We start from the raw sequence: 144,179 nt of genomic DNA on the forward strand, positions 1-144,179 counted from the left end.
TTAGCCTCTCCGATCTCGTGGTAGATCAACTCTTGTACTACTCGTATTATCAAGAATAAATCAAGCAGGACGTAGGGTTTTACCTCCATCAAGAGGGCCCAAACCTGGGTAAACATCGTGTCCCCTGCCTCCTGTTACCATCCGCCTTAGACGCACAGTTCGGGACCCCCTACCCGAGATCCGCCGGTTTTGACACCGACAGTCCCTTTTATTTTATTTTATTTTTTTATTTGGCCTTTCTTTTTTCCTTTTTTCTCCTTTTTTCGGGACGATGCTCCATTAATGATGATCATCACACATCTATTTATTTACAACTCAAAGATTACAACTCGATACTAGAACAAAGTATGACTCTATATGAATGCCTCCGTCGGTGTACCGGGATGGGAAATGAATCAAGAGTGACATGTATGATAAATTATGCATGGTGGCTTTGCTACAAATGCGATGTCAACTACATGATCATGCAAGGCAATATGACAATGATGATGTGTGTCATGATGAACGGAACGGTGGAAAGTTGCATGGCAATATATCTCGGAATGGCTATGGAAATGCCATAATAGGTAGGTATGGTGGCTGTTTTAAGGAATATATAAGGAGGTTTATGTGTGACAGAGCGTATCATATCACGGGGTTTGGATGCACCGGCGAAGTTTACACCAACTCTTGAGGTGAGAAAGGGCAATGCACGGTACCGAAGAGGCTAGCAATGATGGAAGGGTGAGAGTGCGTATAATCCATGTACTCAACGTTAGTCACAAAGAACTCACATACTTATTGCAAAAATCTACAAGTCATCAAAAACCAAGCACTACGTGCATGATACTAGTGGGATAGATTGGTAGGAAAAGACCATCGGTCATCCCCGACCGCCACTCATAAGGAAGGCAATCAAAGAAACACCTCATGCTTCAAATTTGTCACACAACGGTTACCATATGTGCATGCTACGAGACTTGCAAACCACAACACAAGTATTTCTCAAATTCACAATTACTCAACTAGCACGACTCTAATATTACCATCTTCATATCTCAAAACAATTATCAAGTATCAAACTTCTCATAGGATTCAATGCACTTTATATGAAAGTTTTTATTATATCCCTCTTGGATGCCTATCATATTAGGACTAGTTTCATAACCAAAGAAAATTACCATGCTATTTAGAGACTCTCAAAATTATATAAGTGAAGCATGAGAGTTCATCTATTTCTTCAAAATAAAACCACCACCGTGCTCTAAAAGGATATAAGTGAAGCACTAGAGCAAACGACAAACTACTTCAAAAGATATAAGTGAAGATCAATGAGTAGTCAAATAATTATGTAACTATGTGAAGACTCTCTAACATTTAATAATTTAAGATCTTGGTATTTTATTCAAACATAAATCAAAACAAAATAAAATAAAATGATGCTCCAAGCAAAACACATATCATGTGGTGAATAAAAATATAGCTCCAAGTAAAGTTACCGATGAACGAAGACGAAAGAGGGGATGCCATCCGAGGCATCCCCAAGCTTAGGCTCTTGGTTGTCCTTGAATATTACCTTGGGGTGCCTTGGGCATCCCCAATCTTAGGCTCTTGCCACTCCTTATTCCATAGACCATCGAATCTTTACCCTAAACTTTAAAACTTCACAACACAAAACTCAACAGAAAACTCGTAAGCTCCATTAGTTTAAGAAAATAAATCACCACTTAGGTACTGTTGTGAAATCATTCTAAATTCATATTGGTGTAATATCTACTTTATTCCAACTTCTCTATGGTTCATACCCTCCGATACTACTCATAGATACATCAAAATAAGCAAACAACACAATGAAAACAGAATCTGTCAAAAACAGAACAGTCTGTAGCAATCTGTACCGAACGTATACTTCTGTAATCCCAAAAATTCTGAAATAAATTGGTGGACCTGAGGAATTTTTCTATTAATCATCTGCAAAAATAATCAACCTAATCTCACTCTCCAGTAAAAAATGGCAACAAAACTCGTGAGCGCTAAAGTTTCTGTTTTTTTATAGCAAGATCGCAAAGACTTCACCCAAGTCTTCCCAAAGGTTCTACTTGGCACAAACACTAATTAAAACATAAAAGCACAAAACAGAGGCTAGATGAATTATTTATTACTAAACATGAGCAAAAATCAAAGAACAAAAATAAAATTGGGTTGCCTCCCAACAAGCGCTATTGTTTAACGCCCTAGCTAGGCATGGCGATTTCAATGACGCTCACATAAAAGATAAGAATTGAAACATAAAGAGAGCATCCTGAAGAATATGACTAGCACATTTAAGTCTAACCCACTTCCTATGCATAGGGATTTTGTGAGCAAACAACTTGTGGGAACAAGAATCAATTAGCATAGGAAAGCAAAACAAGCATAACTTCAAGATTTTAAGCACACAGAGAGGAAAATTGATATCATTGCAATTCCTACAAGCATATATCCCCCCCCCCTCATAATAATTTTCAGTAGCATCATGAATGAATTCAACAATATAACCATGACATAAAGCATTCTTTTCATGATCTAAAAGCATAGAATTTTTATTACTCTCCACGTAAGCAAATTTCTTCTCATGAATAATAGTGGGAGCAAACTCAACAAAATAATTACCATGTGAAGCATAATCCAATTGAAAACTAAAATCATGATGACAAGTTTCATGGTTATCATTATTCTTAATAGCATACAAGTCATCACAATAATCATCATTGATAGCAACTTTGTTCCCATAATCAATTGGAACCTCTTCTGAAATAGTGGAATCATTACTAAATAAAGTCATGACCTCTCCAAATCCACTTTTATAATTATCACAATAAGATTCAACATCCTACAAAATAGTGGGATCATCACTTCCTAAAGTTGACACTCTTCCAAACCCACTTTAATCAATATAATCATCATAAATAGGAGGCATGCTATCATCATAATAAATTTTCTCATCAAAACTTGGGAGACAAAAAGTATCAGAGACAACAACATTGACTAGGTAATCCCTTAATGTGCATCCTTTCCAAGCTATGCAATTTGTGCCTCGTCTAGTTTCGCTAGCTCACCTCACACTGCCCCACCATTGACAAACAGGGGGATGGTGCTCGGACATTCAAATTCACTGTGGAATTCCTTCCTTCTAAGGCGAAGCTAGGTGATGGTAGCATGTGGGGCCTAGGGAGGGATACAATTGTGAAGTGGGAGATTGATTTTGCAGAGATTGATCCACAGGAACTACAGAGCATGGAAGAGAAGGCCGTGAAGAATGTGGTGGAAAAAATTGGGGAGAGCATTTTTGGGGGTCCAGAGCAAGAGGTAGCATTGTTACGGTTTGATAATTGGAAAGGAGAGTATGTGAGAATTGAGGATGGTGAATAGATGGTTGATGAAATTGATCGACAAGATGGCTGGACAACCAAACAGACTATGTTTCATCAGAGCTTGTTGATCTGAAATCAGATTCTAAGGTTGGATATGTGCCCTCAAAGTTAGCTTCACAGATGGTAGATTATGATTGGGCTTGAGAGAGGCAGATAATGCCCATGTGTACAGGTGAAGTGATAGTATTACCTGAGGGGGTGATGCAGAAGAGGGCTCTGATGGTGTTGCAAGGGTTGTTTCTGTTGATTGGAATTCAGTAGAATTAAATGACCCAACTGATTTAGTCATTGCACCAATGGATGACACTGAGATGGCCAAATTGTTTGGCATTCCAGTAGCTAATGCAGATAAGGAGGAGAAGGATGGTGAATCTAGTATGCCTACTGATACTGACGCTAACAGAGATAGAACTGAAGATGTGGATGGACAGCTGATGGAAGATGCTGCAGATGATGTAGATGATGCACATGATGATGAGTTGGTAAATGTGTATGACAAGGAAAACCCTGTTATTGCAGTGGGGAAGTTGTTCTCAAACATGGATGAGTTTAGGATGTGTTTCAAGACTTATGCAGACAAACATGAGTTTGATGCCCAGACTAAGTGGACTGATAGAAAGAAGTTTTACTTTATCACTAAACGGTAGTGATAGTCGTAGAAGCAATAGTTGGCGAGACAACAACGATGCTACGATGGAGATCAAGGTGTCACGCCGGTAACGATGGTGATCATGACGGTGCTTTGGAGATGGAGATCACAGGCACAAGATGATGATGGCCATATCATATCACTTATATTGATTGCATGTGATTTTTATCTTTTAGGCATCTTATTTTGCTTAGATCGACAGTAGCATTATAAGATGATCTCTCACTAAATTTCAAGGTATAACTGTTCTCCCTGAGTATGCACCGTTGTGAAAGTTCGTCGTGCCGAGACACCACGTGATGATCAGGTGTGATAAGCTCTACGTTCACATACAACGGGTGCAAGCCAGTTTTGCACACACAGAATACTCGGGTTAAACTTGACGAGCCTAGCATATGCAGATATGGCCTCGGAACACTGAGACCGAAAGGTCGAGTGTGAATCATATAGTAGATATGATCAACATAGTGATGTTCACCATTGAAAACTACTCCATCTCACGTGATGATCGGACATGGTTTAGTTGATATGGATCACGTGATCACTTAGATGATTAGAGGGATGTCTGTCTAAGTGGGAGTTCTTAAATAATTTGATTAATTGAACTTTAATTTATCATGAACTTAGTACCTGATGGTATAAATCTATACCACTATATAGTGTGGGAATAACTAGGAATGTAGGCCGTCCGATCTCCATATCCAATGGCCAGGATGTGGCAAATACCTACAATGTGAGCCGTCGATTTTGTCATCCAGCGGTTGGAAGATGCACCTGTACCTGCTGTCCTTCTCAGCGGCCTTGTTGGTCGCGTCCCTGCTGTTGGGGAACGTAGTAATTTCAAAAAAAATTCCTACGCACACGCAAGATCATGGTGATGCATAGCAACGAGAGAGGAGAGTGTTGTCTACGTACCCTCGTAGACCGGCAACGGAAGCGTTGACACAACGTAGAGGAAGTAGTCGTACGTCTTCCCGATCCAAGTACCGAACGTACGGCACCTCCGAGTTTTGCACACGTTCAACTCGGTGACGTCCCTCGAGCTCTGATCCAGCAAATTGTTGAGGGAGAGTTTCATCAGCACGACGGCGTGATGACGATGATGATGTTCTACCGACGCAGGGCTTCGCCTAAGCACCGCTACAATATGACCGAGGTGGAATATGGTGGAAGGGGGCACCGCACACGGCTAAGGAATGATCACGAAGATCAACTTGTGTGTCTATGGGGTGCCCCCACCCCCGTATATAAAGGAGTGGAGGAGGGGGAGAGGGCCGGCCCCTATGGCGCGCCCTGGAGGAGTCCTACTCCCACCGGGAGTAGGATTCCTCCCTTCCCTAGTTGGAGTAGGAGAGGAAGGGAAGGAGGAGTAGGAGAGAAGGAAAGGGGGGGCCGCACCCCCCAAACCTTCTCCAATTCGGCCTCCTGCCCAAAGGGGGTGCACCAGCCCCTTGTGGGCTGGTGTGCTTCCTTCTTATGGCCCATAAGGCCCATAACTTCTCCCGGGGGGTTCCGGTAACCTCCCGGTACTCCGGAAAAATGCCTGAACCACTCGGAACACTTCCGATGTCCAAACATAGTCATCCAATATATCAATCTTTACGTCTCGACCATTTCGAGACTCCTCATCATGTCCCCGATCTCATCCGGGACTCCGAACAACCTTCGGTATATCAAAACTCAAAAACTCTTATTACGATCGTCACCGAACTTTAAGCGTGCGGACCCTACGGGTTCGAGAACTATGTAGACATGACCGAGACACGTCTCCAGTCAATAACCAATAGTGGAACCTGGATGCTCATATTGGCTCCCACATATTCTATGAAGATCTTTATCGGTCAAACCGCATAACAACATACGCTGTTCCCTTTGTCATCGGTATGTTACTTGCCTGAGATTCGATCGTCGGTATCTCAATACCTAGTTCAATCTGGTTACCGGCAAGTCTCTTTACTCGTTCCGTAACACATCATCCCGCAACTAACTCATTAGTTGCAATGCTTGCAAGGCTTATAGTGATGTGCATTACCGAGTGGGCCCAGAGATACCTCTCCGACAATCGGAGTGACAAATCCTAATCTCGAAATACGCCAACTCAACAAGTACCTTCGGAGACACCTGTAGAGAACCTTTATAATCACCCAGTTACGTTGTGACGTTTGGTAGCACACAAAGTGTTCCTCCGGTAAACGGGAGTTGCATAATCTCATAGTCATAGGAACATGTATAAGTCATGAAGAAAGCAATAGCAACAAACTAAACGATCAAGTGTTATGCTAATGGAATGGGTCAAGTCAATCACATCATTCTCCTAATGATGTGATCCTATTAATCAAATGACAACTCATGTCTATGGTTAGGAAACATAACCATCTTTGATCAACGAGCTAGTCAAGTAGAGGCATACTAGTGACACTCTGTTTGTCTAGGTATTCACACATGTATTATGTTTCCGGTTAATACAATTCTAGCATGAATAATAAACATTCATCATGATATAAGGAAATAAATAATAACTTTATTATTGCCTCTAGGGCATATTTCCTTCACCTGCCCACTGTCCCACCTTGTTAAAGCGTCTAACCCAATGTTGACGTAATTTCTTTGCAGAAGAACTCACAGGTCCACAACATCAGCCAAAACCGTGGTGGCCCAAATGTGGATTGAGAAGTTGTGCACTACAGCAGCAACGACCGCCTGGGAGCTCGGTAATTAAGGGGTTGTTTGGTTCTAGGACTAGCATTGCCACACTTTGTCATATATTTTTGCCAAACTTGCCTAAGTTTGTTGATCAAAATGAGAGCCACAAGTTGGCAAGCCTAAGGGAATCTTGCCACATTTTTTGTGTCTATACCATGTAGGGCCCAAGTGTGGCTTGCCTAATGTGTGGCTTGAACCAAACACTCATCTAAATTGGTCAAACTTGCCTAACCTTAGATGTGGCAATAACCTGGCAAAGATAGTTACAAACCAAACAGCCCATAAGCCACAGCACATTGAGCGACGGCCAGATGATACCATGAACGATGGCACTAATAGTAGCAAAGGATGTTGTAGAGAAGATCGTCTAAAAATCGGGCCAGTCACGCCCCCAGTAGCCCAAATTTCGCTGGTTACGGTCGAAATTGGCGCCGTTGGACCCAGGCCGAACCCGGCGCGCTGGGGGCGACTGGGGAAGCGTTTTTAGCGCGAAAGCCCCGCGGGCCCGCTGAGTCAGCAACCAGCCGCGTCTCGTCTTTCTCATCGCCTCGTTTTCTATGGCGAATTCATTCAACTCCACGTCATAGCAATCATGCTCATACTAATGCATTGCAATCATGGATATTCAAAGAATCATACTAACAACATTGCAATCATGCTCATCATCAAATATTTTGTGCCAAACATTCTAATGCATTCTTCTTCTAGCACTTGAGCACAATTATTGAAATCCTTATTCTCATGAAAGATATTAAAAAGATGAAGCATATGAGGTACCATCAATTCCATTTTTTTGTAGTTTTCTTTTATAGACTAAACTAGTGATAAAACAAGAAACTAAAAGATTCGATTGCAGGATCTAAAGATATACCATCCAGTGCTAACCTCCCCGGCAACGGCGCCAGAAAAGAGCTTGATGTCTACTACACAACCTTCTTCTTGTAGATATTGTTGGGCCTCCAAGTGCACAGGTTTGTAGGACAGTAGCACATTTCCCTCAAGTGGATGACCTAAGGTTTATCAATCCGTGGGAGGCGTAGGATAAAGATGGTCTCTCTCAAACAACCCTGCAACCAAATAGTAAAGAGTCTCTTGTGTCCCCAACACACCCAATACAATGGTAAATTGTATAGGTGCACTAGTTTGGAGAAGAGATGGTGATACAAGTGCAATATGGATGGTACATATTGGTTTTTGTAATCTGAAAATATAAAAACAGCAAGTTAGCAAGTGGTAAAAGTGAGCGTAAACGATATTGCAGTGCTAGGAAACAAGGCATTAGGCCCAGATTTTCAACGCCCCTTCATCAATTGTATAGGAGTAGCGACAGTTGTTGCCTAGACGATGGCTTTAGTCTTACCATTGTATGACTTTGTAAGGTCTTGTGTAAATAATAAATAAAGTGGCCGCATGCATCGTCCAGATGCAGTGGCCGGGGTCATCCTCCTTTTCTAAAAAAACGTGACTGAGCCAACGAGCAGTAGGTAGTAGACAGTCCGGCCGAGCCTAAACTCCCGGGCTTCTCCTGGGATAGCCTGCACATTGTTGTTGTCTGGTTAAATTACGTATGTTTGGACCAAATTATCAACCAAATATTGAACTTCTAGCTCCTTGATGAAGATAACATATTGCAATAATAAACTGCACCGCACGTCTGTGTTAAATTAGGTCCATGAACTTAAATTAAGGTCTACATTTGTTAGTGGCCCAAGTTTACAATATCTGTGTAGTTTTTCGTTTGCGTTTTGGTATAAGTCATATATTGCTCCTACATCACTCCTTCTATTCATGCTATGTTGCGCCTACCAGAAACGATAACGCCACTTTTGATTGGAGTGGCTTACATGTCCAATCAGCTACATAAAGGAACTTGAGATGACGATTGCGCTGTTGCTTCTCAAGTTGTTTCTTTGGGTGTTTGTTGCCCACGGGCATGTTTTTTTTGCGAAAAAGACCTTCAGATCATATTGAAGATTCAGATATGACTCAAAGCACCCCAAAAGTAAAACTAAAAATACAACGAGGTCTTGAGACCACACTCGCCAGAGCGAGTTGAGGGCGTGCCACCGCCGTTGCAGCTCCTCTCGAAGCCAGCACCATTGTGTAGACAACCATGATGGTCAGGAAGTCTTCAATTCTGTCCACGAGTAACCAGCACGCCAGAGAGACATCCATGTTATACTTCAGTTTTTATTTGTGTGTCTGTGTGTGTGCGCGCGTGCGCACTCATTTGTGTGAGTCTATACGCGCACGTGCATGTCGAAAGAGATGCCACCATTGATATAAGATGCAATTTATTTTTGACATGTTTAGAAACGACTAATCTTCAACATTGGTGTTTTGTTATTTGAACATGGAGTATAACATGAGTATACATATAAATTATTTGTAATTAGTGTGCAATTTTTTTAAGATGTTAGGTGAGTACCAATGCTGAAGGAAATATGCCCTAGAGGCAATAATAAAGTTGTTATTTATATTTCCTTATATCATGATAAATGTTTTATTCATGCTAGAATTGTATTAACCAGAAACTTAGTACATGTGTGAATACATAGACAAACAGAGTGTCCCTAGTATGCCTCTACTTGACTAGCTCGTTAATTAAAGATGGTTAAGTTTCCTAGCCATAGACATGTGTTGTCATTTGATGAACGGGGTCACATCATTAGAGAATGATGTGATGGACAAGATCCATCCGTTAGCTTAGCACTATGATCGTTTAGTTTATTGCTATTGCTTTCTTCCTGACTTATACATGTTCCTATGACTATGAGATTATGCAACTCCCGAATACCGGAGGAACACTTAGTGTGCTATCAAACGTCACAACGTAACTGGGTGATTATAAAGATTCTCTACAGGTGTCTCCGATGGTGTTTGTTGAGTAGGCATAGATCGAGATTAGGATTTGCCACTCCGTATTTCGAAGAGGTATCTCTGGGCCTCTCGGTAATGCACATCACTATGAGCCTTGCAAGCAATGTGATTAATGAGTTAGTAATTGGGTGACGCATTACAGAACGAGTAAAGAGACTTGTCGGTGACGAGATTGAACTAGGTATAATGATACCGACGATCGAATCTTGGGCAAGTAACATACCGATGACAAAGGGAACAACATATGTTGTTATGCGGTTTGACCGATAAAGATCTTCATAGAATATGTAGGGACCAGTATGAGCATCCAGGTTCCGCTATTGGTTATTGACCGGAGATGTGTCTCGGTCATGTCTACATAGTTCTCGAACCCGTAGGGTCCGCACGCTTAACGTTCGATGACGATTTATATTATGAGTTATGTGATTTGATGTACCGGAGTTTGTTAGGAGTCCCATATGAGATCACGGACATGACGAGGAGTCTCAAAATGGTCGAGACATAAAGATTCACATATTGGAAGGTTACATTCGGACACCGGAATGGTTCGGGTCGTTTCGGATAAGTTTCGGAGTATCGGGGGTTACCGGAACCCCTGCCGGGAAGTTATTGGGCCTCATGGGCCTAATGGTGGAAGAGAGGAGGCAAGCCAAGAGGTTCCACCCCTAGCCCAAACCAAATTGGACTAGGGCTAGGTCCCCCCCTTCCTTCTCTTCTCCTATTCCTTCCCCCTTCTCCTTGTGGAAGTAGGAAGGGGGGGCGAATCCTACTTGGAGTAGGAATTCCCCCACTTGGGCGCGCCAGCCCTGGCAGGCCTCCTCCTCCCTTCCCCCTTTATATACGTGGGAGGGGGGCACCTCATAGGCACACAAGTTGATCTTTTAGCCGTGTGCGATGCCCCCCTCCATAGATATACACCTCAATCATATCATTGTAGTGCTTAGGCGAAGCCCTGCATCGATAACTTCATCATCACCGTCAACACGCTGTCGTGCTAACAAAACTCACCCTCGGCCTCAGCTGGATTAAGAGTATGAGGGACGCCATCGATCTGAACGTGTGCTGATCGCGGAGGTGTCGTGCGTTCGGTACTTGATCAGTTGGATCGCGAAGACATTTGACTACATCAACCGCGTTACTAAACGCTTCTGCTTTCGGTCTATGAGGGTACGTAGAAACACTCTCCCCCTCTCATTGCTATACATATCCTAGATAGATCTTGCATGATCGTAGGAATTTTTTTTGAAATACTGTGTTCCCCAACAGTGGCATTCGAGCCAGGTCTATGCGTAGATGTTATATGCATGAGTAGAACACAAAGAGTTGTGGGCGATAATAGTCATACTTTTTACCAGCATGTCATACTTTGATTCAGCGGTATTGTTGGATGAAGCGGCCCAGACCGACATTACATGACCGCGTTCATGAGACTGGTTCTACCGACGTGCTTCGCACACAGGTGGCTAGTGGGTGTCTGTTTCTCCGGCTTTAGTTGAATCGAGTTTGACTACGCCTGGTCCTTGTTGAAGGTTAAAAGAGCACACTTGATGAAAAATCGTTGTTGGTTTTCATGCGTAGGTAAGAACGGTTCTTGATAAGACCGTAGCAGCCACGTAAAACTTGCAACAACAAAGTAGAGGACCTCTAACTTGTTTTTGCAGGGCATGTTGTGATGTGATATGGTCAATACGTGATTATTAAAATTGTTGTATGGGATGATCGTGTTTTGTAACAAAGTTATCGGCAACTGGTAGGAGCCATATGGTTTTCGCTTTATTGTATGAAATGCAATCGCCATGTAATTGCTTTACTTTATCACTAAGCGGTAGCGATAGTCGTAGAAGCAATAGTTGGTGAGACGACAACGATGCTACGATGGAGATCAAGGTGTCAAGCCGATGACGATGGTGATCATGACGGTGCTTTGGAGATGGAGATCAAAGGCATAAGATGATGATGGCCATATCATATCACTTATATTGATTGCATGTGATATTTATCTTTTATGCAACTTATTTTTCTTAGTACGACGGTAGCATTATAAGATGATCTCTCACTAAATTTCAGGGTATAAGTGTTCTCCCTGAGTATGCACCGTTGCTATAGTTCGTCGTGCCGAGACACCACATGATGATCGGGTGTGATAAGCTCTATGTTCACATACAATGGGTGCAAGCCAGTTTTGCACAAGCGGAATACTCAGGTTAAACTTGACGAGCCTAGCATATGCAGATATGGCCTCGGAACACTGAGACCGAAAGGTCGAGCGTGAATCATATAGTAGATATGATCAACATAGTGATGTTCACCATTGAAAACTACTCCATCTCACGTGATGATCGGACATGGTTTAGTTGATATGGATCACATGATCACTTAGATGATTAGAGGGATGTCTATCTAAGTGGGAGCCCATGCTATGGTTCCTTTGAATTTTAATGCGTTCCTAGAGAAAGCTAAGTTGAAATATGATGGTAGAAACTACACGGACTGGGTCCATAACTTGAGGATTATCCTCATTGCTGCATAGAAGAATTACGTCCTGGAAGCACCGCTAGGTGCAAAACCCGCTGCAGGAGCTACTCCAGATGTTTTGAACATTTGGCGGAGCAAAGATGATGACTACTCAATAGTTCAGTGTGCCATGCTTTACGGCTTAGAATCAGGACTTCAACGATGTTTTGAACGTCATGGAGCATATGAGATGTTCCAAGAGTTGAAGTTGATATTTCAAGGAAATGCCCGGATTAAGAGATATGAAGTCTCCAATAAGTTCTACAGCTGCAAGATGGAGGAGAATAGTTCTGTCAGTGAACATATACTCAGAATGTCTGGGTACCACAACCACTTGACTCAACTGGGAGTTAATCTTCCTGATGATAGTGTCATTGACAGAGTTCTTCGATCACTGCCACCAAGCTACAAAAGCTTCATGATGAACTATAATATGCAAGGGATGGATAAGACAATTCCCGAGCTCTTCGCAATGCTAAAAGCTACGGAGGTAGAAATCAAGAAGGAGCATCAAGTGTTGATGGTCAACAAGACCACTAGTTTCAGGAAGAAGGACTAAAGGGAAGAAGGTGAACTTCAAGAGGAATGGAAAACAAGTTGCTGCTCAAGTGAAGAAGCCCAAGTCTGGGCCTGAGCCTGAGACTGAGTGCTTCTACTGCAAAGGGACTGGTCACTAGAAGCGGAACTACCCCAAGTATTTGGAAGATAAGAAGGATGGCAAAGTGAAAGGTATATTTGATATACATGTTATTGATGTGTACCTTACTAATGCTCGCAGTAGCGCCTGGATATTTGATACTGGTTCTGTTGCTCATATTTGCAACTCGAAATAGGGGCTACGGATTAAGCGAAGATTGGCTAAGGACGAGTGATGATGCACGCGGGAAATGGTTCCAAAGTCGATGTGATCGCGGTCGGCACGCTACCTCTACATCTACCTTTGGGATTAGTTTTAGACCTGAATAATTGTTATTTGGTGCCAACGTTAAGCATGAACATTATATCTGGATCTTGTTTGATGCGAGACGGTTATTCATTTAAATCAGAGAATAATGGTTGTTCTATTTATATGAGTAATATCTTTTATGGTCATGCACCCTTGACAAGTGGTCTATTTTTATTGAATCTCGATAGTAGTGACACACATATTCACAGTATTGAAGCCAAAACATATAAGTTTAATAATTATAGTAACTTATTTGTGACACTGTCGTTTAGGTCATATTGGTGTAAAGCGCATGAAGAAACTCCATGCTGATGGGCTTTTGGAATCACTTGATTATGAATCACTTGATGCTTGCGAACCATGCCTCATGGGCAAGATGACTAAGACTCCGTTCTCCGGAACAATGGAGCGAGCAACAGACTTATTGGAAATAATACATAGTGATGTATGCGGTCCGATGAGTGTTGATGCTCGCAGCGGGTATCGTTATTTTCTGACCTTCACAGATGATTTGAGCAGATATGGGTATATCTATTTGATGAAACATAAGTCTGAAACATTTGAAAAGTTCAAAGGATTCCAGAGTGAAGTGGAAAATCAACGTAACAAGAAAATTAAGTTTCTACAATCTGATCATGGAGGTGAATATTTGAGTTATGAGTTTGGTCTTCATTAGAAACAATGAGGAATAATTTCGCAACTCACGCCACTTGGAACACCACATCGTAATGGTGAGTCTGAACGTCGTAACTGCACTTTATTAGATATGGTGTGATCTGTGATGTCTCTTACTGATTTACCGCTATCGTTTTGGGGTTATGCTTTAGAGATGGCTGCATTCACGTTAAATAGGGAACCATCGAAATCCACTGAGACGACACCATATTAACTATGGTTTGGCAAGAAACCCAAGATGGCATTTCTTAAAGTTTGGGGCTGCGATGTTTATGTGAAAAAGCTTCAACGTGATAAGGTCGAACCCAAATCGGAGAAATGTGTCTTCATAGGATACCCAAAGGAAAATGTTGGAGATATTACTACTAGGTATAAACCGGCCATGAGGGGCCGGGTTATGCCCACAATGAGTTAGGCATATTTGAAGCCCATGATGACAAGAAGTATGGCACTTTACGGCAAGAGATTTAACATGAAGGCCCAGGGCCCAAAGGTGGATTAGGGCTCATAGACATAAACCGTCATATGTTATGTAACTTAGGTTGTAAGGCATGGAAAGGTAGAAACCGAGCCGGGCACATTTATGAACCGGCCTCAGGATTCTGTAAACTGTCGGGCGTCAACCTGTGTATATAAAGGGACGACCCGGCGGCGGTTTAGGGACAACAAAATAATAACTCGAGAGCCAGGCAAAGCGTATTTGCTCCCTGGTCATCGAAACCCTAGCAATTCCATCACAACCGGACATAGGCTTTTACCTTCATCGTAAAGAGCCAAACCAGTATAATTCCTTGCGTCCCTTGTCCGCTTTAACCCCTTCAAGTTAACCCGTCGCGATGGCTCCACGACTAAGTCCTTTCACGAGGACATCTGTCGTGACAAAACCACGACAGTTGGCGCCCATCGTGGGGCTAGAGCACGATGGTTTCGAGTTCCTGCAAGGCAGCTTCAAAGGACTCAAGGGATACGCTGTGGGCCGGATGACCAAGAGTCGTCGTGGCAAACTCTACATCGACGACGCATGCTGGGGCCCTGAGGCTGGCTCCATCAAGTATGTGTACCGGGTCCCCTTTGGCGGAATACACATTTTCATTAGCAAGATCGGCGAACAGGGCCCTGAGCCGGACATCTGCACCGACATCGTCGAGACGGCTCAATGTGCAAGACCTGCCCGAGTTCAGACTGCCGTAAAGCGTGCCTTCATGGGAGTCATCCACGGAGCGGAATCTGAGGATAGATCGGTATCTGGTGGCGAAACCGTCATTTGCTATGATGACGAGTCTTCAACTGGAGAGACCGAGTCACTGTATCAACTGCATGATGGCCGGGTTAGTGGCGGTTTCGATGGCGACAGTATTCCGGACCTCTCTAATCTGTCGAGCTGAGTTGCGATCTTCATGGCCGGTACTCAATTGGTGCAGCATTATTCTACCACCGCAGCGGTGATTTCTGGGTCAGTAGCTGCAACACTAGCTGGAGCGGGGGGCTCTGCTCCACCACCGGCTCAGGCTTTGTTCGATTTATTCGACACTTTGGCAATGTTGCTAGCAGCTGAGGTTGACGCGGCGAATCAGGATCAGCATAACGCGGAAATTGCAAAGGTGAAGGATCATATAGCTCAAGCTAAGGTAGATCTGGCAGCAGAGAACACCAGGATGGCCACAGAGCGGGCTGAGTTAGAGGCACGAGCTTATCGGCTTATGCTGGATCAGACCGCGTCAGATGATGTCATGACGAGAAGATACCGGTCTCACCTGCCACCGGTTTATGAGGGAAGGAACCTCTTTAACACACCGGGAGCAGGCACAAGCAACCAGCCAGTGGTAAACCGGGTGGAGGCACCTGTAACAGGGGCGCCAGTTCAGCCAGCGCGATAGATCCGCCTCGTCAGAACAATGTCCCATCACCACACATATCAACGCCTCCGGGTCATTACTCTAACCCATTGGACAACATCGTTGCCGCCACTTCACAATTGGCAGCTCTCTCGATCGATGGCGAGTCTCCAGTAGCAGTTGAAACACGACGGGCTAGGGAGCTACTTCAGACAGCTTTGACTCAACACTAGGCTTATTCACACAGCCGCGAGAGGATTCATTCCACCCCCACCCACCCCCCCACCCCCGCCCAAGTTGGAGCTACAGCAGGCATATCGATGAACTGGTCGTATCAAGCAGTGCGAGAAACCGTAACCCGCCGTGAGGTCATAAACTGGCAGGCGGCGATGCTAATGCCCAAGATGTGGTGGATCACGGTAGAGCACGTCGAGAAGCCGAGTTAGCGGCGCAGTACATGGCCCGTTAGCTTACTCCGGTTCATCCAACTACTTCAATGGAACCCGGCGTGGTTTTCAGTTCTTTGGGGGTGCCGTGTCTTACCCCGGCCATACGTAATGTGCGGCTGCCCAAGGACTTCAAGGGTCCTTGTAAGGTGCCCAATTACACTGCCGATTTACCCCCTGAGTCATGGGTTGCGAGCTATGAGATGGCAATGGAGATGCTAGACGTGGATGATGCGGCATGTGCTAAGTACTTCACCATGATGCTGGAGGGGACAACTCGTACTTGGTTAAAAAGCTTACCAGCTAACTCCATTGGATCGTGGACCGAGTTAAAAAGCCGCTTTATCCAGAATTTCAAAGCTACGTGCAAACATCCCATGTCAATTGTGGACTTAGCCGCCTGTGTTCAAGAAGAGGGGGAGTCTACAACCCATTGGGTGAAGCGGGTATCAGCCATTCTGCATTCATCAGACCGCATCAATGCTGACAGGGCAGTCTTGACATTGGAAGGCAACTGCCGGTTTATGCCTTTGAAGCTGAAGTTGGGAAGGCTCAAGCATAACTATAATGACATGGCCACGCTTATGGCAGCTCTGGTTAAGTATGCCGATTTAGATAGTACCAAGGACCCTGAGTCTGAGGATGAAAAGACGGGGAAGGGAAAGAAGAATGACATTGGCAAGGGGCAGCAGCATAACCCAGCGGGTCATGGGAACAACGGTAAGCGCAAGGCGGATAATAGCTTGGACTTTGTGGTGAACACCAACACCCAGGATAATGGTCCGCGCCGTAAGGGTAAACCGCCCCAGCGGGGTGGAGGATCAGGCCCCAATCTTGAGCGCCTGCTAAATCAGCCCTTCCCAAAGCACAGGTCGAAGGAAAGGCCAGCTACGCATCTTTGGAAGGATTGCTTCATTATGCGAGAGTTCAAGAATTCAAATCTCTTTCAATACGACTATGGACTGCCCGGCAGTTCAGGAAGCAGTTTTCATGGGCCGGGTTACAGTGGAGGCAGCTCCGGTTTAGGATTCCAAGGCAACCAAACCGGACATGGCAATCAAGGCAATCAGGGCAACCAGAGAGGTTATAATCATCAAGGGAGTCAGCAGCAACAACAATCGGGTTATCAGAGTAATCTGAAGCAGTTGAATAGTGGGCGGTACCATGTCTTCACCACTAGTTTGTGTAAGCGCAGCCAGAAGCTTCATAAAAGGGCAGTAAACTCTGTTGAACCGATAGTGCCCCGTTATCTGTGCTGGTCTGAACAACCCATTGTGTGGAGTCGAGAGGATCATCCACCCCGGGTTGATAATCCGGGTCACCTGGCATTAGTGGTGGCACCTCAGGTTGGGGGGTATAAGTTCACCAAGGTACTCATGGATGGAGGGACCAGTATCAATATCCTTTATTATGAAACCTTCCGTCGGATGGGGTTGATGGATAAGAATCTTAAACCGTCCAACACCGTCTTTCATGGTGTGGTGCCTAGTAAATCGGCGTACCCAGTTGGTAAGATAGCTCTAGAGGTTGCTTTTGGAGATGATCATGATTCAAGATCATAAACATTGACTTTTGAAGTGGTGAAAATCAAGAGCCCATATCATGCCCTGTTTGGACGGCCGGCTTATGCTAAGTTCATGGCAAGACCCTGTTATGTTTATCTGCATCTTAAGATGCCAGGTCATAAGGGGACCACCACAGTGCATGGGAACCGGAAGATTGCTTTGGAATGTGAAGAAGGTGATGCGGCCTATGCTGAGTTGGTTTGTGCAATAGAGGAGTTGAAGTTTTACAAAGATAATGTTGATCCGGCGGATATGAATTCTCTGAAAAAACCAACTATAGAGCATGATCCGGCTTTGAAGTTCAAACCGGCCGAGGAGACTAAGCTGGTTGACTTTGTTCCTGGTGATTCATCCAGGCAGTTCAGCATCAGCGCTAACCTGGATCCGAAATAGGAAAGCGTGCTCATCGAGTTCATCCGTGAGAACCGGGACATCTTTGCATGGAAGCATTCTGACATGCCAGGTGTACCGAGGGAACTCGCTGAGCACACTCTTAAAATAGATCCTAAGTTTAAACCGGCCAGGCAGTTTCTCCGCCGCTTCAATGAAAAAAGGCGCAAGGCTATTGGTGAGGAGGTAGCCTGGCTCTTGGCAGCAGAGTTTATTGTGGAGGTTTTTCACCCTGAGTGGCTAGTTAATCCGGTGCTGGTACTTAAGAAGAACAACACTTGGCGTATGTGTGTGGACTACACAGATCTGAACAAGGCATGTCCAGCTGATCCCTTTGCTCTCCATCGTATTGATCAAATCGTTGATGCTAGGGCGGGTTGTGACCGTTTGTGTTTTCTGGATGCTTATTCTGGTTATCATCAGATCAAAATGGAAGTTAAGGACCAGGAGAAGACAGCTTTTATAACTCCCTTTGGAGCGTTCTGCTATGTATCAATGCCTTTTGGGCTCAAGAGTGCCCAGGCGACTTATTAGCGATGTGTACAGAATTGTCTTCACAATCAGATTAGGAGCAATGTTCATGCTTAGGTGGATGATATTGTGGTGAAATCCAGAAAGGAGGAAACATTGATAGTTGACTTAAAGGAGACTTTTGATAACCTCTGGGTTTATAAGATGATGCTTAATCCGGCCAAATGTGTCTTTGGTGTACCGATAGGTAAGCTTTTGGGCTTTCTGGTGTCTAACAGGGGCATTGAAGCTAATCCGGAGAAGATCACTGCTATTACGTCTCTGGCTAAACCGGCGTGTATTAACGATGTTTAGCGGCTGGCGGGTCGTATTGCAGCATTGAGTCAGTTTATTAGCCGTTTGGGAGAAAAGGCAATCCCTCTATATCAGATGATGAAGAAGACAGACCATTTCGTCTAGAGTGATGCTGCCGATGAAGCCTTTGAGAGTCTAAAGTGACAACTAGCTGAGCCGCATGTACTTGCTGCTCCTATTGATAATGAGCCCTTGTTGTTATATGTGGCTGCTAATGCCCGGGCTGTTAGTGTGGCTATTGTTGTGGAGCGCAAGGAGGCCGGAAAGGAGTATCCGATTCAACGGCCGGTTTATTATATCAGTGAGGTGCTTATTGAATCTAAGAAGAGGTACCCACATTGGCAGAAGCTAGTGTATGGAGTTTTCATGGCAAGCCGAAAGCTCAAGCACTATTTTCAGGGTCATCCTATCACTGTGGTCAGTTCTGCCCCCTTGGGGGATATCATCCAAAACAGAGAAGCAACTGGACGGATTGCTAAATGGGCCATTGAGCTTGGACCTCACGGGTTAAAATATACGCCTCGCATAGCAATCAAGTCCCAAGCACTTGTGGACTTCATTAATGATTGGACAGAGTTGTAGGCACCAGAGGAAAAGCCAGATAATACTTATTGGACTATTCATTTTGATGGGTCCAGACAATTGGAGGGCTCGGGGGCTGGAGTCATATTGTAACACCCATGATGCGGCTATATCTCCCACGTGTCGAAGCACGACTTAGAGGCATAACCGCATTGTAAGCAATGTCACAAGTGGGGTAATCTTCACACAACCCATGTAATGAATAAGGAAAAGAGATACATAGTTGGCTTACACTCGCCACGTCACACAATAGCATAAATATCATTACATTCATCCAGACACAATCAAGGTACGACTACGGAACCAAAATAAAGACAACCCCAAATGCAACAAAGTCCCCGATCGCCCCAACTGGGCACCACTACTGATCGTCTAGAAAAGAAACGTAGTATCGTCCTGAGTACTCATAGAACTCTCACTTGAGATCAGTCGAATCTCCTAGAATAGCATCATCGGTCCCTGCATCTGGTTTTGGAAGTAATCTATGAGTCACGGGGACTCAGCAATCTCACACCCTCGCGATCAAGACTATTTAAGCTTAAAGGTAGGGTAAAAGGTATGAGGTGGAGCTGCAGCAAGCACTAGCATATATGGTGGCTAACATACGCAAATGAGAGCGAGAAGAGAAGGCAAAGGCACGGTCGATAAACTATGATCAAGAAGTGATCCTAGAACAACCTACGTTCAAGCATAACTCGAGACCGTGTTCACTTGCCGAACTCCGCCGGAAAGAGACCATCACGGCTACACACGCGGTTGATCCATTTTAATTAAGTTAAGTTTAAGTTATCTACAACTGGACATTAACAAATTCCCATCTGCCCATAACCGCGGGCACGGCTTTCGAAAGATCAAATCCCTGTAGGGGTGTCCCAACTTAGCCCATCACAAGCTCTCACGGTCAACAAAGGATATTCCTTCTCCCAGGAAGACCCGATCAGGCTCGGAATCCCGGTTACAAGACATTTCGACAATGGTAAAACAAGACCAGCAAAGCCACCCGAATGTGCCGACAAATCCCGATAGGAGCTGCACATATCTCGTTCTCAGGCCACACTGGATAAGCAATCCGTACAACTAAAACCAGCCCTCAATTTTCCCCGAGGTGGCGCTGCAAGGGGCTCTAGTTTGGACCAACACTCAGAGGAGCACTGGCCCGGGGGTTTAAATAAAGATGACCCTTGAGTCTGCAGAACCCAAGGGAAAGAAAAGGCTAGGTGGCAAATGGTAAAACCAATGTTGGGCCTTGCTGGAGGAGTTTTATTCAAGGCGAACTGTCAAGGGGTTCCCATTATAACCCAATCATGTAAGGAACGCAAAATCAAGGAACATAACACCGGTATGACGGAAACTGGGGCGGCAAGAGTGGAACAAAACACCAGGCATAAGGCCGAGCCTTCCACCCTTTACCAAGTATATATATGCATTAATTAAATAAGAGATATTGTGATATCCCAAAAAAATATCCATGTTCCAACAAGGAACAAACTCCGATCTTCACCTGCAACTAACAACGCTATAAGAGGGGCTGAGCGAAGCGGTAACATAGCCAAACAACGGTTTGCTAGGACAAGGTTGGTTAGAGGTTTGACATGGCAATATGGGAGGCATGATAAAGCATGTGGTAGGTATCGCGGCATAGGCATAGCAAGAGAGCGAGCAACTAGCAAGCAAAGATAGAAGTGATTTCGAGGGTATGGTCATCTTGCCTGTAAAGTTCTCCGAGTTGACGAAAGCTTGAACCTCGGAAGTGTACTCAACGGGTTCCTCGATCACGAACTCGTCTCCTGGCTCTACCCAAGCAAGAACACAAGCAAAAAGGAACCACAATCAACCACGGTGCAATGCATAACCAACATGATGCAAAACATGGCATGGTAAGCGGTATGCAATATGCGGTGCATATGCATGTTTCGGAAAGGAAAGATTGAATCAGGCCTCAACTTGGAAAACCAAGAGTGCCACTGGAAAGAGGAGTTGATTTTGGTCGAAATCGATATAAAGATCACCGGAATCGGATGCACGGTTTGCAAATGGCAAGCAAAACAATAATGGCACAAAGCTGCGATTAACAGCACGAGACCATCTAAATGCATCAAGAACAACAAGCTACTGCACTCTAACATAGCAACAAAAATACATGGCAGCGATCCACTCAAGATTCTTGACAAAAGATGAACACTAAGCTACGGCTAATTCACCCAATAGCAGGTTCAAACAAGCATGGCAAAAGTGTAAAAGATATCAGGTTACAGACTTAGTGAAAATAACAACATGCCAGGAATCTAACATTAGGAAGCAATGTTTAGAGCAAGATAACAACATGCTACAGGAACATATCATGGCAAAGCAAGGCATGGCATGAAGCTACTCAAAGCATACAACAAAAGTCCCTTACTGACCATAAGCCAAAAGGGATCAGAAAATACAATGGCAACCAAGTGAACATAACAATTATCGTTAACAGATTCAGACTCAGTAGAAAACTGGAACATAGCAAAACAGATATTAAGTAGGCATGTTTACGAGCTCGATGCACTCACCACAAGGCATTGAATGACAAACTAAGCATACACCCATCAAGTAGACATGGCATAGAAGCTAAACATGGCAAGAAGACACTCATAGCATGCATGGATCAACTACAACAACCTCGGCAAAAATGCTTAAAATGTAAACATTCTGCCAGGAACATTTTATAGCAAAAGTAGAGCTCGATTGAGTCAAGCTAGGGTGCTCCAAAATTGCGAACCAAGATTTGTATGGATAGAGCATAACAAAATCTTCAAAACATCCTTACTGATCATGCTCAAAAGAAGCATGGATCACTCTGTAGCAACATGAATACATGGCATAAAAATAACAGCAGACAAGGGCTTAGTGAAATTCTATGTCCCTGAAATCAGCAACATCATAGGAGCTACTTTGCATGCTTGTGCTAGACACCACAGAGATCACAAAAATACATGGCATACACCCCTGTAAAGATGGCATGGCATACTTCAAAACTCATGTAGGGCTCAAGTTCATAGGAGGCACACATTAATCATGTCAAAAATGACAAAATTCCAATTACTGATAAGAATCCGAAACTAACATTGCATAGCACTCTTGCAACAGCATTTAGGGCATCAAGATGAGCTCAAATGAACATGGTGCAATGGAATGAAATGAAGTACTAGCCGAGACGAACAATTTGGTATGGTACACGCCCAAAACGGAGCCACGGATGCAAAGTTATGATGCGATGAACAGTGCTAGAAATTATGCAGATCTCAGGACTTAGAGAAATTAGAACTCCGAAAATTCAACGCGGGATGAGATGGAGCGGGATGAGGAGATCCAGGACGCGGGACACCGTTTGGATGGCCACGTGGGTGGATCTGGTCCACCCCGCGGTGGATCCGGACGAGGCGGACGGCGACGGGCTTCCCGGGCGGCGGAGCTCGCCGGCGCGGAGGCGGTGGCGCTCACCGGCGGCGGCGGCCGGCGAGGCGAACGGCGGGAGGGAGACGAGGCGGCGCCGGGCGGCTGATGCAGGGCGGCGGCGGCGAGCAACTGCGACGGCGCGGGGCGGCGGCAAGGTGCTCCGCCGGTGGACTCCGGCGAAGGTGACCGGCGTCGTCCGGCGAGGCGGCGAATGCGGCAAGGAGAAGGTGCAGGCGGTGGGCGCGAGGTGGCGGCGGCGCAGGGCGAGCCCGGCGTGGCCCGGTTTGGCCCGGGGCGGGCCGGATCTGGGCTCCGGGAGGATGGCGGCGAAGTGGGCGCAGGGGAGGTCAGGTGGCGGCTCGGGATTGGTCGGGGAGGCGGCGGTGATGATGTGGCGCGACGGGATTGGTCCGGGCGACGTGGTGACGGCACGGACATGTCCGGGCGCGGCGTGGACGCGTCCGACGGCGCGAGGGGAAGGATTTTAAGGTTTCGTCCGCGAATTTTTGGAGGGGATCACATATATATAGGTAGAGGGAGCTAGGAGACTCCAAATTGAGCACAGTTTTCGGCCACACAATAGTGATCGAACGACCTAGATGATGGAGGGGGTTTAGGTGGGTTTTGGGCCACTTTGGAGGGGTGTTGGGCTGCAACACACATGAGGCCTTTTCGGTTCCTCGGTTAACCGTTGGAGTATCAAACGAAGTCCAAATGGCACGAAACTTGACAGGCAGTCTACCGGTAGCAAACCAAGGCCGCTTGGCAAGTCTCGGTCCAATCCGATAACGTTTAACACCCGCACACGAAAAGAGGCAAAAGGATACACTGGATGACATAGGAGTGCCGGAATGCAAAACAGACAACGGGGAAAAAGCTCAGATGCAAGAGACGAACATGTATGCAAATGTGATGCACATGATGACATGATATAGAATTCATGACACGCAAGCAAATGACAAGGTAACAACAACGAATAACTGGAAGACACCTGGCACAACGGTCTCAGGGCATTACAACACTCCACCACTACGAGAGGATCTCGTCCCGAGATCTAGAATGGCACCGGAGGGAAAAACAGAAGAGAAAGAGAAGAGGTAAAACTAAGTTGCTTCTTTGACAAACTAGTGAAACCAAAGAACCTCAAAAAGTTGAACAACTTGAAAGGAATAATACCACGGAGGTGATCGAAGTTGAAAAACTCTCCATTAGGAACGAGTAACAAGGAAGAACAGATTCGGGCCGCACTCCGGTTGAAAAGTGATATAAGACTTGATAAGATGAGAACTTGAGCAGAGGGCACAACACTCCGGTTAAATGGATAAGCATGAAAAGAACACGATCCTGACCATACGAGATTATGAGTGAGGAGAGCAACATCACAATGCCTCCGGAACAAATGAAAGAATGTAATGAAATGAACGGAGGGAAACAACAAGGTCTTGAGAGAGCACGCTTACAACAAATGCTAGAATGGAGTTGTTGGGTTAACAACAATGAAAAGGATAAGCTTGATATGGACTTATAGAAGACATCTCGAAATTATGAGGTGACAACTTGCCACTAACGGAAACAATGGATTTGGATTGAGAGCTAGAAAAGATAGAAGGATTCTTCCACCGAGGTGATATGGATAAAACTTGGATTATAGATAACCACCACAAAGAACAACATTCCCAATGAAAGGCTTTAGGTGAAATTTATACCAAGATAACTCCATGGAAGAAAATGATGGGTTTACATACCTCATTCTTGACAACTTTTGAATCATTAAGCATGAAGGGAAAATTATCAAGAAAGACATAACACCATCTCAAATGATACGATTGAAAGAATTTGCAGTTCGGAATGCAAGAAGAGGAATACTTGAAGCTCCTCTGAAAACAATCTTGATTAACATTTCAAGAAGGAATTAAATCCTTGATGAACCACCATGTAAAGCCTCCATGAAGAACTCCGGTAACAAAAGGATAACGAAAAGAATGAGAAGTTGAGAATATAAGGTGAAGCCTTGGAATGATTAAATGGAGCTTTGCGACGAGATAAATGAGAGATCTTGAAACTCCGGGAAAAGAAAAGGATGAAAAAATGAAATCAAGAATTTGATTAACCTCCGGAATAAGGAATTAATCACTTAGATGTAACAAGAATAAGAATTACGTTATGCGTATCCTTCACCAATATAAATTGATGACAAGCAACGGATTTAGCATACTACTTATTCTCGTTGAAAGGATTAAGAGGGATATGGAACAAACTTAAGACGGCCTTCAACGACCCACCGGTAGGATTGAAAACAACGAATACATTGATATGATAAACGAAGGAAGAAGAATCTTGGAAGAACCACCGTAAGTATTGAAAATGAACGCAGAAAAGATAAAGAAACAACGGAAAGAATTAGAGAACGAATGAAGATACTTGACAGAATTTAGATACATGAGAACGAAGAGAACACGAGCTGATTAGAGATCACTTGAACGATGCACCGGTAAGATTTGGAGAATGATAGCTGAAAGCTGAGAATGAATAAATCTTCTGAAATGATGGGCTACGGGAAATCAAACTGAAAAGACTCCTGAATTGCCCCGGATAGGTGGAAAGAATTCTCACAATTGAAAACAATTATGAGAGAATGGCAATAAGCTAGAACCATGAATCTTGAAGAGAATGGAGCAAGATTAAAGAGAAACTCTTCTTCGGTCTTCAAAATCCAAGAATGACAACGAGAAACACCACCAAGAATTGTTGAGGCACTCCGGAATGAAAAATTAGAAATGTTGAACCAACGATGAAAAGAATTTGACAGATCTTGGAGAAAGACATTTCACTGATGATAATTCATTCTTACGTCAAACTTCAAAAAGAATTTAAGGATAGCTCCGGTATAATTAGAAGAGTCGGGTAAGATCCTGGGAAAAGACCTGTGGGTTATGGGCCCACTCAAGAGAAACATCATAGAACGATTTAAAAGAGAGAATGCACCGGTTGAATTAAATGGCTAGAATGAGACAACAACCTCGAAATAGGCTGAATGGATTTTGAATGAAAAGACGAGCCTTCTGAGATATCTTCAGCACTCCGGAACAAATGAACAACAAGTGGGGAATGATTATGAGGTGCACTGGCATGAGAAGACATTTGAAACGAGGAAAGGATATGATCGACAAAGCTTGACTTGAATCCACCAGAGAAGAAAAGAAAGAAGAATGACGAACTTGTAGAGCATCTTCATGAGAACCACCGGGAAGAACATTGACGGGAAAGAATGGAGAGACTTCCCATGAATAAAAGGATACTTGATTAAGAAATCTTAGTCCTCGAAGAAAACAAGGGAGGGAGGGCGGGAAAAACAAAGGCAACTTGAGGACAGATGAAACGAACAACGTTGGAAAAACCAATAGGTGATCTTGCGGATGTTGACAATGATCGGATCCACTCGAAGAGGAGCACACCGGTTGAAAAGGATTGACATGACAATCTCGATTATCATGAAGGATTAGTATTTCCATAGGAGTATGAGAACACCGCTTCGGAAAGGTATGGAATCAACACTTGACTTCGAAGCAACTCGAATACCACAACTCAAAACAAAACAAAGGATTGGCTTGCAAAATAAGCCAGAACAAACATATGATAGAGATTTCGTCCGAAGTTTTCGTGGTGGGGCCTACACGGGCTTGATCGTACAGCACCATCATGTACAAGGCAGTGCACATGACATACGAAGCGTCCCCGAGTCAGCATAGCCAAGGACTCTTTAAGACACAACGAGACCACTGTAAACCAACCGTGGATAGGCGGACCACTAGACGTCGAACCCCAATCTCATATCATGTATCTGTCAGAAAGATATCCTAAGAGCTACTTGAATTCCCACTTATAAACTCCCGAAACTTTCTGGTTATGCAATCAGGTGTTGGGGATACATGGGAAGCATAATATCTCACCCAAAACTAGCAAATCCTACATCCAGCTGTATCCATCCTTCAACACATAACCAAGAAACCTTCGGAAATCATTTACCTTAACCTTCGAAAAGCATCCGTTATACGAGTTATGGCAATACTCCTGAACTCCCGCCCCAGTACTGGGTGGCGTCGAGGTTATCTCACCAACAACTGCATAAAAGAGATTTTTGATGTCGGCGAAACTTAGGTATTCCAGAACTGCAACGATAAAATTGTGACAACAACACCTCGGAGCTCAACTCCCCGGGACACTACCACAACCCCTAAATGTCAGGAGGCACCAAGGACAATGTTCTCGTCACAAATTCATTGGAACGATTCCAAGATACCCGCGTGATCCTAAATTTTTTTAGTGAAATTTGAGAAGAGAAGAGTCAAAACTCTACGTCAGGATGCCTCACCAGAGCGACGAAGGGACTGAGGAGTAAAAAGAATCCTACTCTCAGATATATATAATCCTAACTGACTCAAAACATTTTTCTAGACTCAACAACGCCAGCGATTCGATCAAGCAGGGGGCTCCTAAGTTGGGGAAGGCTCTGATTACCAACTTGTAACGCCCACGATGCGGCTATATCTCCCACGTGTCTAAGCACGACTTAGAGGCATAACCGCATTGTAAGCAATGTCGCAAGTGGGGTAATCTTCACACAACCCATGTAATGAATAAGGAAAAGAGATACATAGTTGGCTTACACTCGCCACGTCACACAATAGCATAAATATCATTACATTCATCCAGATACAATCAAGGCCCGACTACGGAACCAAAATAAAGACAACCCCAAATGCAACAAAGTCCCCGATCGCCCCAACTGGGCACCACTACTGATCGTCTGGAAAAGAAACATAGTATCGTCCTGAGTACTCATAGAACTCTCACTTGAGCTCAGTCGAATCTCCTGGAATAGCATCATCGGTCCATGCATCTAGTTTTGGAAGTAATCTGTGAGTCACGGGGACTCAGCAATCTCACACCCTCGCGATCAAGACTATTTAAGCTTAAAGGTAGGGTAAAAGGTATGAGGTGGAGCTGCAGCAAGCACTAGCATATATGGTGGCTAACATACGCAAATGAGAGCGAGAAGAGAAGGCAAAGGCACGGTCGATAAACTATGATCAAGAAGTGATCCTAGAACAACCTACGTTCAAGCATAACTCGAGACCGTGTTCACTTGCCGAACTCCGCCGGAAAGAGACCATCACGGCTACACACGCGGTTGATCCATTTTAATTAAGTTAAGTTTAAGTTATCTACAACTGGACATTAACAAATTCCCATCTGCCCATAACCGCGGGCACGGCTTTTGAATGATCAAATCCCTGCAGGGGTGTCCCAACTTAGCCCATCACAAGCTCTCACGGTCAACGAAGGATATTCCTTCTCCCAGGAAGACCCGACCAGGCTCGGAATCCCGGTTACAAGACATTTCGACAATGGTAAAACAAGACCAGCAAAGCCACCCGAATGTGCCGACAAATCCCGATAGGAGCTGCACATATATCGTTCTCAGGGCACACCGGATAAGCAATCCGTACAACTAAAACCAGCCCTCGAGTTTCCCTGAGGTGGCGCTGCGAGGGGCTCTAGTTTGGATCAACACTCAGAGGAGCACTGGCTCGGGGGTTTAAATAAAGATGACCCTTGAGTCTGCAGAACCCAAGGGAAAGAAAAGGCTAGGTGGCAAATGGTAAAACCAATGTTGGGCCTTGCTGGAGGAGTTTTATTCAAGGCGAACTGTCAAGGGGTTCCCATTATAACCCAATCGTGTAAGGAACGTAGAATCAAGGAACATAACACCGGTATGACGAAAACTGGGGCGGCAAGAGTGGAACAAAACACCATGCATAAGGCTGAGCCTTCCACCCTTTACCAAGTATATAGATGCATTAATTAAGTAAGAGATATTGTGATATCCCAACAAAATATCCATGTTCCAACAAGGAACAAACTCCGATCTTCACCTGCAACTAACAACGCTATAAGAGGGGCTAAGCAAAGCGGTAACATAGCCAAACAATGGTTTGCTAGGACAAGGTTGGTTAGAGGTTTGACATGGCAATATGGGAGGCATGGTAAATCATGTGGTAGGTATCGCGGCATAGGCATAGCAAGAGAGCGAGCAACTAGCAAGCAAAGATAGAAGTGATTTCGAGGGTATGGTCATCTTGCCTGCAAAGTTCTCCGAGTTGACGAAAGCTTGAACCTCGGAAGGGTACTCAACGGGTTCCTCGATCACGAACTCGTCTCCTGGCTCTACCCAAGCAAGAACACAAGCAAAAAGGAACCACAATCAACCACGGTGCAATGCACAACCAACATGATGCAAAACATGGCATGGTAAGCGGTATGCGATATGCGGTGCATATGCATGTTTCGGGAAGGAAAGATTGAATCAGGCCTCAACTTGGAAAACCAAGAGTGCCACTGGAAAGAGGAGTTGATTTCGGTCGAATCGATATAAAGATCACCGGAATCGGGTGCACGGTTTGCAAATGGCAAGCAAAACAATAATGGCACAAAGCTGCGATTAACAGCACGAGACCATCTAAATGCATCAAGAACAACAAGCTACTGCACTCTAACATAGAAACAAAAATACATGGCAGCGATCCACTCAAGATGCTTGACAAAAGATGAACACTAAGCTACGGCTAATTCACACAATAGCAGGTTCAAACAAGCATGGCAAAAGTGTAAAAGATATCAGGTTACAGACTTAGTGAAAATAACAACATGCCAGGAATCTAACATCAGGAAGAAATGTTTAGAGCAAGATAACAACATGCTACAGGAACATATCATGGAAAAGCAAGGCATGGCATTAAGCTACTCAAAGCATACAACAAAAGTCCCTTACTAACCATAAGCCAAAAGGGATCAAAAAATACAATGGCAACCAAGTGAACATAGCAATTATCATTAACAGATTCAGACTAAGTAGAAAACTGGAACATGGCAAAACAGATATTAAGTAGGCATGTTTACGAGCTCGATGCACTCACCACAAGGCATTGCATGACAAACTAAGCATACACCCATCAAGTAGACATGGCATAGAAGCTAAACATGGCAAGAACACACTCATAGCATGCATGGATCAACTACAAAAACCTTGGCAAAAATGCTTAACATGTAAACATTCTGCCAGGAACATTTTATAGCAAAAGTAGAGCTCGATTGAGTCAAGCTAGGGTGCTCCATAATTGCAAACCAAGACATGGATGGATAGAGCATAACAAAATCTAGAAAACATCCTTACTGATCATGTTCAAAAGAGGCATGGATCACTCTGTAGCAACATGAATACATGGCATAAAAATAACAGCAAACAAGGGCTTAGTGAAATTCTAAGTCCCTGAAATCAGCAACATCACGAGACCTACTTTGCATGCTTGTGCTAGACACCATAGAGATCACAAAAATACATGGCATACACCCCTGTAAAGATGGCATGGCATACTTCAAAACTCATGTCGGGGTCACGTTCATAGGAGGCACACATTAATCATGGCAAAAATGACAAAAGTCCAATTACTGATAAGAATCTAAAACTAACATTGCATAGAACTCTTGCAACAGCATTTAGTGCATCAAGATGAGCCCAAATGAACATGGTGCAATGGAATGAAATGAAGTACTCGTCTAGACGAACAATTTGATATGGTACACGCCCAAAACGGAGCCACAGATGCAAAGTTATGATGCGATGAACAGTGCTAGAAATTATGCAGATCTCAGGACTTAGAGAAATTAGACCTCCGAAAAGTCAACGTGGGATGAGATGGAGCGGGACGATCAGATCCAGGACGCGGGACACCGTTTGGATGGCCGCGCGGGTGGATCTGATCCACCCCGCGGTGTATCCGGACGACGCGGATGGCGACGGGCTTCCCGGGCGGCGGAGCTCACCGGCGCGGAGGCGGTAGCGCTCGCCGGCGGCGGCCGGCAAGGCGAATGGCGGGAGGGAGACGAGGCGGCGCCGGACGGCTGATGCAGAGCGGCGGCGGCGAGCAAGTACGACGGCGTGGGGCGGCGGCAAGGTGCTCTGCCGGCGGACTCAGGCGAAGGTGACCGGCGTCGTCCGGCGAGGCGGCGAACATGGCGAGGAGAAGGCGTGGGCGCGCGGGCGTGAAGTGGCGGTGGCGCAGGGCGAGCCCAGCGCGGCCCGGTTCAGCCCGAGGCGGGCCGGATCTGGGCCCCGGGAGGATGGCGGTGAAGTGGGCCCAGGGGAGGTGAGGTGGCGGCTCGGGATTGATCAGGGATTGGTCCGGGCGACGTGGCGACGGCGCGGACATGTCCGGGCGTGGCGTGGACGCGTCCGGTGGCGCGAGGGGAAGGATTTGAGGGTTTCGTCCGCGAATTTTTGGAGGGGATCACATATATATAGGTAGAGGGAGCTAGGAGACTCCAAATTGAGCACGGTTTTCGGCAACGCAATCGTGATCGAACGACCCAGATGATGGAGGGGGTTTAGGTGGGATTTGGTCCACTTTGGAGGGGTGTTGGGCTGCAACACACACAAGGCCTTTTCGGTTCCTCGGTTAACCGTTGGAGTATCAAACGAAGTCCAAATGGCACGAAACTTGACAGGCGGTCTACCGGTAGAAAACCAAGGCCGCTTGGCAAGTCTCGGTCCAATCCGATAACGTTTAACACACGCACACGAAAAGAGGCAAAAGGAGACGCCGGATGACATAGGAGTGCTGGAATGCAAAACGGACAATGGGGAAAAAGCTCAGATGCAAGAGACGAACATGTATGCAAATGCGATGCACATGATGACATGATATGAAATGCATGACACGCAAGCGAATGACAAGGCAACAACAGCGAATAACTGGATGACACCTGGCACAACGGTCTTGGGGCGTTACACATATTAAGTTCCCCACGAGGTGATAAGTTTTGTTATGTTCTTCGTTTAATGTTCCCTTGTACTAACAATGCAGCTGAATATGAGGCCTTGCTCCATGGTCTTCGGATGGCTAAAGAGATGAATTTAACCCGGGTTAAGTGTTTTGGTGACTCGGACCTGGTAGCTCAACAGGTGTCTAGCACTTGGGATTCCAAGGATCCACTCATGGCGGCGTATCGACGAGAGGTGGACATAGTGGCTGGCCATTTCAAGGGTTATCAGGTTGACCATATAGACCGGCGAAAGAATGACGCGGCGGACACTTTAAGTCGCTTAGGCTCTCAACATAAACCGGTGCCGCCCAATGTCTTTCTGGATGTGCAACATAATCCATCGGTCAAGATACCTACAGAGGAGTATTTGGTTGTTCCTGACCTGGAGGCTCAATTGGTGGCAGCTCTTCACGTTATCCCGGATTGGACAGTCCCATACCTGGCGTACATGAACCGGGGCAAGTTACCAGAGGATGAATACTTGGCCAGGCAGATAATCCGGCGATCCAAGTCAATGAACATTATCAATGGGGAGTTACATCATTGAAGTGTAACAGGGGCGTTTCAGCGTTGTGTGTCTCCTCAAGAAGGCTGTGAGATTTTGGGTGAGATCCACGAAGGAGATTGTGGTCACCACGCCGGTTCAAAATCCTTGGTGGCTAAGGCCTTTCATCACGGCTTCTATTGGTTGACGGCTCAGGTTGATGCTAAGGATTTGGTAAAGAGGTGTGACGACTGTCAGAATTTTGCCCGCCGCACTCATGTTCCGGCTCAAGAATTAAGGATGATTCCAATCACTTTGCCGTTTGCAACTTGGGGGCTGGATATGGTTGGGCCCTTTAAGAGATCCAAGGACAAGAAGACCCACCTACTGGTGGCGGTTGATAAGTTCACCAAGTGGGTAGAGGTAGAGGTAGTCAGTAAGTGTGATGTGGCCATGGCAGTTCAATTCATCAAAAAGGTGATCTTCTGGTTTGGTTTTCCACACATCATCATAACTGATAATGGTACTAATCTATCCAAGGGTGCTATGGAAGAATTTTGTCAACGTGAGCACATCCAGCTTGACGTATGATCAGTGGCTCACCCCCAATCTAATGGTCAAGCAGAGAGAGCCAATCAAGAGATTTTGAGAGGCATCAAGCCCCGGCTTATGGTTCCTTTAAAGCGGACGCCGGGTTGTTGGGTGGAGCAGTTACCTTCCGTGTTATGGAGTATCAATACCACACCGAACAAATCTACGGATTACACGCCTTTCTTCATGGTTTACGGAGCAGAGGCGGTTCTCCCTAGTGACATCCGTCATGACTCGCCCCGTGTGGCGGCTTATGTTGAAGCTGGTAATGAGAAAGCACGTCAGGACTCACTGGACCTGTTAGATGAGGAGCGTGATCTCGCAGCGGCTCGTTCGGTGATTTACCAACAAGACCTGCGTCGTTATCACAGCCGCCGGGTTAAAACCAGAACTTTTCAAGAAGGCGATTTGGTTCTCCGGCTCATCCAGGATCAGACTAATATGCACAAGTTGTCCCCACCTTGGGAAGGACCTTTTGTGGTCAGCAAAAATCTGCACAATGGATCATACTACCTTATCGATGTTCGAGAGCACAAAGACCCACGTAAATTGGAGGAGGAGACCCAACGGCCGTGGAGTATATCTCATCTTCGGCCTTAATATACTTGAGGCATAGGCTCTTCTTATGTACATAATTATGACAATGTATATATTATGACCAATATAATAAACCGGAGCCTCAGCTAAAGCGGGGTCTCTGTTGTTTTTATTACATCATGTGTGCTTACATGGGGGCTTGTGTTTATAAAGCGGAGTTCTATTGAGCCGGCTTATAAAGCCACACATATCAAAGGAAATCACTAGGGGGCTTGGTCGTATTTGAACCATAGCTACACCTCTTGATCGGCTTAAGGCCAACAGGAAATCACTAGGGAACTTGGTCGTATTCGAACCATAGCTACACCTCTTGATTGGCTTAATGCCAAAAGGAAATCATGTGGGGCCAAGGAGAGTGTTGCAACAGCACAACTCAAACATAGGCACCCACCGAGCACAGCTCAAATGTTGCTTGGGGGCTCTTTGCTTCTCAAAGAACAAAGAGCCTGCACCCTTGCAATAGGCTATCAAGCCAGGCTTGGAAGCCAGGTGTATTCACCTAAAACCCCGGGTTATCCTGCCTTTTTAAGTAAGTCAATCCATCCAGGTAAACCTGGTATGACCCGCCGAACGTTTGATAAGTCAATCTCATAGACCCTGAACTTGTCAAAGTTAAAATGACGATTGGTGAATGATTGAGGTCCATCTTAAAAGGCTTTGAAAAATGGATTAATTCAGTGGCCTGGCAGCCCATGAAAAGCCTTGATTTAGGGCATGGCAGCCCATGAAAAGCCTTGCATGTTCTTGTTGTGTTTTTATTTGACAAGTTTTTTCTCCTTTGGTGAGATTTTTAATATCTTATGATAAACCGGCGTTTATTGACCCGAGTCGACTTTCGACGATAAGTTGTTAGTACATAATCAGTTATAATCCGGCATTTATTGACCCGGTCTGGTTTTGACTACCAGTCACCAGTATTATATGTGGATACACCGGTGTTTATTATAACCCGATACGGTTTTATCATAAACCGGCAAAACATGGAAGGATTTATCAATACTCAAGATTGGGGTTATCACCCTAAATATACAAAAGTTGGTCAACCAACAGTGTGACTCGATATCACAGGTATCATCTTTTCATCTTTGATTATTTTTTAAAGTACGGCCTTGGTTATCAACCTCAACTATATATTTGGGCATCATGACCCGTCCAGCAGTAAACCGCCAGGACACTTTCAAATTTCTTGTATGCAGGAATAATTTGAATAACACCGCTATGGATTATGAACATAATATATCCTAAAGCATGGTGGATTCACAATATCAAGCAAAATAAGTATGCATGATGGCATAGCAGACCAAGTGTTTTGAACTAGCCTATTACAAGGCGCTTTAATGCCCAAAAGAATAATTATTTTCAGCAAGTGTGGCAGTACACAGAAGGCTAAGCCGTCCTCTGGATCATGACTCGTCACCAGGCTGAGTTGAAGGATGTGGATCGTCCTGCGCTGGTGCATCCCCCTCCTCTCTACCCAGTGGCTGGAAGTCAATGGTTGCCCAATCGATCCCAGTTAAGGCTTGGAACACAGCTTCATCACTTATAAGGTTTGAGGAGTTAACATCAGGGGCATAGGTGTGCTTACGGATTGGCGGAATAAGATCATCCACATCATGTGTTGGCGCAGGATATCTTTTCTGATCAGAATCATAAACCGGCTGATAGTGAGAGAGATCGGTTTCCTCAGCCAATTTGCTTTCTAAGGGCCGCATTTCCCTTGTCAACCAGTGAAGATCGTCATTGTTAAACTCTGAGCCGTCCTCCTTTACGCCAGGGTAGCCACTTCCTATATCCGATGATTCAAGATCTGGTATCCATGCCTTAGCCCGGATTAGGGAGGTTAGCGCACCTGACCTTGCAGCTGATCTTTTTAGCTCATCCAACCGGGCAGGCAACATTGACAGTTTCTCAATGGTTTCCTTTATCAAGGTTGGAGGCGGTTTGTTATGAGCAGCAATGCATATGGCCCGTTGAGCTCCGAAATATAACTGCTCTATCAGAGTATAGGCAGCCTTCAGCTTCATCCGCATGTCAGAGCCCAGATGGGTAATGCGGGTTCCTGTGTCATTGCGAGCATCAGTAAACCGGTAACTAATGAGATAATATATGTTGGAAACTTCAGGTGAAAGTACTTACCAAAAACAGCAGAGGTCATGGCATTGATCTGTCGCTTTAAACCGGTCAGCTCTTCGACCACCGGTTTAAGGGCTGCTTCTGCGTTTTCAGCTCTCTTTTGTAAAGCGGCTTTCTCTATACCCCAGTCTGCCTGTTCCTTCTTCAAAGTTTCCTTCAGCTTCTCCATGGCTGCTAAGGCACTGGTCAATTCCTCTTTGGCTTTGGAGTTCTTTGCTTGCTGGGATTTGATATTTTCTTGAAGGTCAGCGGTTTGGGCTTCTTTTTGCTTAGCCCAGCCTATAAGAGAAAGACATATTATGAGGTGGCAGTGAAATTTGGAAGTCCCAAGCACATAAAAAGTTATACACTTGGCACTTGGGGACTAGTGCCTATTTGCTTGATTATCAGAATTTTTTAACAAAGTCCCAAGCACAATACAAGTATTATTCTTGACACTTGGGGGCTAATGTACGTTTGCTCAAAGTAACATTGGTTAAAGTCTCGGTTCAGCTTGAAAAGATAAACCGGCCCTTGCAGACTACACAGACGAAAGCTAAAAGATTACAATGCTAAAGTACCAGTTCATCTTAAAAAAGATAAACCGGCCCTTAGGGGATAAGAATGTAGAGTTGAGATATTGCAAAGTCCCGGTTTAGATTGGCATCATAAATCAGCCCTTGGGGGCTACTGGAGTTTGTACTTGAAATTGGACATAAGAGAGAAACAGTTATGAAGTTACCTCATATCGCTCCTTCATCAGATTCACTAAACCTGCTTCGTAATCACGATTTGTGTACAAACGGTTCAAAAAACCAGAATGAAGTTCTTGGGCGTTGAGGTGGGCATAGCTTGACAAGTCTGTGCTCCCCTTGCCCTTGCCCATAGCAAAAAGTTCCTCCTTGGCACTAGCTTTGACAACGCAACAGGATTGCCAGGGGTGGTGTGGCCAACGCCAGTAATTATAATATCATCTTCCTTGTCACCAACAGATTTTACTGGAGTTGACGGTTTATCAGCGGCCTTAGCTAGACTTGATGGTTTATCATCAGTTTGGACCGGGCTTGCCGGTTTATCATCATGGCCTGTTGCATCAACTTCTACTTGTTCAACAAAATCATGGTCTTGAGGGGGTGGATCGTCAAACATAGCGTCAGCATTCATTCCTTCCGGTTCTGGAGTTCTCTCCGGTTCAACAGCCACATGGTCATTAGACGGTTTATTCACCCGAGCTTTCTTGATGGGTCTGGCCTTGGCCCTGAAAGGAAAAGATATAAAGGTCAGTATAACATGCAAGTATGAAGCGTCAAAAGATTAAGTTTAAAGTATTTACCCAGGAACAGTCTTAAGAGGAGGGAGCTGTATGGCCGTTGACTCACCAGATGATGAATGAGGCATTCCCTGATAATTGGAATCAGACGGATTAAGGGGTTGACGGAAATAACCTGCCTTGGGATAAGAAGGATCGGAAGTGGGTAAGACCTCAGATTGACGCTTCTGAACCGGAGTGTTCGGTAAACCGCCTGAAGTGACTACTTGGACACTGTGCCGGGTTGTGCGGCGAGCTTCGTGTTGCTGTTTCTTCAAAAGAAAGTTTGGGTCCAAGTGAGCTAGGGGGTGAGAAAATCTTACTTTCCGGATTTTTTCTGTTGGCAGAGGGTCTGAACCGGAGGAAAGGATAATTACCTCTGCATCATCGGCTTGGCTGCCTTCAGCGTCATCCTAATAATAATCATTGTCAATGAGGTGTATGAAAAATGAACCAAGAGAGTCAAGTTCTACCTCTACGTCCGGATCATCAAGGTCGTCATCAAGGTTTAACCCGATGGGTTCAGCTGCCTTCTTCTTGGCGGGTTTCTTGACAACCTTCGTCTTAGGTCGAGGGGTCTTGGCCGGTTTATCTTGAGGTTTCTTCTTCCAAAATGGGTTGTCACCCTATTAAAAGATTGACAGAGGATATAAAGGATTGCGCAGTTAAGAATATCAAGTACAAAGCAGGAGTGAGGCAATTCTTATAGCTGGCAGTTTATTCAATGTATAAAAGGGACTTAATCCGGTCCTACTATGGACAACTGACGGTTTATTCAGCATCTTCTTAACAGACTCAGTAACTTCAGCCTCTGTTAGCTGAATATCAATATGACATTGAGGATCTTTTGAGTCCCCTGTGTACTCACACATTAAACCGGGGCGACGGCTTAACGGTAAAATACTCTAAGATATCCAGCAACGAACAAAGTCCACTCCTGTCAAACCGTTAGCCATGAAAGCTTTGAGCTTGGCCAGTTGTGGTGCATATGTGGACCGTTCCTTGGCAGTCAGTCGTTGCGGAAATGGGTGTGTGTTGGTAAGCCGGTGAGCACGACAACCCGACAGAGGGTTCTCATCTTCAGGGGAACTGTCCTTATAGTAGAACCAAGTCTGGTTCCAGTCCTTAGGATGGTTGTGAAGTTTGGCGTGAGGGAAGCTGACATCCTTCCTTTTCTGAATGGAGATGCCGCCAAGTTCAGTGTTGGGCCCATCTACGAATTCAGTACGACGGTTCAAATAGAAAACATCCCGGAACAATTCAACAGTTGGTTCTTCTTGTAGATAGGCTTCACAAAACACTTGAAAGTCGCAAATATTGGACACAGAGTTGGGTCCAATATCTTGAGGGTGGATCTGGAAGCTGGCAAGCACATCACGGAAAAACTTGGATTCAGGCGGTTTAAACCCACGCTTCATGTGATCAACAAATACCACTACCTCGCCGTCTTTTGGGGTAGGAGGATTTTCTGGACCGGGAATACGCCAGTGTATTTCACTTTGTTTTGGTAAAACGCCAGTTCTGACGCAACCATCTAGCTGCTCTTCAGAAACCCAGGAAGGGACCCAGTTACAGGCATAAAATTGTTTGGCCATTTCAAATGAAAAGCTGGAAAAAGATCAAATGCTGGTAAGGTTCATGACAGACAAAGCATAAAGCATAGTAGATTAAGGGAAATGCATTCAAAGCATGTAAGATTGTTAAACCAGAGGTTGATGTTATTATAAATGGTAAAGCGATTGGCGGTTTACAAGGGGACTAATGGCATATGGCAGATTATTTTCTAAAAGATAAACCGCCCACGCAGACAGTGAAAGTACGGATCTGAAGCAAAAATGACTAAGCGAGGAAAAACAAGTTTCACAGTTTTACATTGGAATTTTGGATCTACCACATGTCAGGAAAAGGAAAATAAGTCTAGACCTAAAAACCAGTACAGAGGAGTTCATCAGTTCTAAGGAGGCCTTTGTACAAGAAAAGGGGATCTACTAGTATCTAAAATGGATACGAAATAGCTATTGCGTGAGGTTCATACTTCTTTTAGATCAAAAGAGGATGCAGTAGAGAGACTACAAGAAATCCGTAAGGAACATCGAAGAACACGGAAGAAATTGCAAACCCTAGCGGATCTTCAGAGGAAGGGAAGAGGAACTTACCGAAGCTGTTGAAGCAGCGGAGGCGCGTCGCGTTTTTCTGGAACGATCAGGTTGATGCAGCGGTCGGAGGTGAAGACGAGGGTGGAGCTTGACAATGGCGACTGCGCGTACGGGTCAGGTTGGCATGAGGAAGAAGAAGCGAGGAGGCAAGAGGGAAAAAATGAAAAGGACCCCCGGTCTTATCTATAAGGTGAAAGGATAAGTTCCAGGCGCGAAAATCGAGGAGCTCAAAAGTTGGATATTTGACAGAGCGGTCGCCTCGATTTTCGGAGGCTCGTTAATGAAGGTGAGGTACATTCAATTTTTAAACAGGTGACGTCATGGCGGTTTATTACAAACCTGGAGGATGACGTCATGGCAGTTTACAAGATTTATGCGAAGGTGTGGAAGGAGGAATTTTTCTAAGTGTTGAAGATTGACATGAACAAGTTCAAATCAATCTGGGGCCTAATGTTGGAGATATTACTACTAGGTATAAACCGGCTATGAGGGGCCAGGTTATGCCCAGAATGAGTTAGTCATATTTGAAGCCCATGATGACAAGAAGTATGGCGCTTTACGGCAGGAGATTTAACATGAAGGCCCAGGGCCCAAAGGTGGATTAGGGCCCATAGACATAAACCATCATATGTTATGTAACTTATGTTGTAAGGCAAGGAAAGGTAGAAACCGAGCTGGGCACGTTTATGAACCGGCCTCGGGATTCTGTAAACCGTCGTGCATCAACCTGTGTATATAAAGGGACGACCCAACGACGGTTTAGGGACAACAAAACAATAACTCGAGAGCCAGGCAAAGCGGATTTGCTCCCTGGTCATCGAAACCCTAGCAATTCCATCACAACCGGACATAGGCTTTTACCTTCATCGTAAAGAGTCGAACCAGTATAATTCCTCGCGTCCCTTGTCCGCTTTAACCCCTTCAAGCTAACCCGTCGCGATGGCTCCACGACTAAGTCCTTTCACGAGGACATCTGCCGTGACAAAACCATGACAGAAACTATTGGGTACACCTTCTATCACAGATCCGAAGGCAAGATATTCGTTGCTAAGAATGGATCCTTTCTAGAGAAGGAGTTTCTCTCGAAAGAAGTGAGTGAGAGGAAAGTAGAACTTGATGTGGTAACTGTACCTTCTCCCTTATTGGAAAGTAGTTCATCACAGAAATCAGTTCCATTGATTCCTACACCAATTAGTGAGGAAGTTAATGATGTTGATCATAAAACTTCTGATCAAGTTACTACCGAACCTCGTAGGTCAACCAGAGTGGTACGGTAATCTTGTTCTGGAGGTCATGTTACTTGACCATGATGAACCTGCAAACTATGAGGAAGCGATGATGATCCCAGATTCCGCAAAATGGCTCGAGGCCATGAAATCTGAGATGGGATCCATGTATGAGAACAAAGTGTGGACTTTGGTTGACTTGCCCGATGATCAGCAAGTCATAGAGAATAAATGAGTCTTCAAGAAGAATACTGACGCTAAAGGTAATGTTACTGTCTACAAAGCTCGACTTGTTGCGAAAGGTTTTCGAGAAGTTGAAGGAGTTGACTATGATGACACCTTCTCACCCATAGCAATGCTTAAGTCTGTCTGAATCATGTTAGCAATTGCCGCATTTTATGATTATGAAATTTGGCAAATGGATGTCAAAACTGCATTCCTTAACGGATATCTTAAAGAAGAGTTGTATATGATGCAACCGGAAGGATTTGTCGATCCCAAAGGTGCTAACTAAGTGTGCAAGCTCCAGCGATCCATTTATGGACTGGTGCAACCATCTCGGAGTTGGAATATACGCTTTGATAGTGTGATGAAAGCATATGGTTTTATACAGACTTTTGGAGAAGCCTGTATTTATAAGAAAGTGAGTGGGAGATGTGTAGCATTTCTGATATTATATGTGGATGAAGTATTGTTGATCGGAAATGATACTGAATTTCTTAATAGCATAAAAGGATACTTGAATAAGAATTTTTCAATGAAAGACCTCGGTGAAGCTGCTTATATATTGGGTATCAAGATCTATAGAGATAGATCAAGATGCTTAATTGGACTTTCACAAAGCACATACCTTGATAAAGTTTTGAAGAAGTTCAAAATGGATCAAGCAAATAAAGGGTTCGTGCGTGTGTTACAAGGTGTGAAGTTGAGTCAGACTCAATGCCGGATCAATTCAGAAGATAGAGAGAAAATGAAAGTCATTCCCTATGCTTCAGTCATAGGTTCTATCATGTATGCAATGTCGTGTACCAGACTTGATGTGTGCCTTGCTATTAGTTTAGCAGGGAGGTACCAAAGTAATCCAGGGGGTAACAAACCCGTAGGGTCCGCACGCTTAACGTTCGATGACGATTTGTATTATGAGTTATGTGATTTGATGTACCAAAGTTTGTTCGGAGTCCCGGATGAGATCACGGACATGACGAGGAGTCTCTAAATGGTTGAGACATAAAGATTCATATATTGGAAGGTTATATTCGGACACCGGAATGGTTCGGGTCGTTTCGGATAAGTTTCGGAGTACCGGGGGTTACCGGAACCCCATTCGGGAAGTTATTGGGCCTCATGGTCCTAATGGTGGAAGAGAGGAGGCAGGCCAAGAGGTGGCGAGCGCCCTCCCCCCTAGCCCAAACCGAATTGGAGTAGGGCTAGGGGGCCGGGCCCCCTTTCCTTCTCTTCTCCTATTCCTTCCCCCTTCTCCTTGTGGAAGTAGGAAAGGGCGGGATCCTACTTGGAGTAGGATCCCCTCCCCTTAGGTGCGCCAACCCTGGCCGACCTCCTCCTCCCTCCCCCCTTTATATACGTGGGGGGGGGCACCCCATAGACACACAAGTTGATCTTTTAGCCGTGTGCGGTGCCCCCCTCCACAGATATACACCTCGGTCATATCGTTGTAGTGCTAAGGCGAAGCCCCGCGTCAGTAACTTCATCATCACTGTCAACACGCCGTCGTGCTAATGGAACTCACCCTCGGCCTCAGCTGGATCAAGAGTATGAGGGACGTCACCGAGCTAAACGTGCGCTGATCGCGGAGGTGCCGTGCGTTCGGTACTTGATCGGTTGGATCGCGAAGACGTTCGATTACATCAACTGCGTTACTAAACGCTTTCGCTTTTGGTCTACGAGGGTACGTAGACACTCTCCCCCTCTCGTTGCTATGCATCTCCTAGATAGATCTTGTGTGATCGTAGGAATTTTTTTAAAATACTGCGTTCCCCAACAAATGCCACTAACTAATTCTTTCTTAAGAAACTTTATTTTTTCCATTTTTAGTTTTATTTTATTTTATTTCTCTACATAAGATAATACCAATGCCACTTAATTCGTTTCATCTTAGTGTAATAGATTCCCATATTAAATTCTTATTCTTGCATATTATAAAAAAATGTAATTTTTGTGTAAATTGTGTGCAAATTTGATCATTATTTGCTTTAGTTTTTTTTCATTTCCTTTCTTTTTAAAGGGTAATACCAATGCCATTAATTCATTCTTACTTAGGAAACTTCATTATTTGATCTTTTTGGTTTTTATTTTATTTTATCTCTTCTTTAAGGATAATAACAATGCCATTAAATCGTTTTGTACCTTAGAAAACTTTATTATTTTGATTTTGTTTTTGTTTTTGTTTCATTTTTTTTCTTCTTCAAGAGTAATACCAACGCTACTAATTCATTCTTCCATAAAAAATTCATTATTTTGTATTATTTTTAGTTTATTTTGTTTCTTCTTTAAGGGTAATACAATTGCCACTAATTTATTCCCTTTTAAGAAATTTTTGTTTTGTGAAACTATTTTTATATGTTTATTCCTGCATATTATAAAAAGAATATTTTTTGTGTAAATTATGGCAAAAATATTCATTATTTATTTTATTTGTTTCTTGTTCTTTCTTCTTTAGGGGTAATACCGAAGACACAAATTCATTTCATTTAAAAAAATGTTTTGGGAAAAGTTCCACTATAACATTCTTATTCTTGCAAATTATAAAAGACACAATTTTTGTGTAAATTGTGTGCAAGTTTTGCAATTATTTGTTTATGCTTTCTAATTTCTTTCCTCTCAAAGGGTAATACCAATGCCACTAATTCATTCTTTGTTAGAAAAAAATCATTATTTTGATAATGTTTGAGGTTTATTGTATTTTATTTCTTATTTAAGGGTAATGCCACTGCCACTAATTCATTAATTCTTAGGATTTTTTTGCGAATATTCCATCATTATTTTCTTATTCTAGCATATTATAAAAAGCCCACTTTTTGTAAATTTTGTGCAATTTTTTTTGTTACTGTTATATTTTTTATTTACTTTCCTTTTTAACGGCAATACCAATGACACTATTGCAGTGTGGCATTTCCCTAGTGAGTATAGTAAAAAAAATACCAATGACACTAATTCACTTCATTTTATAAATTTTTGATTTTTTTAAAAATCTAATATTACATGCTTATTCTTGCATATATTTGAAAAATACATAATTTATGTGTAAATTGTTTGCAAATTATGTCATTATTTGTTTTAGTTTTCAATTTAGTTTCTTCTTAAAGGGTAATATCAATGCAACTAATTAATTCTTCCCAAGAAAACATTTTTATTTTTATTTTTATTTATTTTTAGCCTTTATTTCCTTGTGTTTCTATTTTAAGGGTAATACCAACGCCACTATTTCCATCTTATGGAAATTGCTTTTTGCAAAACATTCCACTATTAGATTTTTATTTGCATATTATGTAAAATTACAATTTCTTTGCAAATTTAAGCATTATATGTATTTTTATTTTCTTTCTACATAAAGGATAATACCAATGCCACTAATTCAGTCTTTCTTAGAAACTTCATGATTTTATTTTATTTTTAGGGTAATACCAATGCCACTAATTCCTTCCTTGTTAGGGAACTTCTTGTTGGCAAAATAATCCACTTGTATATGCTTATTCTTGCATATATTGTATAAAAGCACAACATATGTGCAAATTGTGATAAAATTCTATCATTATTTATATTAATTTTTTATTTTATTTTTCTACTTAAAGGGTAATACTAATGCCACTAGTCCATTTCTTCATTAAAAATTTCTTCTTTGCAATTATTTTGCTGTTATATGCTTATTCTGGCATAATATATAAAAGTGCATTTTTATTAATTGTTGGCAAATTTATAATTATTGTAACTGCTGGCAGATTTATATTAAAATGCACAAAATCAACTGATAGATGATATAGGTCAGCCAGCATTGTTGTTAACGAATGTCCTCTGTCAATTGATCAAAAAAAGTGACTTACACAAGTTATCATTTCAGTCACCTGACAAAAAAATGCTAAATGCACGGGTTGTTATGAGTGTTTTAGGGGCCCTTCCTTCTAATTCGACATCTAGCCGGTCCAGTAAAAGGATTTCATTTTCTGAATGGAAATGAGACCATGTTGGCGGCAATAATTCTAAACGCATGGGGCAATATTAATGCAACTAATTAATTCTTCCCTAGAAAGCATTTTTATTTTTATTTTTATTTACTTTTAGCCTTTATTTCCTTGTGTTTCTTCTTTAAGGGTAATACCAATTCCACTATTTCCTGCCTTCTTATGGAAATTGCTTTTTGCAAAACATCCACTATTTGATTTTTATTTTTGCATATTATATGAAATTATAATTTCTTTGCATATTTAAGCATTCTATGTATTTTTATTTTCTTTCTACAGAAAGGATAATACCAATGCCGCTAATTCAGTCTTTCTTAGAAAACTTCATTATTTTATTTTATTTTTAGGGTAATACCAATGCCACTAATTCCTTCCTTCTTAGGTAACTTCTTGTTGGCAAAACAATCCACTCGTATATGCTTATTCTTGCATATATTGTATAAAAGCACAACATATGTGAAAATTGTGATAAAATTCTATCATTATTTATATTAATTTTTTATTTTATTTTTTTACTTAAATGGAATACCAATGCCACTAATCCATTCCTTCATTAAAAATTTCTTCTTTTGCAATTATTTTGTTGTTATATGCTTATTATGGCATAATATATAAAAGTGCATTTTTATTAATTGTTCGCAAATTTATATTTATTGTAACTGCTGGCAGATTTATATTAAAATGCACAAAATCAACTGATAGATTATATAGATCAGCCAGTTTTTGTTGTTAATGAATGTCCTCTGTCAATTGATCTAAAAAAGTGACTTACCCAAATTATCATTTCAGTCACTTGACACAAAAATGCTAAATGCACGGGTTGTTATGTGTATTTTAGGGGCCCTTCCCTCTAGTTCGACATCTAGCCGGTCCAGTAAAAGGACTTTATTTTCTGAATGGAAATGAGACCATGTTGGCGACAATAATTTTAAACACATGGGGTTTTACGGGCTTGCCAAAAGATACCAACTAGGACACGCCGTGAATCGATAGCCCGTGTGTGTGTGGTGGTGGCCCATCTTATCGTATCTTATAAAAAAGGCTGAGAAAACTTTCCTGGAAATTGTTGTTCACAAGCATCCCCGACGGCGCTGAAGGCCGTGGCGGTAAACCCGATCACGATCCGCATCTCTATGACAAGAGTATACGTGACGGCCGTGGCTGCGCACGCTGCGTGCCTCGCCTGTCAGGCTGCAGATGGGAGGGGATTAAATGAGGGGAGCATCTATGTGCCGCTTACTGCGGCAACCAGTCGGGGCTTTGCACAAGGCGCCCCCCGACTGGGCCGGCCCACACAGGCCCACACGTGAATCGATAGCCCGTGTGTGTGGTGGTGGCCCATCTTATCGTATCTTATAAAAAAAGCTGAGAAAACTTTCCTGGAAATTGTTGTTCACAAGCATCCCCGACGGCGCTGAAGGCCGTGGCGGTAAACCCGATCACGATCCGCATCTCTATGACAAGAGTATACGTGACGGCCGTGGCTGCGCACGCTGCGTGCCTCGCCTGTCAGGCTGCAGATGGGAGGGGATTAAATGAGGGGAGCATCTATGTGCCGCTTACTGCGGCAACCAGTCGGGGCTTTGCACAAGGCGCCCCCCGACTGGGCCGGCCCACACAGGCGGCGAGCGGTGTAAAAATGAAAGAATAACACAAAGCTTCAACAAGGAATCGATCTCACGACCACGCCACCTGTAGAGCGAGGTACCTAACCACTACGCCTGATTGATGCTTGTGGTGATATGGCAATGCGAATACAATAGAACTAGTCACATTAGCAGATCCGATTATTTTTTATTTGTTCGATCTTTTCTTGTAATTTCTGAATATTTTTAAAAGCAAGAAATTTTTTTACGAACACACACAAGTTTTAATTTTTTTAGCATTTTTTGAATATGTAACCAAATTTTAAAAAAGGAACAATTTTGTAGTTGTGGACAAATATTGAAAAACAGGAACATTTTTAAAAATTAAGATCAGTTTTGATAAAAACAAACAAGTTTTTTGAAAATGTGAACAATATTTTGAATTGTTGAAAAAAACTAAAAAAGGAACATATTTTAAATTTGTGAACAAATAAGAAAAAATATGAACATTTTGTTAAATTCCAAACAAAAATTCACAATCATGAACAAGTTTTTACAAAATACGAACATTTTTTGAATTTGTGAACACTTTTGAAACAGAGGATCATTTTTTAATTTGTGAACAAATTCTGAGAACAGGAACATTTTTTAATTTATGATTTTTTTAAACAGGAACATTTTTTTAGAATGATGAACAATTTTTTAAAGATGTGATTTTTTAAAAAAATTGCAAACAATTTTTGAAACATTCCAAACGAATGTTCTCGAAGATGAAATTTGTTCAAATATTCAGGAAAATGGTCTATATTATGAAAAAGAGCATAGATATTTTGAATTTCTCAACATTTGTTTTGCCTATGCGAACAAAAAATTTAAACAGCAAAAAATGTTTCTTTTAAAACATGAAACTTTTTTGAAGTGGTGAACAAAGTTTTAAACCATGAATTTATTTTTTGAATTTTTGAACACATATTTGAAAATAGAAAATTTTATGAAATTATGAACATTTTTTGAAACAAATCGAACAAATTTTGCAAGTTATGAACAAATTTTGAAAACAGAACATTTTTGGTAAGAAATCTGAGAAAGAAAAATTTGTAAAATGCGAACATTTTTTGAAAAAGAAAAAAAAATCTGAGAAAGAAAAATGAAAATGAAAAGAAAAGAAAATCAGAGAAAAAAGAAACAAAAAAGAAATAAGTAAATAAAATAAACAGAAAAAGGAAACAATGAGAGAAAAGGAAAAAGAAACAGAAAAAAGAGAAATAAAAAGATAAACAGAAAAGAAAGAAATCCGGTTCAGGAACCTTCTAGAAGGTTCCCAAAACCGTAAAAAACCGAAAACGCTGAAAGCGCTTAAACAGGCCGGTCCAATACAAGCTATCGGATCGACCGCCTGTGCGAACCTGTGACTTTTTGCCGCAGAGAGCGGCGAATAGGAAATTCCTTAAATGGGACTAACCATCCCATCCCACTTTTTCTTAAGTGGGCTAGCCCTATTAATCCATTGAGAACCCACCTCGCCCACCAGCTGCCACTTCCCGTCGGGGCATCAAGACGGACGGCCTGCGAGCGAGAGACGCCAACTTCCGCTCCATCCAGCTTGACGATGTCAGTAGAAAGACGCTCCTGTCCGAGGACATGCACAACCTGCTCCATCTCATCAGCAACACCGGTCCCGCCGTCGAGTGCAAGATCCTCAACGTGTCATCGTACATGGGCGCCGAGCTCGCGGGCCCTCCGCAGCCACCAGAGCAGCTTGTGTCCGGGTGATATCTGACGCCGGCGGCAGTGGCCTGACAGAGGAATAGGCGGCAGCCTTGGGTCAAAGGATAAATCGATCGATCAGGACAGAATCTCACACCTAGCCAGCATGAGTCGAGTGCAAGCTCCTTAGCTAAGTGAGATTCCACTTGCGCCCAGATAATTTGTGTAAGTTGCCACGGGATTTCTGGTTATTCTCATCAAAATTAGGAGGACTATGAGCATCTCCAACAACCGCGTTATATAAAACGTCGCGCCGCAAATTTATGGTTTTTAGCGCACGCAATCGCTATCCGAGCTCTAGCGGACGCATAATAACCGCGCGCGCGGAGTGTGCGGTCCAAATCGCCATGGCGCGCCATTTATTTGTTGCGCCCGCTACCACGTGCCGCACACTCGAGCGCCCGCTCGTGACTTTCACCTACCCCGACCCAGGCGCTGGCGCCGCCGCCCGCACCACCCCGGCCTATTCGGCGACCATTCCGGAGCTTCCCCGGCCTATCCCCGTGCCGCCGCCACTTCCTCCTTCTCCCTCCAGGATCCGCCGCCCCTCGCGCGTGCCATTCCACCGACGAACAGCACTCGGCCGCCCACTGCCGCTCGGCGCCCACAAAATGTTTGAGAAAACGCTTGCAAGGTATGTATTGCTTCAACTTCACATTTTTACATGAATTTGGTGCATGTTTTTTGTAGTTTTTATAGCCTAGTTTAAATTGAACATTGTAGATGAGTTCGTCATATGATTCTTCCGAAGAAGAATTTGATATTGAAGAGGAGGAGGATCTTGCAATGATCCTAGCTATGCACATCAATAAAAAACCGAAGCACGGTGGTTCGGTTATGGGTCGGCAGAAAATTTGGAGGGATAGGATCGATGCCTACAACAGATTGACCAGGCACTATTTTGCGAATAACCCCGTGTACCCCGAGTCATACTTCCGGCACCAGTTTAGGATGAGCACCGAGTTGTTCAGGCGCATTGCAGAGAAACTAGCGAGCCATGAGCGGATTTTTTAGCAAAGGAGGAATGCCGCTGGAGAGCTCCGACATAGCACCTTTCAGAAGGTGACAGCCGCTTTGCTTATTTTAGCATACGGTATGTGTTGGGGATATAGCTACCAGGTATGACCCTCCCAGGAGGGGTTGGGTCAACCCCAATGGTGCGTTACAAAAAGAAGCCCAGTAATATTCAAAGCGATAGTTTATTAAGACTTATAGAAGGCCTAAGCCTAGAGGCGGCTTAAGGCCCAATATTGTAAACCACCATTGTAAGGAAAGACTTGTAAAGAAAAGCATGTGAAAGAAGTCACCGAACCGGACACATTTTATAAGCCGGCCGGGACTCTGTAGGCCGCCAGGCGTCAACCCGTGTATATAAGGGGACGACACAGTGGCGTCTTAGGTCAAGAAACAAGAGACAACAACTCGAAGCCAGGACAGGCATATTCGCTCCCTGGTCTTCGAAACTCCAGCAATTCCAAACACAACTAGACGTAGGGTTCTACCTTCATCGTAAGGGGCCGAACTAGTATAAAACCTCTCGTGTCCTTTGTCCCGCTTAACCCCTTTAAGCATCCTAGTTGCCATGGCCCTACGACTAAGTCCTTTCTCTAGGACATCTGCCGTGACAATTCCACGACAGTATGCCCGCTGATCTAGTTGATGATCACTTAGCCATGGGTGAGAGTCAAGCCATCATCTGTGTCAAGCGCTTTGATATGTCTCCAACGTATCTATAATTTTGGATTGTTCCATGATGTATTATATTCTGTTTTGGACATTATTGGGCTTTATTATATACTTTTATATTATTATTGGGACTAACCTATTAACCGGAGGCCCAGCCCAGAATTGCTGTTTTTTTTGCCTATTTTAGGGTTTCGCAGAAAAAGAATATCAAACGTAGTCCAAACGGAATGAAACCTTCGGGAACGTGATTTTCGGAACGAACATGATCCAGAGGACTTGGACCCTACATCAAGCAATCAACGAGGAAGGCACGAGGTAGGGGGGTGCGCCTACCCCCCCAGGCGCGCCCTCCACCCTCGTGGGCCCCCTGTTGCTCCACCAACGTACTCCTTCCTCCTATATATACCTACGTACCCCCAAACTACCAGATACGGAGCCAAAACCCTAACTCCACCGCCGTAACTTTCTATATCCACGAGATCCCATCTTGGGCCTTTTCCGGAGCTCCGCCGGAGGGGGCATCGATCACGAAGGGCTTCTACATCAACGCCATAGCCCCTCCGATGAAGTGTAAGTAGTTTACTTCAGATCTACGGGTCCATAGTTATTAGCTAGATGGCTTCTTCTCTCTTTTTGGATCTCAATACAAAGTTCTCCTCCTCTCTTGTGGAGATCTATTCGATGTAATCTTCTTTTGCGGTGTGTTTGTTGAGACCGATGAATTGTGGGTTTATGATCAAGTTTATCTATGAACAATATTTGAATCTTCTCTGAATGATTTTATGTATGATTGGTTATCTTTGCAAGTCTATTCGAATTATCAGTTTGATTTGGCCTACTAGATTGATCTTTCTTACAATGGGAGAAGTGCTTAGCTTTGGGTTCAATCTTGCGGTGTCCTTTCCCAATGACAGTAGGGGCAGCAAGGCATGTATTGTATTGTTGCCATCGAGGATAACAAGATGGGGTTTATATCATATTGCATGAGTTTATCCCTCTACATCATGTCATCTTGCTTAAAGCGTTACTCTGTTCTCTTGAACTTAACACTCTAGATGCATGCTGGATAGCGGTCGATGTGTGCAGTAATAGTAGTAGATGCAAGCAGGAGTCGGTCTACTTGTCTCGGACGTGATGCCTATATACATGATCATACCTAGATATTCTCATAACTATGCTCAATTATGTCAATTTCTCAACAGTAATTTGCTCACCCACCGCAAATACTTATGCTCTTGAGAGAAGCCACTAGTGAAACCTATGGCCCCCGGGTCTATCTTCCATCATATTAATCTTCCAATACTTAGTTATTTTCTTTGCCATTTGTTTTACTTTGCATCTTTTATTTCTCTTTATCATAAAAATACCAAAAATATTATCCTATCATATCTATCAGATCTCACTCTCGTAAGTGACCGTGTAGGGATTGACAACCCCTTATCACGTTGGTTGCGAGGATTTATTTGTTTGTGTAGGTGCGAGGGACTCGTGCGCGGCCTCCTACTGGATTGATACCTTGGTTCTAAAAAACGGAGGAAAATACTTACGCTACTTTTCTGCATCACCCTTTCCTCTTCAAGGGAAAACCAACGTAGTGCTCAAGAGGTAGCAAGAAGGATTTTTGGCGCCGTTGCCGAGGAGGTTCGCGCAAGACAAGTCAAGATTTGACTCCTGACAATGAGTCACTTGTGGCGCCGTTGCAAGTCAAGACATACCAAGTACCCATCACAAACCCTTATCTCCCGCATTACATTATTTGTCATTTGCCTCTCGTTTTCCTCTCCCCCACTTCACCCTTGCCGTTTTATTCGCCCTCTATCTCTCCATCCTCCCTCTCTTTCTCTATTTGCCTCTTTTTGCCCGTTTCTTGTTCGCTTGTGTGTTGGATTGCTTGCTTGTCATTATGGCTAGTCCCCTATCTTCTCCATTGTCTCCCGAAAATGAAGTTCTTAATTTTAAGCAAAGGGAAGGAGAAAACCTAAAAGACGCTTGGTATAGAATGTGCAATGCTCAAAATAGATCTACCAGGAAGCAATCTACTTCTATTCTTCTCCGCAATTTTTATGTAGGTGCTATTCCTTGGCACAGATATGTCCTTGATACCATTGCCGGAGGGAATTTCTTGGGTAGTCACACTTTTGATTCCTATAATGCTATGATAGATTTGTTTGGCTCACCCCCCTCTTTTGGTTAATGGAACTATGTTAACTTTGAAGCATGTAAAGCAAAAACTTGAAATTATTGAAAATAAAGTTGCTACCATTGAGTTAATTGAAAATTTTGATAAAAAGATCCACAACCAAATTACCCAATATGGATTTAAGTAGGAGTAACTTTGAAAAATATTAAAGAGAAGGAACCTATAGTTATTGAAAGAATAAATCATGATTCCACTAGAATCGATAAACTTGAGGGTATCATTACCAACTTGGGAAACGCTTTTTCTTCCGTAAAGAATACTCCAAGTCCTCCAACTAAAATTTCCAAGCTTATGTATGGTCCTAAAAATAAGGGTGAATCCTCTAGCAAAGAAACTGCAGATCTCAAATCTATAAGTATTCATCCTAATCTTTTTGCTATCATTAAGGAACCATTTGCTACTAATGATTTTTTCGATCTTGTGCCTAGAAGTTTGATTATTGATAAAAGGAAAGAAACTCCTAAAGGTGATAGATGTCTCATTAAAGAATTACCAACTAAAGATACCTAGATCTATCCTTGCTTTTATGCCTAGCTAGGGGCGTTAAACGATAGCGCTTGTTGGGAGGCAACCCAATTTTATTTTTATTCCTTGCTTTTTGATCCTGTTTAGTAATAAATAATTTATCTAGCCTCTGTTTTGGTTATGTTTTTTTGTTTAATTAGTCTTTGTGCCAAGTAGTACCGTTGGGAAGACTTGGGGAAAGTCTTTTTAATCTTGCTGTAAAAAACAGAAACTTTAGCGCTCACGAGAATTGCTGCAATTTTTATTTGAAAAGTGATATTTAGTTAATTCTTTTTGCATATGATTAATAAATAAATTACCCACGTCCAGAAATTTATTTTAGAATTTTTGGGGTTCCAGATCTTGCGTTAGCTACAGATTACTACAGACTGTTCTGTTTTTGACAGATTCTGTTTTTCGTGTGTTGTTTGCTTATTTTGATGAATCTATGGCTAGTAAAATAGTTTATAAACCATATAGAATTTTGAATACAGTAGGTTTAACACCAATATAAATAAATAATGATTTCATTACAGTACCTTGAAGTGGTGTTTTGTTTTCTTTCGCTAACGGAGCTCACGAGATTTTCTACTTTAAGTTTTGTGTTGTGAAGTTTTCAAGTTTTGGGTAAAAGATTTGATGGATTATGGAACAAGGAGTGGAAAGAGTCTAAGCTTGGGGATGCCCATGGCACCCCAAGATAATCTAAGGACACCTAAAATCCAAAGCTTGGGGATGCCCCGGAAGGCATCCCCTCTTTCGTCTACTTCCATCGGTAACTTTACTTGGAGCTATATTTTTATTTACCACATGATATGTGTTTTGCTTGGAGCGTCTTGTATTATTTTAGTCTTTATTTGTTAGTTTTCCACAATCATCCTTGCTGTACACACCTTTTGAGAGAGACACACATGATTCGGAAATTGTTAGAATACTCTATGTGCTTCACTTATATCTTTTGCGTTATATAGTTTTTGCTCTAGTGCTTCACTTATATCTTTTAGAGCACGTCGGTGGATTTGTTTTATAGAAACTATTGTTCTCTCATGCTTCACTTAGATTATTTTGAGATTCCTACAAAACAGCTTGGTAATTTTCTTTAATTATGGTAGGCATTCAAGATTAATAAAAAATTTCTTATGAGTGTGTTGAATACTATGAGAAGTTTGATACTTGATAATTGTTTTGATATATGGAGATGGTAATATTAGAGTCATGCTAGTCGAGTAGTTGTGAATTTAAGAAATACTTGTGTTAAAGTTTGTGATTCGCGTAGCATGCACGTATGGTGAACCGTTATGTGAGGAAGTCGGAGCATGATTTATTTATTGATTGTCTTCCTTATGAGTGACAGTCAGGGACGAGCGATGGTCTTTTCCTACCAATCTATCCCCCTAGGAGCATGCGAGTAATACTTTGCTTTGATAACTTGTAGATTTTTGCAATAAGTATATGAGTTCTTTATGACTAAGGTTGAGTCCATGGATCATACACACTTTTCTTCCTTCCACCATTGCTGGCCTCTCTAATACCACGCACCTTTCGCCGGTATCCTACACCCACCATATACCTTCCTCAAAACAGCCACCATACCTACCTATCATGGCATTTCCATAGCCATTCCGAGATATTATTGCCATGCAACTTTCCACCGTTCCGTTTACTATGACACGCTCCATCATTGTCATATTGCTTTGCATGATCATTTAGTTGACATTGTATTTGTGGCAAAGCCACCGTTCATAATTATTTCATACATGTCACTCTTGATTCATTGCATATCCCGGTACACCGCCGGAGGCATTCACATAGATTCATATTTTGTTCTAAGTATCGAGTTGTAATTGTTGAGTTGTAAGTAAATAAAAGTGTGATGATCATCATTTTTAGAGCATTGTCCTAGTGAGGAAAGGATGATGGAGACTATGATTCCCCCACAAGTCGGGATGAGACTCCGGACGAAAAATAAAATAAATAAATTAAAGAGGCCATAAAAAAGAGAAGGCCTAAATAAAAAAATATGAGAGAAAAAGAGAGAAGGGACAATGCTACTATCCTTTTACCACACTTGTGCTTCAAAGTAGCACCATGATCTTCATAATAGAGAGTCTCCTATGTTATCACTTTCATATACTAGTGGGAATTTTCATTATAGAACTTGACTTGTATATTCCAATGATGGGCTTCCTCAAAATGCCCTAGGTCTTCGTGAGCAAGCGAGTTGGATGCACACTCACTTAGTTCCTTTTGTTGAGCTTTCATATACTTATAGCTCTAGTGCATCCGTTGCATGGCAATCCCTACTCACTCACATTGATATATATTGATGGGCATCTCCATAGCCCATTGATACGCCTAGTTGATGTGAGACTATCTTCCCCCATTTTTGTCTCCTCCACAACCACCATTCTATTCCACCTAAAGTGCTATGTCCATGGTTCACACTCATGTATTGCGTGAAGATTGAAAAAGTTTGAGAACACCAAAAGTATGAAATAATTGCTTGGCTTGTCATCGGGGTTGTGCATGATTTAAATACTTTGTGTGGTGAAGATAGAGCATAGCCAGACTATATGATTTTGTAGGGATAACTTTCTTTGGCCATGTAATTTTGAAAAGACATAATTGCTTAGTTAGTATGCTTGAAGTATTATTATTTCTATGTCAATATTGAACTTTTGTCTTGAATCTTTCAGATCTGAATATTCATACCACAATTAAGAAGAATTACATTGAAATTATGCCAAGTAGCATTCCACATCAAAAATTCTGTTTTTATCATTTACCTACTTGAGGACGAGCAGGAATTAAGCTTGGGGATGTTTGATACGTCTCCAACGTATCTATAATTTTTGATTGTTCCATGCTATATTATATCCTATTTTGGACATTATTGGGCTTTATTATACACTTTTATATTATTTTGGGACTAACCTATTAACTGGAGCCCCAACCTAGAATTGTTGTTTTTGCCTATTTTAGGGTTTCACAGAAAAAGAATATCAAACGGAGTCCAAACGGAATGAAACCTTCGGGAACGTGATTTTCGGAACGAACATGATCCAGAGGACTTGGACCCTACGTCAAGCAATCAACGAGGAAGGCACGAGGTAGGGGGGCGCGCCTACCCCCCCAGGCGCGCCCTCCACCCTTGTGGGCCCCTTGTTGCTCCACCGACTCACTCCTTCCTCCTATATATACCTACGTACCCCAAACTATCAGATACGGAGCCAAAACCCTAATTCCACCACCGTAACTTTCTGTATCAACGAGATCCCATCTTGGGGCCTTTTCCGGAGCTCCGCCGGAGGGGGCATCGATCACGGAGGGCTTCTACATCAACACCATAGCCCCTCTGATGAAGTGTGAGTAGTTTACTTCAGACCTACAGGTCCATAGTTATTAGCTAGATGGCTTCTTCTCTCTTTTTGGATCTCAATACAAAGTTCTCCCCCTCTCTTGTGGATATCTATTCAATGTAATCTTCTTTTGCGGTGTGTTTGTTGAGACTGATGAATTGTGGGTTTATGATCAATTTTATCTATGAACAATATTTGAATCTTCTCTGAATTCTTTTATGTGTGATTGGTTATCTTTGCAAGTCTCTTCGAATTATCAGTTTGGTTTGGCCTACTAGATTGATCTTTCTTGCAATGGGAGAAGTTCTTAGCTTTGGGTTCAATCTTGCGGTGTCCTTTCCTAGTGACAGTAGGGGCAGCAAGGCACGTATTGTATTGCTGCCATCGAGGATAACAAGATGGGGTTTATATCATATTGCATGAGTTTATCCCTCGACATCATGTCATCTTGCTTAAAGCATTACTCTGTTCTCTTGAACTTAATACTCTAGATGCATGCTGGATAGCGGTCGATGTGTGGAGTAATAATAGTATATGTAGGCAGGAGTCGGTTTACTTGTCTCGGACGTGATGCCTATATACATGATCATACCTAGATATTCTCATAACTATGCTCAATTCTGTCAATTGCTCAACAGTAATTTGTTCACCCACCGAAAATACTTATGCTCTTGAGAGAAGCCACTAGTGAAACCTATGGCCCCTGAGTCTATCTTCCATCATATTAATCTTCCAATAATAAGTTATTTCCTTTGCCATTTATTTTACTTTGCATCCTTTATTTATCTTTATCATAAAAATACCAAAAATATTATCCTATCATATCTATCAGATCTCACTCTCGTAAGTGACCGTGTAGGGATTGACAACCCCTTAACGCGTTGGTTGCGAGGATTTATTTTTTTGTGTAGGTGCGAGGGACTCGTGCGCGGCCTCCTACTGGATTGATACCTTGGTTCTCAAAAACTGAGGGAAATACTTACGCTACTTTGCTGCATCACCCTTTCCTCTTCAAGGGAAAACCAACGCAGTGCTCAAGAGGTAGCATGCTTCGCAATCGGAATTGTGCAAGTGTTTGGCCAATAGTATTTGAGATCTCCCAATGCTGAAGACGTCGCAAGGCTATTGGAGATGAACAAAGCTCATGGCTTCCCAAGTATGCTTGGCTCAATAGAATGCATGCATTGGAGTTGGAAGAATTGTCCTAAGGCATGGCATGACCAATTCCATGGCCAAAAAAAGGGTTACACTATAATCCTTGAAGTGGTGGCCGATCAAGAGACTTGGATTTAGCATGCTTTTTTTGGAATGCCTGGATCTTTGAGTGACATCAACATTGTTAATCGGTCACCACTGATGAATTAGATTGCAAATGGTGAACTGCCACCAGTGTAGTTTGTAGCAAATGGCCATACATACAAATATGGCTACTATCTTGCAGGTGTGTTAGTTCGCCAAGATGAGATCTCGGCCCATATCTACGACTACTTCCTTGGTCTGTTGGGAACAACCAAGTAGAAACCGCTGCGACTATGCCCTGACCTGTGGGGGTAGGAGGAGCGCGTCTTGCATGCAGAGAATGACCTCCTGGCCATCTTTTTCTCCATGGAGGCGATCGACCTGGCCATCGGCTCTATGAAACCTGACACGGCACCGGGTCCCGATGGTTGGACGGTGCCTTTCTTCAGGCGGTTTTGGCCAATTTTGAAAGGGCTGTTCTATGACATTATCAACGGGTTTGCGCTAGGTATGGTAGACATTGCGCGCCTGAACTTTGGTGTCATTAGCTTGATCCCAAAGGTCAAAGGGGCCGACTCAATCAAGCAATACCGACCGATTACCCTTATCAACTTGCCCTTCAAAATTTGCGCTAAGGCTTATTCGGTGAGACTTGCCCCCGTAGCCCAGCGTGTGATTAACAGGAGCCAATCGACTTTCCTCAAAGGGCGTAACATTCTAGAGGGGCCGATAGTGATGCAGGAAATTGTGCATGAACTCAAGCGTACTAAACAACAGGAAGTGCTTCTTAAACTTGATTTTGAGAAGGCTACGATCGAGTGAACTGGGAGTTCATTCGAGAGGTGCTGATTAGAAAGGGTTTTGAATCAGGTTTAATCCATCGCTTTATGCAGCTGGTCTCAGGGGGGGCAGACTGTTATGTCAGTAAGCGGAGAAGTAGGGAACTTCTTCCGCAACAAGCGGGGTCTAAGACAAGGGGACCCCATCTTCCCCTTGCTCTTTAACTTTGTTGCGAACGCCCTCTCGGCCATGATCGATAAGGCTAAGGGTGCCGGGCATATCCGCAGAGTGGTAAGCCACCTCATTCCGAGTGGTGTCTCACATATCCAATACGCGGACGACACGATGCTTCTTTTTGAGCCAGATGACCATAGCATTGCTTCCATCAAACTCATTCTCCTAGCATTCGAAGTAATATCAGGCCTCAAGATTAACTTCCTCAAAAGTGAGGTTATCGCCATTGAGATGGCTGGCCCGGAGGTGACACGTGTTGCCAACCTTCTTAATTGCAAGCTAGGGAGCTTCCCAATTGAGTACCTGGGTCTCCTGATCACGGACAAGCACATTTCCATTCGTGATTGGGAGCCCCTTTATGGTAAGGTGGCGAATAGGGTAAGCCCTTGGCGTGTGAGGTTCATGTCTTTCGCTACCAGGCTCATTCTAACAAACACTAGTCTCTCTTTGCTGCCTATGTTTACCATGGGGATGTTCCTTCTCGCCGACGGCGTTCACACCAAACTCGACACCCTAGGTCAAAGTACTTTTGGGAAGGAACCGGGACCAAAAAGAAGTATCACTTGGTGAAATGGCCCGCGATTTGTAGGCCTAAAAAGTTTGGGGGATTAATCCTTAACTGCAAACTAATGAATGTGGCCCTTCTCTCCAAGTGGGTTTGGAAACTAGCGCAAAATGAGCAGGGGGTCTGGGCGGAGATTCTTAGGGCAAAATACTTCCCCGATGGAAATTTCCTCACTACCAAAGCCAAGGGCTCGACATTTTGGAATGGGATCCAAGCGGTCAAGCCGGCTTTCCCTCTAGGTGCCTAGTTCCGGGTTAACGATGGGAGGTCAACTCGTTTCTAGCTTGATTCATGGTGCGGAACCGTTCCGCTGTGGCAAAGTCACATGTCGCTCTACCGGCTAGCCACGAAAACTGACACCCTAGTTGCGGACGCATTGCGCTCCTCCCCGCCAGCTATTTCTTTTATTAGACCCCTTTCAGCTTCCGAGCGCATGTCCTGGGAGGGGTTGTGCCTCATGCTGACCGGTGTCACCTTAAACGTGGAGCCCGACGTTGTTTCCTGGTCCCTTACAAGCTCTAGGAAGTTTTTGGTTAAGTTGCTATATGATAAGCTTTCGGAGGGACCAACGCTTGACATAGCTAGGGGTTGTGGAAGGTGGCCATCCCCCTAAAAATCAAGGTGTTCCTTTGGCAGATGTTTCACGACAGGCTTCCCTCGTCCAACAATGTGGCTAAGAGAAACGGGCCGTCAGACAGCACTTGTTCGGTACGTGGAGCGCACGAGGACGCTAATCACATATTCTTTAACTGCCACCTAGCTCACTTTGTGTGGAGCGTAGTTAGGGAAGCTTTTGCCCAAAACTGGAAGCCGCACTCCGGAGGGGAGTTACGCGCCATTCTCGGCGCCCATGGGGGTGGCTTTGCTAGAGTTCTTTGGCGATGCGTAGGGGCGCCGTTGTGATCTATTTGGACCACCCGTAACAAGATTACTGTCGAACACAAGTTTCCCTCTCACCCTGCTGAGATTATCTTCAAATGCCATTTGTACCTTCAGACCTGGATGCCACTGGGGAAACAGCGGGACACTGGGTGGATGGGAGAAGCCATGGAGAGGATACACGCCATCCAGATTGCTGCTCGCCAATGATCCCCATGGTGGTTTTGTGGGAGTTTATCTCCTTTACCGGTTGTTTCAGACTTTTATGATCCTTTCAGGCTTCGGCCGGTTGCATGTACTAAGATTGTGGGCTTGACCCACTGTCGTGTTGTTTGTTCTGAACCTGGATGCTGCCTGTTTGGTGGGCTTTATTTATTTAAAGACGGACGCTCATTGCATCTTCGTTCTAAAACAAATCTTGCAGATGGCATCTACCCAAAGTGGCAAACATTTGTGAAGCCGTTGAAAAAAAATGAAAGGTAAGAAAAATCTTGATTTCCACAATGCTCAGGTGGGGGCTAGAAAAGATGTGGAGAGAGCTTTTGGGATTTTGCAAGCCCAATTTTCTATTGTGAGAGGATGAGCTAGATTTTAGGATCAAAAGATGCTTTGGTATATCATGCACGCTTGTGTGATCATGCACAACATGATAATCGAGAATGAGCATGGCCAAGATTTAGACTACTCTTACTATGAGCTCTTGGGACATCCCGTGCGAGTGCGGCGGAGGGCTGCCAGTGTGGCCCGTTTTGTTGCCTCCTATCATGCCATTTGACATGCCGAAACGCATGATGATCTTCAGAAGGATCTCATCGAGGAGTGGTGGGCATGGAATGGTCGACAAAGAGCATCATGATTTGTGCGTTTGATGTTGTATTGAAAGATAAACTATTTATTTGAGTTGTAATGAAATTGAAATATTTATTGTTAATTTATTTTGTTTGTGTTTGATCTTCTTGATTGTGTTTGGAATGCATATGTTGTTTGTGTGGGAGCGCGAGTATAGTTTTTTTGCAACGGCTCGCGCGTGCTAAACTTTGTAGCGGCCGCTAGAGCAAGCGCTCTGCGCCGTGCAAAAACAGCCGATCAGCATGCTGCAAACGCTCTTTTTAGCGCGCCACACGTTGGACGGCTGTTGGAGATGCTCTACGTAGGCTAAAGGTGGGAGTCCCACTTGCAGCCTGGCTCGACTGGTTGAGCTCCACGACGGGCATCACGAGGCCGTACAGTGTTGCGGTGCCCAACGTCATGCCAAACCCGGCGTAGTACTGCACCCGCGTCACCCCCATGGGGCGGTCCCCTCCGGCGTTCATCCCCAGCATGGCGGCGCCGATGCTGATCAGCACAACGGCGTTCACGGAGAATGCCGTGAACCGCCGGCGGACGAGCAGCAGCGCGAAGGCTGCCGTGAAGGCCAGCTGCGTGGAGACGAGGATGGAGGAGGTGGACACCGGGAGGTATGCCAGCCCCTAGGCGTAGAGGAAGTCGTCGAAGCCGGTCATGAGGCCGACGGCGACGGTCGCTGGCAGGAGGCGGGCGACATGAGGAAGAGCAGCGTGACCGTGTCGCCGTCTCTGTTGTGCCGGCGGCGGGAGAGAATGGAGACACCGAGCGGCGCGAGCAGGAGCGGCCACCCGGCAGTGGTGAGCAGGCTGGAGAGCCACTTGCGGGTCCCGCCATGGAGGAAGTAGGTGCAGAGGAGGAGCGGGCCGCACGCAGAGCCGACGGCCATGAGGATGAAGTTGATGACGAGGGGGTTGTGGCAGAGCGGTTTAGCTTCGGTGCTGCTAGGAAGCTGCTTGGTGCTGCCATTCTTGCATGCTGGCTACTGCGCACGACGCTGCGATATTGCTTTCTCCTCCATGAGGTGGCCGGCAGACTGATCTCGGTCGACATTTGGGAGGGAGAAAAGCTGCCCAGCTCTACAACGAGGTCGTGTGGGTGACACTGTACGTACTCTACCTATATATTATTTGATTGAGTCATGATAACGTGCCCGTAGGTCCTGTGAGAGCGCATCGGGTGCTCCTATTCATGTTCGATCTTCAGTCTTTTCACCTGTTCATCTTCAACAACCCCGACTCACGTGCCTCTTGTCCAGTCTTCGCTGGCAGCGCCATGCAACTCCGGCCCCCGCGTCCGGCGAGGTCACGTCTGAGTCTGATCCATCGCCGGTGACACCATCTTGGGCTCGGGGCTTCGCTCCTCTGAGGCAGGAAAATCAACCAACGCGATTATTTAGAATTTCAGGCAACTGACATTTATCAGAACCGAACAAATTATATTGGCTAAGCATGTCATGTCAAACCACTGTTGTTATGCTCATCGTCACACTCTTGACATCGTCTTAACTCTTGACGAGCTCAATTATTCTCAGGCAGAACTTGGAATCGTCTGTGGGAGACTGCTCCCTTTGTCCTTTGGATGGATTTGAACATTTGGATTTGGATTCCGTAGAGAAGATGAAGACCGGCGGGGTCTTGGTAAAAGCATATTGATTTTATTTGGTCGGACCGGCGGGGTCTTGGTAAAAGCATATTTATTTTATTTGGTCGGACCACCAGGCCATCAGTTGAAATCTTTGTACTCGACGATAAGGGTAACTCCAACGCCGTGTTCCAAATCAGACACGTCAAATGTCCACGGACAACTTTAGGCGAGACCACCATTCAACCCCGTGCATCCAATATCCGCAACATTTCAAATGGATATTTCACAAATAGATGAAGTCCATGTAAATCGGACAACATTTAAACAAGTTCCATATATTACAATGCCAATCACACCCTATTCATCAAGTTCAACTATTTCTTTTAAAAGTAAACTAAACTACGCGAGATACCAGACATTTACCTCGTAGACATGGCCTCTGAGGCCGCCAACAATTTCGTCGACGCTGCCGCCACCATCGTCGTCTTGCGATGTACACTCGTGGCGCGTCTACTCAGCCGCATCTGCCTGGTGGTGACGCTCGGCTACGGTCCGCGCTCTTGCCCTAATTGGTGAGGACATGGACGATAGCTTGAATTTGGTTGCTAATCTGGTGCCGACGCTCGGCGGGAGTCAGCGTGGGGGTTCTGGACCGATCCTCGGCCTAGGCCAATGCGAGGTCAGCGTCGGCGACGACCCAGTCTGGAGCCACATCCAAATTCACGAATGCAGCCCGTCATGCCATGTAGCCCCGGTCCTCGCGCACCTTCTCAACTCCGTGTTGTCGGCCGTCAACATGGTGTGTGAGGCTGTTAGATCCCGACATGAATCGACAACTCAAACTAACTCCCTATGTGGAGTACTCTTGATCAATGGGAATTTCTCTACTCTAGCTATGGCAACTAAGAACAGAAGGGAAAGTAGTTAGGGATTCTGATATGATTTTCATTACTCCACACGCGGCTGGGCGTGGGTGAGGGAGTCCTGGATTAGGGGGTCTCCGGACAGCCGGACTATATCCTTTGGCCGGACTGTTGGACTATGAAGATACGAGATTGAAGACTTCGTCCCGTGTCCGGATGGGACTCTACTTGGCGTGGAAGGCAAACTAGGCAATATGGATATGTATATCTCCTCTTTTGTAACCGACCTTGTGTAACCCTAGCCCCCTCCGGTGTCTATATAAACCGGAGGGTTTTAGTCCGTAGGACAACATACAATCGTACCATAGGCTAGCTTCTAGGGTTTAGCCTCTTTGATCTCGTGGTAGATCAACTCTTGTAATACTCATATCATCAAGAACAATCGAGCAGGACGTAGGGTTTTACCTCCATCAAGAGGGCTCGAACCTGGGTAAACATCGTGTCCCCTGCCTCCTGTTACCATCCGCCCTAGACGCATAGTTCGGGACCCCCTACCCGAGATTCGCCAGTTTTGACACCGACATTGGTGCTTTCATTGAGAGTTCCACTGTGTCGTCATCATAAGGAAGATGGCTCGCCTCGTTGTCAAGGACAACATCACCTCTGGGGGAGCCCTGGCTGTAGGCCAAACTCTCCGACTAGGCGGCTTCGTCATGACCGCCCGCTCGGCCGCTGCGCCGACGATGATCTCTTGGGTCATCGAAAATAGCCTCCACATCAGCTCTCCTCTTTGAACGAGCTCTTGGATCGCATTGCCGCTTTGGGAGTCACTACGGACTACGATCGGATCGGGCTTAAACCCGACCAAAGAAAGATTAACTCTCCGCCGGTCACTCATCAGATAGCAGTGGTGGAGGAGCAATGCGGCGATTCTCCCTCTATCCTGAGGACGAACTATGTCCGGATTCCCGAGCTCTCCGAACAGGATACTTGCTGGGAGGACGCCGCCCTAACCCTGAATCCAGAATCAGGCCGCATACGAACCCGCAGGGCAACATCCCGGAGCCCGAACTTCCAAGATCAGAAACTCCCCTACCCCGGGATCACAGATTGGGTCAAGGACCGGACTTAAATCCACCCACCCACCCAGATACAAACTATCTTTCCCACATTAGGCAAGCGCCCCAAGAGACAGTACATCACTATTGGGCCAGATTCCTCCTTGTAATGAACAAGGTCAAGTACTGTCGCGAGGAAGATGCAATTTCGTTCTTTTACAACAACTGCACGGACAAGGGAGTCCTCAACGCCATAAGTCGCCGCGATGTAGCACACTTCGCTGACTTGGCAGACATAGTACGGAAATACTGTGCGATGGAAAGTGCCTAGAAAACCCAAACGCAATTTTGGGATAATCCGGCTCTGACAAAACTCCCAGTCTGAACTAAAAAGGCGCACTCTCATAAGTCGCCCGACTCAATTACAAAGAAGCAAAAGCCCACTACAGGGCATGGAACCGTATTGGAGGGATGGCTCAACGGGCCCTGCAAAATCCATAGTACAGCAGATACCATATCAACACACAGCCTTAGAGCATGTTGGGTACTCCGGCAAGTGGCCAAAAGCGGTGAGGATATTCTCACCCAAAATACCTCAGAGCACCTTCCCACAGATAAAAACACAGTATTAACGGCCTTCGAGACCTTCACCTCAAATAATAGGCGTAAGCAAGCACTCCGCGGCCTTGCCGAAGTCTGCCACGTGGCAGCAATAAATCCATGGAGCGACGGGGCTATCACCTTCAACGCCAGTGACGAACCTAAATTCCGAACAGCCCGAGCACCAGCCGCTTTGGTCCTCAGTCCAATTGTGGACGATTTTCGGCTCACTAAGGTGCTCATGGATGGCGGCAGCGGATTAAACCTCATCTATGAGGAAACTCTCCAAAAAATGGACATAGACAGCAACCGTATTGAGCAAAGCAGTACGACCTTCCGAGGAATCATCCCTAGTCGGGAGGCACGTTGCGCTGGGAAAATCACACTTGATGTGGTATTCGGCACTCTAGAGAATTACAGGTCCGAAGAAATTACATTCCAAGTGGCCCCGTTCAGTAGCGGATACCACGCCCTTCTAGGGCGGGAGGCATTCACGATTTTTCAAGCCATACCCCATTACGGGTACATGAAGCTCAAAATGCCCGGACCCAAGGGAATTATCACTCTAGCTAGTGATCCGGACATAGCACTCCGCGCCGAGAACAAAAAGCCGCACTAGCCCTCGAGGCATTATCCGAAGCCCTTGTGGCGGAGGAGTTAACCGCGCTGCGCTCCACGGTGGACAGGGACGACGTGATACTAGACAAAAGATCCAAGTCCACCTCTTTTAAACCAGCAGACGAAATAGTTAAATTCCAAGTCCATCCAACGGACCCTACAAAAACAGCATCCATTGGGGCACAGTTAGACCCCGCTGTAGACGCCGCACTGCGGGAGTTTCTACGCGAGAATTGGGATATATTCATCTGGCATCCTTCAGACATGCCAGGAATCCCACGCAGATTGGCCGAGCATAGCCTTAATATTCTAAAAGGATTCAAGTTGGTCAAGCAGACTCTTCGGCGTTTCTCTGAACCTAAGCGACAAGCCATAGGAGAGGAGCTGGCCAAGCTACTGGAAGCCGGATTCATTAAAGAATAAAACATCCGGATTGGCTAGCAAACCTGGTGATGGTACCAAAGAAGGACAAATCCTGGCGCCTATGTGTCGACTTCAAAGACCTTAACAAGGCTTGCCCAAAGGATCCCTTCCCACTCCCTCGCATCGATAAAATCATCGAGGCTACCGCAGGACACGAATCATTGTGCTTCCTCGACGCATACTCCGGTTACCACCAGATCAAGATGGCGGACTCTTATCAAGCCGCAACGACATTTATAACACCATACGGCCCTTTCTACTTTAACACAATGCCCTTTGGGATCAAAAACGCCGGCGCAACATATCAGCGCATGATCCAGACATGTCTGGAAAAGCAGATCGGTAAGGCTATGGAGGCATATGTAGGCGATGTGGTCATTAAAACCAGACACGTCGACTCTTTTATAGACGACTTGAGGCTCACGTTCACCAATCTCTGAACATACGACATTAAGCTCAATCCGGAAAAATGCGTTTTCGGCATTCCCGCCGGAAAGCTCCTGGGCTTCATCGTCTCCAGTAGAGGAATTGAAGCAAATCCGGCTAAAATCCGAGCTCTGTCACAGTTGGCTATCCCCACTGACTTCAAGCAAATCCAGAAATTGACTAGATGTGTGGCGGCTTTAAGCCGATTTATCTCCCGGTTAGGAGAAAAGGCACTTCCCCTTTATCGCCTTCTTCGGCGCACTGAACACTTCGAGTGGACGGACGCAGCCACGGCCGGACTGGAAGAAATCAAAGCCATCCTGGCCGCCAACCCAATCCTGGCCGCGCCAACTGTCGGCGAACCAATGCTATTATATATGGCGGCAACTCACCAAGTTGTAAGCGTAGTGCTCGTCGTCGAACGAGAGATGGACGGACATAAATTCCCGCTTCAAAAGCCGGTATATTATGTATCCACCGTCCTCACTCCATGCAAATCACGGTACCCACATTACCAAAAGATAGCATACGCGGTATTTATGGCATCCCGGAAATTACGACACTACTTTCAAGAGTGTTCGATTACGGTGGCATCTGAAGTACCACTCAATGACAAAATAAACAACCGTGACGCCACGGGCCGGATTGCCAAATGGGCCATCGAGCTTCTCCCGTTCGACATAACATATAAGCCATGATGAGCCATTAAGTCGCAAGTACTAGCCGATTTCGTAGCCGAATGGACAGAAGCCGAACTCCCTAAAGAGTACGGCGCACACTCCAATTGGATCATGCACTTCGACGACTCTAAAATGCTGGCTGGTCTAGGGGCTGGCGTCGTCCTGACGTCCCCCACTGGAGACACGGTGCAATACGTGCTCCAAATACTATATACGGACTCCAATAACGCAGCCGAATACGAGGCCCTATTACATGGCCTCCGGATGGCAGTCTCCATGGGCATCCAATGCCTAGAGGTGCGTGGGGACTCGAACCTCGCAATATCCCAAATAAATGGAGACTTCAATGCCAGGGATACGAAAATGGCGGCATATCGCAACGCCGTCCTCAAAATGTCAGCACGGTTCGAGGGGCTGGAATTCCACCATGTGGCTCGGGAAAACAACCAGGCAGCGGACATCCTAGCACGTATCGGCGCTAAACGCGACCCTGTCCCACCAGACATCTTCCTGGAAAGATTGTCTAAACCATCCGTGGTATGGGAAAGGGACACCGGCAAAAATAGTTCAGATCCGGCCACAACCCCAGATACCGAATACTCTGACACAATCGGAGTCTCTGCCACCGAAATAACTTCTTCAGCCCACGTGATAATGGTCGTCATCGCCCCATGGACAGAACCATTCTTGGCCTACGTAACTAGACAGGAATTACCTGAGGACCAAAATGAGGCTCGCTGCATAGTGCGGCGATCTAAAGCCTACAAGGTCCATGAGGGAGAGCTTTATAAGAAAAGCACAACCGGAGTCCTTCAAAGGTGCATCTCCGAAGAGGAAGGGCGGAAGCTTTTGGCAGAAATTCATGCCAGACTCGGCGGCCACCACGCAGCAGCCCGGGCCCTTGTAAGTAAGGCCTTCCGTACATGTTTTTATTGGTCGACGGCCCGGGCAGATGCACAACATCCGGTTCAACATTGTGTTGGTTGCCAGCTTTTTGCAAACCAAAGCCACATGCCACCTACCACCCTCCAAACAATCCCCATTACTTGGCCCTTTGCGGTCTGGGGGCTCGATATGGTCGGACCCCTCAAAGGGGGAACCCATAAGAGAAAATACTTACTGGCCATGGTGGACAAATTCACCAAATGGATAGACACCAAACCTATCAAAACGGCTGAATCCGGACCGGTGATAGACTTCATATCCGGGGTTGTACACCGTTATGGCGTCCCCCACAGCATCATCACTGACAACGGCACAAACTTTATAGCCGACGAGGTGAAACTTTGGTGTAGCAACATGGGCATCAAGCTCGATTATGCTTCTGTCTATCATCCGCAAACTAACGGTCAAGTCGAACGAGCGAATGGTCTTATCATGAGTGGTATTAAACCCAGATTAGTCCGGTCCTTAAAGGAATCAGAAACCCATTGGGTAGAGGAGCTTGATGAAGGAAATATGCCCTAGAGGCAATAATAAAGTTATTATTTATTTCCTTATATCATGATAAATGTTTATTATTCATGATAGAATTGTATTAATCGGAAACATAATGCATGTGTGAATACATTGACAAACAGAGTGTCACTAGTATGCATCTACTTGACTAGCTCGTTGATCAAAGATGGCTAAGTCTCCTAGCCATTGACATGGGTTGTCATTTGATTAACGGGATCACATCATTAGGAGAATGATGAGATTGACATGACCCATTCCGTTAGATTAGCACACGATCGTTTAGTATGTTGCTATTGCTTTCTTCATGACTTATACATGTTCCTATGACTATGAGATTATGCAACTCCCGTTTACAAGAGGAACACTTTGTGTGCTACCAAACGTCACAACATAACTGGGTGATTATAAAGGTGCTCTACAGGTGTCTCCGAAGGTACTTGTTGGGTTGGCGTATTTCGAGATTAGGATTTGTCACTCCGATTGTCGGAGAGGTATCTTTGGGCCCTCTCGGTAATGCGCATCACTTAAGCCTTGCAAGCATTGCAACTAATGAGTTAGTTGCGGGATGATGTATTATGGAACGAGTAAAGAGACTTGCCGGAAACGAGATTGAACTAGGTATTGAGATACTGACGATCGAATCTCGGGCAAGTAACATACCGATGACAAAGGGAACAACGTATGTTGTTATGCGGTCTGACCAATAAAGATCTTCGTAGAATATGTAGGAGCCAATATGAGCATCTAGGTTCCGCTATTGGTTATTGACTGGAGACGTGTCTCGGTCATGTCTACATAGTTCTCGAACCCGTAGGGTCCGCACGCTTACCGTTACGATGACAGTTATATTATGAGTTTATATGTTTTGATGTACCGAAGGTTGTTCGGAGTCTCGGATGTGATCACGAACATGACGAGGAGTCTCGAAATGGTCGAGACATGAAGATTGATATATTGGAAGCCTATGTTTGGATATCGGAAGTGTTCCGGGTGAAATCAGGATTTTACCGGAGTGCCGGGAGGTTACCGGAACCCCCCGGGAATCAAATGGGCCTTAGTGGGCCTAGGTGGAAGAGAGGAGAGGAGGCAAGGGCTGGCTACGCCCCCTCCCCCCTAGTCCGAATAGGACAAGGAGAGGGGGGCGGCGCCCCCCCTTCCTTCCTTCTCCTCCACTCCTTCCCCCAAGTCCTAATCCAACTAGGAGAAAGGAGGGGAGTCCTACTCCCGGTAGGAGTAGGACTCCTCCTGCGCGCCTCCTCCTATGGCCGGCCGCACCCCCCTTGCTCCTTTATATACGGGGGCAGGGGGCACCCCATGGACACAACAATTGATCATTGATCTCTTAGCCGTGTGCGGTGCCCCCCTCCACCATAGTCCGCCTCGATAATACTGTAGCGGTACTTAGGTGAAGCCCTGCGTCGGTAGAACATCAACATCGTCACCAGGAAGTCGTGCTGACGAAACTCTCCCTCAACACTCGGCTGGATCAGAGTTCGAGGGATGTCATCGGGCTGAACGTGTGCTGAACTCGGAGGTGCCGTACGTTCGGTACTTGATCGGTCGGATCGTGAAGACGTACGACTACATCAACCGCGTTGTGCTAACGCTTCTGCTTTCGGTCTACGAGGGTACGTGGACAACACTCTCCCCTCTCGTTGCTATGCATCCCCATGATCTTGCGTGTGCGTAGGAATTTTTTTGAAATTACTATGTTCCCCAATAGTGGCATCCGAGCCTAGTTTTATGCATTGATGTTATATGCACGAGTAGAACACAAGTGAGTTGTGGGCGATATAAGTCATACTGCTTACCAGCATGTCATACTTTGGTTTGGCGGTATTGTTGGATGAAGCGGCCCGGACCGACATTATGCGTACGCTTACGCGAGACTGGTTCTACCGACGTGCTTTGCACATAGGTGGCTGGCGGGTGTCAGTTTCTCCAACTTTAGTTGAACCGAGTGTGGCTACGCCCGGTCCTTGCGAAGGTTAAAACAACACCAACTTGACAAACTATCGTTGTGGTTTTGATGCGTAGGTAAGAACGGTTCTTGCTAAGCCCGTAGCAGCCATGTAAAACTTGCAACAACAAAGTAGAGGACGTCTAACTTGTTTTTGCAGATTATGTTGTGATGTGATATGGTCAAGACATGATGCTAAATTTTATTGTATGAGATGATCATGTTTTGTAACCGAGTTATCGGCAACTGGCAGGAGCCATATGGTTGTCGCTTTATTGTATGCAATGCAATCGCCATGTAATGCTTTACTTTATCACTAAGCAGTAGCGATAGTCGTGGAAGCATAAGATTGGCGAGACGACAACGATGCTACAATGGAGATCAAGGTGTCGCGCCGGTGACGATGGTGATCATGACGGTGCTTTGGAGATGGAGATCACAAGCACAAGATGATGATGGCCATATCATATCACTTATATTGATTGCATGTGATGTTTATCTTTTATGCATCTTATCTTGCTTAGATTGACGGTAGCATTATAAGATGATCTCTCACTAAATATCAAGATAAAAGTGTTCTCCCTGAGTATGCACCATTGCCAAAGTTCGTCGTGCCCAGACACCACGTGATGATCGGGTGTGATAAGCTCCACGTCCATCTACAACGGGTGCAAGCCAGTTTTGCACACGCAGAATACTCAGGTTAAACTTGACGAGCCTAGCATATGCAGATATGGCCTCGTAACACTGAGACCGAAAGCATCTCCATTTCACGTGATGATCAGTTATGGTTTAGTTGATTTGGATCACGTGATCACTTAGAGGATTAGAGGGATGTCTTTCTAAGTGGGAGTTCTTAAGTAATATGTTTAATTGAACTTAAATTTATCATGAACTTAGTACCTGATAGTATCTTGCTTGTCTATGTTTGATTGTAGATAGATGGCCCGTGCTGTTGTTCCATTGAATTTTAACGCGTTCCTTGAGAAAGCAAAATTGAAAGATTATGGTAGCAATTACACGGACTGGGTCCGTAAGTTGAGGATTATCCTCATTGCTGCATAGAAGAATTACGTCCTGGAAGCACTGCTAGGTGTACCTCCTGCACCAGCAACTGCAGACATTGTGAATGCCTGGCAGTTGCGTGTTGATGACTACTCGATAGTTCAGTGTGCCATGCTTTACGGCTTAGAACCGGGACTTCAACGACGTTTTGAACGTCATGGAGCATATGAGATGTTCCAGGAGTTGAAGTTAATATTTCAAGAAAATTCCTTGATTGAGAGATATGTAGTCTCCAATAAGTTCTACAGTTGCAAAATGGAGGAGAATAGTTCTGTCAGTGAACATATACACAGAATGTCTGGGTACCATAATCACTTGACTCAGCTAGGAGTTAATCTTCCAGTTGATAGTGTCATTGACAGAGTTCTTAAATCACTGCCACCAAGCTACAAGAGCTTAGTGATGAACTATAATATGCAAGGGATGAATAAGACAATTCCCGAGCTCTTCGCAATGCTAAAAGCTGCAGAGGTAGAAATCAAGAAGGAGCAACAAGTGTTGATGGTCAACAAGACCACTAGTTTCAAGAAAAAAGGCAAAGGGAAGAAGAAGGGGAACTTCAAGAAGAACAGCAAGCAAGTTGCTGCTCAGGAGAAGAAACCCAAGTCTGGACCTAAGCCTGAAACTGAGTGCTTCTACTATAAGCAGACTGGTCACTGGAAGCGGAACTGCCCCAAGTATTTGGCGGATAAGAAGGATGGCAAGGTGAACAAAGGTATATGTGATATACATGTTATTGATGTGTACCTTACTAGAGCTCGCAGTAGCACCCGGGTATTTGATACTGGTTCTGTTGCTAATATTTGCAACTCGAAACAGGGACTACGGATTAAGCGAACACTGGCAAAGGACGAGGTGACGATGCGCGTGGGAAACGATTCCAAAGTCGATGTGATCGTGGTCGGCACGCTACCTCTACATCTACCTTTGGGATTAGTATTAGACCTAAATAATTGTTAGTTGGTGCCAGCGTTGAGCATGAACATTATATCTGGATCTTGTTTGATGCGAGATGGTTATTCATTTAAATCAGAGAATAATGGTTGTTCTATTTATATGAGTAATATCTTTTATGGTCATGCACCCTTAAAGAGTGGTCTATTTTTGATGAATCTCGATAGTAGTGATACACATATTCATAATGTTGAAGCCAAAAGATGCAGAGTTGATAATGATAGTGCGACTTATTTGTGGCACTGTCGTTTAGGTCATATCGGTATAAAGCGCATGAAGAAACTCCATACTGATGAACTTTTGGAACCACTTGATTATGAATCACTTGGTACTTGCGAACCGTGCCTCATGGGCAGGATGACTAAAACGTTGTTCTCCGGAACTATGGAGAGAGCAACAGATTTGTTAGAAATCATACATACAGATGTATGTGGTCCGATTAATGTTGAGGCTCGTGGCGGATATCGTTATTTTCTCACCTTCACAGATGATTTAAGCAGATATGGGTATATCTACTTAATGAAGCATAAGTCTGAAACATTTGAAAAGTTCAAAGAATTTCAGAGTGAAGTTGAAAATCATCGTCACAAGAAAATAAAGTTTCTACGATCTGGTAGGGGAGGAGAATAATTGAGTTATGAGTTTGGTCTACATTTGAAACAATGCGGAATAGTTTCTCAACTCACACCACCCGGAACACCACAGCGTAATGGTGTGTCCAAACGTCATAATCGTACTTTACTAGATATGGTGTGATCTATGATGTCTCTTATAGATTTACCGCTATCGTTTTGGGGTTATGCTTTAAAGACGGCCGCATTCACGTTAAATAGGGCACCATCGAAATCCGTTGAGACGATGCCTTACGAACTATGGTTTGGCAAGAAACCAAAGTTGTCGTTTCTGAAAGTTTGGGGCTGCGATGCTTATGTGAAAAAGCTTCAACCTGATAAGCTCGAACCCAAATCGGAGAAATGTGTCTTCATAGGATACCCAAAGGAGACTGTTGGGTACACCTTCTATCACAGATTCAAAGGCAAGACATTCTTTGCCAAGAATGGATCCTTTCTAGAGAAGGAGTTTCTCTCGAAAGAAGTGAGTCGGAGGAAAGTAGAACTTGATGAGGTAACTGTACCTGCTCCCTTATTGGAAAGTAATACATCACAGAAATCGGTTTCTGTGACACCTACACCAACTAGTGAGGAAGTTAATGATGATGATCATGAAACGTCAAATCAAGTTCCTACTGATCTTCATAGATCAACCAGAGTAAGATCCGCACCAGAGTGGTACGGTAATCCCATTGTGGAAGTCATGCTACTAGATCATGATGAACCTACGAATTATGAAGAAGCGATGGTGAGCCCAGATTCCGCAAAATGGCTTGAAGCCATGAAATCTGAGATGGGATCCATGTATGAGAACAAAGTGTGGACTTTGGTTGACTTTCCCATTGATCGGCAAGCAATTGAGAATAAATGGATCTTCAAGAAGAAGACTGACGCTGACGGTAATGTTACTGTCTACAAAGCTCGACTTGTTGCGAAACATTTTCGACAAGTTCAAGGGATTGACTACGATGAGACCTTCTCACCCGTAGCGATGCTTAAGTCTGTCCGAATCATGTTAGCAATTGCCACGTTTTATGATTATGAAATATGGCAGATGGATGTCAAAACTGCATTCTTGAATGGATTTCTAGAAGAAGAGTTGTATATGATGCAACCAGAAGGTTTTGTCGATCCAAAGGAAGCTAACAAAAAGTGTGCAAGCTCCAGCGATCCATTTATGGACTGGTATAAGCCTCTCGGAGTTGGAATAAATGCTTTGATAGTGTGATCAAAGCATTTGGTTTTATATAGACTTTTGGAGAAGCCTGTATTTACAAGAAAGTGAGTGGGAGCTCTGTAGCATTTCTGATATTATATGTGGATGACATATTGCTGATTGGAAATGATATATAATTTCTGGATAGCATAAAGGGATACTTGAATAAGAGTTTTTCAATGAAAGACCTCAGTGAAGCTGCTTATATATTGGGCATTAAGATCTATAGAGATAGATCAAGACACTTAATTGGACTTTCACAAAGCACATACCTTGACAAAGTTTTGAGGAAGTTAAAAATGGATCAAGCAAAGAAAGGGTTCTTGCCTGTGTTACAAGGTGTGAAGTTGAGTAAGACTCAATGCCCGACCACTGCACAAGATAGAGAGAAAATGAAAGATGTTCCCTATGCTTCAGCCATAGGCTCTATCATGTATGCAATGTTGTGTACCAGACCTGATTTGTGCCTTGCTATAAGTCTAGCAGGGAGGTACCAAAGTAATCCAGGGGTGGATCACTGGACAACGGTCAAGAACATCCTGAAGTACCTGAAAAGGACTAAGGACATGTTTCTCGTTTATGGAGGTGACAAAGAACTCATCGTAAATGGTTACGTTGATGCAAGCTTTGACACTGATCCGGACGATTCTAAATCGCAAACCGGATATGTGTTTACATTGAACGGTGGAGCTGTCAGTTGGTGCAGTTCTAAACAAAGAGTCGTGGTGGGATCTACATGTGAAGCGGAGTACGTAGCTGCTTCAGAAGTAGCAAATGAAGGAGTCTGGATGAAGGAGTTCATATCCGATCTAGGTGTCATACCTAGTGCATCGGGTCCAATGAAAATCTTCTGTGACAATACTGGAGCAATTGCCTTAGCGAAGGAATCCAGATTTCACAAGAGAACCAAGCACATCAAGAGACGCTTCAATTCCATCTAGGATCTAGTCCAGGTGGGATACATAGAAATTTGCAAGATACATATGGATCTGAATGTTGCAGACCCGTTATCTAAGCCTCTTCCACGAGCAAAACATGATCAGCACCAAGGCTCCATGGGTGTTAGAATCATTACTGTGTAATCTAGATTATTGACTTTAGTGCAAGTGGGAGACTGAAGGAAATATGCCCTAGAGGCAATAATAAAGTTATTATTTATTTCCTTATATCATGATAAATGTTTATTATTCATGCTATAATTGTATTAACCGGAAACATAATACATGTGTGAATACATAGACAAACAGAGTGTCACTAGTATGCCTCTACTTGACTAGCTCGTTGATCAAAGATGGCTAAGTTTCCTAGCCATTGACATGGGTTGTCATTTGATTAACAGGATCACATCATTAGGAGAATGATGAGATTGACATGACCCATTCCGTTAGCTTAGCACACGATCGTTTAGTATGTTGCTATTGCTTTCTTCATTACTTATACATGTTCCTATGACTATGAGATTATGCAACTCCCGTTTACCGAAGGAAAACATTGTGTGCTACCAAACGTCACAACGTAACTGGGTGATTATAAAGGTGCTCTACAGGTGTCTCCGAAGGAACTTGTTGGGTTGGCGTATTTCGAGATTAGGATTTGTCACTCCGATTGTCGGAGAGGTATCTCTGGGCCCTCTCGGTAATGCACATCACTTAAGCCTTGCAAGCATTGCAACTAATGAGTTAGTTGCGGGATGATGTGTTATGGAACGAGTAAAGAGACTTGCCGGTAACGAGATTGAACTAGGTATTCAGATACCGACGATCGAATCTCGGGCAAGTAACATACCGATGACAAAGGGAACAACGTATGTTGTTATGCAGTCTGACCGATAAACATCTTCGTAGAATATGTAGGAGCCAATATGAGCATCCAGGTTCCGCTATTGGTTATTGACCGGAGATGTGTCTCGGTCATGTCTACATAGTTCTTGAACCCATAGGGTCCGCACGCTTAACGTTATGATGATAGTTATATTATGAGTTTATATGTTTTGATGTACCGAAGGTAGTTTGGAGTCCCGGATGTGATCACGGACATGACGAGGAGTCTCGAAATGGTCGAGACATGAAGATTGATATATTGGAAGCCTATGTTTGGATATCGGAAGTGTTCCGGGTGAAATCGGGATTTTACCGGAGTACCGGGAGGTTACCGGAACCCCCCGGGAATCAAATGGGCCTTAGTGGGCCTAGGTGGAAGAGAGGAGAGGAGGCAAGGGCTGGCCGCGCGCCCCTCCCCCCTAGTCCGAATAGGACAAGGCGAGGGGGGCGCCCCCCCTCCTTCCTTCTCCTCCACTCCTCCCCCCAAGTCCTAATCCAACTAGGAAAAAGGAGGGGAGTCCTACTCCCGATAGGAGTAGGACTCCTCCTGCGTGCCTCCTCCTATGGCCGGCCGCACCCCCCCTTGCTCGTTTATATACGGTGGCAGGGGGCACCCCATGGACACAACAATTGATCATTGATCTCTTAGCCGTGTGCGGTGCCCCCCTCCACCATAGTACACCTCGATAATACTGTAGCAGTACTTAGGCGAAGCCCTGCGTCGGTACAACATCAACATCGTCACCACGCCGTCGTGCTGACAAAACTCTCCCTCAACACTTGGCTGGATCGGAGTTCGAGGGACGTCACCGGGCTGAATGTGTGCTGAACTCGGAGGTGTCGTACGTTCGGCACTTGATCGGTCGGATTGTGAAGACGTACGATTACATCAACTGCGTTGTGCTAACACTTCCGCTTTCGGTCTACGAGGGTACGTGGACAACACTCTCCCCTCTCGTTGCTATGCATCACCATGATCTTGCGTGTGCGTAGGAATTTTTTTGAAATTACTACGTTCCCCAACACTTGACTCCATACTATGGGGGCTGCGGACCACGCCGAATTGCACTACAGGATACACACCATTTTTTATGGTGTACGGCACTGAGGCAGTGCTGCCTTGCGACATAATTCATGACTCACCTCGAGTGCGCATGTACGAAGAAAGAGAGGCCGAGCTGGATCGGCAGGACCATTTGGATGCCCTGGAGGAGGAACGCGACGTGGCAAAAGCCCGTTCCGCATTCTATCAACTACAGGCTCGAAGGTATCAGAGCAGAGAAGTGCGGGCCAAAACCTATAACATTGGTGAACTAGTTCTGCGCCTGCCGGAGAAGAAAAAGAACAAGCTCAAGCCAAAATGGGAAGGTCCCTTCATTATCGACCAGGTTCTGACCGGTGGAGCGTACCGTCTGCAGGATGCATCGAATAATCGACTCGAGCCAAACCCATGGAACGCAGCCAGACTCCGAAGATTCTGCGCCTAGCGCCGGACTCTATGTTCATATCCTTACCTCCATGAATTTTTTGCACATCTGTCTTTTCTCTCTTTTTTCTCTTCAATTCCCTAAAGGGCTAAACCTGTGTCTTGGTTACATAATCTTGATGCGCTAACCGCGCTCAATATACCTGGGGGCTTCCTATACAGAAGCCTAATCTAATTATTTTTCCAGGCTTCATGCCCCGCACATGTGTTATTCTTCCGCATGTACCTTTTTTTGCCATTATATGCATCGATATGACTTAAGTTTTGGCCAAGCTGGGTTGCCTTGCTCTTGTGTTTATGCCCTACGTTCCCGTTAATTCGTCTAGGGCATCAGGGGAGCACCTCTGCGATTGTTACTGCCGGGTCAGCCGGATGTGTACCTCAGACTGGGTGAAGCCGAAAGCTAGCGTTCTTAAGGGAATATTCGATCGGTGAATAAAAGATGACTTTCATTTAAATTACTACAGGCCCCCAGATTTTTTTAGCCTGCGTCTCGCAGTTCGGACATGCACATTAGGGCATGCGTACCCAGGGAAAGGAACCCTTAAGGGAACTATTCTCCCTGGAAGATGTTTCTTAATATCCATATAATATAATGTAGCTAGTTGGGTACTTGTCTGTTCAAGCACTTATGACCCCTATGCCTGGTTTACATGCATACCCCGGTTTTTATATAACCTAGTGGGTATTCGGATACACTCCGGACTATCGGGTCCAGAGGTCGAAGCGAAAAGGTCCGCCATGACAAATGATTTATAATCCGGCTAGGGACATTACATATGTCACTTGAAGTACACAGTCACTAAGACTGATTAAATTCTTCTTCTATACCATCCAACAGGCTGTCTAGCCTACAATCCTGTTGGGAATACTTTGCGGCTAATTCTACTTGATCATACACTAAACTGACGGGCACGTCTTTCCCATCGGGCCCCATAGGTCCGACCTTGGCCATGTGGTTTGGGTCAGCCTTGGTATATCGTGTCTTCACCATAGCCCAGGCCTCCCGTGCACCTTGTCGGCAGGCTGTTATCTTCCATAATCGGAAGCGCCGCCGCGCTCCCTTGAGCTTCTCTATAAGCTCCCCCATGCCTCCTGGCAGGGACGCGGACGGCCACAAGGCTTGGGCAATACTCTGCATCACCTGCCGAACTTGTTCGTGCAGTTGAGAGAGCTCTGGCAGAAGATCACCCGAGGACCCGGGCATCTCCTCCGCGGGATGACCCGTCAGCATACCTGCAGACATAACGTTGTTAGTAGGCTTCTTCGCCGAACTCCTTTAAAAATTTCGTTCAAGCACTTACTAAAAATGCTGCGCTGAAGCCGTTTATTCTCCTTCACGGAGTCCGCAAGTTGGCCTCGAACATCCTTCAGTTCCACGCCCATCCGGATATTGGCATCTTGGAGATCATTTTTCTCCTGCCTGACTCGCGTCAGCACGCGCTCGCCAGCATTTCGCTGGCGATCATCACGTGCCGTCTCCGCCTCCACGGCCTCCGGATTCCCTCCGGGGCCACCTGCAACATCTATTGTTAGGTGTGCATATACGCCGCATACTACCTGGTACTAATATTCTTTGCAATAGACAAAAGAGTTACCAGGGGGACACTTTTTGGACTCCTTCAATGCGGCAATAGCGCCTTTGGCCTTGCACTCGTCCAGCTCTTGAGACAGTTGCGAATTCTTCTCCGTAAGAACCTGCACAAATAATGATCCTTAAATCAGTTGCGTCAACTGTTTCAAGTCTCAGCAGCTACTGATACATATAATCGTCAGATTTTCTTACCCGTACATCCCTTACATACTGGTCCGTGGCTCTGGCTAGACCATTTTGAGTAGCACGGAGGTACGCGTCTCCAGAATTGAAGGCATCAAATGCCTCTCGTGAGAAGCAAGCGTCACGGAGTACGGCCTGGCGACGCCTATGATTCATGGCGCTCTCCACTTTTGAATTTGTAGCGGACAGTCTATCCATATCCTCTGTAGGAGGAGTATCTGACGTCCGCCCCATGTCGGCTTCCGCCTCTATGTCCGGCCCTGGAGCCCGACTGGTGGAAGCATGATCGGCAGCCTCTCCGGACATATTCCGGCGAGCGTTTTTTCTATTAAAGAAACATGGACATCATTACATTTTGAGAAAGACGACAACCACAGAGCGGGTTTTTTTGTCATACCTCTGCGCCGGCGTCTCCGTCCTGACCGCCTTCCTTTTTGGCCTACCCGGCCTCGGTGCCTCCTATTGGCGAGTTGCTGCGGGTTCGGCACGGCGTCCTGAATGCCTTCCCTGTAAAACACCATATGTATATGGTTGGTAAAGTGTCTAAAAGGGGATCCTAGTTTTTGGACTTGGGATTTTGGTTTTTCTTACGTGTGACGCAGGGAGCAGTCCGGGATAGTCGGCCGTAATGGCCACCATGGCATCATCACAGCTCAATTGATAGAATTGCCTGTTTATCAGCTCCATGAATATGTCCGGATCTTCTCCGAGTCCGGGGCCGAGGGCCCGGTCAGGGTCCTCTGGTTGTGGAGATGGGCTGTTGACCTCCCTTACAGCTTTTCGCAGTCCTGCCGTAAAATGGCAAGGTGAGTACCTACGACAAAGAATGCGGGAAGAATGGGAGCAAGGAGATATAACTCACCCAGCTTGGAGGGTTGTACATGGAGAATCCATCCCGTGGCTTGATGTGGATGAACTCCTCTTCCTCTTCCTTGAACAAGTCGGACAGAATTTTTGCTAAAGCAGCAGCGGAGTCTGGTCCCTTATGCCCGCAACGGGTGGCATCATCTTCCCTGTTAAAACACCACAGGGGAAGCCCTCGATATTGAAGTGGCTGCACTCCCCGCATTATGCATATCGACATAACCTCGATTACTGTCAATCCTGATTGAGCCAGCGCTTTAATCCGGTTCATCAGGTAAAGGACTTCTCCATTGTCTTCCTCCTGGGGGCTCCGTGGGCGCCAGCTTCGGCGTTTCTTTAGAGGAGCATTGTTGAACTCAGGAAGACCCCGTCGAACAGGGTCCGAAAGGGGGACGTCCTCCATGTAAAACCATTTTGAAGGCCAGTCTTCGGACGTCTTCTTCGGAGTACCGGACAGGTATCCGGTTTTGGCGATGCACCGTATTTCAGCTCTGCCCACTTGATAAAGTGACCCCTTCTGTGTGTGGGGTACGAGGCAAAATAACCTTTTCCACAACTCAAAATGAGCCTCGCAGCCCAGGAATAACTCGCAATGGGCAACGTAGCCGGCAATGTGTAAAATGTAAGCAGGGGTGAAATTATGCAATTGGAGGCCGTAAAACTCCAGGAGCCCGCGGAGGAATGGATGAATTGGAAATCCGAGTCCCCTTAATAAGTAAGGAACAAGGCACACCCGCTCCCTCGTAGAGGGGCTGGGGAAGCTCTCCGCTTGCTCCCCGCCATTGTAGGTGGCGAGCCCGGCTCGGACGGGAACCATATACGCTGGAGGGAGAAATCCCTGAGTCTGCAGTTCGACTAATCGACTGTGTGGGACAGAACACCTCTCCCAATCACCAGGCTTAGGGCTACGGGGGTGAGAGGAGGAGCTGCGATGGTCGGCCATGTTGGAGTGGATTTTTCCGAGGCGCGCTCCGATGGATTCTCGTTGTGGGAGGATGGTCAGGATTGGATCTAAGAATCCCCATCCCTTTAACAGACAATTTATTTATCTGGCTAGGGGGGTGAATGTAAAAACGCCCTGGCTCCTCGTATTCATTCGACGCGTGGGAGATAGCCCTTATTGGGCGCAGAAGCCAAGAAGTCCAACATTTATGGGGCCAGACACTACTTAACAAACATTCAAAATTTGGAGAAGAACCCGCCTTACAATGTCGAAGACAATATTGCGCGTCGGACTTGACGTCATTGAAGCCTGGTTCGGGGGCTACTGAGTGAGTCCTGGATTAGGGGGTCTCCGGACAGCCGGACTATATCCTTTGGCCGGACTGATGGACTATGAAGATACGAGATTGAAGACTTTGTCCCATGTCCGGATGGGACTCTACTTGGCGTGGAAGGCAAGCTAGGCAATACGGATATGTATATCTCCTCTTTTGTAACCGACCTTGTGTAACCCTAGCCCCCTCCGGTGTCTATATAAACCGGATGGTTTTAGTCCGTAGGACAACATACAATAATACCATAGGCTAGCTTCTAGGGTTTAGCCTCTCTGATCTCGTGGTAGATCAACTCTTGTAATACTCATATCATCAAGAACAATCGAGCAGGACGTAGGGTTTTACCTCCATCAAGAGAGCCCGAACCTGGGTAAACATCGTGTCCCCTGCCTCCTGTTACCATCCGCCCTAGACGCACAGTTCGGGACCCCCTACCCGAGATCCGCCAGTTTTGACACCGACAGTGGGTATAAGTAGTCACTTACATCCAAGAGTTACAACACCGACAGGTTACAGTGAATGGTAAAGGTGCGGCAACGGGTAAAAGCTACAGGGTCGGCAAGAGCCGTTGGATCAGGCGAGATCATGCTAGCCGTTGGATAACTGAAGCAGTATCTGAACCTAACACTTTGTCAGTTACCCTAGGATCTTTCAATACCTCCCCGTGAAGCACACACTTGTCCTCAAGTGTTACTATCAGGAAACCATGATTGGATGGTACTTTTGAAGAATACTGGAAATACTCTTTTGATCAAGTTGGCATCTTCCCATGAAAACTTGTCGGGAGGCAAGTTTACCCACTGTATTAACCACCGGGTGATCAGAACACCCTTGCGTGGCAGTGATCGAGCTTCCAGCACTTGTACATGTTCTGTTCTGATTTTCCCATCAGCCCCAATCAGTGGTAGTTCTTGCGTAGGAACAACATGAGTTCCCTTATGTGCTTTCAACTGGCTCACATGAAAAATAGGATGAATAGTGACTTGAGGAGGAAGTAGCAACATGTATGAGCAGTTCCCAATATTTTCCAAAACTCTGAATGGCCCATAGAACTTGGTTGTATGTTTAATGGCTTGCCTAAGACCAAAATAAGCCATTCGATAAGGTTGCATTTTTAAATAGACCATATCCCCGACTTTGAATTTCCTCTCGGCTCTATTGATATCAACATATTTCCTCATCCTTTCTTGGGCTTGTTGTAAATTGTGTTTGAGCTGGGCTCGGGGTGTTCTGCTTGTCACTTAGGAAGTCTTTTGCTTCAGCATCAGATGGTCCAAGGATAGCCACTTCACTGATCATGGGTGGGTTATAACCATATAGAGCTTTGAAGGGTGTTCCTGTAGTTGTCGTATGGTAAGTATTATACCACCATTTAGCTAGTGGAAGCGAGGCTTCCCATTACTTTGGTTCTTGAAATGTCATACATCTCAAGTATGATTCTAGACATTGATTCACCCTTTTCGCCTGCCCGTCTGTCTGGGGGTGATGTGGAGTTCTCAACTTCAATTCAATTTTTGTAGCTTTAAAGATGCCTTGCCACATATTGTTTATAAAGATTCTATCTCGATCAGTGATAATGCTGACAGGGGGTCCATGTAACTCGAACACAGTGTTCACAAAGGCTTGTGCTACCGTGTGAACAGTATATGAGTGTGACAATGCTATGAAGTGAGCATATTTAGTGTACCTGTCCACTACCACTAGAATAACTTCCTTCCCTTGTGATTTCGGCAATCCTTCAATAAAATCCATTGTGATATCTATCCAAGCTTGTTTTGGGATTGGAAGTGGGTCAAGAAGTCCAGGGTAGTGGGAATGTTCAGCTTTAGCTCTTTGACATACCGCACACTCAGCAATGAAATGGTGGACCTGTTTCTTAAGGCTTGGCCAGTAAAATATTTTCTTTATCCTTTGGTAGTTGGCTACCATGCCAGAGTGACCTCCCAGAGCAGAAGAATGGAATGAATTGATAATTTGGTGTCCCACATGCTCATCTTGGGCAATATAAATCCCACCCTTTGTATCTAAGCACTCCACCATGCAGTCTATATGGGGAATCTATTTCAGGTGCTATTGCAAGCTGATATCGCAATTATTGGCAATGATTATCGGACTCATAACTTTTCTGCACAGCTTCTATCCAAAGTGGAGTGCAAGTTGTGATGTCCATGATAGAGTTGTCCTATCTGCTAAGAGCATCAACCACTTTATTTTCCTTCCCCTTTTTATACTCAATAGAGTAATTAAACTCCAAGAGCTTAAGGAGGAGCTTATGTTGCAACCTTTCTGAAACTTTCTGTTCAGTGATGAACTTTAGGCTTTTTTGGTTTGTCTTGATGACCAGATCCACTCCATGGAAGTATTATCTCCATTTCTTTAATGCCTCAAGTATTGCTAGGGCCTCCTTCTCATAAGTGGACATAGCAGCAGCTTTAACTCCTAATGTTTTGCTGAAATAAGCCAAGGGCCCGCCATTTTGCATAAGCACTACCCCCAGACAAGTACCACTAGCATCAGTTTCTAGGATAAATTTTCTTTGAAGTTGGGAAATGCTAAGAAAGTGTTGTAGTAAGCTGCAGCTTGAGCTGGTTAAATGCTGCAGTTTGTGCATCGGTCCACTTGAAGGAATTATTGAGCATATTGTGGAGTGGTCTGCATGTACTTCCATAGTTTGCTACAAATCTTCTGTAGTAGCCAGCCATCCCCAGGAAACTTCTTAGTTGTCTGATGTTTTTGGGAATTGGCCAATCTTGCACACTCTTGATCTTGCTAGGGTCTGTTGCTACTCCATCTGCAGGAATGATGTGGCCTAGCTACTCGACTTGGTGAGTCGCAAAAACACACTTGCTTTGCAAAAAGCTGCTCCTTCCTGAGTATTTCCAGAACTGCCCTGAGGTGCTTGAGGTGATCCTTTAGTGTTCTGCTATAAACTAATATGTCATCAAAGAACACTAAGATGAATTTCCTCAAATAGAGCTCAAATATCGCATTCATGAGTGCCTGAAATGTAGCAGGGGCATTTGTAAGCCCAAATGGCATAACTAGGTACTCATAGTGGCCTAAATAAGTGGTAAAGGTAGTTTTGTGGATATCCTCTTTCTTCATTATGATTTGATAGTAACCATACTATAAGTCCAGTTTGGAGAAGTAGGTAGCCCCATGACGCTCGTCCAATAAATCCTCAATTATAGGGATTGGAAATTTGTTTTTGACTGTCTGATCATTTACTTTTCTGAAGTCAGTGCGTAATCTCCAAGTGCAGTCTTTCTTTTTCACTAAGAGAGCTGGGGCAGCATATGGACTATCACTGGGTCGAATAATGGAGTTGTCTATAATATGTTTTACTTGCTTCTCCATCTCCTCTTTCTGCTGGTGAGGAACCCTATAGGGTCTCATTCTTGGTGGTTCAGACCCTAGTTTCAAAGGTATAGCATGGTCAAACTTCCTCTTAGGTAGCAAGCCAGTAGGCTCAGCAAAAACATCAGCAAATTCTTCTAGGAGGACCTGTACTTCCGGTGGTTCAGAAATTTCAGCAGTTTCTCTTTTATTAAGAGGAAATAGGTAGTAACCCTCTACTGTTTTTGGTTGTAGGGCAATGAGTTTGTCGAGGGAAATTGGAGCTATCCCCTTTTCAAATGCATTGTCATGGAGAACAATTTTCTGTTTTCTCTGCCAATTGATTATCATTTGTCTGAGGTCATAATCTATAGTGATAGGGTTGTGTGCTCCCAACCAATCACATCCTAATATGATGCCATATCCTCTTAATGGCAATATTTTGAAATCGTTGCAGAATTTATGGCCTTGAATTTTGTATTGAGCTTCAGGGATATAAGCTCCACTTTGCAGTTTCCCCCCTCCTGCTATGAGAACTGATTGCATCTCAATTTTTTGTATTGCACAAGATGTTTTTGTGGAAAATTTGAGATCTATAAATGTTATTCCTCCTATCTCCACCTGCAAAGTAAAGGTTGCTACTGTGCCTTTCCCTTTAGCTGCTTGCATAGATATCTGCATAACTTGCTCCTCATCAGTGTGGGTAGTAGCAAGCTGCTCCTGTTTGGTTCATTCTGAAAACTCTACAACTGTTCATCATCCGCCATGTCAATTTTTCAGTGGGCATTAAATTCAAAGATTTATATTGGGCACATCTATGCACTAGGAACCATTTTTGTCCACATTATCTGCACTTTTCGGGCTCTTTGAATTTGCCCTCGGGTTTGCCTATACTTATTCTCCTATTTTAGCTATGTTGCTCTCTGGGTATCTATTCAGAGATTTGCTGGGAAATGAGGTGGTAGCAGTGCTCTTTGCAAATGAGCTGTGGGCCATATATCTTCTACTTGCAGCATTGGCATTAGCAGTTACTCCTTGCTCCATATCTCTAGCATTTTCTACAGCATCGTATAGGTTTGTAGGCTTAAAAGATTTGACATAATGTTTGATTTCTTCTCATAAACCATTCACAAAGCACTTTTCATAGCACTATTATTTAACATCAGGATTTTCCTTTTTGTGGCAAGCCATCATTTCTTCAAATTTTTCTATATATTCTGTTACATAGCTTGAACCTTGTTTAATAGAGTTGAAACTTGCTACGACATCATAGGATCTACTGCCGAAGAATCTTTTACAGAGAGCTGCACAAAATTCTTGCCAAGATAGGTTCTGTTGCAGTATACCTGAATTCCTTAACCAGGTATCCGCTTTCCCAGTTATGTACATCTGTGCATAATCAAACTTTCCATTTTCTGGGACAAAGACCATAGCAAAGTATTTCTCTGTCAATCTGAGCCACTCATGGGGGTTGGATCCATCAAATCTGGGGAAGTACATTTTAGGGGCTTTAGCAATTGATCTGTAGAAATGGACCTCTCTATCAAACCCAATGTTTATGTCTTCGTAGTTTACTTGCTCAGGTGGTCTGTCGTGTTGGTTTCTGAAGCAAAGTGTTTGTTCTTGCTGCACTCTTTGCTCAGGGGCCGGAAGTCTGGGTTGTTGTTGTTCCCCTCCATAAAAGGGAGGAGGTGGGTGAAGGAAATATACCCTAGAGGCAATAATGAAGTTGTTATTTATATTTCCTTATATCATGATAAATGTTTATTATTCATGCTAGAATTGTATTAACCGGAAACTTAGTACATGTGTGAATACATAGACAAACAGAGTGTCACTAGTATGCCTCTACTTGACGTGCTCGTTAATCAAAGATGGTTAAGTTTCCTAGCCATGGACAAAGAGTTGTCATTTGATGAAACGGGATCACATCATTATAGAATGATGTGATTGACTTGACCCATCCATTAGCTTAGCACGATGATCGTTTAGTTTACTGCTATTGCTTTCTCCATAACTTATACATGTTCCTATGACTATGAGATTATGCAACTCCCGAATACCGGAGGAACACTTAGTGTGCTATCAAACGTCACAACGTAACTGGGTGACTATAAAGATGCTCTACAGGTGTCTCCGATGGTGTTTGTTGAGTTGGCATAGATCAAGATTAGGATTTTTCACTCTGTGTATCGGAGAGGTATCTCTAGGCCATCTCGGTAATACACATCACTGTAATCCTTGCAAGCAATATGACTAATGAGTTAGTTATGGGATGTTGCATTACGGAACGAGTAAAGAGACTTGCCGGTAACGAGATTGAATGAGGTATTGAGAAACTAACGATCGAATCTCGGGCAAGTAACATACCGATGACAAAGGGAACAATCTATGTTGTTATGCGGTTTGACCGATAAAGATCTTTGTAGAGTATGTAGGAACCAATATGAGCATCCAGATTCCACTATTGGTTATTGACCGAAGATGAGACTCGGTCATGTCTACATAGTTCTCGAACCCATAGGGTCCGCACGCTTAACGTTTGGTGACGATCAGTATTATGAGTTTATGTGTTTTGATGTACCGAAGGTTGTTCGAAGTCCCAGATGTGATCATGGACATGACGAGGAGTCTCGAAATGGTCGATACATAAAGATTGATATATTGGATGGCTATATTCGGACACCGGAAGTGTTCCGGGTGATTTAGGAGAAAACCGGAGTGCCGGAGGGTTACCAGACCCCCCCGGGAACTAGTTGGCCTAGATGGGCCTTAGTGGAGAGAGAGAGGGGCTGCCAGGGCAGGCCGCCCACCCCCTTCCCCTTGGGTCCGAATTGGACTAGGAGGGGGTGGCGCCCCCTTCCCCTTTCCTTCCACTCTCCCACTCGTTCCGTCCCCCTCCTAGTAGGACTAGGAAAGGAGGAATCCTACTCCTACTAGGAGGAGGATTCCTCCCCTCCTTGGCGCACACTAGGGCCGGCCGGCCTCCCCCCTTGCTCCTTTATATATGGGGGCAGGGGGCACCCTAGAACACACAAGTTAACATTGTTTAGCCGTGTGCGGTGCCCCCCTTAACCGTAATCCACCTCGGTCATATCGCTGCAGTGTTTAGGTGAAGCCCTGTTCCAGTAGCTTCATCATCACCATCATCATGCCGTGGTGCTGACAAAACTCTCCCTCGACACTCAGCTGGATCTAGATTTCGCAGGACGTCACCGAGCTGAACATGTGCAGATCGTGGAGGTGTCGTACCTTCGGTGCTAGGATCGGTCGAATCGTGAAGACGTTCGACTACATCAACCGCCTTGTCATAACGCTTCCGATTATGGTCTACGAGGGTACGTGGACAACATTCTTCCCCTCTCGTTGCTATGCATCACCATGATATATCTTGCGTGTGCGTAGGAATTTTTTTAAATTACTGCATTCCCCAATAGTGGCATCCGAGCCAGGTCTATGCGTAGATGTTATATGCACTAGTAGAACACAAAGGTGTTGTGGGCGTGGGTATATACATATTGCTTGCCATCACTAGTTGATTCTTCATTCAGCGGTATTGTTGGATGAAGCGGCTCAGACCGACATTACGCGTACGCTTACGTGAGAATGGTTCTAGCGATGTGCTTCGCACACAGGTGGCTGGTGGATGTCAGTTTCTCCAACTTTAGTTGACTCGGATTCAATGAACAGGGTTCTTTCTGAAGATCAAAAAGCAATCACTATACCGTGTTGTGGTTTTGATGCGTAGGTAAGAACGGTTCTTGCTCAGCCCGTAGCAGCCACGTAAAACTTGCAACAACAAAGTAGAGGACGTCTAACTTGTTTCTGTAGGGCATGTTGTGATGTGATATGGTCAAGACACGATGCTAAATTTTATTGTATGAGATGATCATGTTTTGTAACAGAGTTATCGGCAACTGGCAGGAGCCATATGGTTGTCGCTTTATTGTATGAAATACAATTGCCATGTAATTGCTTTACTTTCTCACAAAGCGGTAGCGATAGTCGTAGAAGCAATAGTTGGCAAGATGACAACGATGCTTCGATGGAAATCAAGGTGTCAAGCCGGTGACGATGGTGATCATGACGGTGCTTTGGACATGGAGATCAAAGGCACAAGATGATGATGTCCATATCATATCACTTATATTGATTGCATGTGATGTTTATCCTTTATGCATCTTATTTTACTTAGTTCGGCGGTAGCATTATAAGATGATCTCTCACTAAATTTCAAGGTACAAGTGTTCTCCCTGAGTATGCACCGTTGCTACAGTTCGTCGTGCCGAGGCACCATGTGATGATCAGGTGTGATAAGCTCTATGTTCACATACAATGGGTGCAAGCCAGTTTTGCACACGCAGAATACTCAGGATAAACTTGACGAGCCTAGCATATGCAGATATGGCCTCGGAACACTGAGACCGAAAGGTCGAGCGTGAATCATATAGTAGATATGATCAACATAGTGATGTTCACCATTGAAAACTACTCCATCTCACGTGATGATCGGACATGGTTTAGTTGATATGGATCGCATGATCACTTAGATGATTAGAGGGATGTCTATCTAAGTGGGAGTTCTTAGGTAATTTGATTAATTGAACTTTAATTTATCATGAACTTAGTACCTGATAGTATTTTGCATGTCTATGTTGTTGTAGGTAGATGGCCCGTGCTGTTGTTCTGTTGAATTTAATGCATTCCTAGAGAAAGCTAAGTTGAAAGATGATGGTAGCAACTACACGGACTGGGTCCGTAACTTGAGGATTATCCTCATTGCTGCACAGAAGAATTACGTCCTGGAAGCACCGCTAGGTGACAAACCCGCTGCAGGAGCAACACCAGATGTTATGAACACCTAGCAGAGCAAAGCTGATGACTACTCGATAGTTCAGTGTGTCATGCTTTAGGGCTTAGAACTGGGACTTCAACGATGTTTTGAACGTCATGGAACATATGAGATGTTCCAGGAGTTGAAGTTAATATTTCAAGCAAATGCCCGGATTGAGAGATATGAAGTCTCCAATAAGTTCTACAGCTGCAAAATGGAGAAGAATAGTTCTGTCAGTGAACATATAAGAATGTCTGGGTACCACAACCACTTGACTCAGCTGGGAGTTAATCTTCCTGATGATAGTGTCATTGATAGAGTTCTTCAATCACTTTTCACCAAGCTACAAGAGCTTCGTGATGAACTATAATATGCAAGGGATGGATAAGATGATTCCCGAGCTATTCACAATGCTAAAGGCTGTGGAGGTAGAAATCAAGAAAGAGCATCAAGTGTTGATGGTCAACAAGACCACCAGTTTCAAGAAAAGGGTAAAGGGAAGAAGGGGAACTTCAACAAGAACGGCAAGCAAGTTGCTGCTCAAGTGAAGAAGCCCAAGTCTGGACCTAAGCCTAAGACTGAGTGCTTCTACTGCAAAGGGACTGGTCACTGGAACCGGAACTGCCCCAAGTATTTGGCGGAGAAGAAGGATGGCAAAGTGAAAGGTATATTTGATATACATGTTATTGATGTTTACCTTACTAATGCTCGCAGTAGCACCTGGGTATTTGATACTGGTTTAGTTGCTAACATTTGCAACTCGAAATAGGGGCTATGGATTAAGCGAAGATTGGCTAAGGACGAGGTGACGATGTGCGTGGGAAATGGTTCCAAAGTCGATGTGATCGCCGTCGGCACGCTACCTCTATATCTACCTTCGGGATTAGTATTAGACCTAAATAATTGTTATTTGGTGCCAACGTTGAGCATGTACATTATATCTGGATCTTGTTTGATGCGAGACGGTTATTCATTTAAATCGGAGAATAATGGTTGTTCTATTTATATGAATAATATCTTTTATGGTCATGCACCCTTGATGATTGGTCTGTTTTTACTAAATCTTGATAGTGGTGATACACATGTTCATAGTATTGAAGCCAAAAGATATAAGTTTAATAATGATAGTGCAACTTATTTGTGGCATTGCCGTTTAGGTCATATTGGTGTAAAGCGCATGAAGAAACTCCATGTTGATGGACTTTGGACTCACTTGATGCTTGCGAACCATGCCTCATGGGCAAGATGACTAAGACTTCGTTCTCCAGAACAATGGAGCGAGCAACAGACTTGTTGGAAATAATACATACTGACGTATGCGGTCCAATGAGTGTTGATGCTCGCGGCGGGTATCGTTATTTTCTTACCTTCACAGATGATTTGAGAAGATACGGGTATATCTACTTGATGAAACATAAGTCTAAAACATTTGAAAAGTTCAAAGAATTTTAGAGTGAAGTGGAAAATCATCGTAACAAGAAAATAAAGTTTCTACGATCTGATCGTGGAGGAGAATATTTGAGTTACGAGTTTGGTCTTCATTTGAAACAATGCGGAATAGTTTCACAACTCATGCCACCTGGAACACCACAGCGTAATGGTGTGTCCGAACGTCATAACTGCACTTTATTAGATATGGTGCGATCTATGATGTCTCTCACTGATTTACCGCTATCATTTTGGGGTTATGCTTTAGAGACAGTTGCATTCACGTTAAATAGGGCACCATCAAAATCCGTTGAGATGACACCTTATGAACTGTGGTTTGGCAAGAAACCCAAGTTGTCATTTCTTAAAGTTTGGGGCTGCGATGCTTCTATGAAAAAGCTTCAACCTGATAGGCTCGAACCCAAATTGGAGAAATGTGTCTTCATAGGATACCCAAAGGAGACTGTTGGGTACACCTTCTATCACAGATCCGAAGGCAAGATATTCGTTGCTAAGAATGGATCCTTTCTAGAGAAAGAGTTTCTCTCGAAAGAAGTGAGTGTGAGGAAAGTAGAACTTGATGAGGTAATTGTACCTGCTCCCTTATTGGAAAGTAGTTCATCACTAAAATCTGTTCCAGTGATTCCTACACCAGTAAGTGAGGAAGCTAATGATGATGATCATGAAACTTCTGATCAAGTTACTACCGAACCTCATAGGTCAACTAGAGTATGATCTGCACCAGAGTGGTACGGTAATCCAGTTCTGGAGGTCATGTTACTTGACCATGACGAACCTATGAACTATGAGGAAGCGATGATGAGCCCAGATTCCGCAAAATGGCCTGAGGCCATGAAATCTAAGATGGGATCCATGTATGAGAACAAAGTGTGGACTTTGGTTGACTTGCCCGATGATCGGCAAGCCATAGAGAATAAATGGATCTTCAAGAAGAAGACTGACGCTGACGGTAATATTACTGTCTACAAAGCTCGACTTGTTGCGAAAGGTTTTCGACAAGTTCAAGGAGTTCACTACGATGAGACCTTCTCACCCGTAGCGACGCTAAAGTCCGTCCGAATCATGTTAGCAATTGCCGCATTTTATTATTATGAAATTTGGCAAATGGATGTCAAAACTACATTCCTTAATGGATATCTTAAAGAACAGTTGTATATGAAGCAACCAGAAGGTTTTGTCGATCCAAAAGGTGCTAACAAAGTGCGCAAGCTCTAGCGATCCATTTATGGACTGGTGCAAGCCTCTCGGAGTTGGAATATATGCTTTGATAGTGTGATCAAAGCATATGGTTTTATACAAACTTTTGGAGAAGCCTGTATTTAGAAGAAAGTGAGTGGGAGCTCTGTAGCATTTCTGATATTATATGTGGATGACATATTGTTGATCGGAAATGATACTGAATTTCTGAATAGCATAAAAGAATACTTGAATAAGAATTTTTCAATGAAAGACCTCGATGAAGCTGCTTATATATTGGGCATCAAGATCTATAGAGATAGATCAAGACGCTTAATTGGACTTTCACAAAGCACATACCTTGATAAAGTTTTGAAGAAGTTCAAAATGGATCAAGCAAAGAAAGGGTTCTCGCCTGTGTTACAAGGTGTGAAGTTGAGTCAGACTCAATGCCCGACCACTGCAGAAGATAGAGAGAAAATGAAAGTCATTCCCTATGCTTCGGCCATAGGTTCTATCATGTATGCAATGCTGTGTACTAGACCTGATGTATGCCTTGCTATTAGTTTAGCAGGGAGGTACCAAAGTAATATAGGAGTGGATCACTGGACAACGGTCAAGAACATCCTGAAATAGCTGAAAAGGATTAAGGATATGTTTCTCATTTACGGAGGTGACAAAGAGCTCGTCGTAAACAGTTACGTCGATGAAAGCTTTGACACTGATCTGGTTGACACTAAGTCACAAACTGGATACGTATTTTTATTGAAGTGTGGAGCTGTCAGTTGGTGCAGTTCTAAGAAAAGCGTCGTGGCGGGATCTAGGTGTGAAGTGGAATACATAGCTGCTTCGGAAGCAGCAAATGAAGGAGTCTGGATGAAGGGGTTCATATCCGATCTAGGTGTCATACCTAGTGCATAGGGTCCAATGAAAATCTTTTGTGACAATACTGGTGCAATTGCCATGGCAAAGGAATCCAGATTTCACAAGAGAACCAAGCACATCAAGAGACGCTTTAATTCCATCCGCAATCAAGTCAAGGAGGGGGACATGGAGATTTGCAAGATACATACGGATCTGAATGTTGCAGACCCATTGACTAAGCCTCTCTCACGAACAAAACATGATCAACACCAAGACTCCATTGGTGTTAAAATCATTACAATGTAATCTAGATTATTGACTCTAGTGCAAGTGGGAGACTGAAGGAAATATGCCCTCGAGGCAATAATAAAGTTGTTATTTATATTTCCTTATATCATGATAAATGTTTATTATTCATGCTAGAATTGTATTAATCGGAAACTTAGTACATGTGTGAATACATAGACAAACAAAGTGTCACTAGTATGGCAAGCCATCATTTCTTCAAATTTGTCTATATATTCTATTACATAGCTTGAACCTTGTTTAATAGAGTTGAAACTTGCTACGACATCATAGGATCTACTGCCGAAGAATCTTTTACAGAGAGCTGCACAAAATTCTTGCCAAGATAGGTTCTGTTGCAGTATACCTGAATTCCTTAACCAGGTATCCGCTTTCCCAGTTATGTACATCTGTGCATAATCAAACTTTCCATTTTCTGGGACAAAGACCATAGCAAAGTATTTCTCTGTCAATCTGAGCCACTCATGGGGGTTGGATCCATCAAATCTGGGGAAGTACATTTTAGGGGCTTTAGCAATTGATCTGTAGAAATGGACCTCTCTATCGAACCCAATGTTTATGTCTTCGTAGTTTACTTGCTCAGGTGGTCTGTCGTGTTGGTTTCTGAAGCAAAGTGTTTGTTCTTGCTGCACTCTTTGCTCAGGGGCCGGAAGTCTGGGTTGTTGTTGTTCCCCTCCATAAAAGGGAGGAGGTGGGTGAAGGAAATATACCCTAGAGGCAATAATAAAGTTGTTATTTATATTTCCTTATATCATGATAAATGTTTATTATTCATGCTAGAATTGTATTAACCGGAAACTTAGTACATGTGTGAATACATAGACAAACAGAGTGTCACTAGTATGCCTCTACTTGACGTGCTCGTTAATCAAAGATGGTTAAGTTTCCTAGCCATGGACAAAGAGTTGTCATTTGATGAAACGGGATCACATCATTATAGAATGATGTGATTGACTTGACCCATCCATTAGCTTAGCACGATGATCGTTTAGTTTACTGCTATTGCTTTCTCCATAACTTATACATGTTCCTATGACTGTGAGATTATGCAACTCCCAAATACCGGAGGAACACTTAGTGTGCTATCAAACATCACAACGTAACTGGGTGACTATAAAGATGCTCTACATGTGTCTCCGATGGTGTTTGTTGAGTTGGCATAGATCAAGATTAGGATTTGTCACTCCGTGTATTGGAGAGGTATCTCTAGGCCATCTCGGTAATACACATAACTGTAATCCTTGCAAGCAATATGACTAATGAGTTAGTTACGGGATGTTGCATTACGAAACGAGTAAAGAGACTTGCCGGTAACGAGATTGAATGAGGTATTGAGAAACTAACGATCGAATCTCGGGCAAGTAACATACCGATGACAAAGGGAACAACGTATGTTGTTATGCGGTTTGACCGATAAAGATCTTCGTAGAATATTTAGGAACCAATATGAGCATCCAGGTTCCACTATTGGTTATTGACCGGAGATGAGTCTCGGTCATGTCTACATAATTCTCGAACCCGTAGGGTCCGCACGCTTAACGTTCAGTGACGATCACTATTATGAGTTTATGTGTTTTGATGTACCGAAGGTTGTTCGAAGTCCCGGATGTGATCATGGACATAACGAGGAGTCTCGAAATGGTTGAGACATAAAGATTGATATATTGGATGGCTATATTCAGACACCAGAAGTGTTCCGGGTGATTTCGGAGAAAACCGGAGTAAAACCGGAGTGCCGGAAGGTTTCCAGAACCCCCCCCCCCCCCCGGGGAACTAGTGGGCCTAGATGGGCCTTAGTGGAGATAGAGGGGCTGCCAGGGCAGGCCGCACGCCCCCTTCCCCTTGGGTCCAAATTGGACTAGGAGGGGGGTGGCGCCCCCCCTTTCCTTCCTCTCTCCCACTCCTTCCTTCCCCCTCCTAGTAGGACTAGGAAAGGAGGAATCCTACTCCTACTAGGAGGAGGATTCCTCCCCTCCTTGGCGCGCCCTAGGGCCGGCCGGCCTCCCCCCTTGCTCCTTTATATACGGGGGAAGGGGGCACCCTAGAACACACAAGTTGACATTGTTTAGCCGTGTGCGGTGCCCCCCTCCACCATGACCCACCTCGGTCATATCGTTGCAGTGCTTAGGCGAAGCCTTGTTCCGGTAGCTTCATCATCATCGTCATCATGCCGTCGTGCTAACAAAACTCTCCCTCGACACTCAGCTGGATCTAGAGTTCGTGAGACGTCATCGAGCTAAACGTGTGCAGATCGCGGAGGTGCCGTACCTTCCGTGCTAGGATCATTTGGATCATGAAGACGTTCGACTACATCAACCGCGTTGTCATAACGCTTCCGCTTACGGTCTACGATGGTACATGGACAACACTCTTCCCCTCTTGTTGCTATGCATCACCATGATAGATCTTGCGTGTGCGTTGGAATTTTTTTGAAATTATTACGTTCCCCAACAGTGGGTATGGCTGAGTATGGTGGGGGTGGATAAGTTTGTTGGGGTGGGATTTGGGAGGGAGTTTGTTGTGATTTGGGAGGGTAGGTGTTGATATATTGTTGTTGGGTATATGGTGGGGGTATGAGTGGTGGTGTGATCGTGGAAACAGCGGATGTACTTGGGAATATGGCGGTTGTTGTTGTGGAAATTGTGGTTGTTGGTGTTGAGGAAAGGAGTGATGTGTGGAAGTAGGAAAAGCTGGAGGGTATGGAACATATGGTGGATAATGGTGCTTTGGTTGGTACTGTTGCTGATTGTGCTGGTAAGGAATTCCAAGCTGGTTATGCCAAGCTGAGTTCTGCTCCTGATTTAGGTGTGGGTACCGCCACTCTGCTTGGCCTGGCCCCTGTGTGTTGCCATGCACTCCAGATGTGTCAGAATATCGCTGATGCATCTCCGGAGGCATAAATTAGTGTTCCTCATATGCTTGGTACTGTTGGTCCTTCTCAAGGTGCCAACTTTCTTGTGAGTGATCTCCTCGTCGTCGCTAGTGGGGAATTTCCGAGTGCCAGACTTGGTGCTCAGAATTGCGAGGCTTGGGTCGGGATTGACTTGACTGCCCATTGTCTCCCTCGACCCCCTTCTCCTTTTGGGCAGCAGGTTTCGCTGGCCTTTCTCGCAGCAAGGCCTCCATTCTCTTCATGGTTTCATTCAGAGTTTAGTTCTTGCATACCATTCAACTTGGTGTTCAGCTCCTACGTCCGAGTTCCCATGTGATCCAGATCCAACTTCATGGCCGCGACCTCTTGCGCGTTGATACGTCTCCAACGTATCTATAATTTTTGATTGTTTCATGCTATTATGTTATCTATTTTGGATGTTTAATGGGCTTTAATATGCTCTTTTATATTACTTTTGGGACTAACCTATTAACCGGAGGCCCAGTGCCAGTTTCTGTTTTTTCCTATTCTAGAGTTTTGCAGAAAAGGAATACCAAACGGAATGAAACCTTTGCGAGGATCTTTCTTGGACCGAAAGCAATCCAGAAGACTTGGAGTCGAAGTCTGGAACTCCACGAGTAAGCCACGATGCAGGAGGGTGCGCCCCGGGGGGTAGGCGCGCCCCCCACCCTCATGGGCCCCATCGTAGCTCCACTAATGTACTTCTTTCGCATATATATACTCTTATACCCTAGAAACATTAGGGGGAGACACAAAACCACTTTTCCACCGCCCCAACCTTCTATACCCGTGAGATCCCATCTTGGGTCCTTTTCCAGCGATCTGCCAGAGTCAGAATCGATCACGGAGGGCTTCTACATCAACACCATCGCCTCTCCGATGAAGCGCGAGTAGTTTACCACAGACCTTCGTGTCCATAGTTATTAGCTAGATGGCTTCTTCTCTCTCTTTGATTCTCAATACAAAGTTCTCCTTGATGTTCTTGGAGATCTATTCGATCTAATACTCTTTTGCGGTGTGTTTGCCGAGATCCGATGAATTATGGATTTATGAACAAGATTATCCATGAATATAATTTGGTTCTTCTCTAAATTCTTATATGCATGATTTGATATCTTTGCAAGTCTCTTCGAATTATACGTTTAGTTTGGCCTACTAGATTGATCTTTCTTGCAATGGGAGAAGTGCTTAGCTTTGGGTTCAATCTTACTGTATCCTTTCCCAGTGACAGTAGGGGCAACAAGGCACGTATTGTATTGTTGCCATCGAGGATAAAAAGATGGGGTTTATATCATATTGCTTGATTTTATCCCTCTACATCATGTCATCTTGCTTAATGCGTTACTCCATTCTTATGAACTTAATACTCTAGATGCATGTTGGATAGTGGTCGATGTGTGGAGTAATAGTAGTAGATGCAGAACCATTTCGGTCTACTTACACAGACGTGATGCCTATATTCATGATCATTTCCTTAGATATCTTCATAACTATGCGCTTTTCTATCAATTGCTCGGGAGTAATTTGTTCACCCACCGTAATACATGCTATCTTGAGAGAAGCCACTAGTGAAACCTATGGCCCCTGGGTCTCTTTCCTATTATATTACATCTCTTTTATTTACATCGCATCTCGTTTACTATTTTGCAATCTTTACTTTCCAATCTATACAACAAAAATACCAAAAATATTTACTTTACTATCTCTATTAGATCTCACTTTTGCGAGTGACCGTGAAGGGATTGACAACCCCTTTATCGCGTTGGTTGCAAGGTTCTTGATTGTTTGTACAAGTACTAGGTGACTTGTGTGTTGTCTCCTATAGGATTGATACCTTGGTTCTCAAAACTGAGGGAAATACTTACGCTACTTTGCTGCATCACCATTTCCTCCTCAAGGGAAAACCAACGCATGCTCAAGAGGTAGCACGCGTCGGCCTTCTCCTCCTGCGTCTTGGACTTCGCCATCGACATCGTGGAACAGTCCAGAATTTCACCTAGAAACTTGTTCCCAACCCTTCCGTCCATGTTCTGCTGCCGCTGCCTCGCCATTTGCCTCTGCGTCACACCGATCTGCTTGGGTCACGGGATTTTACCACTATGACCGTGCGCCACAGCAACCGTACCTCCGCTGTGGATGAGCGCCCGAATGGTCTACCGCCGCCAACGTCGCCTGACTCCTCACCGCCACCGTTGCTCATCACTCGAACGCCTCCGAGAACCTTTGGCTCTGATTACCAATTGTCAGATCCCAACATGAATCGACAGCTCGAACTAACTCCCGATGTGGAGTACCCTCGATCAGTGGGGATTTGTCTACTCTAGCTATGGCAACTAAGAACAAAAGGGAAAGTAGCTAGGGATTCTGATATGATATTCATTACTCCACACGCGGTTGGGCATGGGTATAAGTAGTCATTGACATCCGAGAGTTACAACACCGGTAGGTTACAGTAAATGGTAAAGGTGCGACAACAGGTAAAAGCTACAGGATCGGGAAGAGCCATTGGATCAGGCGAGATCATGCTAACCGTTGGATAACTGAAGCAGTATCTGAACTTAACACTTCATCAGTTACCCAGGGATCTATTAGAGGCGGAGGCGCCGCCGCCACGTTTGAGGTTGTATAGGAGGTAGCCGGGCATGTTGGCGGTTGCCAGGCCAAGCGCCTTCTCCTTCATGGCAACCAGGCATCGATGGGGCAGGGATGGCAGTGTTGGCTCCTTTCCGCATCGAAAACTATGATGCGGGGACGCTTACTAGACGAATCACCATGCCTGGCTGCGCGGTAGGGACGCAGACTTCTCATTGACACAGTGGCATGGCGGGGACACCGGATCCTCCTTGATGCGATGTCTGATTTGGACACCGCGGTTGTGACGTCCCGAGACCGTTGCGCCAGGTGTCTTCCAGTTATTCATTGTTGTTGCCTTGTCATTTGCTTGCGTGCCGCTTCTTGCCATGCTAAAATGATTTATTTAATAATTAAATGACCGTAGCTCGGTTTTAAACAAACTTTATATGTAAATGGGGTAGAAAAATGCCTAGTCTAACATGGTGGCTTTACTTTGCATGCTTAACAACTCTAAAATTGTGTTTAGGGCAGAACAGTACCAAACCTAAAATATGCACATGAGGATTTTTCCGGACTTGTTGCTTGTTGTTCCGGCCTCATTTAAACTTGCCTAGATATGTAGTTTTCTTTTGCTTCACCTCTTGCCATGTTAATCAACATTTAATATTGTTGAGTTCATAACCGAGAGAGAACTAAATAAGTCATGTGGTGTTCCGTCAATATGCAACTCATTGCATATTGAGCTCCACTTAATTTGTAGGATTGTTTGTGCATTTTGCCATGCCATGCCTCATTAAACCGGACATGCATCATACTTGGTTGTGCATCATGCCATGTTTATGTGATGGTTGTTTACCATGTTGTTTGCTTCTTTCCGATGTTGCTTCTTTGGATTAGTTCCGATAACGTCGCGTTTGTGAGGATCCGTTCGACTACGTCCATTTGTATTCTTCATGGACTCATTCTTCTTCCTTGTGGGATCTCAGGCAAGATGACCATACCCTCGAAAGAACTTCTATCTTTGCTTGCTAGTTGCTCGCTCTATTGCTATGCCTATGTCACGATACCTACCACGTGCTTTATCATGCCTCCCATATTGCCATGTCAAACCTCTAACCCACCATGTCCTAGCAAACCGTTGTTTGGCTATGTTACCGCTTTGCTCAGCCCCTCTTATAGCGTTGCTAGTTGCAGGTGAAGATGGAGTTTGTTCCATGTTGGAACATGGATATTTGTTGGGATATCACAATATCTCTTATTTAAATAATGCATCTATATACTTGGTAAAGGGTGGAAGGCTCGGCCTTATGCCTGGTGTTTTGTTCCACTCTTGCCGCCCTAGTTTCCGTCATACCGGTGTTATGTTCCTTGATTTTGCATTCCTTACGCGGTTGGGTTATAATGGGAACCCCTTGACAGTTCGCTTTGAATAAAACTCCTCCAGCAAGGCCCAACCTTGGTTTTACCATTTGCCACCTGGCCTTTTTTCCCTTGGGTTCTGTAGACTCAAGGGTCATCTTTATTTTAAACCCCCGGGCCAGTGCTTCTCTAAGTGTTGGTCCAACCTGAGCGATGTCCGGCGCCCCCTGGGCAACCAGGGTCTATGCCAACCCGACGTCTGGCTCATCCGGTGTGCCCTGAGAACGAGATATGTGCAGCTCCTATCGGGATTTGTCGGCACATCCGGGCGGCTTTTCTGGTCTTGTTTTACCATTGTCGAAATGTCTTGTAACCGGGATTCTGAGTCTGATCGGGTCTTCCTGGGAGAAGGAATATCCTTCGTTGACCGTGAGAGCTTGTGATGGGCTAAGTTGGGACACCCCTGCAGGGTTTTGAACTTTCGAAAGCCGTGCCCGCGGTTATGGGCAGATGGGAATTTGTTAATATCCGGTTGTAGAAAACTTGACACTTAACTAAACTAAAATGCATCAACCGCGTGTGTAGCCGTGATGGTCTCTTCTCGGCGGAGTCCGGGAAGTGAACACGGTTTTGGACTTATGTTTGAACATAAGTAGATTCAGGATCACTTCTAGTTGACGACCGTTGCATTGCTTCTCTTCTCGCCCTCATTTGCGTATGTTAGCCACCATATATGCTAGTGCTTGCTGCAGCTCCACCTCACTACCCTTTTCCTACCCATAAGCTTAAATAGTCTTGATCTCGCGGGTGTGAGATTGCTGAGTCATCGTGACTCACTGATACTTCCAAACAGTTGCAGGTCCCGATGATATCAGTGCAGGTGACGCAATCCAGCTCAAGTGGGAGCTTGATGAAGATCGTGTTCGTTGTGTTGTTTCATTTCCAGTTGATCAGTAATGGAGCCCAGTCGGGGCGATCGGGGATCTATTGCATTAGGGGTTGTCTTTCTTTATTTGGTTCCGTAGTCGGACCTTGATTGTATCTAGATGATGTAATGTTATATTCATGTATTCTGTGAAGTGGTGATTGTAAGCCAACTCTTTATCCCTTTCTTATTCAGTACATGGGATGTGTAAAAATTACCCCTCTTGCGACATGCCTACTATGCGGTTATGCCTCTAAGTCATGCTCCAACATGTGGGAGATATAGGCGCATCGTGGGTGTTACAAGTTGGTAACCATAGCCTTCCCCGAATTAGGAGACCCCTGCTTGATCGAATCGCTGGCGTTGTTGAGTCTAGAAAAATGTTTTGAGTCTTATAGGATTATATATTTCGGAGAGTAGGATTCTTTTTACTCCTCAGTCCCTTCGTCGCTCTGGTGAGGCCTCCTGACGTAGAGTTTTGACTCTTCTCTTCTCAAATTTCACTAAATTTTTTTTAGGATCACGCGGGTATCTTGGAATTGTTCCGATGGTTTTGTGACGAGAACATTGTTCTTGGTGCCTCCTGACATTTAGGGGTTGTGGCAGTGTCCCGGGGAGTTGAGCTCCGAGGTGTTGTCGTCACAATTTTATCGTTGCAATCCTAGAATACCTGAGTTTCGCCGACATCGAAAATCTCTTATGCAGTTGTTGGTGAGATAACCTCGACGCCACCCAGTACTGGGGCGGGAGTTCAGGAGTATTGCCATAACTCGTATAACGGATGCTTTTCTAAGGTTGAGGTAAACGATTTCTGAAGGTTTCTTGGTTATGTGTTGAAGGATGGATACAGCTGGATGTAGGATTTGTTAGTTTTGGGTGAGATATTATGCTTCCCCTGTATCCCCAACACCTGATTGCATAACCGGAATGTTTCGGGAGTTTATAAGTGGGAATTCAAGTAGCTCTTAGGATATCTTTCCGATAGATGCATGATATGAAATTGGGGTTCGACGTCTAGTGGTCTGCCTATCCACGGTTGGTTTTACAATGGTCTCGTTGTGTCTTAAAGAGTCCTTGGCTATGCTGACTCGGGGACGCTTCGTATGTCATGTGCACTGCCTTGTACATGATGGTGTTGTACGATCGAGCCCGTGTGGGCCGCACGACGAAAACTTCGGATGAAATCTCTATCATATGTTTGTTCCTGCTTTTTCTGCAAGCCAATCCTTTGTTTTGTTTTTAGTTGTGGTATTCGAGTTGCTTCGAAGTCAAATGTTGATTCCATACCTTTCCTAAACGGTGTTCTCATACTCCGATGTGAATACCAATCCTTCATGATAATCGAGATTGTAATGTCAATCCTTTTCAACTGGCGTGTTTCTCTTCAAGTGGATCCGATCATTTCAACATTCACAAGATCAACTCTAAGTATTCTCAACGGTATTTGTTTCATTTGTCCCAAGTTGTCTTTGTTTTTCCCGCCCTCCCACCCTTTTTCTCAAGGACTCGGATTTCTGAATCAAGTATCCATCTTATGGATGTGAAGTTTCTTCATTCTTTCCTCAATGTTCTTATCCGGTGATTCTTAGGAAGATACTAAGGAAGCCTCAAGTTCATCATTCTTTGTTCTCTTTCTTCTCCGGTGGATTCAATTCAAGCTTTGTTGATCATATCCTTTTTCCTCGTTTCAAATACCTTCTCATGCCGGTGCACCCCATATTCATTCACTTCTCGCTATTCATTTGTTCGGGAGTGCTGAAGATACCTGAGAAGGCTCGTTTTTTCATTCAAGATCCGTTCAAACCTATCTCGAGGTTGTTATCTTATTCAAGCCATTTAACTCAACCGACGCAATCTATCTTTTAAATCGCTCAACGGTGTTTCTTTTGAGTGGGCCCTAACCCACAGGTCTTTTACCAGGATCTTACCTGACTCTTCTAATTTTCCCGGAGCGATTATCAAATCTTTTAAAGTTTGACGCAAGAATGAGTTATCATCAGTCAAATGTCTTTATCCAAGATCTTTCAAAAAAAATTCACCGTTGGCTCAACCTTTCTATTCATCATCCTGGAGTATATCAACAATTCTTGATGGTGTTTCTTGTCGTCATTCTCGGATTTGAAGACCGAAGAAGAGTTCCTCTTAAATCCTTACCCGTTCTTCCAAAGACTCGTGGTTCTAGTTTGATGCCATCCTCTCATAATTGTTTTCGATTGTGAGAATTATTTTCACCTATCCGGAGCAATTCAGGAGTCTTTTCAGTTTGATTCTCCGGAGCCCATCTTCTCAGAATTATTCATTCCAGCTTTCAGCTCACATTCTCCAAATCTTACCGGTGCATCGATTAAATATCCTCTAATCAGTTCATGATCTCTTTGCTCCCTTGTATCTGAATCGCTTCAAGTATCTTCATTCGTTTTCCAATTCTTCCTGGTGAATTGCGTCGGTGCTACGTTCATTTTTTAATTCTTATGGTGCTTCGTTCAAGATTTCTCTTCCTTCGTTATCATATCAATTCATTCGTTCTTTCCAAATCCTACTGGTGGATCGTTGAAGACCTTCCCAAGTGACGCTATATCTATCTTAATCCTTTCTACGAGATAAGTAGAATGCCAAATCCATTGTTGGTCATCAATTTAATTGATGAAGGATAAGCATAATGTAATTCTTATTCTTGTCTCATCGAGTGAATTCAATTCCTTATTCCGGAGGCTCATCAAATTCTCGGTTCCAAGTTGTTCATCTTTTCTTTTCGGAGCTCCAAGTTTCCACTTTATGTCACCATGAAGATTCATCTAAATCATTGCAAGGATTCACCTTATACTTCCAACTTCTCTTTCCTTTCGTTTGATTATCCTTTTGTTACCGGAGTTCTTCATGGAGACTCTACATGATGGTTCTTAAAGGATTTAATTCCTTCTCGAAGTGTTCATCGAGATTCTTTTCAGAGGAGCTCAAGTGTTCTTCATATTGTATTCCGAAGTGAAATTCCTTCTACCTTATCTTTTCAGGTGGTGTTATGTCTTTCTTGACAATTTCCCTTCATGTTTCATGATTCAAAAGTTGTCAGGAATGAGATATTTAAACCCATCATTTTCTTCCTTGGAGTTATCTTGGGTTAAATTTCACTTAAAGCCTTCCATTGGGAATGTTGCTCCTTGTAGTGATTACCTATGACCCAAGTTTTCTTATCACCTCGGTGGAAGAACTTCCTATTCTTTTCTAGCTCTCAATCAAATCTTTTGTTTTCATAGTGGCGGAATTTCACCTCATAGTTTTGAGATGTTCTCCATAAGCCCACTACAACCTTGTTCTTTTCGTTGTTCGTTTTCCAACAACTCTGTTCGACCCTTCTCCTAAAGATGCTTTTCAAGCTCATTTGAGGTAGAAGATGTTTTTTCCCCTCCGTTCTTTTGATTCCATTCTTACATTCGTTCTGGAGGCATGGTATTGTTGCTATATTCAACCATCATCTCGTTTTGTCAAAGATCATGTTCTTTTCGTGCTTATCAATTTAACCAGAGTGTCGTCTGAAATCATGCTTACCCATTGTGCCATTCTTTCAATAGTTCCGGAGGCAGTGCGTTGTTTATTTCATCAAGCATACTCTCATCTTGTCTAGTTCATATTCAATTCCTTTCATTTACAGTCGGAGTGTTGTCCAATTTATATCATTCTTATTCCTTCTCTATCTTGTTTAACCGGAGTGTTGTGTCTATTATTCCTCTTCTAACCGGACTCTCATCCAAGTGCTTTCATTTTGCCAAGCTCATATTATTTACCTTCCATTTCCAACCGAAGTGTTGTCATATTTGATCCTTATCGTTCTTTGTACATCTCGTTTCAACCGGAGTGCTTGCGTGTACTTCTTGTCCATTGCAACCCTTTTTCTTATGTCTTTCAACCTACAAGGTTCCAGTAAGGTTCCTTGTTCCTCTTTTTTCTAACGGAGTGTTTTCAACTTTGTTCATCTCCGTTGTATTCTTTATTTCTTTCAAGTTGTTCAACCTTCCAAGGTTCTTTGGTTTCACTCGTTTGTTAAAGAAGCAACTTAGTTTTACCTCTTCTCTTCCTCTTCCGCTTTCCCTTCGGTGCCATCCTAGATCTCAGGACGAGATCCTCTCGTAGTGGTGGAGTGTTGTGATGCCCCGAGACCCTTGCGCCAGGTGTCTTCTAGTTATTCGTTGTAGTTGCCTTGTCATTTGCTTGCGTGTCGCTTCTTCCATGCTAAAATGATTTAATTAATAACTAAATAACCGTAGCTCAGTTTTAAACAAACTTTATATGTAAATGGGGTAGAAAAATGCCTAGTCTAACATGGTGGCTTTACTTTGCATGTTTAACAACCCTAAAATTGTGTTTAGGGCAGAACAGTACCAAACCTAAAATATGCACATGAGGATTTTTCCGGACTTGTTGCTTGTTGTTCCGGCCTCATTTAAACTTGCCTAGATAGGTAGTTTTCTTTTGCTTCACCTCTTGCCATGTTAATCAACATTTAATATTGTTGAGTTCATAACCGAGGGAGAACTAAATAAGTCATGTGGTGTTCCGTCAATATGCAACTCGTTGCATATTGAGCTCCACCTAATTTGTAGGATTGTTTGTGCATTTTGCCATGCCATGCCTCATTAAACCGGACATGCATCATACTTGTTTGTGCATCATGCCATGTTTATGTGATGGTTGTTTACCATGTTGTTTGCTTCTTTCCGGTGTTGCTTCTTCGGATTAGTTCCAATAACGTCGCGTTTGTGAGTATCCATTCAACTACGTCCGTTTGTCTTCTTTATGGACTCATTCTTCTTCCTTGCGGGATATCAGGCAAGAAGACCACACCCTCGAAATCACTTCTATCTTTGCTTGATAGTTGCTCGCTCTATTGCTATGCCTATGCCGCGATACCTACCACATGCTTTATCATGCCTCCCATATTGCCATGTCAAACCTCTAACCCACCTTGTCCTAGCAAACCATTGTTTGGCTATGTTACCGCTTTGCTCAGCCCCTCTTATAGCATTGCTAGTTGCAGGTGAAGATGGAGTTTGTTCCTTGTTGGAACATGGATATTTGTTGGGATATCACAATATCTCTTATTTAAATAATGCATCTATATACTTGGTAAAGGGTGGAAGGCTCGGCCTTATGCCTGGTGTTTTCTTCCACTCTTGCCGCCCTGGTTTCCGTCATACCGGTGTTATGTTCCTTGATTTTGCGTTCCTTGCGCGGTTGGGTTATAATGGGAACCCCTTGACAGTTCGCTTTGAATAAAACTCCTCCAGTAAGGCCCAACATTGGTTTTACCATTTTCCACCTAGCCTTTTTTCCCTTGGGTTCTGCAGACTCAAGGGTCATCTTTATTTTGAACCCCTGGGCCAGTGCTTCTCTAAGTGTTGGTCCAACCTGAGCGATGTCTGGCGCCCCCTAGGCAACCAGGTTCTATGCCAACCCGACGCCTGGCTCATCCGATGTGCCCTGAGAACGAGATATGTGCAGCTCCTATCGGGATTTGTCGGCACATCCGGGCGGCTTTGCTGGTCTTGTTTTACCATTGTCGAAATGTCTTGTAACCGGGATTCCGAGTCTGATCGGGTCTTCCTGGGAGAAGGAATATCCTTCGTTGACTGTGAGAGCTTGTGATGGGATAAGTTGGGACACCCCTTAAGGGTTTTGAACTTTCGAAAGTCATGCCCGCGGTTATGGGTAGATGGGAATTTGTTAATATCCGGTTGTAGAAAATTTGACACTTAACTAAATTAAAATGCATCAACCGCGTGTGTAGCCGTGATGGTCTCTTCTCGGCGGAGTCCGGGAAGTGAACACGGTTTTGGAGTTATGTTTGAACGTAAGTAGATTCAGGATCACTTCTAGTTCACGACCATTGCATTGCTTCTCTTCTCGCCCTCATTTGCGTATGTTAGCCACCATATATGCTAGTGCTTGCTGCAGCTCCACCTCACTACCCTTTTCCTACCCATAAGCTTAAATAGTCTTGATCTCGCAGGTGTGAGATTGCTGAGTCCTCGTGACTCACAGATACTTCCAAACAGTTGCAGGTCCCGATGATATCAGTGCAGGTGACGCAATCCAGCTCAAGTGGGAGCTTGATGAAGATCGTGTTCATTGTGTTGTTTCATTTCCAGTTGATCAGTAGTGGAGCCTAGTCGGGGCGATTGGGGATCTATTGCATTAGGGGGTGTCTTTCTTTATTTGGTTCCGTAGTCGGACCTTGATTGCATCTGGATGATGTAATGCTATATTCAAGATCCAAGATCAACATGTCAACTAGTGAGCTTTTGCATCACCGCTAGAGGACAAGATCACTCGGTAAGAAACTCTTGCTAATCATATCTCCATACGACTCTTGTTGTTGGGGACATCTCATGCCTCGCTAACACCTATGCCTCGTGGCCCAAAACTGTTTTGATAGCCACGACAAGTCAAACAATGCTCCGCGTGTAAGTGTCCGACACAAACCCATCACTTCAAGGAGATCTAGTGGCACCCTAATTTCATAGGCCCTCCACTAAATATACTTGGCATGTGAAGGTGCAGCAATTGGGGAGGCATTTGTACTTGACATTCTTTGAGGGATCACCCTACTTAAAACATCTACCATGCAAAAGGAAGGGTGCATAAAAGGGATAAACTTTCATAGGCAGTTTATGTATGTGTGATATGGTATAGCCCCTTTTCACAGCGCGTGGTGATCTCCATCTCCACGTGCGTGGTCTGCCCATGCATGGCTGCCCTCATGGTGATCTCCGTCTCCACACCATGGTGTCAACCGCCAAGTGTTACATAAGATACTATGCTATTAAAAACTAATAGCTACTAAAAGTAAATTACATTACATGGCTTTTCATGTTGACACGCAGGTCATTAATACAATAATGGGACAACCATATGGCTCCTGCCGATTGCCGCACTCATGACATGCAGGTCATGAAACATTAATATACAAGCAACATACATGGGCTATACCAAATCACAGTCATTCCCTGCAAAAACGAGTGAGACGTTCTACCGCTGAAGATAAAACCTCCTGAAACTCTATCTTCCAAGCGGATTTTGGCCTATCCAGAAGCACTGAAATCCTCTTCCAGTATTTCGCCGCTAATCCAACTTCTCGTTAGCTTCAGTTTGACAGGTCTTGGAGCAAAATCGGAGTTCGTATGCAAAAGTTACAGCCGTTTTACCGAGACCGCTCCAACAGATTTCAGCACCGCGGAAATCACATTTCCAAGGTGTTGATCTATGTTCCGATTCGATCAATCTCATTGATCTTTGCGTGCTGCATCCGGATTTACGTTCCACTGTCTACCCCGATGGTGGACAACCGACCGGTAGGGGTAAGTCGTGTCACGACCTCTGCATCACGATCACGGAAACAAGATCACGAAATCAACCTTCAACATTGACATGCGCGACCGATCTCATCGACCCGCACCTGAACCGATCTACATATCTCATATGCATATCATCGAATCTATTACCACACAGCGGATGCTCTGATACCACTGTTGGAACACGCGGTACGCTACGCTAGCGCCAAATAAAATTTTCTACCGCGCACCCAAGATCATGCTGCTGGAAATAGATCACGGGATCGGGTTCACCACTAGACGCGCAGTCACCGCAGCGGAAGTAGAGTTGGTGATGCGTGTAGCCGGTCTCCCGGGCCGTCTCCTCCTCGCGTTGCCGATTTCCCACGAACAGCAACGACCCGTGAATGGTGATCTCCCGCGAACGACACCTCGTGGTTCCCTCAAACGGTTCATCCAAGCACCGCAGATGCGATGCCTCCAAGGTATCCACACGTACGGTGAGCAGCGTCGAGCGGCGGACTGCTAGGTCCGGCCGCGCGGCATGGGCGTGGGGAGTGGCGGTGGCTAACTTGGGTTCAATTCGATCAACCCTAAGTGGTGTGCCCACTCCCCTTTATATAGACCTCCGAGGTGGGCTCAACACTTGAGCCCACTAGGAGTCCACATCCATTTTCCACTCAGATCCAATCCGAATGGGCTGCAGCCCCTTAAGTGTGAGACCCTATAGGTTCACGTACACATGGACACGACCAGAGTCGATAGTTGGTAGCGGCTCCTAGCAGAACGTGCCAACTCCCATGTGGGCGTAAAGTCGTTTGACGAACCTCAACAATGTGGCATATGCAACATTCCTTTTGCCTCACGATATTTGTTGTCGAGCTCAAGGCGAGTACTTGTCACCCTTGTGTTAGCTCGACCTCTCTTCTCGAAACCATGATACAGATTCCCGAACTGGGTTAACACTTAACCCAAGTCGCATGGCCATGCTTTCCGAATCTGATCACTCGAGAGGGCCCAGAGAATATCTCTCCAAATAGGAGGGGCAAATTCCATCTTGGTCAACCATGTCTCGCGGCATGTCTCACGACTCACCCGAAAGCTACCTTTATAACTACCCAGTTACGGAGTAGCGTTCGATAGACCCTAAGTGAGTCGATCCTCATCCCGAGAACATGCGAGGACCTTAGGTCTAGGACATGGCATAGACATTGCACTTGAGACTAACAGATGACTATATCTCGCTGCGTCTCAAAGTGGGTCTGTCCGACTCGGTGATCTTCATCCCCGAGCCCACACTATCGGTTTAGCTTCTCCATGCACATGACTTGTGAAACATAGTCATCAACCGAGTCGTATACTAGTCAAGGATATGTGTCCGCATAACCTTATCAACTAGGGACCATTAAAACAATCATCATACAATACATAGTTCCACAAACAAGTCACATACTTATTGATACATATCATTGATGATGTTCAAGGACAATACAAAGGACTCATGAATACATATGGAAATATCATCATCACATGATTGCCTCTAGGGCATATCTCCAACACTGCTGCAGGGCTTGCCCATTACGACGTTGTGCGGATGGGAGGAGAAGAGGTGCGAGGAGAGGAGGTAGTGTTTACCAGCGCTGCGGGCCCGCTTAAATAAGCGGGGCAGAGAGTGTAGCTGAAGATGTATTAGCAGACTATAATTCTACTACCAAGGAATAAAACACATACTTTTCCCCGAAAAAGCGGGGCAGGCGGACCGGTGTCGCTTCAATGCGGGCGCAGCACTGGAGTTGGCCTTTTGGTCGTCGCGCATGAAAGCGGTGCCGGTTAGCTGTCCAGTCACGTCGGTCTGGGCGTCATGAATGCGGCAAGCGGCCGCCCATTGCATCCACTCTGGAGTGGCGAGAATTCTAGAGCGAAGCACGCGGCGAAGGCTTTTGGTGCATGACAATGGATGACTTAAAAGTGTCTGAAAAACACAATCCAGACGTTTAAATCCGTTTCGATGCATTGCATTGAAGTTGCTCTAAGAGTTTCAAAAATGTTGCACCAAAGCCATGGTGCAGCCAAACCCACGCTCATGCAGTTCTGCTGACTACATATACTGAGATGTGTGCATGGCATGCATCAGAGAGCTTGGCGTGAGAGATCAACTTAGGCTAGCCATAGTGGGGTAATTTAGGTAGTAATTTAACACATCCCTAGATAATTTTACTTATGTGTCACGTATTTAATGAGGAAAAAGATGCTTGTGGTAACATAATATGTTACTGTAACATAGCACTTCCCGAGGCAAAATGAGTCTATGAGCTAATAAATAAAATCATCTATGATACTTCTATTATATTATACTTTGCACTATGAAAGTAATAACTTAAACTAATGTCATGACACTAGTATAAGTTATTCACACTATAACCAGCCTTACTAGTTTACGGGGCTACATTTGCTGACAAAACATACCGCATTTATAGGGAGTAAAGAAAAAAGGACCGTGCATCGCTCAGCGCAATTGTTGTCTCCATGCGATCAAGTCATCCTACATTACTATAGTTGCCTCGCTATGCACAATTCCACTGGCCCCAGTGCATCCACACCGGCCTCTCGCAACTTAGAGCAAGCACTCCTTCGTGTCGTTTTTACTCTGTGTGTTAGATTTTTGTCTAAATCGAACATTATAAAATTTGACCAAATTTATATTAAAAAATATTAATACCTACAATACTGAATATATATATTAGGAAACTACATTTCATAACGAATCTAACAATATTGATTTGGCATTGTAAATATTATATTTCTCTTCTTTAAGTTTGGTCAAACTAAAGATATTTTTATTTTTGACAAAATTTATATGCAGATTAAGAAGGATCGAAGGGAGTATAATAAGGTGATGTAAGCAGGATATAAGGATTAAATATTGTGATTTTGCTAACTTGAAAAAAGAGAAGAAGAAAGAGAAGAGAAACAGGCTGTAGATTTATAGCCGGTTGTGGCACGGGCTCCAAGAAGTTTTGTGAGAATGAAAGGTGGACATATTTTAATGAAGTTGTATTTTTTTTATAGCTAACTATTATACATGTTATCTATTACATTGGCTATAGATGACATGGTAACATGTTGTAGCGGGGGTGACTTGTATGAGATGTCACATTTAGTTGAGATGACGAGATCAACCCCCCAAAAATTATATATCGATATTCCAAAAAAAATGTGACATTATTTGACAACATCCATGTGGGGTCTGTCTACAACTCCAAAGAAAAAATAAGCTCAAAACACTATGTACATTTAGAGATTAAAAAAGACAAATTTGAATGTGAATAGTAGCAGCTATTGGTGAATAGTACTTTGGCATTATTCAAATCCGATTTTGTCTTTTTTTTCTATTAACGTAAGTTGAATTAGGGGCTGAAACCTTTTGAGGTTGTACATCCAACATTCATGTGCGTCTACAATTTTTTTAGAATGGCTAAACATGTATTTTTTTCAAAAAAAAAATCAATCTCATAGATCTGACCTAAATGTGAAATCTCACACAAATCTCCTCCATGTTATAGCCGGCAGTTGGCTATATTATTAACCATGTTAGGCGAAATCCATCGCTCGTATGTGTTCATTTCTTTTAGAAGATACTCTGTATTTCTTTGTGTGTATGTAGTATAAAAATGTAATTAAATGCTTCCAGTGACATGAAATCTCTTGTTTGAAGGAAAAGATACATTGTGACCTATAAATCAAAAATTCGATGGTAAAGCAGTGTGTGTTTGATGTCCTCCACATCCTGAATTGGTGCCTGTAAAATGATTTTGGTTTCGTTGTTATTTGCAATGAAGCCGGGGCTGATGCCATTTCCCTATAAAAAAATAAAAAATTCACAGGGGCACGTAGGTGCGCGGGCATGCACTTGTGGATCTTTTCATAGCTGTTGATCTGCCTCATGATTCAAAAAATTATTGTGGTGAAAATTTATTGAAAATGGTCGCAAACCCAGAATCCTCTTAATACGAGACAATATACGTGGTTATCTTGTATAAATACATCATCCAATGTACTTCTACGTCCCTGTATATGTCGTTACGCTCCATCTGTCCTTTCTGCTCTAACGCTTCTTTCCCAATGTTTATCTTCTTCTTCCTTTCTCCCTTCTTCCACTCCAACGTCGGCATACTCTTCTTTTTCGCGTCACAAGCGTTCTTCTTTTCAATCATGTAATCGTCTTCATTCTCTGTTCTTTTCTTCTATTCAATTTATTTCCTTTACCCGATTTATACTCGTCAGTTCATGTTGCTCTGTCATTTCCCAACTTCATCCCATCATTTTTCCCATCAATAGTTCATACACTCCTTTTGCCTACTTTTTATTGTCCTACAATACATGGTATGGTCTATCAAATATCTATATTTCGATTAGCCAAATAATCATTGTACGACCAAATCTGAATTTCTCATAACTGTTATTTGATTTCCTTAAAAAATCGTTAACACATTTCGTTCTTCCAATTTCAATAAGTTCCAAAACATTTGATTTTATTTTCTCTACTATGGTTTTATTTCTTGTTCTGTCAAGTCCATTTGTACAAAACATAGAACATCAATTCAATTCTATCCATCCACACTTGATTCTATTCTACTTTGTGAAACTTACCTCGATTGCGCGCATGGAGATGATATTTTATTCCTGGGTGCATCCAACCAGTTACCCGAGTTAGCCAACATTTTATTTTTGGGTTGCATAGTGCACGAACGTCTCAACTTATTTGTGGCTCGTCTTTTCCTCTCGTTTTCTTCCTTTCTGCTGTGATCCTATAGATCTACTTTCTTGCCGCTCAGACTGGACGTTCCTCCCACCGGTTGCCAGAAGTCGACAGCCTCAACCATCAACAGGGACTACAAGTACCGCCGGTTGTTCTTTCCATTCTGCTCCAACTTTCCCCACCTAAGAAAACCTCAATGGAGCTCCATCCAGCTCACGAAATGGAGCTAAATTACCACCTATCGCTCTTTAATCTACTCCAAAGCAGCCTCCAATCTTATTTCTGACTAAATTGCCTTTTCATGCATTTGTAGTGCCCAATCTATTATGACCTTAGAGGCTTTTGCGTCAGTGAACACATTGTTAGGAACGAGTGATTCTCCCTCTTTTGTCCACCATCCTACAGAGACAGTACAATAAGTTTCAAATTATAGTTCAAATCTTCTTCATGACATTTTCCAGTCAACTTTTACTGGATTATACATTACACATAAGCATGTGGCTCAACAATCTCTCCAATTCAAGTCTCTGTTCAGAATTTCCCTCATTAGTCCAACACACATTCCCTTTCAACCCATAATAAGATTGTACCTACTGCTGCATCGGTACATAGAGATACCTTCATTCTATTATGCATACCAACTGTTGTTCCATTTCAAATTAAGGCCACATATCCTTCTTTCAAATACATTCTTTGAAGAGAATAATGTCACTGAGATATAGTATACTTTCTCTATGAATATTGACTTCATATTCCTGTGTAATAACAGTTCTTTTCTTGGTTTCATGTTTCCCAGGAAATCTCCTGTTTTACAAGAAAAGATTTCTTAAAAAAGATTGACATTACAAAATCTGCTTTCACTCAAGTTACAACTTTGCTTCGGACATGCGAAGAGTTCACTTTTGTTGTGGATGTCATCAACGAACGATAGAAAAGCTATTTTACTGGCAAGTGTTGGAAACAATTTTTCAAACTGTACCACCTCTGAGTAGATAAAGAGTTGCGACTCACTTTAGTAGGCGACGTTGATCGATCCATATTTGTCAACCTACCCAATCCTCCAATTACTCATACATGTATTTACTTTTTTATACCACAATTCTATCTAAATTTCCTTTTCCTTCACATCCATCTCTGTATAGAACTATCATTACTTACTGCTTGTACTGGCTAAATATTCATTAGGCCTTCTCCTGACTTTCCGCCTTACATCGTAACTTTATTTATATATGTATGTCATAGCTTATTTCAAACCGAATAAAGCACACAAACAAATCGTAAAGATGATTGATACTTCATATGGCACAACAAAACCCTGGGAATGCATTGACCATGCAATTAAGTTTATTAAGTGTATTGAGTGGTTTTATAAATGAATACAACATTTAGTATCCTGGTCATCCCTATGTTCCACTCCTGCACACTTTGGTGAAGTCTAACATTAAGAATAAACTCCTGGTAACCTTTTGTATTTCATATTATATTTTCAACAATCTTCCATTGTAGTATATATAATAATTGCTTTCTTACACAAATTTTCTTGTGACAGTAACTTCTAAAACTTGTCATGCCTACCTGATAGACGAACTAGGCTTCATCGGTACTATTCTGCATTCCACTGTCAACTTCACATGTACTATCAATATAAGAGTCTCATACGATGCCATTTCAATGATTCTATCACAAATTCTAGAAATATTACAAGGTTCAAATTCCAGAATTACAAGGCTCAAATTCGAAGATTACAAGGTTCAAACTGATATTAGAAATGAAATTTAGCTTATGCAGAACCTTTGTCATGTAGCCGTAGACGTCCATGCTGATCAGCTGAACATGAACATATAAAGGTTCTAACTAATATTACAACTATTTTCGTCAGTTAAATATTTCTGCAAAGGGATCAACCACCGACAAGTCATTGCTACTTGCGAGCTGCATTGGGATTTTTCCCAAAGAGGAAGGGTGAAGCAATATAATAGCGGAGAAGTATTTCCCTCAGTGAGACCAAGATTATTGAACCAATAGGAGAACCATGCAAATTCACGTCTTCAGCACCTACACACACAAAAGCAAATACTTGCGCCCAACATGGGCAAGAGGGTTGTCAATCCCCTTGGACTCGTTATTTGAAAGGATTAATTCTGATGGTGGTAGATAATAAAAATAAAATTAAAGAAGTAAAATAAAATTGCAGCAAGGTATTTTTGGTTTTTGTAATATGATGAAATAGACCCCGCGGCCATACTTTTCACTAGAGGTTTCTCTCTCGAAACAATAGCATACGGTGGGTTAACAAATTACTTTTGGGTAGTTTATAGAAAATTGTATAGTTATGATGTTATTCATGGCAATGATCACATATGTAGGCATCACGTCCGTGACAAGTAAACTGAGTCCTACCTGCATCTACTACTATTACTCCACCAATCAACCGTGAGCATGCATCTATGGTATTAAGTTCATGACTAATAGAGTAACGCTTTAAGCAAGATGACATGATGTGGACAAAGTAAACTCAATAAATATGAATAAATCCCATTGTTTTACCCTTAATGGCAGAAATACAAAGACATGCCTCGCTACCCCTTCTATCATTGGATGAGGACACTGCAAGATTAAACCCATCACAAAGCACCCCCCCCCCCCCACTTGAGATAAATCAATCTAGCTGGGAAAACCAATGGATAGATCAGAGAGAAATACAAAGCTATAATAATCATGCATAATAAAGTTCAGAAAAGACTCAATTACTTTCAATAAATAATCTAATCATAAACCCACAATTCATCAGAATCCAACAAACACACTGCAAAAAAAATTACATCGGATAGAACTCCAAGAAGATCGAGGAGAACATGGTCTTGCAGATCAAATAGGGAGAAGAATACATATAGCTACAAGAATGGACCCGTATGTCGGTGGTGAACTACTCATGCATCATTGGTAGGGCAGCAAGGTTGACGTAGAGGCCCTCCGTGACCGATTCCCCCTCTGGTAGAGTATCAAAAAAGGCCTCCAGATGGGACCGCAGAAGAACAAAAGTTTACAGCGGCGGAAAAAGTGTATCGGGTGGCTCTCTATGTGTTTGTGAATATTTCAGAATTTATAAAGGTGGAATTAGGTCAAACGGAGTTGCGTGGGAGTCACGAGCTCAAGGGGAGCGCCTACCCCTGGGGCGACTTGTGAGCTCTGGCTCCCCCGTACGTCTTTTGGCATCCTCCTGATCCTTCTAGGGCCCCTTCTGGTCCAGAAAAAACTCCATAAAGTATCATCGTGTTTGGACTTCATTTGGTACTGATTTTCTGAAAAGTAAAAAAACAAGCAAAAAACAGGAACTAGCACAGAGCACTAGGTTAATAGGTTAGTCCCAAAAAATGATGTGGAATAGCATATAAAGCATCCAAGATTGATAATATAATAGCATGAAACAATCAAAATTTATAGATACGTCGGAGATGTATCAGTCATGTATGGGCTTGACATAATGACTTCCAATTACTTTGTCACCTGAACTTCCAAAATGAAATTTAGCTTCTGCAGAGTTTTTTCCATTTTGATGTAGATGCCAGGGTTGATTATCAAACCATTCATTATCAAGGCATTAGATGGGATTGTTATACTGCATCACATTATCCACTATCAGGCCTAATTGTATATGCGGTATTTCTAAAATACACGAATAGCGTGACATGCCATCTTCGATCCTACATGATTAACATGGGTGTTTAATTACGCTCTAGGAAAACGTAGAATTCTTCACAGGATGTTGGAGTGGACGGAAACTTTTCTATGAAAACTAGTACAAATGAATCCAAAGAAGAAATACCTATGGATGTAATCATATGAATCAAGCAACCACTATAGGAAAAAACATTATGTATTGAAATCCTTCAAAATTCCTTTAGAAATCATGGTATATTCATCATTATAAACTTGGGAAAAGGTACCAAAAATCCCTTGTGGTTAACATTTAACACAAAAGGAGCGTCACCTTGATATATAACTTCTTCGGGCGCGAAAAGCATCTTATGAATCTAATAACTTGGTCCAGGTCACGGCTGATAGATTCTACACTACTAGGAAAAGGCCTACTAGTGGCGTACCAGTTTTGCCTACTAATGGCGCACTACTAGTGCGCCACTAGTACCACACCACTAGTATTTTTTACTAATGGCGCACCACTGGTGCGCCATTAGTATCTGGTATACTAATGGCGCACCACGTCGTGCGCCATTAGTATAGACCACCATGCGCCATTAGTATGCCTCCCAGGGGGCCATATTTACCCACGTGCTTTGGCATACTAATGGCGCATACTAATGGCGCACTTTGAGGTGATGCGCCATTAGTATGAATATTAGGGTTTTTTTTTACTTTTCTGATTTTTACACAGGTTACAAAATATATTATTGGACAGAATATAGACAGCAGCACACATCAACAGCAGATTCATCAAATACAATAGAAGATTAGTCTCCGAATACAATTCATCATATTAGTCTCCGAATTCAAAAGACCGAACTAAGATAAAACATTACATGTCTCGAGACCGCGAGTAGTGAGTTTGTCTTTACATTACAAGTCGATAGCGGTCATCTAAACTACCATCACATAGAAGAGAGCTGCGGTCATCACGATGAGCATCATCGCGATGAAACTGGTCTTCATCCGGTTCCTCCAACGCTCCCTCCTCTCTCCCGCTAGATAGCGGGCGTATCTAGATTCCGCCTCCGCCCTAGTGGTGTACCCTTTGTAACTGTTACCGCTGAAACAGTGAACCTGTCTCCAACACTCCTCCCAGTCGTCGTAGACTCCGGGAACCTTACCCTTGTACATGACATACGACGGCATCTCTATGCACAAGCCAAACAACAGACAATACATAAGCAATATATAAGTATGCAACAAAAGGATCGGAAGAGAAAAGCAAGACATTAATAGCACGATTCATGGTCCTACTAATAAATAGCATCGATTACATCTAAGTTGAACGACTGTCCAAACCAAAGAGACATACAATTCATTGAAGTTTAATTACAACATGAGCCAATCAATGTTTCAGAACTACACATAGCATCACTACTTTCGACTCGACTCATGGGACCGGAGCGTGGATGAAGCCGCCGTCTGTTGTGATGGTCATGAAATCGCGGGCATTGTCAGCCTGCATTTGTAGCGTTGTGTCTATCTCACTGTTGGATGGTTGATATCTAAGGTAGAACTGCCCCGAGGTATGAAGGACATCTTGATGGATGATTTCCGCTAACTCTGACTGGATGCGAAAGAACTCTTGTCTGATGTCCGCGTCCTGGATTGCCGACAAGCTCGCGGCCCAATCTTTGAGATTATCTAGTAGCAGAAGGTGATGATAGTCCAGTACGATCGCCCGCATGTGATGGAGGGCGTAGTAGGCATCCTTCTGACCACCAGGCGGCTGCTTGACGCAGTAGAACTTAGTATTGTGGGCGAACACGTGCCTGCCGTACCTACGAACTGGCCTGGTGAAGGTGCCTCCAGATTTGGCGTAGCCGGGGAGAACATCATCAAGAACTTTCTTGATATTTGTGTAGTCTATCTTGGAGTCATGGTTCGGGTCGAAATACGTGGCCATGGAATATTTCGGGCTTAAGAGGATGAGTGTGCAATGTGTGTCACTGCACAGAACACGGAATGTTAGAAAAAATAAAGAACGATCGAAATCTAAGAAATCATTTTTTTCGGGGCGGTTAAGGGATGACTTACTCAGGAAAGTAAGACACGAGGAAGTTATCCTTATCTGGGTTTGCCAGAATGACGCCTTCGAGGTGTGAACTCGCGACTTGGCGGTCCCCAGCGCTGCCCAAGAGCTTGGCACGCATGTAGAAGGGGTCGACTATCACGATGTCCGGGGTCTTGTCTCTAATGATCCGCATCTCCATACTCAGCGAAAACAGCCGAACGAAGGTGTAGTGCAGCGGATGAAGGTTAAACATAGCAAAGCTGTCATCAAACTGCATGACGATCGTACCCCCAATGGCACCATCCACAAAGCCCTTGCCCTCTGGCACCTTGGCCACGAAAACCGGGTATGCCACGTCATTCTCTCTGAGACGCCGCTTTTGCAAAGAAAGAACATTGTCATGCAGACTCCGCATAGCACCGGTTGCAGCATTGAGCATATTTGTCGGTAGCATCGCCCTACCCGCCACATGCATCCTCCTCGAGATATCCTTAGGTGAAGGTGCCCGTCCTGAGCACGGATTGTACTCGGTGCCGGCTGGCTCGCACCGGCGCCCTTTTTAGCCTTTCGTTTCCGTCCCTTCTTCTTGATCTCCTGTAATGGGACCGAGTTCTGCTCACAGAACGCCTTCTTGAGCGTGTTGGGGCTGATAATATTTCGCACCTCAGCTATCTAAGGCTCGGTGAAGGCGGCAGCTAGAGGCGTCTCCTGAGAACTGAATGCCAGACAACGCTTGTTGCAATTGGGTTTCTCCGCCGTACCAGCTAGATCGCAGTCGTCTTGGTTAGGTTCTTGAGAAGGAGGCCCGCAGAACTCATCACCGTACCCATGTTCGGCAAAGTACTTATCGACGTTGGTAAATGTACCGTCGTCGTTGTCGTCGTCGTCCGGATCCTATGCCATATGCATGTCCGGATCCTGTGCCATAGGGATGTCCGGCATGTTCGGTAGCGTTGCGGCGTTCTTGCCATGGCTTGGTGCCGGCACGACTGGCGGTCTTGTCTGTGGGGTGGTGTCCCCCGCCCCCAAACGAATCTGGCTCTTCGGCCAAAGCAGGGGCCAGCTTACGCAGGCGCTGAGGGTCATCTCATCTTCTTCGTCAGCCCCAGCGGGTCGAATCGGAGGTAACAGCTCGTCGCAGCCTGGCAGGACCCGAACCACTTCAACCCTATACACTGTGGGTGGCATTAGATTACCGTGGAACACAGGGTTGCCTGGTTGAACGATTCTACCCTTCGCGACATCGACCAACTAGCCGCCCACAAAGTGCAGGAGAGTGCAAGGAACATCAGCGGCGCCCTGCGAAAACATGTAGGGCGTCAGGGATGCCCAGTCAAAGGCAAGGAGATGAAGTTCATCAGCCGAGAGGCTTAGTTACCGTGATGCCGTTGAGCTCAGCTAATGTTGAGGCACCGCCAATGGCGGGCGTGCAACTGACGGAGGGGGCGCTTGCTGGTGAGGTGCCGGCTGGCGTACACCCGGGTGCATTAAGCTCCAATGCCCGTGCCAACGCCGGAGACACGAATACCACCTCCGCAGGAGACACCAATGGCGCCGCCTGCGCATTGTGCAAGTTGCTGGTCCTGAAGCTGCGAACCGAGGGAGGCCCCTGTTGGCCGCCCGCAATCCACGTCGTTAGCCGATGAATCAACGTAGGCACCATGGTGTTGAGCGTCGTACCTAGTTGTTGTTGCACTTGCTCTTGGACAATCTCCGGAATCCGCGCCACTTGTGCCTTGAGTGCTTCAACCTCGCGCGACTGGCTTTCCGAGCTGGTCTTTTTCTCCTTTCGCCCACCAGCGGTATAGTATGATGACCATTTTGTGGACAAGCCTTTGCCGGCCACACGACCAGCTGACGTCGGCTTACTGAGCTTATCCTTGTTTTTCATTACGTTCAACGCCCTATTTAAAGGGGTGTAGAAAGGGGAGCTCTAAGACGACCCCACGCTACTGCTTTCATTGTCCTGCGGAAGGAACGTGAACCATTTAGAAATATTGGGGATTAATTAGAATGCAACCATATGGAGCTAATTACGCGGGGGATGTATTCCTTACCAGAACATGCTCAAGCGCCCTGGTCTTCGGATCCTTGGTAAGCTCCTTTGTTACCGGGTCCTCCTTGTACCGGGCCCTGAGAAAGTTCCTGGTCTGCTTGTCACGGTATTTCTCGAAGCGGGGCGGTAGGTCTTGCTCGGCACACTCCGCGTCCTCCTTATCCCATATAGGCTCCGCCACTCTGTAACCGTCGGGACTGAGTTGGTGGACCCCTAAGTTCAACTTCCGCATTTCTTTCCCCCACTGACTTGATTCGGAGGTTGCGCTGCTCTCGCACTTGATCTTGAACTCCTTGTAGTCATCTTCGCTCATCAAAGGATATTTCGCCTTGATCTTCTCATAACTATCACCTTTATCAATCATTGACTTCACCGTGCTTTTCCAAGTAGACATGGTCGTGCTCATCCTCGTGAGGGCGGCACCGTTCACTTTATTCCCTGAGATGCATGTGTTTGCAAACTCAGCGGGGAACTTGTATCGTTCGTGCAGCTTCGTGAAGAGTAGGTTGCGCAAATTCCCTCAGTCCTTATGCCTTAGGTTCTCGGTGTTGATCGAGACGGTGCTCCGAAGAATGCACCCAAGCTGAACCGAGTACCCCTTGACTATGTGTTTGGGCGCCGTCGGATGCCCGTCGGAGTTCACTTCAGTAAATTCCTCCCTGACGGTGCCGAGCACGCTCGGGCGCCGGTCCTTCCATTGCCTCTTCGGTTGGCTGCCATCTGTGCATGTGCCGCCATCATCAGTGGTGGCATCCGTGGCGCCATCATCAGTGGTGTCATCCCCGACGCCACTAGGGGTTGTGTAGTCAGGATCGGTGTCTTCCGCGGCGTCCTCATAGCGGTGAGGTTCTTCCTCCAACTCCTGGGACAGCTTCCAGAATTGCTTGCCGCCCGAACCGCCGGCCTCATCGTTGTGGGCCATGTTTCGCTCTAAATAGGAAAAAAGTTTGGTCAAAAAGTTGGTTATTGTCAAGGAACAAGATCATGGTCTCATCATTTAGGGTTTTTCGACACCGACGCATCCTAAAAGCTAAGCTTTTATCATTTAGGGTTTGTCGACGCTGAGGCACCCTAAAATCCTAAGTGTACATCATTTAGGTTCTCATCGACACCGAGGCACCCTATAGAAGCCAAGTTAAGTTTTCATCATTTAGGGTTTATCGATGCCGTGGCACCCTAGGTTGGGCCTAATCACTTGGCACTAATCACTTGGCTCTATTGCCACCTATGTTGGGTTTATCATCTAGGGTTTATCGATGCTAAGGAGAATTCTAAGTTGGGCCTAATCACTTGGCTCTATTGCCACCTATGGTTTAATGCAGCAAGAATGGCGGGGCAGTTGATCCTACTTAACTAAGTACTAAGATACCCCGGTCCATGCATTAGTCGCAAGTACCCCATATGTCCTATTTTTAGCAAAGTCATGCTAAAATTCACAGAAAATTTTAGCATGACCTTTGCTAAAAATAGGACATATGGAGTACCCGAATTTGCCAGAACGGAAGTTAATCAACATTCCGGCAAACTCAAGGGCCTCTCGGGGTACCTGCAAATTCATCACGACACAATGGTCGGAGACAAAACCTAGCAACTTTACAAGTCTTTCACAGATTTGTTTGCAAGTTTTGATATGTAATAAAGATGAGCCTCAAAGATGAGCCTCCAATGCTGATTTGTTTACCTCAAGACAAGATGAACCTCCAATGCAACAAGTAATAAAATGTTTGCAAGTTCTGATATGTTTGCAAGATGAACCTCCAATGCAACAGTCTTAGACATTAGGACACTACAATGATCTACAACCTTATGTAAAGTGCCAACTCCACATATTTCTTTTTCACAGCTTTTATATTATTTCTAGAAGCAACACAATAGGGTTAAACACCAGAATCTTGAGTCTAATTAAACCCTGAAATAAACATTTCTCTTTCCCCTCCCCCCTCCTATCCCTCTGTCTCTCTTTCCCAGCTCCAAACCCAAACACAAATTAAGTTAGCCATGGTTTAAACACCAACTCATTCATTCTCACCTCTGGTCCAGGTGCTGTTCTCCTCCTCCTGCCTCTATCCTCTCCCTCAGCCCAGGAACACCTGCACATTCACAGCAAAAATCAATAGCTTGTTCAGACACTTCTTTTTTACTGTGTTATTCCAGCTGTAGCCTGTAGTAGGCTTCAGCAGTAATTTAAAGCGGCGCATACAACTGTGCGTGGGTAAACTACTAGTACTGCCGCTGCTGGCTCGCGAAATGGCAACAAAAAGGACTCAAAAGGAGTTCTTCACTTTCCCTCTTTTGGGGTACGGTACTCCAAAAGAAATGGACTCACGGACTCGAGCCTTGTGCTAGGAAAAAAACTTTGCTTCAAAAGCAAATAAGAGCAGGAGTGCAAGCATCTAATGCTTGCTGCTCTTCTTCTTGCCACTTGCAGCACTACAACTTGCCTCCTGATCCTCCTAATGCACCATCACAAAATTAGGTTCAGGTTAACCCAATGGTTCCAGATTATTTAATGTGTGTGGCCCAATTGATCTAGGGCTTACTCAATGGAGAGTAGTACTAGTATAGAAGTAAACAAAATCATGAGAGCTTGCGCCTGAATCTACCGACACCCAACCATGGCTAACTTAATGAGCTCCAATTCCCATTATTATACACTACTAGCTAAGGAGAGGAGGAAGAGAGGAGAAGAGAGGCAGAGGAAGGAGGGTTACCTGACCACGATGAGGTGGTGGCCGGAGCGGAGACGACAAGCTTGGGAGAGGCGGGGATAGACGGCGGGGAGGTCGCGGGCCTCCTCTCCTGGTGGACGTGGGGCGGCTCCGAGGCTCCAAGTCTTCGGGGGCTCCGAGGCTCCAAATCTCCGGCGGGTTTCTAGGGTTTCGAGGGAGGCGAGGGAGGCGGCGCTCGGGGGGGGGAGGCGGCGCTCGAGGGGGGGGAAGGGGAGAGGGAGGCAGCGGGGGCGCGTGGGCGGCTGCGGCGCAGTGGGTCGGGGCAGCGACGGCAGCGGCGCGGTGGAGGGAGGGACGAGGGAGGGAGCGGCGCGGTGGAGGGAGAGGGACAAAGTGTCTGGTGAGAGGGAGGGACGAAGTGTATGGATGGGGGAATATTACTAAAGGCGCACCCCCTGGCGGTGCGCCATTAGAATGTTTTTTTCATAGCAATGGCGCACCAGCAGGACCGTGCGCCATAAGTATTCTTTTTTTAGATAGCAATGGCGCACCAGCCAGCCGTGCACCATAAGTATTCTTTTTTTAGACAGCAATGGCGCACCAGCCAGCCGTGCGCCATAAGTAAGATTTTTTTATTATTATTTTATTGCATCTAATAATTTTTTAGAAAATGAATATGAATATGAAACAGTAATAAATTTTTATAAAACAATAATATTTTTTTTTAAATATCATCAGATTTGTTATTTGAAAATATTTATGAATATAAAAGATATCATCAGATTTGTTATTTGAAAATATAATCAAATTTGTTTTTTTATTTTTAGTTATATTCATTTGTGACGGTGGAGCGGGGGAGGGTGCGGGGGGTGCTCGGCGGCGAGGGGGATCTGGCAAGGGGGATCTGGGGAGGGGGGATAGCGATCGAGATGGAGGGGTATCGAGATCGAGTGTCCTCATGAATATTCAATATTTTTTCATGAATTCAAAAAGTGCCCATGAAATTTAAAAATATTCATGATAGTTCAAAAAGTGCCCATGAAATACAATCGAGAAATGAAGACTACAATTTAAATACAATCGATCTTAGCTAGCTAGCTATCTGTTCACAATCTTCTTGCCCTTCTTTTTCCCAAATGGAGTTCTTCTGTGGAACAGACGTCCTTTAGGTAGGGTGGTCCTGCTTCTTCTTGTGGTGTATGCTGCTACTTCATCGTCGTCGTCATGTTCGATCTTCGGGTCGCCGTACTTGTCGAAGTCTTGCTCATTGACTACTCCATCCATTCCGATGATCTTCCTTTTGCCTCTCCTCACGACAACACGACTGGGCTTTGACGGGTCGGTAATGAAGAAGCATTGGTCCACTTGGGAAGCCAGTACCCATGGCTCATTTTTCGTGGTGACGTTTGCGCCCGCGGTCTTGGATTTGGCTTCGGGTATAACCATGGTGGTGAAATACCAGTCTTCTTTTAGGACGCTCTTGGCCCATCTGACACGGAACATCGGGACCTTCTCTCCAGCGTAGCTCAGCTCCCAGATCTCCTTGATCCTTCCGTAGTATCTGTCCTTGTCGTTACCGGTGTAGGATTCCATCGTTCCCCGGAGTTCTGATAACCATCGCTCTTCATGTCCTTGTCCCCGGTGTAGAATGTGTAGCCGTTGATATCGTACGCCTCATAGGTCATCAGGTTGTGCTCGGCGCCCTGTGACAAGGCGAATATGAGTTGTTCTTCCGCGGAAGAATCCTCATGTAAAGGGTACGACACAAGCTTTTGCTTGAACCAACGCGTGAAACATGAGTTGTGCTCTTTGATTATATCTCCGTCCGTCCTCTGTTGGCCTCGGTCATTGTACGTCTTCTCAATAAAGGTTTTGTGCTCTACCACCCAAGGATCGACCACGTCTATATGTTGTAGCACGACTAGGTTTGCTCTTTCAAAGTCGGCGAGTCGACCCTCGAAGTCGACATGCATTTCACGGCGACCCTCACGGTGACCCCATCCAGCAAGCCTGCCGAGGTGCCTGTTGACGGGGAAACCAACGGGGTTCTCGATGCCTAGATAATTCGTGCAGTAGGAGATGCACTCTTCGATCAGAAAGCCCCTGGCTATACTTCCCCCTGGACGTGACATGTTGCGAACGTATCCTTTGATGACACCATTCATCCTTTCGAACGGCATCATGCTGTGCAGGAACGTCGGCCCGAGTTGGATGATATCCTCCATGATATGGACCAGCAGATGCACCATAACGTCGAAGAATGCGGGCGGGAAGTACATCTCAAGCTCGCATAGTATCACCACGATCTCTTCCTATAGCCTTCTGAGTTGCCTCACGCCAACCGACTTCCGAGAGATGACGTCGAAAAAGTTGCATAGGCCAAACAGCGTTTCACGGACGTGCACGTCCATGATCCCACGGATTGCAACCGGAAGTATCTGCGTCATCAGCATGTGATAGTCGTGAGACTTCATCCCGCTGAACTTCTGCTTCGCTGGGTCTAGGTATCTGCTTATCTTCCCCGCGTAACCGTAAGGAAGTTTTACTCCTACGAGGTAGGTGAAAAACTGCTCGATCTCCTCCTGACTTAGAGTGAAGCACGCGGGAGGGTAGTCATTTTTGGTCTTCTCGGCATTTTTGCCTTTGCGACGACTTTCTGTGTCCTGCTTCACCTCATCATCATCATCATCATCATCATTAGCGTGAAGCTCCTGCCTGATGCCCATTGATTTCAAGTCTGCCCTTTCTTTCGGCCCATCTTTGGTCCTCTCTGGCATGTTGAATAGGGTACCAAGCAGACTCTCGCACACGTTCTTTGTGATATGCATGACATCAAGGCTGTGAGGCACACGGTGGATCTTCCAGTACGGCAAGTCCCAGAAAACAGACCTCGTTTTCCATACCTTCAGCAGCGGCTCTGGCACCTTTCGCTTCTTTCCCGGCTCTGGCGCCTTTTGCTTCTTTCCCGGCAGTGGGCAATCTTTCCAATTTTTCAACAGCTCGTCTATTTCCTCGCCGCTCCTCGTACGCGGGTGTCTTCGGGGTTCGGTTTCACCATCGAACAGATCCTTGCGTTTCCTCCACGGGTCATCGTCGCGAAGCCACCTTCGATGTCCCATGAACACGGTTTTCGAAGACCCGGGATCTCTATCTAGCTGGCGATACGTTGTGTCATCCATGCACCTGATGCATCCAGAAAATCCATGGACCACCTGCCCCGCGAGATATCCGTAACCGAGATAGTCGTGCACCGTTGTGAGCAGTGCGGCTCTCATAGGGAAATATTCTTTCTCTGCGGCGTCCCACATATTGGCTGGCGTTTTCCACAACGTGTCTAGCTCCTCTTTCAGCAGTCCCAGATACAGATTGATGTCGTGCCCTGGTTGTTTCGGCCCTTCAATTAGCATACTCATGTGTATGTACTTCCTCTTCATGCACAACAAGGGGGAGGTTGTACATCCACACAAACACAGGCCAGGTGCTATGTGTGCTTCTCTGGCTGCCAAACGGATTGACTCCATCGGTGCTCGCGCCCAGCACGATGTTCCTTGGATCGTTCCCAAATTCTGGGTTTTCGAAGTTCAACGCTAGCCACTGGCTCGCATCCTTAGGGTGACTCAGCATCTTGTCTTTTTTTATTTATCTCCGGATCATTTCCGTCATCTTCCCACTTCTTCTCCTCCCTATCCGTGTGCCAACGCAGGAGCTTTGCTACCTTAGGGTCCGCGAAATACCGCTGCAGACGAGGAGTGATCGGAAAGTACCACACCACTTTTCGAGGAGCTTTCTTCCTCTTCTTGTATCGAGTGACGCCGCACACCGGACGTATGGTAGACTCCGCGTGCTCGTCCCGATAAATGATACAATTGTTCATGCACACATGGTATTTCACGTGCGGTAAATCTAGAGGACACACGATTTTCTTCGCCTCCTCAAAACTGGTAGGGCACTTGTTCCCCTTGGGAAGACGTTCATGCCAGAATGACATGTTCTCGTCGAAGCATGCGTCGGTCATTTTGTGTTTTACCTTCATCTCCAGAGCCATGAGCATTACTTTCAGGCGGGTATCCTCGGGCCTGCATCCTTCATATAATGGAGTAACCGCGTCTATCTCCAGTTGATCCAGCTTGGCTTTCTCTCGAGCGGCAGCTCTTGCGTTATCTGTCTGCTTGAGAAGCAGCTCTTGAATATGAGGGTCCTACACCCAGCCTCCATCGTCGTCTGCTCCAACATCTTCATCTTCATGATCATGCCCTTTGTCTTGATCTTCGTCATCATCATGTCCGGCATCTTCTACATGATGACTGTGTACAGCATCACCGTCGTGATCATGTCCTGGAGATTCTTTGTCTTCTCGCCCCCCGAGCCGCGGTGGTTGTCTTGCTGCCCTTCCTCATTTCTTGCCTGGCCCCCATGGACGACTTCATAGTCATCTTCATCACCTTGACACCGATAGCCATCCATGAAACCATGCAAGAGTAGGTGGTCCCGCACCTGCCCGGAATCCGGGTCCACAATAAGGCTCTTCAGCTTGCATCTTCAACACGGACATCTTATCTCCGTCTCGTTCTTTTGAAGCATCTCGGCCTTCGCGGAGCTCAAAAACCTATTCATGATGCCTTCGGTCATCGTGCGGACCATGGTTGCCTGCGAGGTAGAGCAAAACGATATTTTAGAACCAAGAAAAAATTTGGCATGACTTTCCCTAAAAATAGGACCAAAAAGAATGCATAGTGCCAAAATTCTTGCCAAAACGGAAATGAATCAACATTCCGGCAAAATATTGGCAACTATCGCATTTCAAATACCGGTACCTGCAAACACAAACATATATGCAACACCACAAACATACATAGATCTAGCTAGGCCACAAAAAGTGCATGTGCATGTTGTTGGAGCGAGCTAGGGAGAAAAAAAGTAGATCTACAACATAAAAATAGCTTTCCCCTCACTTACCTATCAAAAAAAAGGTTATTTAACCACTTAATTTTGATGAATCGATGGTGCAAATGAGGTGAGGAGGAGGAGGCAGCCGACAAGCTTGGAGAAGGAGGTGGAGAGAATGAAGTGAGGAAAGTGAGTGTGTAGGTGTGGCTCTCCAAAATATCTAGCTGGTCCCAGGTTACTAATGGCGCACCACCTACACATGCGCCATTAGTAACCCAATATACTAATGGCGCACCTGCTGGCCGTGCACCATTAGTAGTTTTGCAAAAAAAATATAAAAAATAATATATATATATATATATATATATTAATGGCGCACTATGACACGGTGCGCCATTAGTAGTTTTGCAAAAAAATATATAAAAAATAATATATATATATATATATATATATTAATGGCGCACTATGACACGGTGCGCCATTAGTAGTTTTGCAAAAAAATATATAAAAAATAATATATATATATATATATATATTAATGACGCACTATGACACGGTGCGCCATTAGTAGTTTTGCAAAAAAAAAAAAATACAGTAGTGGCGCACTGTGTGGCTGGTGCGCCATTACTAGTTAGAACTAGTAATGGCGCACTTTGCGTGGATGCGCCATTAGTATGTTTGGAAAAATAAAAAAATTGTTACTAGTGGCGCACCGTGTGTCTGGTGCGCCATTAGTGTCTTCCGCACTAATGGCGCATCAGCACATGGTGCGCCATTAGTATTAATAGTGGCGCACCACTTGTCTGGTGCGCCATTAGTGTCAATTTCATCTATAGCCCTTTTCCTAGTAGTGCTAGTGCCAAGACATTCATTGTGCGTAGAGACGGGCCGGGGTCAAGCTTATCAAAATCATTTTCCAAATGACAGGCGGACATACATCTAGAAAATTAGAAAACATGTTAATTTCTAGAAGGAGAATAAGAAGTTTGGAGAATTTGACACACAAGTAGCCCAACACTGTCAATTTCGGCGCATAAATGACTCTGATTCTTGTTGGACCTTGTTGATCAACTACAAGCAATGTCTCTAGTAAAGGCGCATCTTCAATGACCATATCGTGATACACCTTAAGTGATCTCCTGTTACAGCACCAGCAACACACATAAAATGTCAGGAGATTCATGGAGTCAATATGGAGGCTACTCAACCCATTGATCATCTAAAGACGAAGATACTCGTGCGCAGTACAGCCGCAGAGCACAGACACTCCATGTCCTCCTTGGATATATAGATGCCGAAGAGCTCGAGCAACTTTTGTTAAGGTAGAAAAAGAGCGAGTGCGGCATTAATCTGGGGGAAATGGCAGATCATTAACCTGGCGCGTGTTGGGGAACGTTGCAGAAAACAAAAAATTTCCTACTCGTTTCACCAAGATCATCTAGGAGTTCATCTAGCAACGAGTCATTGGATGCATCTACATACCTTTGTAGATCGCGCACGGAAGCGTTCAAAGAACGGTGATGATGTAGTCGAACACGACGTGATCCAAATCACCGATGACCAAGCGCCGAACGGACGGCACCTCCGCGTTCAACACACATACGGGACGGGAGACGTCTCCTCCTTCTTGATCCAGCAAGGGGAAGGAGAGGTTGATGAAGATCCAGCAGCACGACGGCGTGGTGGTGGATGCAGGGCGTCACAGTAGCAGGGCTTCGCCTATACTACACGAGAGAGACGTAACGGGGAGAGAGGGAGGCGCCAGGGGCTGGGGTGTCAAGTCCCTCCTCTCCCCCACTATATATAGGAGGGCCAAGGGGGGGTGGTGCGCAGCCTAGGAGATCTGATCTCCTAGGTGCGGCGGCCAGGGGGAGGATTCCCTCCCCCCCAAGGCACCTAGAGGTGCCTTCCACCACTTGGACTCCTCCCCCATGGAAACCCTAGGCGCATGGGCCTAGTAGGGCTGGTGCCCTTGGCCCATGTAGGCCAAGGCGCACCCCCTACAGCCCATGTGGCCCCCCGGGACAGGTGGCCCCACCCGGTGGGCCCCCGGGACCCCTCCGGTGGTCCCGGTACAATACCGATAACCCCGAAACTTGTCCCGATGGCCGAAACAGCACTTCCTATATATAATTCTTTACCTCCGGACCATTCCGGAACTCCTCGTGACGTCCGGGATCTCATCCGGGACTCCGAACAACATTCGGGTTACTGCATATACTTATCTTCACAACCCTAGCGTCACCGAACCTTAAGTGTGTAGACCCTACGGGTTCGGGAGACAAGCAGACATGACCGAGACGACTCTCCGGTCAATAACCAACAGCGGGATCTGGATACCCATGTTGGCTCCCACATGCTCCACGATGATCTCATCGGATGAACCATGATGTCAAGGATTCAATCAACCCCGTATGCAATTCCCTTTGTCAATCGATATGTTACTTGCCCGAGATTCGATCGTCGGTATCCCAATACCTCGTTCAATCTCGTTACTGGCAAGTCACTTTACTCGTACCGTAATGCATGATCCCGTGACCAGACACTTGGTCACTTTGAGCTGAATATGATGATGCATTACCGAGTGGGCCCGGTGATACCTCTCCGTCATACGGAGTGACAAATCCCAGTCTTGATCCGTGTCAACCCAACAGACACTTTCGGAGATACCCGTAGTATACCTTTATAGTCACCCAGTTACGTTGTGACGTTTGGTATACCCAAAGCACTCCTACGGTATCCGGGAGTTACACGATCTCATGGTCTAAGGAAAAGATACTTTGACATTGGAAAACTCTAGCAAACGAATTATACGATCTGTGCTATGTTTAGGATTGGGTCTTGTCCATCACATCATTCTCCTAATGATGTGATCTCGTTATCAATAACATCCAATGTCCATAGTCAGGAAACCATGACTATCTGTTGATCAACGAGCTAGTCAACTAGAGGCTTACTAGGGACATGTTGGTGTCTGTTATTCACACATGTATTACGATTTCCGGATAACACAATTATAGCATGAATAAAGATAATTATCATGAACAAGGAAATATAATAATAATGCTTTTATTATTGCCTCTAGGGCATATTTCCAACAGCGCGACGTAGTGTGGGCGCGAGGCGGAGCGCGGATGGTGGCAACGAGCGCATATGTCCATCATTAAAAATGGTCTCCTCGAGCTGATCTATGGCAGGGGATAGGAATCACTCGTCAAACTTGGCTTGGACCTTGCCGTTGGAATGGAACTTGCCCATGTTAAGGCCTCTGATTGGGCCATGGTGTGTGCCAAGGATCTGGGACAATGCGTCGATTCGTTTGTGATATCTAGGGCAGAGCTTGTAGTCATTGATGAGGTTGAGGGGGGTGGAGCGCCATAGGCGGTGCCATCGCCAACAGAGGACGGTTGTCCGCATGCCAGATTTGATTGGGTGGAGGGAGATGATGACTATCAACATATCATCGGGAAGGCTCCTGCTGAAGTCTTGCGGTTCTGGCTCGACCTGCCTCCGCTTTTTGGCAGCCTCGTCCTCGACCTCGGCAAGTGGCGACAAAGGCAACTCCAGAGTCTCCTCGGCGGCAGCGCTTTCCGGTAGGAGTGGACAGGTCGGAGGATAGGAATTATTTAGTTATAACAGGGCAGAAGAATAGTGTATTGGTAATTTGGAGTTACTAGGTAGGAATAGACTTAACAGAGTCAGAAAATGAAATCCCAATTGGTTGCTTATATACTACTTCCTCCCCCCAAACTAAGTGTCTAAGCTTTGTACTAACTTTGGTACAAAGTTGTACAAAGTTGAGACACTCGTATTCTGCGACGGAGCGAGTGCATAACTTCTTTGATATTGCTAAGTAAGTCAACATGCAGATACTCAAAATAACACTTACTTCAAACAAAGTATGGACGGATGATATTGTCGGGGAAGATAGCATCTACAATATGATCAGGCTTTTGTTTGGTGCAGTATAATTCTAGTGCCAGCTCCTAGTACATAAGCCTTAGAAATTTCTTTTTAAAGGCTCGGTCAAAAGAGGAGTGACCATCTTCATCAAGTTTTACACAAACAACAATTGCAAATTCATGGTTTGTGGTCAATATGACATCCCTGGAGTCTTCAGTTAAGTAAAGGCCAAGATTTTATACTACACATATTGTTGAAAAGGAAAGGATGTACTGCAGGAAATGGTAAGATTGTTAAAGATCATGGTAAAATGCAAATGTGAGAGTAACTGAAAGAATAGTATATCAGTTGAAATCAAAGGACACAAATATATAATAAAATAGATAATGTAACCATGATGTCATTCAAATATGAGAGCAAACAAAAAATACAACATTATTTTTCCTAATATAAAAAGAAGAAAAATTCCCTTTGATGTCTATGCTGCATATGGCGCATTTTATCCAAATGTAACAATACATAGTATATGTTCAGAAAAGTAGGTCATGCCAACCGTGGTAGGGTGAGACTGAACATACCGTGCACTTCATGAAGTCATCTGGTATCGTGGAACTTCTCGTCTGTGACACTTATCATTTGGGTAGAAAAACTCTAAAGATTAATTCGCTTGCATGTCCACTTGGCATAATAGCTCACTACATCCCAAACATGGTGTATGCCAATTCGAGCAATGCCAACCCAAACAAACTAACTATTACGACATCTGCGAAACAAGCTGTGGTTGGATGGTTAGGAGGACAGTGGTATCCTCAGCCCACCAGAGTTCAAGTCGTAGACTAGACATTGATGCTCACATTATTCCTGGATTTATATCAGACTTCCGGCAATGCTCATTCAATGGGAGGATACTTTCCCGCCAACTAGGAGGCGCCTATAGTGACTTCATAAAATCTCAAGATGCTAGGCAGACTCGGTCTCTCGGAGGTGCTCATAGGGGTAAGGTGTGTGTGCGTGCATTCATAGGAGTGAGTATATGCTTATGTATGTGAACGACTTTAATTGTACTGTATTAGAAAAGAGTATCATGACATGTGTAAACAAAAACTAACATAGAGAAAACCATAACCGACACAGAAAGACTCTGAAAATCAATTCTCTAGCACGTTCACCCACCGTAATATCTCACGAGATCCTAAACCTGATGTATGTTGATCCGAGGAACACCAAACCATACAAGCTGAGTACCATGACGATGGGCCACGCATACCGAGAACCAGCCACCACAGCGACCTCCTCCCCATCCACCGACAACACACCGAGAGTGGTCCACGCACTGCATCCGAAAACTAAGGGGGTGTTTGTTTTCAGGGACTTTTTTGTGTAGGGACTAGAAAAAGTCCCTCTTAGAGACTTTTTTACCAAACGGGAGGGACTTTTTAGGGACTAAACTAGGCATTTGGGACTAAATGAAGAAGACTCTTAAGGAGAGTCTTTTGGAACTTTTTGGGACTTTTCCAACAATGCCCCTCCATGCACTCATTGGCCCGCCACCCTATGGTGTTGTTTGCTTGTTATTTTTCTATATACAAGGGGCAACATGGTCATTTAATAACCTCTAGGAAGGGACTAGGGACTTTTTAGTCTCTGGAAACAAACAGGGAAGGACTTTTTAGGGACTAGAAACTTTTTAGTTGTGACTAAAAAAGTCCTAGGACTAGAGAACCAAACACCACCTAACAACAGTCCACCACCCCGGCAACAAACTCGCGGGACATACCTAACATAACCCGACCAGGGTAGACCAGCAACCAAGTAAGGCATCACTACTCCCACGGCGACTAGCCGCATCAAACTTGCATCGAGGGGCAACGGAAAACACCAAAAAATGTGGTCCTGAGTGCATCAGTGGTCCACAATTCATGGACCTCCGAGGCCGTCGAGGAGAGGTAAGGAAAAAACAGATCGGATAAGGGAAAAGGTGTCAGGCAGTGACGCGCGGCGTGCGTGGATTGGATGGTACGGATGTCCCGAGGTACTCCAACATCTTTTAAAGGAGTAAGAGTAGTATGGTATCATTGGATGATAGCATGATACATTGCGGGCCCACCCTTTTTTGCGGCAACACTACAGGCCCAACTTTAAATCAATAAATAGATTTTATTTATTTTCTTTTCATGAAAAACATATCATTTATAGAAGTTCATCAGAAGTATAAAGTGAAGGAAATATGCCCTAGAGGCAATAAAGTTGTTATTTATATTTCCTTATATGATGATAAATGTTTATTATTCATGCTAGAATTGTATTAACCGGAAACTTAGTATATGTGTGAATACATAGACAAACAAAGTGTCACTAGTATGCCTCTACTTGACTAGCTCGTTAATCAAAGATGGTTAAGTTTCCTAGCCATGGACAAAGAGTTGTCATTTGATAAGCGGGATCACATCATTAGAGAATGATGTGATTGACTTGACCCATCCGTTAGCTTAGCACGATGATCGTTACAGTTTCATTGCTACTGCTTTCTTCATGACTTATACATGTTCCTCAGACTATGAGATTATGCAACTCCCGAATACCGGAGGAACACCTTGTGTGCTATCAAATGTCACAACATAACTGGGTGATTATAAAGATGCTCTACAGGTGTCTCCGATGGTGTTTGTTGAGTTGGCATAGATCAAGATTAGGATTTGTCACTCCATGTATCGGAGAGGTATCTCTGGTCCCTCTCGGTAATGCACACCACTATAAGCCTTGCAAGCATTATTACTAATGAGTTAGTTACGGGATGATGCATTACGGAACGAGTAAAGAGACTTGCCGGTTGATATGTCTCCAACGTATCTATAATTTGTGATTGCTCCATGCTATATTATCTACTGTTTTGGACATTATTGGGCTTTATTTTCCACTTTTATATTATTTTTGGGACTAACCTATTAATCGGAGGCCCAGCCCAGAATTGTTGTTTTGCCTGTTTTAGGGTTTCGAAGAAAAGGAATATCAAACGGAGTCCAAACGGAATGAAACCTTCGCGAACGTGATTTTCTCAACGAACAAGACCCAGGAGACTTGGACCCTATGTCAAGACACAAAATAGGAGGCCACGAGGTAGGGGGTGCGCCTACCCCCCCAGGCGCGCCCTCCACCCTCGTGGGCCCCCTTTTGCTCCACCGACATACTCCTTCCTCCTATATATACCTACGTACCCCCAAACGATCAGATACAGAGCCAAAAACCTAATTCCACCGCCGCAACTTTCTGTATCGACGAGATCCCATCTTGGGGCCTGTTTCGGAGCTTCGCCGGAGGGGGCATCGATCACGGAGGGCTTCTACATCAACACCATAGCCCCTCCGATGAAGTGTGAGTAGTTTACCTCAGACCTACGGGTCCATACTTATTAGCTAGATGGCTTCTTCTCTCTTTTTGGATCTCAATACAATGTTCTCCCCCTCTCTTGTGGAGAACTATTCGATGTAATCTTCTTTTTGCGGTGTGTTTGTTGAGACCGATGAATTGTGGGTTTATGATCAAGTCTATCTATGAACAATATTTGAATCTTCTCTGAATTCTTTTATGTATGATTGGTTATCTTTGCAAGCCTCTTTGAATTATCAGTTTGGTTTGGCCTACTAGATTGATCTTTCTTGCAATGGGAGTAGTGCTTAGCTTTGGGTTCAATCTTGCGGTGTCCTTTCCTAGTGACAGTAGGGGCAGCAAGGCACGTATTGTATTATTTCCATCGAGGATAACAAGATGGGGTTTTCATCATATTGCATGAGTTTATCCCTCTACATCAGGTCATCTTGCTTAAGGCGTTACTCTGTTTTTAACTTAATACTCTAGATGCATGCTGGATAGCGGTCGATGAGTGGAGTAATAGTAGTAGATGCAGGAAGGAGTCGGTCTACTTGTCTCGGACATGATGCCTATATACATGATCATACCTAGATATTCTCATAACTATGCTCAATTATGTCAATTGCTCAACAGTAATTTGTTCACCCACCGTAGAATACTTATGCTCTCGAGAGAAGCCACTAGTGAAACCTATGGCCCCCGGGTCTATCTTTATCATATTAATCTCCTACTACTTAGTTATTTCCTTTGCTTTTTTTACTTTGCCTTTACTTTACTTTGCATCTTTATCACAAAAATACCAAAAAATATTATCTTATCATATCTATCAAATCTCACACTCGTTAGTCGCCATGTAGGGATTGACAACCCCTATTCGCGTTGGTTGCGAAGATTTATTTGTTTTGTGCAGGTACGAGGGACTCGCGTGTAGCCTCCTACTGGATTGATACCTTGGTTCTCAAAAACTGAGGGAAATACTTACTCTACTTTGCTACATCATCCCTTCCTCTTCGGGGAAAACCAACGCAGTGCTCAAGAGGTAGCAAGAAGGATTTCTGGCGCCGTTGCCGGGGAGGCCTACGCAAAAGTCAACATACCAAGTACCCATCACATACCCTTATCTCCCGCATTACATTATTTGCCATTTGCCTCTCGTTTTCCTCTCCCCCACTTCACCCTTACCGTTTTATTCGCCCTCTCTCTCTCTATCCTCCCTCTCTTTTCCTGTTTGCTTTTTTTTGCCCACTTGTTTTTTTGTTTGCTTGCTTGTCACGATGGCTCAAGATAATACTAAATTATGTGACTTCACCAATACCAACAACAATGATTTTATTAGCACTCCGGGTGCTCCTCTTACCGATGTTGAATCTTGTGAAATTAATACTGCTTTGCTGAATCTTGTCATGAAAGATCTGTTTTCCGGCCTTCCTAGTGAAGATGCCGCTACCCATCTAAATAGCTTCGTTGATTTGTGTGATATGCAAAAGAAGAAAGATGTGGATAATGATATTGTTAAATTGAAGCTATTTCCTTTTTCACTTAGAGATCATGCTAAAGCTTGGTTTTCGTCTTTGCCTAAAAATAGTATTGATTCATGGAATAAGTGCAAAGATGCTTTTATCTCTAAGTATTTTCCTCCCGCTAAGATCATCTCTCTTAGAAACGATATTATGAATTTTAAGCAACTTGATCATGAACATGTTGCACAAGCTTGGGAGAGAATGAAACTAATGATACGTAATTGCCCTACTCATGGTTTAAATTTGTGGATGATTATACAAAAAATTTATGCCGGATTGAATTTTGCTTCTAGAAATCTTTTAGATTCGGCCGCGGGAGGCACTTTTATGGAAATCACTTTAGGAGAAGCTACTAAACTCCTAGATAATATTATGGTTAATTATTCTCAATGGCATACTGAAAGATCTACTAATAAAAAGGTGCATGCGATAGAAGAAATTAATGTTTTGAGTGGAAAGATGGATGAACTTATGAAATTATTTACTAATAAGAGTGTTTCTTCTGATCCTAATGATATGCCCTTGTCTACTTTGATTGAGAATAATAATGAATCTATGGATGTGAATTTTGTTGGTAGGAACAATTTTGGTAACAACGCGTATAGAGGAAATTTTAATCCTAGGCCTTATCCTAGTAATCCCTCTAATAATTATGGTAATTCCTACAACAATTCCTATGGAAATTATAATAAGATGCCCTCTGATTTTGAATCTAATATTAAAGAATTTATTAGTTCGCAAAAGAATTTTAATGCTTTGATTGAAGAAAAAATGCTTAAGATTGATGAGTTGGCTAGGAACGTTGATAGAATTTCTCTTGATGTTGATTCTTTGAAACTTAGATCTATTCCACCTAAGCATGATATCAACGAGTCTCTCAAAGCCATGAGAATTTCCATTGATGCGTGCTAAGAAAGATGCCTTTATAAGAGCGTGTTCTTCTAGTTGCTATGAAAATAATGATGAAGATCTAAAAGTTATTGATGTGTCCCCTATTAAATATTTGTTTTGCAATATGAATCTTGATAATGATGGGACTGAATATGATCCACCTTTACCTAGAAGGCGTTCCAAGAATTTGGAATTTTTTGATCTTGATGCTAAAATTGATAAAAGTGGGATTGAAGAAATTAAAACCCTAGATGTTGCTAAACCCACTATTATGGATTTCAAGGAATTTAACTATGAAAATTGCTCTTTGATTGATTGTATTTCCTTGTTGCAATCCGTGCTAAATTCTCCTCATGCTTATAGTCAAAATAAAACGTTTACTAAACATATCGTTGATGCCTTGATGCATTCTTATGAAGAAAAACTTGAATTGGAAGTTTCTATCCCTAGAAATCTTTATTATGAGTGGGAACCAACTATTAAAATTAAAATTAAAGATCATGAAGGATATGCTTTATGTTATTTGGGTGCTAGTGTTTCCACGATTCCAAAGACTTTGTGTGATTTGTTAGGTTTCCGCGATTTTGATGATTGCTCTTTAAACTTGCACCTTGCCGATTCCACTATTAAGAAACCTATGGGAAGAATTAATGATGTTCTTATTGTTGCAAATAGGAATTATTTTCCCGTAGATTTTATTGTTCTTGACATTGATTGCAATCCATCTTGTCCTATTATTCTTGGTAGACATTTCCTTACAACGATTGGTGCAATTATTGATATGAAGGAAGGAAATATTAGATTCCAATTTCCATTAAGGAAAGGCATGGAACACTTTACTAGAAATAAAATTAAATTACCTTATGAATCTATTATGAGAGCCACTTATGGATTGCCTACCAAAGATGGCAATACCGAGATCTATCCTTGCTTGTTATGCCTAGCTAGGGGCGTTAAACGATAGCGCTTGTTGAGAGGCAACCCAATTTTACTTTTATTCCTTTATTTTTGCTCCTGTTTAGTAATAAATAATTTATATATACTATGTTTTGGTTGTGTTTTTTGTGTTTAATTAGTGTTTGTGCCAAGTAGAACCGTTGGGAAGACTTGGGGAAAGTCTTGTTACACTTGCTGTAAAAAAACAGAAACTTTAGCGCTCACGAGAACTACTGCCATTTTTATTCGGAAAGTGATATTTAGTTAATTATTTTTGAATATTATTAATAGATAAATTCCTCACGTCCAGAAATTTATTTTAGAATTTTTGGGGTTCCAGATCTTGCTCTAGCTACAGATTACTACAGACTGTTCTGTTTTGACAGATTCTGTTTTTCGTGTGTTGTTTGCTTATTTTGATGAATCTATGGCTAGTGAAATAGTTTATAAACCATAGGGAAGTTGAAATACAGTAGTTATAACACCAATATAAATAAATAATGAGTTCATTACAGTACCTTGAAGTGGTATTTTGTTTTCTTTCGCTAACGGAGCTCACGAGATTTTCTACTTTATGTTTTGTGTTGTGAAGTTTTCAAGTTTTGGGTAAAGATTTGATGGATTATGGAACAGGGAGTAGCAAGAGCCTAAGCTTGGGGATGCCCATGTCACCCCCAAGATAATCTAAGGACACCTAAAAGCCAAATCTTGGGGATGCCCCGGAAGGCATCCCCTCTTTCGTCTACTTCTATTGGTAACTTTACTTGGAGCTATATTTTTATTCGCCACATGATATGTGTTTTGCTTGGAGCGTCTTGTATGATTTGAGTCTTTATTTTTTAGTTTACCACAATCATCCTTGCTGTACACACCTTTTGAGAGAGCCATACATGATTTGGAATTTGTTAGAATACTCTATGTGCTTCGCTTATACCTTTTGAGTTATGTAGTTTTGCTCTAGTACTTCACTTATATCTTTTAGAGCACGGTGGTGGATTTGTTTTATAGAAACTATTGATCTCTCATGCTTCACTTAGATTATTTTGAGAGTCTTAAATAGCATGGTAATTTGCTTAAAATCATAATATGCTTGGTATACAAGATTAATAATAAAACTTTCTTATGAGTGTGTTGAATACTTTGAGAAGTTTGATGCTTGATAATTGTTTTGAGATATGAAGATCATGATATTAAAGTTGTGCTAGTTTAGTAGTTGTGATTTTGAGAAATACTTGTGTTAAAGTTTGTGATTCCCGTAGCATGCACGTATGGTGAACCGTTATGTGATGAAGTCGGAGCATGATTTATTTTTTGATTGTCTTCCTTATGAGTGGCGGTCGGGGACGAGCGATGGCCTTCTCCTACCAATCTATCCCCCTAGGAGCATGCGCGTAATATTTTGCTTTGATAACTTTTATATTTTTGCAATAAGTATATGAGTTCTTTATGTCTAATGTTGAGTGCATGTATTATACGCACTCTCACCCTTCCACCATTGCTAGCCTCTCTAATACCGCGCACCTTTCGCCGGTATCATACACCCACCATATACCTTCCTCAAAACAGCCACCATACCTACCTATTATGGCATTTCCATAGCCATTCTGAGATATATTGCATGCAACTTTCCACCGTTCCGTTTATTATGACACACTCCATCATTGTCATATTGCTTAGCATGATCATGTAGTTGACTGTCGGGTGGTAGGTGCGACATATGCCAACGGGTGGCTTATCATTGTGGGAGCCAGTAGGACATCGCCGGTGCCTGGAAACGGGATGAGGCAAAGACATGCACGCCGGCGAATCTTACCCAGCTTCGGGGCTCTCCGTGGAGATAACACCCCTACTGCTGCTCTGCGGGGTCTCCGCATGATCGCTAGATGGACAAGTAGCTACACAATGCTCCTTGAGCTGTTCGGTGGGAGGAGGAAGAAGGGCACGGCTAGCTTGCTTCTTCTCCTCGTGTGGTGTCTAGAACTAGCAGGGGGTCGAACCCTTTGCATGGGTGCCCCGGGGGGTTTATATAGGCCTACCCCCCGGGGGTACAATGGTAATCCGACTGGGCGCGGGGCCCAGCCGTCTGCGACTGCGCTCGCCGGCTTCTGTGCCGACTGCTGGGGCCCGCCGACTCGTGGGCCCCGCCGGCTGCCAACTCCTTGGCGACAGACAGGCCCCACTGCCAAGGGTCTTGTTGGTGGCTGGTTACTATTGCCTCAACCTGATGACGAGGGCTTCGTCGAGGTAAGCGTGGCTACAGTGCCGCCGTCCTGCGGGCGATCACTGTAGACTTACCGCGTCTTGTCTCCTTAATGGGGCGTCTTCTTCGAGGGGGGAAGCGAGCCGGCTGCGGGGAGCCGGCCCCGTCTCGGGCCGACTGGGGGAGACCAGGCCGCCTTTGGTTGTCTCTCTACCCGAAGGGGCCCACCGCCCGTGGGCCGTACTGGTAGCCCGTCGTGGATGACATCAGGGTCAGCATGGCAACAGTGCCGTGCCGGACGGGTCATGGCCACTCCGTACGGCGCACTGCGCCAGGCGTGCTCCGGGATTCGGGGGTGGCAGGCTTCACTGTAGCCACGCCCCATCTCATCGCCTCTAGGTGGATGCAAACTTTGAGGGTACGGTCTCGACCGCTTTATGGGAGCCGGCTTCTTGGAGTCGGCCTTCTTGCGGCCGGCTTCTCGAAGTCGGCCCTCTCCAAAGCTTTCTTCATGAGGGCTAAAGTCGGGCCGCCTTCCGAAAGCCGGCCTGGATGACAGCTAGCAAGGGGAAGGCGGCCCCATGTCTTGGGTTCTTGAGAGTCGGACGGGCTCGTAATTTTTTCAGAAGGGCCAGGGGAAGCCAGCTAGGCTACCCATGGCTATTTACTCCGACAGTATTCCCTGAAGCTGATCGAGCTTCGAGGCGGACAAAGGGATGAGAAGCTTGGTCAGCTTCCTATCCTGAAGAGCCGGCTTTGCTGATGTATGCCGATTTCAGGGAGCCCTGCGTCTTGCAGGCGGGAAAGTGGTCGACCCGCGTGCTGACCGCGGGCCCTCCCGCGGGCCACGTGGTAGCGAGACCCTGCCGTCGTACGCGCGCGACGGGACGCCGCCGCAGGCCCGGGCCCGCCACTCCTAGGCCTGGGCCCGAACGCTGATCTTATGCGGCCCAGGTGGACCGCTCGCCTTCCCGTGGCGATTTTATTTCGCCATTAGGGCGCAACAAGCGCGGGACGTGGGGGAGTGGGCACGATCGATCCCCACGTTTCCCCACGCCGCGCCTCCTCGGCTCCGCCACGCGAGCCTATAAGTAGGGGGAGGAGGGGGAGCGACAGAGGTTCGCACGCTCTCTCTCGCTCCGCCCCCTCTCGTCCTCCTTTCTTCCTCTCGTCGCCTCCGCAGCCTCTCGTCTCAGCGCCGCCACATCGTCTTGCTCCCATGGCGCTGTCGAGCTCATGGGACGGCTCCAACGTCCACGAGGACCATGTTGAATTCCTCCGCCAGACCCGGCGCCTGCCCGACGCCAACCTCGTGCGGGTCCGCCTGGCGCCGGGGACGGAGATTTCGCCGGCACCGGAGGAGGGCGAGCGGGTCGTCTTCCGCTCGCACTTCCTGCGCGGCTTCGGCCTTCCGGCGAGCGGATTTCTTCGCTCCTTCCTCGAGTTCTACAACCTTCAGCCGCATCACCTCACGCCCAATGCGGTGATGCTGTTGTCGGCCTTCGTCTCCCTCTGCGAAGGTTTCTTGGGGCTGCTCCCCACGCTGGAGCTCTGGGGAGAGTTCTTCTAGAGCAAACTCGGCACCGTCGTCGCAGGCGTGCCCGCCCCCTGCGGGGCCTTCATCGCCATGAGGAGGGCGGGCGAGAACAACCCGTTCCCGCCCATCCCCCTGATCCAGTCGGTGAAGATCTGGTAGAAACCATACTTCCATGTGAAGAACGTCGCCGAACAAGGAGATCACGTCAACCTGCTGGCTTACGTAGCCGGCCTGCCGGCTGGGAGGCAGCCCTCGTGGAGTTTCCGGTCCCGATCACTGTCTTAGGCCGGGAACGCCGCCGTCTCACGGCTTCGGGTGATGATCCAGTCGGAAGGCCTGAACAGGGCCGACTTGGTGGCCGCCTTCGTGGAGCACCGGATATCTCCCTTCCAGAGCCGGCCCCACATGATGTGCCAGATGAGCGGCCGCTTCGACCCAAGCCGGCTGAGCACCAGGGAGATGCCTCATGCGGAGGTATCGTACATGGTAAATTACATCTCAAATTGCAAGCTCGCCGAAGACTGGCGATACGGCAAGGCGCCGTATTCTCGCGCCAACCCTCCGCCCGTGGTAAGTTTTCCTTTTCTTCTTCTTGTTGGTAGCCGGCTTCATGATGGCCGGCTTCTGATCAGCCGGTTCTTCTTAGCAGAACCCCCTTCTCCCACCGACGACCGGGGCAGCGGGGATAGAACGCCAGTATGCCCCCGACCGCACGGTGGACGACGTCGACGACCCGGATTTGGGGGCGGCCGCCATGGAAGATGCCGTCGTGGGGGATGACGCCGAGCCCGGGGGCTCAAGGCTAATCGCCAGCTTCGAGGACTGGCTGGATGACGCTGAAGTCGAAGTCGCCCCGCGTCGCCAGCCGGCGGCCAACCATCGGGGCGCGGGCTCGACCATCACGCCGGCTGCCGGCGGCGGTGCACAGAAGCACCAGGCCGCTTCAGGCCTCTTCGGCAGTCGGCCGAAAAAGTCCAAAGCCTCCACCGCGGCGACCAAGCGAGATGAGGCGGCTGTGAAGGCGGCCCGCTTCCGCAAGGCGGTGAAGCAGCCTCAAGCGGTCTCAGCGTAAGTCGTCAATTGCCCTATCGCATGCTTTTCATCATTCTCTTGCTGTTCGAACATTCTTCTTAACTTTTTCCCGCTTGCTGGACAGGGCGCCGCTTTCCGTTGAGCGGGGTCCGGGCGGCTCCGTAGTGGGGCCGGCTGGAGGGTCTTCAAGCTCCTGCCGCGTGGACCCCCCACGGCCGATCTCAGGGAAGCCACGGAGCGGAACGCCCGTGAGGCGCGGGAAGAGCGTGAGGCGGCGGAAAAAGCGGCCGCCCAGGCGGCGAAGGAGCAGGCCGGCGCGGCAGCCAAGGCCCAAGCGGAGTCGGCGACCGCGGAGACGGAGGCGGGGGGTTCGCGCAACCAGCCTCCGCTGCTCGCCATTCCCCTCCGAGTCGTGGCCCCTGACACCCCACTGCCCTTGGCGGAGGAAATCGTCCAAGACCCGCCGCTGATGGAGAGGAGGGAGGACTCCGTGGCCTTCGCGAGGAGAGCGCCGCCAGCAGCGCCAACCGGAGCGGGCCAAGGCGGCCAACCGTCAGCGGCGCCAGAGGAGCCGGCCGGGGGTGAGCCGGAGGACAGAGCCGGCCTTGAGGTGCAGCCGGTGATGCGTCGGCGCGCAGGGGGAGGCGCCGCTCCGCCGGAGTCGCACCGAGTCGTGGGTGCAGGCCAGTCGGCTGAAGATCTGGAGGCGGCCAGCATTGCCACGTCCGAGTGGACTCCTAGCGGGGGGACTGGCGAGCTGAATGTGGCGGCTCAAGGGGTCCGGAGCCGGCTTCAAGCTCAGGCCGCCCTGCTGCAGCAGTTCACCCAAGAGTTCCTGTCAATGCGAGCCGCCATCCGCATGAGTCCTTCATTCTTGGCCGTTTTGATCT

At 44.8% G+C, this 144,179-nt stretch overlaps 1 protein-coding gene and 1 pseudogene across 1 annotated transcript; both read right to left on the minus strand.

Moving 5' to 3' along the window:
• Nucleotides 1-8,195: 8,195 nt before the first annotated feature.
• LOC147971856 (purine permease 3 pseudogene) lies at nt 8,196-61,233 on the minus strand (annotated as a pseudogene).
• On the minus strand, nt 34,790-36,384 carry LOC147971857 (uncharacterized). The gene is made up of 3 exons (XM_087522869.1): nt 36,241-36,384; nt 35,523-35,787; nt 34,790-35,445 (listed from the first exon to the last, which is right to left on the minus strand). Exons 1-3 carry the CDS (start codon nt 36,382-36,384, stop codon nt 34,790-34,792), a joined length of 1,065 nt encoding a protein of 354 aa, XP_087378995.1.
• Nucleotides 61,234-144,179: the final 82,946 nt, after the last annotated feature.

Source organism: Triticum urartu, chromosome 5A (assembly GCF_056163025.1).
Source record: "Triticum urartu cultivar PI428250 chromosome 5A, HENAU_Tu73, whole genome shotgun sequence".
Lineage (NCBI taxonomy): Eukaryota > Viridiplantae > Streptophyta > Magnoliopsida > Poales > Poaceae > Triticum > Triticum urartu.

Excerpts from the sequence above, each read along its gene's own strand:
- LOC147971857 (XM_087522869.1), bottom strand. The coding sequence starts at position 36,384 with ATGGGCAAGGGCAAGGGGAGCACAGACTTGTCAAGCTATGCCCACCTC. Across the intron at positions 35,788-36,240 it reads TGATGAAGGAGCGATATGAG|CAAAAAGAAGCCCAAACCGC; the intron begins GTAACTTCATAA and ends GGCTGGGCTAAG. Across the intron at positions 35,446-35,522 it reads CATGACCTCTGCTGTTTTTG|GAACCCGCATTACCCATCTG; the intron begins GTAAGTACTTTC and ends GCAATGACACAG.